Raw genomic sequence first — 144,179 nt, forward strand, 5'->3', positions numbered from 1 at the left:
GACCTCGTTAGGCCTTCTAATTCCTGAGTGAGTGAGTGAGTGAGTGACTCAATTATTTACAGACCGCCGCCATATAGCTGTAGTATTGCTGAGTGAGGCGTAAAACTAAACTCACTCACTCACTCACTCATGCCTTTTCATGCACGAGTTAGATTCTTCCCTGTGTTAACCACTCTTAGGACATGCACGAGAATACTTATCTTTATCAGCAAAAACAAAATTGACTGACTGAATGAGTTTAGTTTTACGCCGCTTTTAGCAATATTCCAGCAATATCACTGCGGGGGACACAAGAAATGGGCTTCACACACTGTACCTATGTGGGGAATCGAACCCGGGTCTTCGGCGTGCGAGCGAACGCTTTAACCACTAGGCTGCCCTACCGCCCCTATCAGCAAAAAAAGGGGAAAGTTTCAAAACTTACGCAGCCATATCTTTGAGATCCTTCTTCACCGTCACTAGCTGGGGTCGTTCCTTTGGGTTTTCAGCCCAGCACTGTGACATGAGTACTTTCATCGCATCCAGTGAAGATGGCGCATCAAAGTTTGGCCTCATCGGATCGTGACCGCCCTGCTTTATCTTGGATAGGACGACTGGAATATGAAATAAATCGTTAAATAAGATCACGTAGCGTCTCTCACTGGCAGTGGTTATGACTACATACGTTCATGTTCTAGGTTATAAATCCGTGAAGATCCGGGTGGGAAATGGTCTTCAGCGGCTCTTCCATGTCATAAGAGGCGACTAACGGGATCGGATAGTTAGGCTCCCTGACTTGGTTGACACGTGTCATCGTATCCGCAGATCGATGTTCATGCTGTTGATCACTGCATTGTCTGGTCCAGACTCGATTATTTACAAACCGCCTGTAATATCGCTGGAAAATTGCTGAATTCGGCATTAAACAACAAACCATCCAACCATTATAGGCTATAACGAGGTAAACAAATCACTTGACAAAAAATAGATTCAGGGCCTGTATACAGGGCACGTTTTATGAATAACAACTTCTTTTAATTCTTTATGCGACTTTTCAGAGCTAATTATTGCTTTTTTATCAGGTGAATGCTGTGTGATGAATAATGATGGAGCAAGAATTAGCTCTGAAACGTCGTATAAAAAATAAAAAGAAGTTGTCATCCATTATGTATTCTTGTTCGTAAAACTTGTAAATGCCTTTCAAGAACTTTAACCAATAAGCTGTATGCTATTGGAATAGTTTGTTGTGATCACGAACACATGACTGTAATTTATGTATACAATATGTACCATCGATGCCGAGCGTTTCAGTCTCGTTTCCAAAGGGTGAATCCCGCGAGAAAACTTCCTGTAGAATTATTCCAAAACTGTACACATCCCCTTCCCTACTTCCGCGAAGATCCCTGGCCCGTAGGAGTTCAGGTGCACGCCATAAGCATTCTGTAGAATGAATTCAATTCAGTCATAATTCCATAATTATTGAAAATATATTTATTAAAACAGAATTATTACACGGAAATGTGTAATATTGTTGACGTTTTAGTGTGCATGTATATCCGATGTAACTCGGAATACAATAATGGTGTACCTCTTTAAATAAAAGTCCAGAAATACAAAATCCACAGATACAGAATCTATAATGGAATACCATAACATAGAAATATATAATACCATCAACAACATGGTACGTTTTGTACCTGTTTTAAATTCTTGAGATTTGAAGTCCGGTTTTATTTGATTGAAAATCAGATGAGGTCCGTAATCAGCTATTTTGACTGAGAAGCAGTTGTCCACCAAACACACGCTGCTGGTAAGCCGGCCATGCTTCTTAAGGGGGCTCTCGTGTAGGAAACACATACCCTGATGTATAGAGAAAATTAATAGCAATAAATAATAACAGTGCATTACTACGGTGCTGTTTCCATACATAACCATGCTCAAAGCGCACAATCTGATTATTATTACCCGGGATAACCCAAGCTGCCTGTCAGGCGCTAGAAGGTTAATAGTCACATGACCTATCCCACCGGGTACCCATTTTCTGCTGGGTGAACAGAGGCAATTTTGAACAAACTCACTTGCCTAAGGTGAGACCATATGTGTCACATGTGCTTCTTTTGGGGGCAGGACTGAAGTCCTAGAAACTCTCAGGAGCCAAACTGTCACGGTCACCCATTCAAGGACTCTCCGTGCTCAAAGCTGCTTAACTTCAACTGATTTGTAACCTGAGGTTTGCGCACTTGACCACACACCTCCTCCCTATTAGGAAATAATAAATCATTTTTTGCATTCATTTAATCCAACGTCTTCAGATGTTAGTAAAATTACACTCACTCACTCACTCACTGTATAGGGTTTACCTTAAGGATGTCGATACAAATGGAGAACTTGAACTGTGCATCTAGATTTACATCGCTGTTTCCAATTATATCCTATAAGAAAAGATGGAAACATTTACTTATACAATAAACATAAATTCTCAAAGGAAACATATATCGTATCACGATTTCACACAAAGTAAGGGATCGCAAATTAGTTACTGTTTTTTTGACGGGTGGCACCTATTGGACACGACACTTGGTGGGCGGGGCACCTGGTGTCTTCCCTATTTAATAATGACTCTTATCGTGCTAATTTGCTCATGATATTGGTAAATTGTATTATCGACTCTGCTTTAAGCAGTGATTTCTTATGTATGTGTCGCTTTTACTTATAATTCGACTTTGTATCACATATGTCAAGGCGTATAAGAGAGCTGTTTTTCACGATTTACGAAAGTAGCATGTATACTTGCCATCAATGTAAAACAGAACAATTATCTATTACCGTATTTCCTCTAATAAGCGTCGGCTCTATAATAAACGCGGGGCCTTTAATAAGAGACGGGGGTAAAGCAGCGGTTTAAGAAATAAGCGTCGGGTACGGTTTTTTTAAACGTATTCTCCCTTGACCCCAAAATATATTGTTTAAGGAATGGCCCCTAACGTTGACGTAACGCTCACTTACAATTAATTACGGGATACCCAGTAAGCGCAATAAGCGCCGGGTCCCCAATAAGCGCCCGAGCGCTTATGAGAGGAAATACTGAAAAAAAGAGACGCTTTACCGTTAGGCTTCCTTTCTGACAGAACTCCGTCACCAGATACTTGTCCTCAGCTTCAAACACAGCTCCGTGAACCCGAGCCAGGTTCTCAAAGTTCAAGTCGCGGATCTGACAAATTTTACAAACTGATTAAAATGATTTTAATTATAAAATAATGGTACCACACCTGTCTTATCTACTGGTGCCACGATTTATCGATAGTGTCGATGTTTGCATCGTCAACTACGCGATACGAGTGCATCGATACAAAACACATGTAGGCAATATATACTCATGCCAACAATGGTTGTCACCCCTTCAATATTTTTTATTTGAGAGGTGGTGCGGGGTGGGGAGTGTGAGATGTGTGTGGGGTTGGGGTGGGGAGGGGCTGAAAACCATTATTGGCATGAGTATATCAGGATATTTATATCGCGAGGGTCCATGATACGTCGATGTATCGCCAAAAGAGACGATATGTCTTCAACCAGGTCAGCGTGCCTGACCACCCGATCCTGTTAGTCGCCTTTTACACCAAGCATGGGTTATTTAAGACTAATTCTAAGCCGGATCGTCAAGGGTGGTTGACCCTTGGGAGATTTATGCAATTCCAATGACACAATACTCTGTGTTACAACATACTTACATTCAGGAATTCTTCTATCAGGGTTTCGTCCACAATGATGGAGCGGAGATCAATTTTCTTCAATCGTACGGGGCACCCCTGAAACACATGTTTGAGCGAGTGAGTGAGTGAGTGAAATGAAACCCCCCCACAAACGTTATAATAAGATTGAAGGAACTATATAAATTCTCCAAATGTACGTGCTATAATATCCTTTGTCGACAGTTATCATATCTTGTTTTAAGTGTCGGGATGGGGATACAATTTGAGGTATATAAACTCTGTCAAAAAAGAAACGCAACCCCTGTCCTCAGATATGAAAAATTCGTTTGAATGAAGTTATTGCTTCCAAACTAAATGTTATTCGAATGTATTGAAATTATACACGTAATTAATGAAGATTACCATCCAAACAACTGCATTTGTACGCATAAGTGTATTTTATTGCTTATTCCGTCACAACGCATGAAATGACCCTCATGGTGACTTCGCACAAAAAAAACACATGCAAATCATGAAAATGGCAGTTAATGTAGGGGTGTATAAAAGCCCATGTGCTTTCGTATTATATTCATTCATTTGTCGCATGAAAAGCTGTGTGAAAAATGCCACGATTGAGTGCTGCCGACCGAAATATCGCCATTGGTCGTGTTCAAGCCGGAGAAAGTTTTGGAACTGTTGCACGGCACCTAAATGTTCACAAAACAACGATATCCCGACTTTGGAGCCGCTACAACAACTTCAATTTGACCAACGATCGCCCGAGAAGTGGAAGGCCAAGAATCACGACCCCCCCTTCAAGATCGGTACATCCGGGTCCATCACCTGCGTAATCGGCATGCCCTACCAACCGTGACTGCCACACAAATACCAGGTTTGAGGAGAGTGTCAGCTCAAACGATTAGGAACCGTCTGAAAGAAGCGGGTTTACGTGCCTGTAGAGCAGTTGTTGGACCTGTACTACGCCCCTACATCTCCGCCGACGACTCAGGTGGTGCAACAACGTAAGGATATGGACTTTACAAAACTGGAGGCGCATCTGGTTTTCTGATGAATCCCGTTTTCTTTTGCAACATCACGACGGAAGAAAACGTGTGTATAGGAGACGTCATGAACGTTTTGCGCCCATCTGCGTCCGACAGGGGACAGATTTGGCGGAGAAAGCGTTATGGTTTGGGGATCCATCTCATACAACCAGAAATCAGACTTGGTGATCGTTGAAGGGAACCTGACAGCCCAACGTTACATCAACCACGTATTACAGCCTCACCTTCTCCCGATTATTGACCAACAGACACAGATTTTTCAACCAGACAACGCCCGGCCTCATACCGCACGTGCAACAATGAACTTTCTGCAGAATTCCAACGTCAATGTCTTGCCATAGCCCTCTAAATCACCAGACCTCAACCCTATTGAACACCTGTGGGATACTCTGGGTCGACGCGTACGTCAACGTCAGCCCCGCCACAGACGCTGCAACAGCTCGGCGTTGCACTGCAGGAGGAGGCTACGCTCATTGAACCGAAAAGCGTCACGATTTTAGCCTTCCCGGTCATGAACCGCGGTAAGAGTGTTCGCTCGTTACGCTGAAGAATAGGGTTCAATTCCCCTCCAAAGATTGGAGCTGATATTTCTGTGGTTGCACGTTAACATGGTGACGTTTGTAATATGAAGAACTGAGCCAAACCACATATATATTTGTCCCAAATCTACCCACAATGATTCGTTCCATGCTCATAATGAGTTTTAAACTAGAAAGAAACGTAGCGTGTTTTAAACGTGGAATTATATGATTTCACAAATAATTCGTCGGCGGCATGTAAATAATCGAGTCTGGACCAGAACATCCAGTGACTGGCATCATGATCAGCTGGGATATGATGACATCAAGCCACATCGCCCGATCCCATTAGTCGCTTGTTTCTACGATCATGGGTTGACGAAACCCTCATTCGAACCTGCGATAGTCACTTGATAAAGCTTTCAGTTTCTCATGTGACTAGGCACACCTTGGTTGGCCCTTGGGCTGGTTGGTTCGTTAGTTGTTTAACGCCGCACTCAGCAATATTCCAGCTATATGGCGTAAAAAAATAATCGAGTCTGGACCAGACAATTCAGTGATCAACATCATGAAAATCGTTCTACGCAATTGGGATACAATGGCATGTGTCAACCAAGTCAGCGTGCCTGACCACCCGATCCCGTTAGTCGCCTTTTACACCAAGCGTGGGTTACTGAAGACTAATTCTAAGCCGGATCGTCAAGGGTGGTTGACCCTTGGGAGATATATGCAATTCCAATGACACAATACTCCGTGTCACAACATACTTACATGCAGAAATTCCTCTATCAGGGTTTCGTCCACAATGATGGAGCGGAGATCAATTTTCTTCAATCGCACGGGGCACCCCTGAAACACATGTTTGAGCAAGTGAGTGAGTGAAATGAACCCCTCCCCACCCCACCAAATAATATGCTATAATATCCTTTGTCGACAGTTATCATATCTTGTTGTAAGTGTCGGGATGGGGAGACATTCTGAGGTATACAATATGTATATTATGTTGTAATTCGAGAGAACAATTTTGTTGTTGTTTGTTTGTCGTTTAACGACGAGATTATCAATATTCCAGCTATATGGCTGCGGTTTGTAAATAATTGAGTCTGGACCAGACAATCCATGACCAACAGCATGAGCATCGATCTGCGCAATAGGGATACGATGACATGTGTCAACCATGTCAGCGAGCCTGACCACCCGGTCCCGTTAGTCGCCTCTTACGACAAGCAGGGGTTGCTCAAGATCAATTCTAACCCGGATCTTCACGGTTCAGAGCATAAATTAATTCTATATGTGACTATTAGTAAGCCAGTCGTGTAAACCCCTTAATCTCACCACACGTGCAGATCCAGGTTAGAATACAGATCGACGCCATATAGTCGGAATATCGTCGAGTGCGGCGGTAATCAACAAACCATCCAACTATCCTAATCTCACCCACAACATAGTGGTAGCGTTTCACCAGATGAGGATTTCGATATTCATTTATTGGCAGAACCAGTTACTTTAAATGTATTTTGATCTCCAGTCAAATAGGATAATACTAAGTAATATGTATGTTAACTCATTGCATCTAATAAAGGTTTTTCGTTCAATGTGTACATAAACATTTACCCTGAATAATCCAAATCCGCCACAATACGATGGTATTGAGTCACTTTTCGGGGTGAGGGAACTATATTTGGAGTTTAGACTTTCCTGTGAGCCGTTGGAAGTACCAACGTGGATGTCGGCAACGTCTATCCTCCACCACAGCTTGTCCACAACAGTTTTCTTCTTACGGTGCCTGGAACAGTTGATTGTAAGTTGCTTAGTCAGATAGGCAGACAGAAAATGATAGGGTTTGTGAACAAGATCGACTACAGCACGATTACACTACGCATATAATCTAATCTTTGGAGTGAGTGAGTGAGTATGGTTTTCGCCGCTTTTAGCAATATTCCAGCAATATCACGGCAGGGGACACCAGAAACGGGCTTCACACATTGTGCCCATGTGGGGAATCGAACCCGGGTCTTCGGTGTGGCGAGCGAACAATTTAACCATTAGGCTACCTCACCGCCCCTATTCTTTGGAAAGTAAGGGACAAGAGCTTGTAGATTTTTCAGCAAGGTATTGTATGTTTAAACTTTGTTCCTTTTTCAGCTTTTGAGTTATTAATTGTATTATTACTCATCAAGTTTCATATAACCGAGTTAATAACAGTCGTATGTGTTCTTTCACAAATGTCCCCTTACAGGCACCGTGGATTTTGTGTGTAATCTACATGGTGTCGTTGACGTTATTCGAGTGTTATTGTGACGTAAGGTTGGAATGACGTCACGCGTCGTAGCTGTAGACGTCATTCGACAGCTCGTGTAAGAATTCATGTATTACAAACGTTCTCCCTCGTGACGTTCACGATTTCTAACACTCATTTCATAAACTCGGAACGACATACACGATTCTGTCTAACCCCTGTGTGCCCTTCATAGATTAAGGGCTGTTCAATAAGCGTCTTCAGACATCTGAGATTCTGACGGATGACACGACTGATACAAGGGACAAGTCACTCTTATGAACCACCAGATGTACACAAAGAACACACTTTAAGTCCAGTAACAGGTTTAGGGATCGATCATTTCAGATGGCAGGACCCACTCTCTGGAATTAACTTCTACTGGAGTTAAGGACAGTTAACAGACTGGAGATTTTCAAATCTAAACTTTAAGAAAACATACAGTGTCTAACTTTCCATTCTCGAGTTGTTCGGAGAGCGCTACTGAACAGTATTTTTGGAGTGGAACTGGCGCTACATAAATCTTTTATGATGGTGATGATAACGACGATAATTCTTACGACATACCTGAACTGCACATGAAATTCAACGGGCAGGTCACTCGTATGATCTACAATATTTGCACATTGAAATACAACGGGCAGGTCACTCGTATCATCTACAATACTTACACATTGAAATACAACGGGCAGGTCACTCGATATTTGCACGTATCATCTACAATACTTGCACATTGAAATACAATGGGCAGGTATCTCGTATGACCTACAATATTTGCACATTGAATACAATGGGCAGGTATCTCGTATGACCATCAATATTTGCACATTGAATACAATGGGCAGGTATCTCGCATGACCTACAATATTTGCACATTGAATACAATGGACAGGTATCTCGTATGATTTACAATATTTGCACATTGAACACAATGGGCAGGTATCTCGTATGACCAAAAATATTTGCACACTGAATACAATGGGCAGGTATTTCGTATGATCTACAATATTTGCACATTGAATACAATGGACAGGTAACTCGTATGACCCACTTGAGTAGCCCGAAGAAAACATTGGGCAGGCAACTCTTAGGACCCAGGAACTGAACTAAGAATGCAATGAGCAGTTAACTCGCAAGACATACCTGAGTTGCACAAAGAAGGCACCGATACCGATGATCACCAGAAGAGAAATGGTTCCGACCAGTGCTCCAATCAGATTCACCTCCGACACTGAATCGATAACAACAAATAGTTATTCATCTCATTTCACCAACCGAACTCATACATTTATGGAATGTATATGAAACTCATCCGATGGATTGTACCAAAATAAACTCCCATCCTCTGGTTACGTAGAAACAACATACAACTCAAACTTGCATAACCGCAGAATTACCATGTTCAATAGTTTTACTGGTTTGGGTAAACTGTCGACAAATGCCTAGGAATTGCAAATCATGCACTTGGCTCCTACTCACATGTTAAATGCGACATGTCACCAAGAAATGTGCATCGCAGGCCCTTGAAACCGCATTCAGGGATGTCTGGTGGAGGACCTGAGTTGTGAGGCCAAATGATTGTCCTGCCCGGCGTGTATCTGAAGGTCTTAGATCTTCCCAGGAACGTGCCCACAGCCTGAATGACACACGGGTGGTCAATCAAACAAAATAGCCATTTGTTCCCCAGGCGTGGCGAATTGAAAGCTTTTCAATTTCACTCTTAGAAACTACATGAAAATGATCGTACATGAAATTGTCAACCAAGCTCAGGACGTCCCAGATCAACGACAAGAGAACAGGATAGATTGAGTCGAAACCTTTGTATATTCTGTCGTACACTCGTTGTTTAAAGGGGCGGTGGGGTAGCCTAGTGGTTAAAACGTTCACTCCTCACGTCAGAGACCCGGGTTCGATTCCCCACATTGGTACAATGCGTGAAGCCTATTTCTGGTGTCCCCCGCCGTGATATTGCTGGAATATTGCTAAGAGTGGCGTAAAACAAACTCTCTCACTCATTCGTTGTTTGAAATATCGATTTTATATAATAACTCATGAACTTTGTTTGACCCAAAACACCCTGCGGCATGTTGCACACCTGGGTAATCTTAGTAAGAATACATTGGCTTCTTGTAGACGTTAATTACTATTTTTATCTTGACTGGTTTTCATTTGGCTGTCCCAAACAACAAGCAATGTTAATGTTTTCATTAATGTCCCATGCGTGTAGTTGATATGTGTGATCACAAACGACTTTCAGATACTTAAGAAAATTCGAGAAAGATACCCAACGTATCTCTCGACATTGTTTGAGCCAGAATAATCATTCTTAAACCTTGGTTTTTGAATTTTTGAAACATTCTTGCTCCTTTCATATTTGGTCTAAATATTCTCAATATCAGCACATGAAGATCCTTATCTGTTGAGGCATCCCTGACGTTGTGTCCTTTTATGACATTGCTGTCGAGATGAATAACATTAATGTATATTTACCATATATACAGAAATCTAAGAAACAATTATTTACCGTAGTATTATGTGCCTCATCTTAGTGTTTTATGATTGTCTTCATTACTGCCATGGCAAAACCCAAATACAAAAGAAACCCTTTCCACATTCATAAGAAATCTCTGCTAAAAGCAGAGTCGATTGTACAATTGTGACTATATCATGAGCATATATTTGTTTCAGCAGTATAACAGCTGTATGGTGTTGCTTGTGAACAAATCGAGTCTGGACCAGACAATCCAGTGATTATCACCATAAGATGACAGAGCATGTGTTTAGGAATCACTATGAAATAGTCATGATACCAGGTGTTCGCGAAAAGGAGAGCATACCCTGCCCCGTCAGAAACATAGTGTAAAGTCTTGTCCACTGCTCACCCGAAATATTCGGAAACGTATGGTATAAGTCAAAATAGGGAATTACAATGGACATAATTTTTGTCACTGAAGCATCAAGTTTCGAAATGTCCTCAACATATCTACCATGAAACTTCTTGAAAGCTTTACAACTTCATCTAGCTTGGTACATGCACCATGCGTTTGTGTTACGAAATAAATTGATACATTAACTGTATCTTATAAGGTGTGGAGAGTAACTCCCTTGTTTATGAGCTTGTGGCCGTTATACAATCGAAAATAAAAATATAATGTCAACAACAAAGGTTGTCCTTTCTGTCAACAAGGTGTGCTTAGATTTAACCTGAATTAACAAGTGTTACTCAAGGACAATTTAAGGAGCTTCACGAAATATGCTGCACAAAAATGTATCGAAAATATATGCAACTGGTCCGCACGTAAGAGTAGAGACATATCCCCGATGAAGAAGGTTTATTCAGAAACTCACAATGACTCTCCCAGCTTTCGTCAAATCGAGGAGGAAGAGGTCCGCTTCCCGAACTCCGTTTGCATCCACTGTGATGTTCCTCTCTACGCCTAAACAATATATGAGATGATTAATGTGGTCTAAAGCAGGTATGGAATACGAGAAGGGACATTGTCGCTATGTCGCATTGTCGCCCTCTCAAAAACATGTAAAGTGAGGCAAAATAAACCAAAACGCGACACGCGACACGCGACGTCGCGACGTCGCGACAACGCGACATTTCGCCCATTTGTCGCATTGTCGCGTGTCGCGTTTTGAATATTTTTCTATTCCTTCAAAGGGCGACACGCGACATAGCGACAATTTTCAAGGTCAAAATATGTCGCGTTGTCGCGCGTCGCCCTATCTAAGATGTGTAAAAAGAAGCCTAAAAATTCACTGAAACGTGACACGCGACATCGCGACAATGCGACAAATGGGCGAAATGTCGCGTTGTCGCGTTTTGGTTAATTTTGCTTGTATTTGAGAGGGCGACAACGCGACAATGTCCCTTCCAGGATTCCACATTCAGGGCATCGTCACTTAACGCACAGCTGCATAACTTGTGGGACATATGAAAATACCATTAAGAAGGAAAACGATTTGCTCCCTCCCTCCCTCACTCACTCACTCACTCATACAATTGGCGGTTTTGTCTGTGAATAGGTGTAAATAGCTTCAAGCAAGTTTTATTTATTCACTTTACTTGGTTACAGTTCACTATGATACATGGGTAGAGTAAAATAGTACAAATTACATATGAAAAAACACACAGTATCATGTATATCGTATTGGGAATATAGATCTATATACAGGACAGCATCTGGAACACACCAATTTCTGTTAAAGAAGTTCACATCGTCGTTTTCTTTACCGATAAATTTCTCAATTTCATGAACGTCCTTTTATAATGTTTTGTGAATTGTGAAGCTAGGTTTTTGTCCTTTTTATATTCATTTAAAATGTGGCGCTTTGCCAAAAATATCACGTGGTTGAGTAAATGGTTACCACTGCAACAGAATAGAATATCATGGTTTGACACTGACGAGGAACAGTCCTCGGTTGTAGTGAGTGAGTGAGTATGGTTTTACGCCGCTTTTAGCAATATTCCAGCAATATCACGGCGGGGGACACCAGAAATGGGCTTCACACATTGTACCCATGTGGGGAATCGAACCCGGGTAATCGGCGTGACGAGCGAACGCTTTAACCACTAGGCTACCCCACCGCCCCTCCTCGGTTGTAGGTTGGGATGGACGAATATGTCTTTCCTTTTGTCGGTCGTGATTTGTGTAGTACATACCTGTAAACGTCCTATTCCACATTTTTCTTGTTAAGGCTGTTCCATTGTGCGGATCGCCCCCCTCCTTGAGTGTTTCGTACAACACTTGAGCATATATAGAGACAGCGTCGTGGTAGCCTACGATGAAGTCTCCAGGCTGTGGGAAGACATTGCACACACATAGCAAACACTCTTTCTTAATAATCCTGTTCAATTTACACATTCAATCTTACTGTTCTAAGAAAACTGTGATATTTCTATTCATAACTTTATATTGGTATGGCACTATTCATAAATGATTACATCGATGAACAGGTACAGATTATCATATTTGCATTCTACTCGAATACAAAAAATCCCCAATATGACAAAATGGTATCAGTTTAAAGTTATCACCTTTTCCTGAAGCATCGTATGTTATGTGATTGTTTGTTTCGCTTTCGCCGCACTCAGCAACATTCCAGCTATATGGCGGCGATCTGTAAATACTCGAGTCTGGACCAGACAATCAAGTGATCAACAAAACGTGCATCAATCTACGCAATTGGGATACGATGACATGTGTCAACCATGTCAGCGAGCCTGACCACCCGATCCCGTTAGTCGCCTCTTACGACAAGCATGGGTTGATGATGACCAATTCTAACCCGGATATTCACGGGTTTATCTTATGTGAACTCTCACTTTGTGAGAAAAACAGCGTCACTCCTCCATGCTATGACGTCACACGACATGATGACATGTTTCCGCCACAACAAACTCTTCAAACAAGCAGATTGTAAAGAAAACTAAATACAATTGGTAAATACTGATAAATCTTTATCTAATATCTAGTCAACGTGATATCCTTTTCGGCAAGACAAAGGGCATATTCTGCAAGGTTGAAAATGAAATAGAAACTGCAAAGCACTTTCCACATAGGCGGTTGTACAATTGTGACTATATCATTAGTATGTGTTCTTTTACGCCGCATTCAGCAGTATTACAGCTGCACGATGCGGTTTGCGAACAATGGACCAGACAATACAGTGATTGCCACTATGAGATAAAGAGGTACTTATAGAGAGAGGTACTCATGCACAATGAACATTCCAGGAGTCTTCCGGATTCGAATCATTTTAAACCAACTACATTGCATCACGCGTTACCATCAGTATAATAATTAAGAAATCGATAAATCTAACGGTTTGAACTCACATCATCCCCGCCGAAGTCGAGGTCCCAGTTTTCAAGGGCGTTGGCAACGACGTTATCTCTGAAACGTTCGTATTTCTGGGTTTTCGATTCTCTCAAGGCCAGGAAGAATACGCTTTGAAAAGCTTCCAGTGCCTCCTGCAGTGAAGAACAGCGGTTTTACGACAACATATTGATATTCAGAACATGCTGAACATTAGTGTAAGCGGCAAACGTGTTGACATCCATACAACGGCAAACAGCGGTATTAAGACATAATATATCAATATTCACACAACGGCAAACAGCGGTATTAAGATATAATATATCAATATTCACACACTGGCAAACAGCGGTATTAAGACATAATATATCAATATTCACACACTGGCAAACAGCGGTATTAAGACATAATATATCAATATTCACACAAAGGCAAACAGCGGTATTAAGACATGATATATCAATATTCACATAATGGCAAACAGCGGTATTAAGACATAATATATCAATATTCACACAAAGGCAAACAGCGGTATTAAGACATGATATATCAATATTCACATAATGGCAAACAGCGGTATTAAGACAAAATATACCGGTATTCACACAACGACAAACAGCAGTATAAAGTCAAAATATACCGGTATTCACAGAATGGCAAACATCGGCATTAAGACATATTATATGAATATTCACACAATAGCAAACGGCAGTATTCAGTCTAAATTTATCGATATTCACATAATTGCAAACGTCAGTATTTAGTCAAAACATAGCATATTGATATGTTGACACAATGGCAAACAGCGGTGTTAAGACAAAATATATGGATATTCACACGGCAAACAGGGTATTAAGACAACATATATCAATATTCACACAACGGCAAACAGCGGTATTAAGACAAAATATATGTATGTTCACAAAATGACTAGAGCGGTGTTAATACAAAATATACCGATATTCACACAACGGCAAACAGCTGCATTAAGTCAAAATATACCGTTACTCACACAACGGCAAACAGCAGTATTAAGTCAAAATATACCGACATTCACACAACGGTAAACAGGCGTAAAATTTTGAAACATTGTAAGTCAACCTTTGCCGTTACTCGCTAGCTTTCACGCCGTACAGTGTACCGACATATAGAGTCTCGAACTGTGTCTTTGACGTGACAAGCGAACGCTTTACAACCACCTACGTGGGAAACAATGGCACAGTAAAAGTGCATTGAATGCCAACATATGGCACAACCTTCAGAGAGAGGCATCGGGGAAGAGTTGGAAACATGAGTTAAACAATGCATGGGAACATTATTTAAGGACTGGTCATTGATAAGAGGGAATTGAGGGAGAGGAGGCGGTCATGGAAAAAGCGTATACTCAGCATGGCGCGGACTGGTCTTCCTTGGAGGGCGGTGGGTTAGTCTAGTGGGTAAAGCGTTCGCTCGTCACACTGAGGACCGGGTTCAATTCCCCTCATGGGTACACTGTGTGAAGTCCAGTTCTGGAGTCCCGTGATATTGCGGAATAATGCCTGAAGCGACGTTAAACCTCACTCGCTCCCTCCCTCCCTCACTCACTCACTCAGATAACGATACCACTCGTATCCCTAAATATGACTGCAACGTGGCTGTCTGGGGCGTCAACGTCTAATCCGCTACCAACCTCGTCGTTTTCGTCTCCTCTCTGCCACACATCAGGGGTGACTTTCTCCCGTAGGGCAACTGTGATGATGAAGACGTATTCGCCTCTGGTGAAGCCCATCTCATGGGCAATGAGCATGATGTCGCGGACAACTTCAACAGGCGCGTGGATGATGAAGACTGTTAAAAGTGACAAAGGTTAGTTTCGATCTTTGATGAGTTTTGCCACATAAAGCAAATGGAATAACATGATACAAAATTCCATATTTTCGACAGGAATTATGTTTCTGCATGAATGATGTAAAGGTTTATTCCCTTCATAAGTCACACGTATATTTATATAGAATGATGCATCTTATTACACCTATCAAAATGAGTGAGTATGGTATTTACGCTGCTTTTAGCAATATTCCAGCAATATTGCGGCAAGGGACACCAGAAAAGGGCTTCACACATTGTACCCATGTGGGAAATCGAACCCGGGTCTCTGGCGTGACGAGCCATAGCTTTAACCACAAGGCTACCCTACCGCCCCTATAACTATCCGAGTATAGTGGTTTGTAATATCATATAATTTATCCAGATTATAGACAGAGGGGGTAAAGGGTATGCTGTACATCATGATGACAGCAGTCATGCCATCAATACTAAGGTTCATAAAGATAATGGGGCGGTGGGGTAGCCTAGTGGTTAAAGCGTTCACTCGTCACGCCGAAGACCCGGGTTCGATTCACCCACATTGACACAATCTGTGAAGCCCATTTCTTCTGTCCCTCGCCGTGATATTGCTGGAATATTGTCTAAAATCGGCGTAAACCAAACTCACTCACTCACACACTCACCCCTTGCATTCTCGCTTCCCTGCTCCAGTATGAATCGGTATCCCGCGGTATTCAGGCGCTTCCTCCTTAAAGGTAGATGAGTAACGTCAAAGATGGAGGTTTTGAAGGTCTGGTGGAACAGCCTTCCCATTCGGCTTGACTGAGAATATCTGTCGCTGTTGTCATACATTAGGGCGATATGACTCCAGTGGTACAGCCCAAGGATGGTCTGAGTAAATTCCAAAAACAGCCCAAAGGGAGATAACTTGGTGACAGTGGGATATTGTTCAACATCGCCGAGATTTTCCGTACTTCCAGCTGGAGTTATGAGAGGGATGTTCCAATCTGCCACCATGAACCCGAGCATCTCAACAGCATCGCCACAAGCTGGGGAAATTACATGCATATATCCTTATTTTTTTTAAAACAAATGTAAAATAAATCTTACTTCAAATAGGAGACAATCGATCAGTTTTTGGCAGAAATGATTGGCTGGAAAAACATATGCCCATGTGATTGTTGCATGTCGAAGGATTTTTTACTTGTCTGTTCTTAATGTCAGCTTCCAATTGTGATTTATTAAGAAGCATATCTATGTACATATATAAAGCTATGCTGCTAGGAAAGTAGCTCTACTAAGTATTGATAGTTAGAGCAACTTAAACATAAATATATCAAATCATCTTTATACGTGTATGTGCCTTGCTAACACGTCTTGACAATTGACTAATGTATTGTAGTCATGGGCCGATGACCTACACTATTTCCGTATTAAAGGATTGATTGAATTGATTGATTTGTCTGTTATCGGGCGGGAAGTGTGTGTGCGTGTGTGTGTGTGTGTGTGTGTGTGTGTGTGTGTGTGTGTGTGTGTGTGTGTGTGTGCGCGTGCGTGCGCGTGCTTCTCAATGATTAAGTTAGCTTCCTGCAAAGATTTGTTCGCAAATACGATCTGTTTGTTGTTTAACGCTGAAACAAACCAATATTCTAGCTATATGGTGACGGGCTGTGATAATCAAAGTCTCGACTAAACAATCAAGTAATTGACATCATGAGCACCAGCCCACTGAACTAGGACGCAAATAAGAGCAACGGTTCATGTTGTTAACGTATAACACAAATAAATAGGAATACGTTGGTTGTCATGGATATAAAAGAACATTTGAGCATCAGCAGTAATCACATTATTGCAATACAGTCACAATAATACAGAAACGCATATTTCCTTCTCATCTTACTCCACACATATAATTATGTCGTTTTCTGACTGACTGAGCGCTCTTCTTTTAATTTAATGTGCCCAGCTTACAAGAGAGTGACATTTTATATGTTACCCATTTGGAATGCCGAACTGTGAGAATTCATTTGGTACTTCGTGTCAGTTATCTCTAATAATTGAGTCACGTATGATGTACGGAAATTACCGATCGCCTAACTCCGGTACTCATTATGATCCGATACCCGTGCTTCAAACAGTTAAAATGACCATGTTCAGTAAGATAAATACGTTCAGTGGTCCCTCGGAGCCCAAGGGTTGATGTATGTTACGTAATGTTACGAGGCTACGTTACATCAACCCATGTCCCCTTCGAGACCAGCGAACAACTTATCATGTCATACTGACTGAAAAAAAGAAGTAAATACAAGAAGCTCACCTGGTCCAATGAAAGCAGTGACTTCCTCGTTGTAGTAGACGTCTGCTGCGAGAGCGCCGATTCTGTAGCCATTGCAAGTGTTGTTACGAAAAGTAACCTGAAAGTCGATCAGATCTCCATACTTCTTTTTGGCCTTACCTAACGCTAGATTCACCGCGGGCCCTGAACGAGGAAGGGCGAACGAGTAACGGGTATCATTCACTTCGATTGTTGCTAGTTTAGCTCTAAATTTGGCAGCCAAGGTAAGGTTTACCAAACATACAAACGCACCTAGAGTACAAACCAAAGTCGTGGTGCACATGTTGCGTGCAATGCCGTTCCCGAAGTGGTCGCCAATCTGATGCAGCGTTTTGGTATACAGGGAGAATGGTCTGACTTCACAGTTTGACACAAATTAGCCCAACTGTTAAATGTGTCATCTCTTCTCCCGGAGTGGTCAGCCCACATAGCTAGATCACGTGTTCCCTGGTCAATACAATTGTTACACATTTGGATAATTGTCTTGATTACTCGAGTTATGTTAATAATATGTTCCATAGTTGATAGTTGTAGGAAAACGATGTAGAAATTCGAATATATAGCAAAACGGTGTATGTTATTTTCTTTTAATTGCGCAGCATACCAAGGGTGAAATTGTATTCCATTTGTATATAAATTCCTGTAGTATAAATGGTACGACGTTTCGGAGTATATTCTTATTCCATCGTCCTGTCTAATCATTGGGGGCGGTGGGGTAGCCTATTGGTTAAAGCGTTGGCTCGTCACGCCGAAGACCCGGGTTCGAATCCCCACATGGGTACAATGTGTGAAGCCCATTTCTGGTGTCCCCCGCCGTGATATTGCTGGAATATTGCTAAAAGCGGCGTAAAACCAAACTCAGTCAGCCAGTCAGTCATTATACAAAAGTTGACATCCTTAAATTTTCACCCTTCATGTGTATCACTTCTAAATGTCCTTACGTAGATCGATGCTCACGATGTTGATCACTGGATTGTCAAAAAGACGTGTTCATGATAGTCAACATATTTATAAAATTAATCAGTTCGATCGACATATGTTTTAATGAGGCTTTAACAATTTAGTCTCATTATGTAAGATCTAAGCCTCACACATACTTGTGCTCATATAATACATTGCTACTTCATAGCACTGTTGCTTTGATTATTGTACCTGTATACAGATAAAATAGTGAGTGAGTGAGTTTAGTTTTACGCCGATTTTAACAATATTTCAGCAATATTACGGCGGGGGACACCAGAAATGCGCTTCACACACTGTGCCTATGTGGGGAATCGAACCCAGGTCTTCGGCGTGACAAGCAAACGCCTTTGCCTCTAGACTATCCCACTGCCCGCAGATGATGTAAAGGCCGGTAATATGTATTTGGATGAAATTGTAGATACTGACAGATAAACATGTTGTCAATCTTACAAATATAGCAACATGATATAGTACAACCAGAAATTATTGAGAATTTAAAGATTGTAAATTGTTTATTCTTTTCACTCATTACTCATGTATTAAATGTGAATATTAGCAGAACATAACTCCAGATTCAAAGACAGGTGAACAGTTAGTATTTTGTCAAGTCACCATGGGCAGCAATGCAGGCTTCAATGCGGAGGGGCATACTACTGATCAAAGAAGTTAGAAAGTCGTGGTCCATGCTGTCCCAATGTCGGACCACCTCTTCTTTCATTTCAGCAATATTTGTCAGATTTTTCTTATTGACACTTTCCTTCATAAGTCCCCAAACATTTTCTATTGGATTTAAGTCAGGGCTATAGCTTGGCCAATCTAATAATATCATATTTTGGGTCCGAAACCAGGCCTGTGAATGCTTTGAACGATGTTTGGGTCGTTGTCTTGCTGGAAAATCCAAACATTTCCATAAAACACGTGAGCAGATGGAAGTAAATGTCCCTCGAGAATATCTGTGTACCGCTCACTGTTCATATTCCCTTCAAATACACAGAGGGGCGTTGCCCCTAACACAGATATGCCATCCCACACGTTAAATTTCGGACTGTACTTTGGGCGCTGATACAAAGGTTTTTCAGTTTGTTTGGTCCAGAATTTCAGTGTATTAGGAAACAGCCACACAGAACTTTCATCTGAGAAAATCACACTGTCCCAGTTAAAATTTCTATGCTGTAAGCACCAGTTCAACCTTCGCTCCTTTTGTTCAGGTTTCATGATCGGTGATGGAATTCCTCGACTTTTCTGCCATCCCATTGCATGCAGCTCAGTTCTAATTTTCTCCTTACAGACAGTGACAGTTCCTCTGTCAATCATATCCAGCCTTAAGTTTTCTAAACTCCTTCGTTTATTTTTAGAAACAAGAATACCAAGCCGCCTCCTGTCACCGACAGTCAATTTTCTGTGCCTACTTGCGCCTCCCTGGTGCTCAGTGCCATATCCATTTACAATATTTTTCAAAACACGATAAACAGTGGACAAGGGGATGCCTGTTCTACTTGAAACCACTCTAGCTGATCTGATGTCCTTGTTATAATACTCTAAAATCAACTTCCTCTTCTCTAAATCATCCATACTGAGGATCAAGGAAAATGTCGTCTGCTAGCAAGTAAACAAAGTGGGATAACTCTTCACAAACTAATGAAAAAGGATTCACGGAGTTGTCTCTCTTGAATGAAACCAAGTACTTGATAGCTGGTCAAGGTTGTTTATACTAGAAATCCGAATTAAACATATTCCTAAAATTCTCAATAATTTCTGGTCATACTATATCTATGTATTTCTGAAATAAATAGTCATTGTATTTTAAAGGCTGATTTTATCTTGCCTAAATAATGCCTTGAACTGCTCACCTATTTTGGTGAAGCATTTGACTACGGAAATGTGGCATTGTTTTCTACATCTAATTAAAGTTTTATTTTTTATTTTTTTTATTGAAAAAGTAGATTTGTATTTACCATACTGAAGCGGCAATAACTGGCGAGACAGTTTGTCAATAAATGAACTGCTTAATGCTCTATAAAGTTTTCTGCATCTGTAACAAAGTTGTTTTTCATGATGTTACAAACAAGCTCGTCTCTCTTACAAATACGATGTATATCTGCTGATATACGTTTGTCACGAATATAAACATACATTTTCACTCCCATGGTAATTCTGACATTTACCATATGGACTCCCGCTGTGGCGAAAATCTGACACGGGGAGATGACGAGTGTCGCAGCGTAATGAGAATCGTCTATAACTGTTAAGAAGTAATTGCATCCCTCCTCTTTAAACTGTTTGTACACAATTCGACAGTTGATTGTATTGTTATTATCAGTTTGGAAATGCACAAATTGGTACCCCCCAGAGATGCTGATCATCTGATGATGTGGTAGTTTCTGGCAGTGTGCCGGTGATTGTATGAAGATAATGAGCTGTAAATATAGTTGACAAGGTATGAAGTAATGACAACAATTTTCACATATGTCACTGCAAAACACCTGGGATCATTAACGAACACAGGCAGGCTTCCCGCAGATGAAACCCGTAAAGATCAGGGTTAGAATTGATCATCAGTAACTCATGCTTGTCGTAAGAGGCGACTAACGGGATCGGGTGGTCAGGCTTGGTTGACACATGTCATCGTATCCCAATTGCGTAGATCGATACTCATGCTGTTGATCACTGGATTGTGTGGACCAGGCTCGATTGTGGATCGCCGCCATATAGCTGGAATATTGCTGTTTGCGGTGTAAAACAACAACCAAATAAACCAACCACATTTGTTTTTATCTCGAAATTCATTAACAATGAACATACTGCTCCTTTCACACATCTCAGGCAATGCGTTTCTATGACTATTTGGACGTGTATTGTTTACTGTTTGCCTTAATAATGGCAAACCAAGAGCCTGTAAATTTGAAAACACATTTTTGTTCTTTACGTTTATTTAGCTACGTAATAGACAGGTTACAGACACCCTCAATTATCTTGGATATTGTCTCATTAACTGCTTTCTCAATTGCATCTTAATTTGTCTCTACTAAACACGATAAAGTATGCGATTTGATGATGTCGGAAAAATCAGGAGTGAGAAAAGTTACTTTTTACGTTTTATACATCATAAGGGAATCATTCGTCTGTGTCGACTGAATGATTCCTTTAACAGGCACAATATCACTTTCTAACTTACAACTTTCCAGGGTACAAAGAAATCTAGTTAACATATAAAATCGGACGTATTTTGAGATATTCATTAATGCTATTACTATGACTTTTATGATTGTTGAGATTGCAACAACCTTGATGATCTACATCAGGAACTGCTGGCAGTTATGCTGTATCTTTGTATGTGTTCGTATCCAATAAGTCATTCAGCTTGCAAAAATTGTCATTAATATTTTACTTCTAGTGCCTCGTTCATTGTAAACAGTGACTCAGCAATGTTATTGCAGAGTGAATAATCCTTTTTTGTAGTTGTATTTCTCTGCATGTCACTATTTCGATGAAAGTTGTTTTGAGTTTTACGAATGAAAGCGCCTGTGAGCAGCCTAGCTGGAACTCAACGCTATATAAATAGATTATACTACTAAAAAGTGTAATAAATTCCTTTTGGTTTTCATGGACGGGTCCTATCTATATTATGCATGGGATTGGCAGTATTTGACACGTGCTCCCTTATTCCTTTTCAAACCAATGGCGATTCATAGGCTCTTGTTTATTGATGAATGATGAATGAGTTTATTCCTTGTAATGGGGCACCGGCCCATTTTACATTTTCAAGTTTTACAAGTTGTACATGAACATGCGAGCGCCAGTATACAAATGATGAAGAATTGGACATATGGTCAATTCATTACCAAAATGTAAGGAAGTTATGTCTCTTCTTTGAAAATTTGGTAAGCTCTTTATAATTGATATATTAGTAGAAGAGAATAATTGGACACACTTTCTATTTGACGGGTAACTTAAAAAATATTTAGGTAAAATATGCTGCCGAAGCTCTTGTTGATTTGCATCAGTACCAAACCCTGTTGTATTGATTCCAGTTTCAGGGTAATAAACCCCTTGGCATTTACTGGCATGTTGTTAGTGAAGCCAGTATTATTTCTCTAAAATATTATTTCAATTTCCCAAACGTATATCTGTACTTATAAGCATCAGAATCTCTTTACTTTATACAGCAGTCGTAAATCCAAAATTCTCACTGGATCATCCGGTTTTTCAATCAATTGATTGTCTGGTTTATTTGGAGTAAGTGAGTGAGTTTTAAACCGCACTCAGCAATATTCCTGCTATTTGGGGGCAGTCTGTAAATAATCGGGTCTGGACTAGACAATCAAGGGATAAACAGCATGAACATCGATCTGCGCAATTGGGAAACGATGACATGTGTCAACCCAGTCAGCGAGCCTGACCTCCCGATCCCGTTAGTCGCCTGTTACGACAAGCAAGGGTAACTGAAGATCAATTCTAACCCGGATCTTCACGGGTCGGTTTATTTAGAGGCCACAACCGCATGGCAGGAATACTGCTTCGCAGCGTTAGGCACAACATGTTTAAATGGGGCGTGGTGGGCGAGCTGGCTAAGGCGCCAGGCTAGTGATCCAGCGAGTTTGAGGTGACGGGATCGAGCCCACCTGTGGCCGGGTGTAAAAACCTTGGAGTCAATTTTGCATGCAGACTCTCTCAGTGTTGTCACAACCCCTAGTGTACAGTACACAACCCTGTGCACTTAAAAGAACCCACGAATACGTTGGTATATGACCAGATGGTGGCCACCTGAATACGTGCAAACACCTAGTTGCGGGTACAGCAACGTGCAGTAAACTTGGACAAAATACTGTGACTACGTGTCCCAGTCTACCCAGCTGTGAATAGGTACCCCGTAAGGATGGGAAAGCCACATTAACTCAGTGCGCCTAGTGGCTGCAAGAGTTGTATGATCCTCAGGGAGTTGAGATTGATGATACAGTGTGCCGTTTGAGGCTGACGTCCAACGATCGAGGGAAAAACAAAGCGCCTTGGAGCAGGTGATCTGGATATTGGCGCTAAATAAATAAATAAATAAATAAATAAATAAATAAATAAATAAATAAATAAATAAATAAATAAATAAATAAATAAATAAATAAATAAATAAATAAATAAATAAATAAATAAATAAATAAATAAATGTTTAGGCAAATGTTGTGAATGTGCCTTTGACTTTTTTGCACTGTGTTCATGGCACTTTGACGTTTTTGCACTGTGTTCATGTCACTTTGACTTTTTTGCACTGTGTTCATGGCACTTTGACGTTTTTGCATTGTGTTCATGTCACTTTGACGTTTTTGCATTGTGTTCATGTCACATTGACTTTTTTGCACTGCGTTCATGTCACTTTGACGTTTTTGCACTGTGTTCATGTCACTCACTTTTGACTTTTCATGCACTGACTGTTCATGGTTCACTTTGACTTTTTGCATTGTGTTCATGTCACTTTGACGTTTTGCATTGTGTTCATGTCACTTTGACGTTTTGCATTGTGTTCATGTCACTTTTTGACTTTTTTTTTGCATTGTGTTGTGTTCATGTCACTTTGACTTTTTGCATTGTGTTCATGTCACTTTGACTTTTGTGCATTTTGCATTGTGTTCATGTCACTTTGACTTTTTGCATTGTGTTCATGTCACTTTGACGTTTTTGCATGTGTTCATGTTTGACTTTTTGACGTGTTCATTTTGCATTGTGTTCATGTCACTTTGACTTTTTGCATTGTGTTCATGGCACTTTGACTTTTTGCATTGTGTTCATGTCACTTTGACTTTTTTGCACTGTGTTCATGTCACTTTGACTTTTTGCATTGTGTTCATGTCACTTTGACTTTTTCGCACTGTGTTCATGTCACTTTGACGTTTTTGCATTGTGTTCATGGCACTTTGACTTTTTTGCATTTTTCATGCACTTTGACTTTTTTGCACTGCGTTCATGTCACTTTGACGTTTTTGCATTGTGTTCATGTCACTTTGACTTTTTCGCACTGTGTTCATGTCACTTTGACGTTTTTGCATTTTGTTCATGGCCCTTTGACCTTTTTGCATTGTGTTCATGTCACTTTGACTTTTTTGCACTGTGTTCATGTCACTTTGACATTTTTGCATTTTGTTCCTGGCCCTTTGACCTTTTTGCATTTTGTTCCTGGCCCTTTGACTTTTTTGCACTGTGTTCATGTCACTTTGACATTTTTGCATTTTATTCCTGGCCCTTTGACCTTTTTGCATTGTGTTCATGTCACTTTGACTTTTTGCAATTTGTTCATGGCCCTTTGACTTTTTTGCATTGTGTTCATGTCACTTTGACTTTTTTGCATTTTATTCATGGCCCTTTGACTTTTTTGCACTGTGTTCATGTCACTTTGACTTTTTTGCATTGTGTTCATGGCACTTTGATTTTTTGCATTTTGTTCATGGCCCTTTGACTTGTTTGCATTGTGTTCATGTCACTTTGATTTCTTTGCACTGTGTTCATGTCACTTCGACGTTTTATTAATTGTGTTCATGGCACTGTAACTTATGTTATTGCTCCATCTTATTTCTGTGACCTCCTCCAGCCCTACATTCCATCACGATCCCTCCGCTCAGAATCTCAACAGCTATTCATTGTGCCTAACGTCAAACTGTGCAGTTATGGACAACGGGCGTTTTCCCATTCAGCAGCTTATCAGTGGAACATTCTCCCTCAAGAACTACGAACTTCTCCAACCTATTCTTCTTTCCGGACATCTCTCAAGACTCATTTGTTCCTTCAAGCATTTGCCTGAACACTCCTTTTCCTTCTTAGCGCTTTGAGCAAGATATTCATCCTGGAATGGCGCTATATAAGTGGACAATTATTATTATTATTATGTTATTGTTGTTATTTGTGATGCTTCTATTTTTGGCCTGCAACTCTGGTGATAATGTGATGTCTGCAGGTGATCACTACTCTCTCTGGTGATCACTTTCCTGCGAGATGTCCATATGTGTATAATTAATAAAACAGCTTACAAGTCACAATGAAGGCTTATGGTCTTGTTCTCTTGGTCCCCTTCATATATGGAATGCTGACTTTTCTCTTTTTCCCCCTCATTACTTTTGCACATGACAGTATAATAGGTAGGGTACCTAAATTTTCAATTTGGATAGGAAGTATAAGCGTCAACAAACTTTTCAAAGACAGACATCTTAAAAACTCACTACCATTTCTCTTTACCCCTAAACGCAACGCATGCGATGCACGTGCACAACGCAGTAGCCCCATACACGTACATGGGGTGTCATTCTTGATTTTGACGGTTTTCAAGAAGGTCGATAAATCACTGTAGACCATTAATTTTGACAATCATCTTCGATCAAACAGTTTTCAGTGTTTGTTTCCAGCCGTTCTTTTTCGTTTTGAAAATGAAACTCGTACACATACACATTTTAATCTTTCAAGGGCGATTGCTGTACACACAACTATGGTCATATATAAGGAAGTGTAAGTGGTGATGCACTCTCAAAACATTCATCATTATCATATCACTGACTGACTGCCTGAGTTTAGTTTTACGCCGCTTTTAGCAATATTCCAGCAATATCACGGCGGGGGACACCAGAAATGGGCTTAACACATTGTGCCCATGTGGGGAATCGAACCCGGGTCTTCGGCGTGACGAGCCAACGCTTTAACCACTAGGCTACCCCACCGCCCCCATTATCATATCAACATTGATTGACTATGATATATCTAACATGTTTTTCAATCGTAAATTACAAATGCAGTTGTTTTAAGAGTATAGTTACTTTGTTTTTTAAATGTTTGAACGAACACACCAAGCTAATACAAACACATATATACACATGGAAGCTATGACTTTACTTCGAAATTGAGATTTCAACTTTGAAATGGGAAACTTTCCCTTTTTCTTGTGTAAGTGTGGTGTCTACATTTCAAAACGTTTGACATCAAATATACTCTTTCAGTGAAATCCACAAAGAACGTCATACGACTCTTGCTAAAAAAGGTGTCTGATCAGGAAAAGGCATTCAAGGTCTCATCAATATGACCTTCAAAAGTTGTTTAGTGTTTAATGAAAAGGCTCCTTTAGCCAACTAACATAGAAACGTTTCTAGAATAGCTAATACATGCGATAATTCGCTATGAGACATCCAGATCTGGAACTGATCCGGACAGTGGCTTTACGTAAAGAGAATATTGCATAAAGAGAAAATGTACTTTTTGAATGTGGAAGTTGAAGTCAAATTGCCTTTAATCGTAATACCATGCCTTCCACCACTCTCTCACTCATACCCATTCACTGACAGAAAGTTGTCAAAAACAAAACAGGCAATTGTTATATAGCAATAATATTTATTCATCAAAATACAATAACATATAAGCTACACAAACACACAATTAGCTACACAGAAAATTGAGGAGGACTTTCTCTAAAGGTTCCTCTTGTGCTGTGTTGTGCCAAGTTTCAAACGCACAACAATGTATAACATGTTTTACATTTGCGTACACACACAATTTCAGCTGCAGGAAATATCGAGAAGTAAAATTTACGATGAACTGGTTAACAACCTCCCTCGAAAATTAAAACCAAATATTCAATAATGTTTTTAACCCAAATGTCATATATGATGTTTTACCAAAGCTGGAATCATATCTAAGCTTTATAGGAATATATACTACCCATCAAAGGTTTAGACTCACTAGTGTAAATGTAGCCACTTACTTTAGTCAACTGCTCTAAACTAGATTTTGCAAAATATTCCTTAATGTTTAAAGGTACTGTCTAAACATGAACTGATGTATTGTAACACAAATTCGTTACGTCGAAAAGATTATTATCATGAGTTCAATAAATGATGAAACTCAATGAAATTGGCGAATTCTTAACAAAACACACAGCAGTTAACATGGTCGATATTTGCACATGCATTTCAGAAATTTGATGCATGATCCTCGTGCAGTTCATCTGCATAACGTTTGCAGTTGGTTCCCCCAAGTTACTGGAAAAATTCATCTTCGATGTAACCACATATATATATATATACATAACATATAGTGAGTGCTTTAAGTGAGTCTAAACTTTTGATGGGTAGTATATACAAAACGATAAAGATCATGGTTATGTTCTGACAACAATGACCATGCCATACAAAAAGGAGCCAAACTTTGTAAAGGAAAACAACATTTGTGATATAATATGTGAGACTAATTGTTGATGAACTAAGATTCGGTGTAATTTGAGACATTGTTATGCGATATTGTCAGGGCTAACGCTCAAAGACAATCTGCTATAATTCCATTTCTTTCCCCTATGTACCTCCGTTATCGGGTCGGTTAATATAGCTCCTCTTGTTTGTCCTCGCCAAGCAACCAGTACGTGTCCATCTTCCCCTTGCCCTGAAACGAACATTTCAAAGAGCGTCATGCGAGGCGTGCTGAAAAGATCTTTGCTCAGGAATACGGTAGGCCTGGTTCCAGGGATGCGTTCAAAAGGTTGTATGGTTGCCCTGACTGGGAAATATTTTTTGTATTCTACGCATCAACAATGAAAATGATGTCCAATGCATTTTCCTATTTTTTCTTGAACACTCCCTTCCTCTGTATGTGGTTGTAACAGATGGACTGAAAGGCTAAGATACCTCCTGTCATTGTCCGATTCACTTCATTCACAAAGTTTTCAAAAATGTACCTTACATTATGTTTTCACGACCTTTCGTAGGAGCCTACATATTTTGTAGCTTTTGTATATCTATACCATCAATATACAACTGGTATTGGCTGATATGTTACCGAGAACTGAACCGATTTGCTGTATTCCCTCAGCTGGCTACAGATTGTCTTAAAATAGAACACAGCCCCTTTTTGTTTTTATCGTTTGATTTGTTGTTTAAATCCACACTCTTCCCTTCCTTTCCTCCTTACCTTTATTAAATAAAACCGGCAAATCCCCTTTTTCATCCACAAATTTCTGCTAAAAGCAAAGTCTATTGTGTTTGTGTAACAGTATTGAATAGTAATTACACTTGGTATTCGGAAAAAGGTTATAAGTTTGACGCATAAAATCATATAAGACAATTTAATTAAATTAAGTCTTTCCAATAATACAAAGTTAATATTTACCGACACAATTACAATGTAAAACATTCGCAATGGAAAACTCCCCTTCCTTCCACCCATGTCAGTTAATGTTATCCAACCAAACTTGCTGAGCTTGACTTGGGGCTATTTGTCAAACTATTCCTTTTTAAGTTTCGATTTGTTAAATCTTGTGTGTTTCAATGTAAACAATTTGGACTCCAAGGCATGTTTTATACAAGTACTAACACACTGTAATTTGTTTCAGATTTTTGGGAGATGGACTCACCTTTATGTTAATGTTTCCACGCAATGTTACTTTGAACGATCCATGTTTGTCCAATATGAGCTTAGTTTCAGCACTGATGTGAATCTTACATTCTGAAACAGAAGGAACCAGGCACCATTACCGGATCCGTCATAAATACACGCAAAGGCACGTCAAGGCCATTGCAGCATATATAAATCTGCCGCTGATGTGTTCAATTAGGAATTATCATCCACACATATTTATTTATTGCGCCGGTTGGAGCGAACAGCAAGAAACACAAAACACACAGCAACACACACTTGTTTTAGTAATGAAAAAGTGAAGATGGTCTACCTTCCCCATGAGATTCCATCCGGGAGGCAGTATTTACTGTATCACCAAAGAGGCAGTACCGGGGCATCTTGATTCCCACTACACCGGCACAGACAGGACCTAGAAAAATGAGTGAAAAATAGTTTTGAGTCTAGTAAATAATCGAGTTTAGAGCAGACAATCCAGTGATCAACAAAGTTAGCGAGCCTGATCACTCAATCCCGTTAGTCGCCTGTTACGACAAGCATGGATAACTGAATATCAATTATAACCCATTTCTTGACCTAGAAAGAAAAAATATTCCTGTCAAGGATTAAAACGTTAGTACCGCAGGACTGTGTCTTTTAGCCCCTGGTCCTAGACGGAAAGTTTCCATGCTGGTTATGAAAAGAAACTCATCAATGAATCAATCAATACACTATAGAACGTGAATACCATTTGCAAACGTTGCTTTGCATCATAAAATGTTTCAACTGGGTCACATACATAGGCGGATCCAGGAATTTTCAACGGGGGAAGGGGGTGGGAGTGGTTCGGACCCTGAACCCCCAACCCCCAACCCCGGCTCCGCTAATGCCAAATATTAACTTCAAGGTGGCCTGTAGTCATTTTCAAAAAGGGGGGGTCAACTCCTGAAGCCCACCACCACCCACCACCCCGTGCATCCGCCAATGACATACATTCTGAAAATCGAATGATCTCTTTATTCGTCATAATTCAGCAATTTATGTATAAAGAAGAAATAGATCCCTCCTTCAACAAATCTCATAAACATTAAATATGAGTGCCAGGTTTCTGTTTATTAGTCAAGCGGCTAAACCATAGAAGTGTTTTTGTTTGTTTGTGGTTTAACGCCGCACCCTACAACACTCAAGCTATATGTCTGTGAATAACCCATACCACAGGCATGGGTTGCTGAAGACCAGGTGTAACCCGGATCTTCACTTCAAGTGTTAATGAACAGGTCATGAGTTATACACACCTGAATGCAATCCTATCCTGAGTTTGAGACTCTCGTCGGGGAGATGGTGGATTTTAACATTGTCAATTTCCTGGAGCAAGTTGAGCGACATCCGAGATATCTCTGCAGCGTGTCTGTTTTCACTCCTCACCGGAAGACCAGACACGACCATGTATGAATCTCCGATTGTCTCCACCTGTACACAGATAGTCAGTAAGACTTAGTCATAGCAATGCTGAAATCTGTTTTGTGTGAACACACGGATAACCGTTGCATGTTCAGAAAAAACATTGTTTTTAACACATACATGTTTCTCAATATGGCGGCTATTATGTATAAATCCGCGCACGTACGCACGCACAGTCTGACCACTGTTTTGTGTAAGATGGCGACTAATTACATTGATTCAGGCAGCGTACCTTGTAGACGTCGTAGTTTTCAATGATGTCGTCGAAGCAGGAGTATAAGTCGTTCAGGAGGTCGACCACCTGACAAAAAAGAATGTGCCGCGACATTAAGCAACATTGATATGCAGTTCAGTTCATAAGTCAAAAGATTTTGCGATCTGCTAAGATATTTGGTCTATTATCTAGGGTTGATTGATGGTTTGAACTCACCATATGACGCCTGGTTGTTCTCTGTGATCGTGAGTTGAGTCTGGTCTTACTTGTATGTTTAGCATGATATCAAATTAATATATATCTAAATGTACAGGCCTTTTAGTCTAATCACCCTTTGAAGAACCGGGTTCGAATTGAACTTCAGCAACTCATGCTTTTTGTAAGAGGCGACTAACGGAATCGGGTGGTCAGGCTCGCTGACTTGGTTGACACATGTCATCGTATGCCAATTGGGTAAATCGGTGTTGATCATGATGTTGATCACTGGATTATCTGGGCCAGACTCGATTATTTACGGAAAGCCGCCGTTTTGCTGGAATATTGCTGAGTGCGGCGTTAAACAACAAACAAGTCTAATCGTGGTTTAAAACTTTCGAGTGTACGTTTGATCCATACAGTTTGATCGTGGAATCAGTTTGATCGTGTATTGAGTCAGATTGTAATTCAGAATGATAATGTGTACTCTCATTAAATATTTTGTCTGATCGTGGCTTATTCAGTCTGATGTCATATTTACTCTGATCGTTATTGATAGTCTGTACAATTCTATCTCATCGTATAATTTCTCCAACAGATCCTGTTGTAAATAATGATTTTTTGTGCAGTGAAAGGTCAAATGAAGACTCAAGAGTCCAGTCTTTAAATACCTGCATCGGGGAGGACTTGGAGGACAGCACCGTGAAGCCGCAGATATCGGTGAAGCAGACAGTAACAGATTCAAACGCATCTGGTTTTACTCTTTGACCCAGTTTTAGCTGGTTGGCCACTGGTCTGAAAAACATCGACATGTAATCTGTAATTTGGGATGACTTCATATACCATTCTCATGTTTTAATGGACAAATGATGTGAAAGATTCTATAGGTACTTCTATACGGTCCTTACGTATTTCACGAATATAGTATGAAGTTTTCTTAAATGTTAATTCATAACATCCTCAAGTAGTTTTGACTACTAAAGCTAACCCTTTTGAGTGGCAGTTCGAAGTTGGTGTGATGAACAACGGGGAAAGTTCTATCGATATACAACTTATTTATTATAGTGTAAACGAGGTTTCGGTGTTGCTGTTAACGCCGTTATAAAGCAAGCGATGCCGAAACGGTGTTAGCAGCTACCCCGAAACGTCGCTTACATTATCGTAAAGAAGTTGCAATCCATAGAACTTTCCCCGTTGTATGCTAAATCTGATTGCATCGATTGGACTCAAATTACATAGAAACAGGTTCGACAAAATATATGTTAACACCATGTAAAATATTGCGGTTGAAAAAATGGGATGAATAATGCCACCTGCTTGAGAACAGAGCCAATCCCTGTTGGGTAATCAACCCACAGTTGAACCTGTTGTGTTTAAGTTTACAGCTCTCGGCTGGTTTTACCTGGGTAATATTTGATCCAGCAAATCCTCCGTCTTCTTCTTCTCTTCCTTTAACTCGACGGTCTTCTCATCCACCAGCTTCTCCAGGTTGTTGGCATACTGCTCCATCCGACGGAGGAGACTGTCCATCAGACTCTCGCTGGCGCCCACCTGACTGTAGAGCCATGTCAATAAATGCTTGTACAATTCACAATAACGAAACAAAATAATCAAAAGTTTAGAATTAAGAGAGAAATATCAGTTTTGATTGATTGATTGAGTTTAGTTCTACGCCGATTTTAGCAATATTCCAGCAATAGAAATAACATGAAATGGTCTTCACACATTGTACCCATGTGGGGAATCGAACCCAGGTCTTTGGCATGACGAGCGAACCCTTTAACAACTTGACTATTGAATCGCCGTCTATCGGTTTTGAAGGCGGAATATTGTTATTTCATAAAAAGGTTTTCAAGATCACTTTTCTGCCTAGCTTTGATCCCTGAGCAAAAGGTGAAGACAAAACAAACAACTGTCGTACGACTACGTTTTTTAGATCGTTTTGCACAATGGTACCCTGTATAGTTATGAATTCACAGAATTCAAACCAGGGTGTCTCTTGTCTGGAAGTGACAAACGATAATGGTCTGGCGAGTGAGTGAGTTTAGTTTTGCACCGGTTTTATCAATATTTCAACAATGGGCTTCACACATTGTACCCATGTACCCATCAACCCGGGTCCTCGACCGGACGAGCAAACGCTTTAACCAATAGGCTACCACACTAGCCCTAATTGTTCTAGAATTATGGATAATATCGTGTTTTACCTTTATCAGAAATATGTTACGCATGTAGTAAAGTAATATATACAACAGGTATATAGTTTATACATTGCCAACTCGTTGATGTCTCTCTTCACGTTGGCCATCAGAGGGCGGTGATGAGGCAACTCCGACCAGCATCGTACGGCCAGCTCCTTTATTGGCTTCATCCGCTCGGGGAGATTGAACTCGGGACGAAACGGCTCTCCGTCGGTATCCATGATATTCTCGATAACATCTGAAGAATAGGCACATTAAGGATGTTTTCTGTTTTCCAGGAATAAGTGAATGAGTATATGGGTTACTCCTTGGACATACGTTTCGTTTCATGGACGTGGAATCATATATATCTTAATATATCCTCTCAGGTGTGAAAGTTTGTGTGAAAGCTGCTCAATAAAGGAGAGGCATAGTCGGACAATTTCATACTACAAGAAAGAGTGTTAGTGAGACGTTACATGGTCACAATGATTGTGATCGTGAACAGGATTGGGTCTTGAAGGTCCCATTCAAACCAACACCCATATATTAGATTTTCTCAGGATTAGACTTCACATTCCCATGTATATAAGTTTAAAGACTATCTTCTATGACCCGTTAGGATCCGGGGTAGAATAGGTCTTCAGCAACCCATGTGCTTGCCATAAAAAGGCGACTATCTTGTCGTAAGAGGCGACTAACAGGATCGGGTGGTCAGGCTCGCTGGCTTGGTTGACACATGTCATCGGTTCCCAATTGCGCAGATCGATGCTCATGCTGTTGATCACTGGATTGTCTGGTTTAGACTCGATTATTTACAGACCGCCGCCATATAGCTGGAATATTGCTGAGTGCGGCGTAAAACTAAACTCACTCACTCACTCACTATCTTCTATTGTGTGTAAATTGTTGAAACAGTACCCATAGTTGTGACACAGGATATTTAGCATTGATTCACCGACTATATAGAACAAACTTAATGGATTACAACTTCTTTTATTCGCGAGTGCACTCACGAATAAAAGAAGTTGTTATCCATCAAGTTTGTTCTATATTGTACTTCCCAATTTCTAAAATGCCTCTCAAAGAACACAAAGTCCCATGACATATGCCGGTACTCACACTCCACGCCCATTGTGACAGTTTCAATCCCGAAAGGTGACTCGGTGGTGAACACCTCCTGTAGAATGATTCCAAAACTGTAGACGTCGCCCTCCTTGCTGCCGATGAGGTCGCCAGACCGAAGTAGTTCCGGGGCCCTCCACAGACATTCTGTGATGGTGATTGTTGCAATGTGAATACTGTTAATGTTTCTTGACATATATATATTTTTTCCTGAAATATGTTTATAATATGCCTGAATTTTCAGGTCATAGAATAATCAGTGAAATTCGTAAATGAATTGCTTGTGATCAGGTGACGCCACTACATCCGCACTTCACACTTTATACAGTTGACAACGAATATAATTGATTAATTCGTTTCTCATTCGAATACCTTATCAGCAGCCTTTTTGTTTAAGGAATTAACCAAACTGGTATAGAGTTTCCTTATAATTCTATATATCCGTGAGCATCCGGGTTAGAACTGATCTTCAGCAACCCATGCTTGTCGTAAGAGGCGACTAACGGGATCGGATACGGTGACCAGGCTCGTTGACTTGGTTGACACATGTCATCGTATCTCAGTTGCGAAGATCGATGCTTATGCTGTTGATCACTGGATTGTCTGGTCCAGACTCGATTCTTTACAGACCACCGTCATGTTGCTGGACTATTGCTGTGTACGGCGTTGAACAACAAACTACCAACCAAATTATAATTCTATACAGTTGAGCATCATCTGGTTTTTTATTGCACGTCCGTCAAATCTAGTCATGTCAGACAACTTCACAGAAACTGCACGGTGTATTTCAGTGAGCTACGAAACCTCTTGTCTCTATAGGGGCGGTGGGGTAGTCTAGTGGTTAAAGCGTTCGCTCGACATGCCGAAGACCCGCGTTCGATTCCCCACATAGGTAGAATGTGTGAAACCCACCGTGTCCCCCGCCGTGATATTGCTGGAATATTGCTAAAATCGGCGTAAAACCAAACTCACTCACTCACTCATGTCTCTTTACATTTAGTATTTGTTTGTTATCAAACATAAGGGGAAGAACCGTTACAATCCACACATATAGTCCAGTCAAGGCTCAACGATTCACGCACTCTCTTACAAAAAGAACAATAAGCAAGCAAGGAAAAACATAACAAATAAAATCAGGACAGAATTTAAGCTTGATGAAGAACGAATTTCAAAGATGAAGGTCAATATATTGGGTTTGTACATTATTTACAACATTGGATGTACGGTTTCAAGAAAAGAAAACAGTGACAAATGCAATATACATGGTCAGTGTTTCGTGAGTAAGTGAGTGAGTTTAGTTTTCCATTTGTCTTTCCATCACTTGTTGGTTAGTTGTTTTGTTGTTTAACACCACACTCAGCAATATTCCAGCCATATGGCGACGGTGTGTAACTAATCAAGTCCGGACCAGACAATCTAGTGATCAACAGTATGAGCATCGATCTACGCAATTGGGAACCGATGACATCTGTCAACCAAGGCAGCGAGGCTGATCACCGGATCCCGTTAGTCGCGTCTTTCGACAAGCATGGGTTACTGAAGACCAATTCTAACCCGGCTCTTCACGGGTCAGTGCTTGGTGATGAATAGTAAGTTCATGAGATGCGGAAGAGACTGGCATGCCTATATAATTCCCACCTTGCTTGAACTCCTGGGAGTCATCGCTGATCATGATTTTTGAGAAAACAGAAGTGGGACCAAAATCTGCCAGTTTGACCCTGAACCTGTTGTCCACCAGACAAACGCCACTGGTCAGCCTTCCGTGGTGATGCAGCAAACTATCGTGGATGAAACACAAGCCCTGAAACAGTACAGCGTCTAAATAAATTTTGTCTGGAATGTTATGATATGCGCTCTCTACATAGCCTTAAATGTTTCATAACAATAACATCAAAGATTTGAATGCTTATTTGTAACTTAGATAATACAGCCAAATACAATAAACAATATATATCATTATGATAATATTCTCATTAACGCTTATCAACTCTTAATATGCTTAATTCATTTTCATACATTAGGATCGGTTACTTTATCATACGAATATTTATCTTGCTTGTCGAAATGGGATCGGGTGGTCAGGCTTGCTGACTTCATTGTCACATGTCACCGTATCCCAATTGCGTAGATCGATGGTCATAATGTTGATCACTGGATTGTCTGGTCTAGACTCGATTATTTACAGACCGCGCCATATAGCTGGAATATTGCTGAGTGCGACGTTAAATAACAAACTAACAACCAAATGATTAACTCAAAGGTATCGATGCTAAGACCGTATGCGTATTACGTTTAACGCAAAAAAGTACAATACCTTCATAATATCAATGCATAGAGCGAATTTCAGTTCGTCGTCCATCTTGACTTCCGTGTTGCCAATCATGTCCTGCAGGTGGAAACATATCCATGTACAAGGTGTATTCTTTGGTTGTGGACTTAGTGAGGTTTTACACAGCGTTTTGCATTTTTCCAGTAATATCACTGCGGGGGATACCAGAAATTGGGTCCTTACATTGTGTGGAACTGAACCCGGGCCTATGGCGCGACGAACGAACGCTATAAAAGAATGACTCCCCCACCGCTCCTCAGTTGTGTAAATAGACGATGCATACAAATATCAACACAATAAACTCTTAAAGACAAAACAATTATGTTTTGCATGTTTTCTAGTTGTAACGAGATACTTGACGCCTGAACACGTCAGCAAGGACGTAGCCGTCATCAAGTACCAACCCGTGAAGATCCGGGTTAGAATTGATCTTCAGTTACCCATGGTAAGGGGCGACTAACGGGTGACTAATGGGATCGGGTAGTCCGACTCGCTGACTTGGTTGACAGATGTCATTGTATCCCAGTTGCGTAGATTCATGCTGATGCTGTTGATGACTAGATTGTCTGGTCCAGATTCGATTATTTACATACCACCGCCATATAGCTGGAATATAGCTGAGTGCGGCATAAAACTAAACTCACTCACTTAACAAATTCCTGTGCCCAGGATGCTATTAAACATGGCACATACAACTGGTAGATACAGATGTGTCCCTGTACAAAGTCACCACCACACTGACCCCCTTTTAGAAGTCTTGTTGTTAAAGTTAGCCTTCGATGAACTACCAATCAGCATACAAGGACAATTCTAGTAATACGTTGCAAAAACGTGTTGCGAGTCAATGTGTTCCTCCCAAAGGAGATATCTTAAGATATGTACTAGTATATTGGTCCTTATGTATAAGTTAGGAGCAATACCAACCTGCAAGGTGCCTTTGGAGCAGTAGTCTGTCAGGACATATTTCTCATCACCTTGGACACAAGCACCAATCACTCGCACCAAATTGGGGTGACTGAGATTCCGTATCTGAAGACATTAGACATGCCATTAATTTATGAAAAGTACGTACGATTTACTTTATTCAGTACTCATATAAATCTGTTCGATTATTCATGTAAACATCCATGAGGTCATTCAGAAGGATACTTATTTCTTAGATTATTTAAAACAAATAGAACTGACTCATACATTTTGATTGACAAATTTTGAAGATAAATGTGTTTTCTATAATTGGTTGTTTAGATTAGCACCTGAGATTGTTGGTGGCTGTACCTTCGAAGGTGGTTGAAGTATCGTAAAATAACTGTCCTCCTGAGAGGGTACGGAAGTTCGAAAACAATCGAAGTAAACTTCAATCTACCAGGTTTTTAATCGTAGGATACTAGTAATTTAAAGTGATGGCTAAATCTGAGCACAATCGCCAACATCTAAAGGGATGGTGTTAATCCAGCTATGGTCCATGCAGGTAGCTAAAGCACTGTAAGTTGCCGGCAAACTATGGCCAGTATTTATATTGTGTATTGTGTGTAGTGTTGGGAATTGGTTGAAATATCATAATTGATGATTGCTTCATTACCAACGAACAATCATCGATACAAATTGGTTAGCGTCATTTTTCAGATTTTCCTATCCAGGTTGTTATTGCAGATATGTATAACATGATGCACATTGCTAAGTGATGTTGATACATCATGAACATAAACCTTCTGGGGTCTTCAAGAAATATTCAGTGATGACTTTTCAGTTAGTGAAGTGAGTTTTCTAAGAATTAAAACTTAGCGTCATTGGTTAGTGTCATTTTTCAGATTTTCCTATCCAGGTTGTTATTCCAGATACGTATAACATGATGCAACCTGCTACTTTAAAGTGATGACTAATATATCATGAACATAAACGTCCTTGAGTCTTAGAGAAACAATCAGTCATGGCTTTTCAGTTAGTGAATTGAGTTTTCTAAGAATTAACAACTTCGAAGATATGTTCCATCGTCAAGTTTTTCAAAGACTAAAACAGCAGTTCCAAAATCGTTTGTGTTCGATTATGAGAAAATGTGATCGATTGCTTGGTCGTTTGGTCACTTCGACCAATCTTCGATCATTTCAATTAATCGGAACACCACTAATTGTGTGTATAGAGCTATTATTTTATCATTAAATGCTAGTTTCAAATCTAACTGTGATACTCTTGTTGTTTTACTGTCCATCGACGACAGGTTTAATTTTATGCATTTATTCTCTATCAATGTCAAATTAGTTCTCGTCACAACATGGCTGAAATATCGTCGATGTGACGTTAAATATCAACTCAATCACTCACTCAATCAGAAGGTAAACTTACGTGCTCAAACTCATCCAGCAGTTGTTTATCATAACTGATATTTTTCATTATCAGCATCTTCATGCGAACCGGCACACCCTGGAATTGAAGAGAAACATGTCATCAGTACAATGGCTTCCGGCTTTATCGTTGGAATATTGCTGAATGCGGCGTTAAGCAACAAACCGACAAAACTAAAAACCTTCCTGTGGTGTCTGCTATGTACACATTGGGAGCAATTTTTTCCTTCTTTGGAACTGACCAATCAGCCATATCGCTTTGATTTTAATTAGCACATGCCAGAAACCATATTTACACGTGTAATGTTCTAAGTTAGGATGAGAATGCCACAATAACTCGGTGCGCCTAGTGGCTGCAATAGTTGTATACTCCCCAGGGAGTTGAGATTGATAATGCGATGTGCCGTTGAGATTGACATCCAATGATCGAGGGAAAAAATACCAGCGCCTTGAGCATGCACTAGTGCGTGGATATGTGCGCTGTATAAACATCCTATAATAATAATAATAAAAAGTTAAACAATGTTCTAAATATAATACATCCCATTGCAGCTTTGGGACGTTATATTTCACCTTGTGTACATTTGTAATGTGCTAAGTTTAAACAATCATGTAAAAATGATACATGTACATATATTCTTAAAAAAAAGTAGGGGAACGATTGAAAAAATTGAGAGTCAATCAATGATATGATAATAATGAATGTTTTGAGAGTGCATCACCACTTGCACTTCCTTATGATCATAGTTGTTTGTACAGTCATCGCTCTTGAAAGATGATTGGTGTATAACGTAACATTTGCATGAGTACGATTTTCATTTTCGAACAAAAAAGACCGGCTAGAAACAAACACTAACAACTGTGTGATTCAAGATGATTGTCAAATTAATGGTCTTCAGTGATTTATCGGCCTTCTTGAAAACCGTCAAAATCAAGAATGACGCCCCGTGCAAGTACGGGGCTACTGTGTTGTGCACGAGAAATGGTGGTGCGTTCATAAGATGTCTGTCTTTGAAAAGTTTGTTAACGCTTACATGATCCAAATTGAAAGTTCAAGTTCCCTACTATTTTTAAGAGTATACTATAACAGCTGTGGGGGGTTCTGTTTTACCTTGTATATGGCCAGATTGGTTTTGTAGTCGGGCAGGACGTCGCTCTTGGGTGTAATGGAGCTGAACTTAGACGTGATGGACTGAGCTGACAGTCTGTCGTTTTTGGAGGCAGTAACTAACTCCTTGTGGTCGACCATCCACCACCACCTTTCTATGCCGCTAGCCCGCTTCCACATGCTATCAATGATGCAAAACGATCACACTGAGTGAGTTTAGTTTTACGCCGCTTTTAGCAATATTCTAGCAGCACCACGGCGGGGACACCAGAAATGGGCTTCACACATTGCACGCATGTGGGGACGCAGACCCGGGTCGTCGGCGTGACGAACGAACGCTTTAACCACTAGGCTACCTCGCCGCCCAAAATTTCGATTTCAGGATATGACACATTTGAAATAAAATATTTATATTTATTTAAATTTAAATAATTCAAATATGAACGTTCCTAACGCCAATTTGCCAGACATGCCTAACGAAAGATATAGCAATGGAGACATTCTTTTGGCGGAGTAACTTAGTGGTTGAGGCGTTTGTACGTCACTCCGAAGACAAGGGTTCGATTGCCCACATGGATACAAACCCCATTTCTGTTCCAACCGGGGGCGGTGGGGTAGCCTAGTGGTTAAAGCGTTGGCTCGTCACGCGGAAGATCCGGGTTCGAATCCCCACATGGGCACAATGTGTGAAGCCCATTTCTGGTGTACCCCGCCGTGATGTTGCTGGAATATTGCTAAAAGCGGCGTAAAACCAAACTCAGTCAGTCAGTCAGTCAGTCAGTCAGTCAGTCTATTCCAACCGTAATAGTGCTCGAACATTGCTAAAAACATTCTCACTCTGAAATAAAATATTGTTTAAAAGCACATGAGATTTGTCTACATATGTGAATGGATCACATATGAGATTGTCCACATATGTGAATAGAAATTAATGTTCGTATGATAAGGTGACCGATCCTAATGTATGAATGTGATTATTTGTTTGTTGTTTAATGCCACACTCAGCAATATTCCAGCTATATGGCTGGGGTCTGTTAATAATCGAGTCGGGACCAGGCAAACCAGTGATCAACATTATGAACATCGTTCTACGCAATGGGAATACGATGACATGTGACAAAAACCAATTGAGCCTGACCACCCGCTCCCATTAAGACAAGCAAGATAAATATTCGTATGGGAAGGTAACCGATCTTAACGCATGAAAATGAATTAAGCATGAACAAAGCTCTGATTACATTGAAGACGGGTAAATGAGAGTGATAAACAGTGTAAAGCATACATGCATGAAGCTAAAAGTCTCACCTGAAAAGGAGCACAAACAAGATGCAGCCTATCAAAATTAAAGAGACTACTCCGCCGGCCAGTCCACCGATCAATTTGAAGTCGGTTGCTGAAACAAGGAAATTCATCTTCAGCGGGTTCTTTCTCGACGACACCTGTTGCAGGTATAAGCTAGCACTTAGATGCGTCAGTCCCCAAGAACACCCATTGAAATATCATTGGGTGTTATACTTGGAACATATCACGTATCGTGAGTGAGTGAGTGAGTGACGTTTTACGCCACTTTTAGCAATATTCCAGCGACATAACGGCGGGGGACACCATAAATTGGCTTCACATATTGTAGCGGTGTTCCGATTAATTGAAATAATCGAATATTGGTCGCAGTGACCAAACGACCAAGCAATCGATCACATTTTCTCATAATCGAACATAAACGATTTTGGTACTACTGTTTTAGTCTTTGAAAAACTTGACAATGGAACATATCTTCGAAGTTGTCAGGGCCTGAAAACGTGTTTAATTCTTAGAAAACTCAATTCACTAACTGAAAAGCCATGACTGATTGTTTCTCTAAGACTCAAGGACGTTTATGTTCATGATATATTAGTCATCACTTTAAAGTAGCAAGTTGCATCATGTTATACGTATCTGGAATAACAACCTGGATAGGAAAATCTGAAAAATGACGCTAACCAATTTTTTTCGATGATTGTTCGTTGGTAATGAAGCAATCATCATTTGTGAGATTTCAACCAATTCCCAAAACTAACATATTGTACCCATGTGGGGAATCTAACCCGGGACTTCGGCGTGACGAACGAACGCTTTAACCACTAGGCTACCCCACCGTCCCTATCGCTCATACTTAACAAATAGAAGCATAACACTCTAAAGCTTGAATTTGTTTGTGCCTTGAATGAGGCCGCCCCGAACAGTATTCCACCTATGTGACGCCGGTCTGTACACGACAATCAAATGACTGACATCATATCATCAGTGATATCTACGCGATTGGGAAATGACATGCCTGGACAACGTCCAGCCCGACCACCTAATCCCGTTTCGGCATTTTACAAGCACGGGTTGCTGGAGAACAATGCACATTAGTTAACAGAGGTCAACTAATAAGAGTTCGAATCTGGTTAAAAGATTTATAATTGGGGATCGCTCATATGTTAAAAAGTGAGAATAAGTGGCGATGACACCTTTCTCAGACTGTTTAGCGTTTGATAGGCATTTAGATGTTGTCATGGATACATGGCACGTTTTATGGATAACAACTTCTTTTATATTTAGCCACGATGTTTCAGAGCTACTTCTTGCTGCTTTATCAGAGTGAGTGAGTGAATTTAGTTTTACGCCACTTATTAGGAACATCCCACATGGGAAATCGTGTCCAGCCTGGTCGCCTTTCGGCACATGTTGTTTTTCGGGAGTACGCTTACCAGACCTCATGGGATAACACCAAATTACCTAGTGTTTTCGTGTAGGGTTACTGTGAGGCTACCGTAGGCATAAGAACGTGTTTTCATCTCTGACGATGGCAATTCGAAATGACGTAAATATCACAATTGATGAAGAGTGAAAACACGATGGAGTCAATCATAAAGTGAGAAGAAAATCCGCCGGATTTAAGTCGGATGATACAATGTGATGTTAATCCGTTATAAAATGACGATTCTCTGAAGAATCTCTGAAGATGCTTACTGAGAATTCCACTTACTCTTGTATTCGCATCTGTATCCTTTAAAGCCGCACACTGGTACGTCCAGAGGAGGACTGCTGTTCTTGGGCCATATTATTTCCCGGTTCTCCAGCTGCTTGTAGATCCTTTCTTTACCCATGTACACTCCGACCACCTGTTGAAAGGTAATCAAAGTAAAGGTAGTGTGTGGGTTATGGGGCGGACCATGTCACTTATTTGACATCTTGTCCGATTGATGGTAAGTTGATTCAAATGTAGGCAGACCTTTTATTGTCATCTTTTATTTGAAACCAATTGTGTATAAGTAATGGAATCTTAATCAGGGCAAATCTGGAAACCAAACGCGTGATTACAGGTTTCTGGTACGCCAAAGGGAGGTAACTCTGCATTCGGAATTGTAATGTCCTAGTTGACTGCTTACGTGTGTGCGATGCCTTTTTATCACCCCACAATGAGGACACTAATATACCTGCGATTTAACATATTCGCTTTAAAAAGTAGGTTTTGTTTTTGTGTTAATATGACGTCCAAAAATCGGTCTACTTTTTCGACTTTCATAAAAAATTCAGCATTTGACGTTACAAGGTAATCTTGGCAGGAAGAAATAAGCTGCAGATGAATGTGATTAATTCTAGACCCTGACCCTGGCTTCACGCTGCTTTCAGAAATATTCCAGCAATATCGCGGGGCGAGACACCACAAATGGGCTTCACCTTATGTATGTGTGGAATCGGGCTCGGAGTTTTCACGTGACGAGCGAACGCATAAACCACTAGGCTATCCTACCGCCCCTGATCACAGAGAGGATAGCATCTCTGGCACGGAGTGTATAACTATTTCATTTGTATCCACCAAAAGTGATAGTCTGGTATAACCATAGAGGCTGCCAATAGATTTCAGTGACCTTGGACTAACGGGATCGGGTGGTCAGGCTCGCTGACACGTGTCAATCGGTTCCCAATTGCGTAGATCGATGCTCTTGATGTTGATCACTGGATTGTCTGGTCCAGATTCGATCATTTACAGACCGCCGCCATATAGCTGGAATATTGCTGAGTGCGGCGTAAAACTACACTCACTCATTCACTGATTCTTTGGATCACTTACCACAATCTCTCCTGTATTCGAGATGTCATGCAGTGCAAGATTAGAATCTCTACCGTTATTTTCATTCAGAGTGATGGGACCGGCGATTCCTGTTGATATCAAATGCACGTACATTGACACACTTGGAAAAATGAAACAAACTTAAATAAGGAGACAATTCCAAAGTCATCAATATCCCCTTCCATGGTAAACTACTCTTTATGAATATGTCAACTAGTTATAACTATGTCAAATGTTACATTGCTCTTCACATTTATTTAACGAAAACATACATATGTAAACTATTCATATACAAGCATGCTTGTATCAACAACAGACTTCTTGAGTGCTTCCATCGGTTGGTGTACCTCAGTAATGCTGATACAGAAGTAGAGTGTTACTATTGATTTGTGTTATTAGGTTCTTGAATACCCACAAAGTGGAATTAGAGTATTGAAAGCTCTGCTCTGGAAATTTCCGTCAAAGTAAAACTTGTTGCTATGGAAATGCAAAAATGATTTGATTCTGATATCCAAAAGTACCAAATGGCATCAGTTCACCACCAGACCTATCTACGTACCAAGTTTGGTGAAGAAACATTGAACGGTTGTAAAGTTCTACACGGGAAACGAGTACTACCACAAATTTTAGTCAAAATCAAACTTGTTGCCATGGAACTACCATACAAATTTTATTGAAAAAAGGAAATCAAAATCAAACTTTGTTGCCATGATGAAACGCAAAAGTTTCGTTTATGATACAGTAATCCCAAACTACCAAGTTATTCCAGAAAAAATAACAAAAGGAAATAGATAAATTCTACAAATGATCCAGAGTCAAAGTCACATTGTAAAAGGCAACCAGATTTTCTAGACAACCCGTTCTCTGTGTGTGCAAAGTTTCGTGAATGAAATATGATCCGAACAGAGTCAAAGTCACACTTGTTGCCATGGCAAAGGGAAAATAATTATTTTCTAGAAATCCCTAAATAGCAAAAGGCACAGCGTGCAACCTGTGTTTATTCGTTTTAGAGTAATAAGCCGGACAAGAAATCAGACGGACAAACCGACGGACAGACAGGATGATTACTATAAATGGCATGTGTAACATAAATGACGGGAAAGGTTGTTCATAATGTGTCGTATTCCATATCGTTCCATATCCACAATCTCAGCCACTTTCAATAATCTCGGTAAGCCTCAGCAATCTCAGACAATCTGAACAATCAAACTGAACAATCCTGGCCAATCTTAACACCTTCAGCCATTCTCCACAAATCTCTTCATATTCAGAAAATGTCTTCAGTCTCAAACAGATTCTCCCAATAGCTGGCAATTTCAACAAGTGCAGCCATTAACAAAATCTCAGTCAATCTCAACAATCTGAGCCAGGATAAACATTTAAAAAAAAAATTCCTCATTATTCTCACATAATCTCCACAATTCTAACCAGCTTCAATGATTTCAGACATTATCCATATTCTGAACAACTCAGCAATTCTCCACATTCTCGTCAATTTAGGCAATCTCCACAGTTGCTGCAATCTTCACAATCCTCATCCAATCTCAACAATCTCAATTTTCGACAATCTCAACCAACAAAATCAGCTAAAGAGAACATTTTCATCAAAATTTAACAATCACAGCCATGCTAATCTGATCTGTCAGGCAGCCTCAACAATCTAAGTCTCATCAAGTCTCGTGACATCATAACTATATCAGCCGTTCTCAGCACTCTAATCATTGGGGGCGGTGGGGTAGCCTAGTGGTTAAAGCGTTGGCTCGTCACGCGGAAGACCCGGGTTCGATTCCCCACATGGGCACAATGTGTGAAGCCCATTTCTGGTGTCCCCCGCCGTGATATTGCTGGAATATTGCTAAACGCGGCGTAAAACTAAACTCAGTCCGTCAGTCAGTCTCAGCACTCATCACAATTACCATGTGCTAAATGCGCATAATGTCGAAAAGCGCACGTTAAATCTCCAAATCATCATCATCCGTATGACAATTCAGCCAATCTGCACAATTGCAGCAACCCTCACCCAATATCGGACAACCCCATCAATCTGAGTCTGGTTTACGAATTACCTTTAAACGTCCTGTTCCTCATCCTTCTGGTCATCTGGCGTCCGTCGTAGGGGTCGTCGCCATCCGTCAGAGTCTCGTTGAGGACCACAGCGTAGATGCTGAAGGCGTTGTAGTACCCCGTTATGTCACTGATTTGCTTTAATGATACAGAGGAGAGGATTAAGGACTACACACGAGCACTCTGAATCATTCTAAAGTACGACCATGTTCTAAACGTACTGTTCCAAATAGAACCATGTTGCTGAAAATATAAGGAGTGACGTATTGACACAATACACTTCCAGACAAAAGAAAGTTTACACTCGTGTTTGACAGTGGCTAATAATGAGACAAATAGGGGTCGATGTATTTCATACGTGTAACGGCTGTCTGGTCCCTCGGATTGCACTGTTTACTGCGTAGTAAAGTTTTGATTAGGTCAGATCTAGTTTGCTAGGGTATACTTCATTTTGTCCGGCAGTGTGGGTCACTGGCGGATAGCAGTCACTGCAAGTCAGTGCTTCAGGTTCTACTACACGAAATAAAACCCAGTTGCTCCCTGAGCAAGTATCGTACGTAAACATCAGTTCTGTTGAAGGCATATGGCAGCTGTGATTGGATGATATTGGGTAAGGTATTTATGTTTTATTAAATGTACATCCATTCGGTAATTAAAACCGACCACAGGTTTAAATATTAAGTGATGCCTTTTTAACACGATGACTTATGCTGAATGTGTTCACATATATTTTCAAGTAGATGACATTTGGTGCGGAACTGTAGTTGGTGTCTTCAGCTTCCTGTACTCGGAATAGGAATTGGTTAACCTAGTCAGAATTCGTGCTTTTATTGCAGCTTCACTCCATACTGTGCATAGATGTACATATAATGGTTTTAAACGCCCTGGTTATTGTTTAAGAACATATAACTTTAATATGGAAGGGCGGTGGGGTAGCCTAGTGGTTAAAGCGTTGGCTCGTCACGCGGAAGACCCGGGTTCGATTCCCCACATGGGCACAATGTGTGAAGCCCATTTCTGGTGTCCCCCGCCGTGATATTGCTGGAATATTGCTAAACGCGGCGTAAAACTAAACTCAGTCCGTCAGTCAGTCTCAGCACTCATCACAATTACCATGTGCTAAATGCGCATAATGTCGAAAAGCGCACGTTAAATCTCCAAATCATCATCATCCGTATGACAATTCAGCCAATCTGCACAATTGCAGCAACCCTCACCCAATATCGGACAACCCCATCAATCTGAGTCTGGTTTACGAATTACCTTTAAACGTCCTGTTCCTCATCCTTCTGGTCATCTGGCGTCCGTCGTAGGGGTCGTCGCCATCCGTCAGAGTCTCGTTGAGGACCACAGCGTAGATGCTGAAGGCGTTGTAGTACCCCGTTATGTCACTGATTTGCTTTAATGATACAGAGGAGAGGATTAAGGACTACACACGAGCACTCTGAATCATTCTAAAGTACGACCATGTTCTAAACGTACTGTTCCAAATAGAACCATGTTGCTGAAAATATAAGGAGTGACGTATTGACACAATACACTTCCAGACAAAAGAAAGTTTACACTCGTGTTTGACAGTGGCTAATAATGAGACAAATAGGGGTCGATGTATTTCATACGTGTAACGGCTGTCTGGTCCATCGGATTGCATTGTTTACTGCGTAGTAAAGTTTTGATTAGGTCAGATCTAGTTTGCTAGGGTATACTTCATTTTGTCCGGCAGTGTGGGTCACTGGTGGATAGCTGTCACTGCCAGTCAGTGCTTCAGGTTCTACTACACGAAATAGCTCCCTGAGCAAGTATCGTACGTAAGGCATATGGCAGCTGTGATTGGATGATATTGAGTAAGGTATTTATGTTTTATTAAATGTACATCCATTCGGTAATTAAAACCGACCACAGGTTGAAATATTAAGTGTGCCTTTTTAACACGATGACTTATGCTGAATGTGTTCACATATATTTTCAAGTAGATGACATTTGGTGCGGAACTTTAGTTGGTGTCTACAGCTTCCTGTACTCGGAATAGGAATTGGTTAACCTAGTCAGAATTCGTGCTTTTATTGCAGCTTCACTCCATACTGTGCATAGATGTACAGGTAATGGTTTTAAACGCCCTGGTTATTGTTTAAGAACATATAACTTTAATATGGAATGTGTGAGGCCCATTTCTGGTGTCCCCCGCCGTCATATAGCTGGAATATTGCTAAAAGCGACGTAAAACCATACTCACTCACTCAGTCTACCTACCCATCAACACATTGCAATGTTAGGCCATATATAACAATATTATTTTTACTTATTACCGCCCGACCAAAAGATTGTTTTAATTTTTTAAACTGGAGAAAACTTTGACTCTTAAACTGTGCATGGATTTTTCACACTTTTAAGTTTTGAATTTCTATCGGAGAATAGGTGTAAATTTCCACAGAAATCAAGGACCTAAAGAAAGTGTAAAAAATAAATCCGCCCTCCCAACCCAAGTGAACAAAAATATTTTTATGTGGCCTTAATATGCTGGAACTCACTTCATCTTCGCGTATGTCAATACTGTGTCTGTTCATTGCCATCTTCCTCACTGCTTCCGTGAAAATCTGGAACTCGGATTTTTCGGAGTCCAACAAAGAAAGGAAGAAGGCGCTCTGAAATGCCTCCAGGGCCACCTGTAACATAAAGCCATGTCATCACACGTGCAGGTTGATCTTGGGGCACAAAAGGTATATGTTGTTATAAGAAATAGTGCTAGAAGTCACAAACATTGTGTCAGTGTTGCCAGCACATCAGGTCCTGACATCGTGAATAAGATCCGGGTTAGAATTGATCTTCAGTAATCCATGATTGTCGTAAGGTGCGACTAACGGGATCGGGTGGTTAGGCTCGCTGGCTTGGTTGACACATGTCATCGTATCCCAATGCCGTATGTCGATGCTTATGCTATTGAATCACTGGATTGTCCGATCCAGACCCGATTACTTACAGACCGCCGCCATATAGCTGGAATATTGCTGAGTGTGGCGTAAAACTAAACTCACTCACTCCCTCATGAATGCCATGCAAGACACAGTCAACTAATGTGGTATACCTGTTAAAGGCACACTCCAAAATACCAAGATTACCAGAGCAGGACGGAATAAAATGTCGCTGACTGGGGCTTCCAACAGCCATAGTGCCAGAACGGTCGGATGTATTTACGTGTTGTTGTTTTTTTTCTGTTTGTTAGTTTTATTTTAATATGACACCAAATGTTTTACTTGTTTTTGTACGTCAGCTTATGTCAAACACGTGGTCTGCATCTCCGTGCCGTATTCAAACAAATTCCACTATTGAACTAACTTTATGCATAACATCTTCTTATTTCGTGTACCGTTATCAAGCAGCGATGTCAAGAATCTGCATCGAAAGATGCTACTCAAAGAAATGGAACAAATGCCATTTCGCTTGTCAGTTTCACTGAACATATTACAGTTATCAAACGATGTTAAACATTTGTCATATTTGTGTACCTGGTCCTTGCCATCTCCCCTCTTCCACACCGCCTCAGTGATGGTTTTCCTGAGGGATATGGTGATGATGAAGGCGTACTCCCCGTCCGTATAGCCCAGCTGGTGCGCCACCAGCAACACGTCCCGCACATCCTCCAGGGTGGCATGGATGATGAATACTGAAACATTAGCTCTGAATCATATCCGTTGTTTGTCTGTTTGATAATTAACGCTTTAGTTAATAACATGAATGAGCATCACATACTGTATCCTTGCCTTGAATCGTACCCAGGAAGTGGATGTGAAGATCAGCCGATTTAACCACCCCTAATCCCAAACACCACCCTATATATTTACGGCTTACTTGCAAAGATAATGAACAAGATTGTCGCCATTCACCACGCATATTCACAAGACACAACGTAAGGTTCTGAGAGACGAACATTTGACCTTCATTATTCATCTATAACTTTGGTTATGTAACAGCAATAGATGTTCACCCAGCTGTTATCCTATACCTGTATACATGGAAATTTACCTTGATTTTCAACTTTAAAAGATAAGTTATTCATTCTTGTCTTGCTTTTGTGATTTATTTTTGGACAAACTTACTGTAACTTATCATCTTGTCGAAAGTAATGAAAGCATACTTCTCGCATTCTCGCCAGCCTCTTTGAGGACATTCTCGTATCCCTCGTTGTTCATCTCGCCAGCTGTCATCGGGAAGTGCGTCCACTCGTAGTCCGTATCCATGAAGAAATCGACATAAGTATCCCCCATCAGGCTTGACATTGCCGTAGGTTCACTGTCGTCGTAGATGATGGCGATGTGACTCCAGCCGTAGGAGTCAAGCAGCTGCACGGTGAATTCCGCAAACTGTTCTTGCCCAAAAGGAGATAGTCGGGTCAGGGTGGGGAAGAGGGTCTTGTTTTTCAGTGTCCCTTTGTAGCCAGCTGGTGTTATCACGGGGATGTTCCATTCCTTGGCCATATAGCTTAGAGTCTGTACTGACACCGGACATGCTGTAACAATTTCACACGGTGATCATCAGTACATATATATACACTTCCAAAACCGGCAATATTTTTGTTTGTTGTTTAACGCCACACTCAGCAATATTCCAGCTATATGGCTGTGGTTATTCAAGTCTGGAACAGACAAGCCATTGATCGACAATAAGTTGTCCATAACATTTACATTACAGTACTTTGGAGTGAGTGAGTAACTGATAACCTCGCAGCTATTAGTGAGTGAAAATGTGCGGTTTATTTATTACATTACTAAGGTAAACAAAACGATCCACTGCAATAAAACCTCGGTTGTTTTAAGCCACATTCAGTGATTTTGTTTGAGTGAGTGTGAATGAGTGAGTTTAGTTTTACGCCGCACTCAGCAATATGCATCCGCGGTCTGTTAATAATCGAGTCTGGACCAGACAATCCAGTCATCAACAGCATGAGCATCAGTATACGCAATTGGGAACCGATGACATGTGTCAACCTAGTCAGCGAGTCTGACCACCCGATCCCGTCAGTTGTCTCTTACGACAAGCATGGGTTGATGAAGATCAATTCTAACCTGGATCTGGATCTTTACGGGTCGGTTTTGCTTGAGCTTATATACACTAGACGCCAAAAGATACGTTACCCTCCTACCATTGTGAATTACTTAAAAGCTATCAAAGATATGGTAAAAGGTATTAGTTTACAAGAAAGCTTAACAACACAGCTTTATGCAAATCACGAAAATAAATTATCTAGTGCATTCATATTTAGGTGAAATGCATCTTTTTCAGAAGAATTAAATTGTCCTATTTTCGTCCATGCCGAAATAAACAAATAACAGTTATTTAGATGTCCAAAAGAAAGATTGAAATAAAATTCTGCTTTGGGACAAAGATAAACCATTTAAAATCACCTTTTTCAAGTATTAAAACAAGAAACAACTGTTGTAGAGTGTGTAAAACTGTAAAAAATCATTCCTATGATTTCAGTCTTATAAAACAATTTCTGCTGATTTGCATTAGTGAAAACAAGTAAAACGTGTCTTTGATATTGTGAAAAAATGTTTAGGAACTTCTACAATGATCTTTGTTAACATTGTTGCTTGAAATGTAACATTTTTCCATGTTCTGTTTACACATAGCAATATCGATCGCCAAAACGCAGCAGTGTTCAAGCAGTTTTTGCATCCATTTCACATATGGAAAGATTCTATAGGGTATGAAGAGAGTCTAGAAAAGATGATATGATACACAAGTAGGAGAAATATGTCACGATTAACAGCGGAAGAGAGAGAAAAAGAAATTGGGATGGTGCAGATGGGGTCGACATACAATGCTGTTGCCAACGCCCTCGGATGCCACCGTATCACTGTTATAAAACTTTTCAGGGCCTCAGACAAACTGGAGTCACCGTAGACAGACCATTAAATGGACGTCCACGCATCACAACGCCAGTTGAAGATAGGTACCCCGCCATTAAGGAAGGAGGGTAACGTTTCTTTTGGCATTTAGTGTATAATTGCATCTGGGCCATGTGAATGATATGAACATCTATCTGCGTCTCCACTTTACCATTAGAATTATAAAGCCTTGTCAACGGGCCGGACCACCTCATTTATAGATAACTAGTACGATACATGGATAGATAGATAACGATATAGATATACAAGTCCTCATGCAAATGTTTGGGTACAAATTTCAATTTGAAATGCCCCCTATGATCTCAAAATACTTGCAATTAAGTTGAATAGTAACATGCAAGAAATACCTTGCATTGACGACTACTCTATAAAAACACATGCAAACAAAAGAATTAAACAAATTAAAAATATAAAAATCTAACTACATATATATCTGGACGCCATGATAATATAACAAATACAGATATGTCAATGTAACTTTTATTTCCTTAATTGTTTGACGCTGCGCTCCAGCTATATGGCGGCGGTCTGTAAATAATCGAGACAAGACTGGGACAATCCAGTGGTTGACATCACGAGCCAATGAAACTATAAAATAAATGAAGGCTGTAGTTAACCTGGTCAAACAAAACCTTTGACTCAAAGATAATATAACAAACATAAATATATTAACATAACAAACAGTGTTAATGAACGCCGTAGCTCACCTGGTGCAATACAAACGCTGACCCCATGATAACATAACAAATATAAGTATATTACTTAACAAATCTGAATAAACGCCGTAGCTCACGTGCACCTGGTCCAATATAAACGGTGACCCATGGTAATATAGCAAATATAGTTATATTAACGTCACAAGAAGTCTGAAAGCACGCTGTAGCTCACCTGGCCCAATAAAAACGCTGACGCCACTTTTATGATAGACGTCCGCTGCGGTGGAACCTATCTTGGCAGCATTACACTCAATGCCTCTGTACTCAAACTCAAACTCGATGTGACCGGCGTACATTTCTCTGACGTTGTCAAGCGCAATGTTGATGGCTGGACGAAACCGACGGATGTCGTTCTTGTCGGCAGTGTTGTTTACTTCTATCGTTGCTACCTTCGCAACAAATACTGCATGGCTATAAAGGGAACACTGCCAAATGCAATAACCCACAGGTAGAGAAGCGAAAGTGTTGCCATGTTGAAGTGGACGCTGAAACTCGTCGACTGAGGAGCTGCTGATGGCGGTGACACAGAGATAATCGCGGCCTGTTTTGTAATTATCTAGTTCTGAACCACGCGTCATACACACAAGTGTATTAAACAGTTTGTCACAGATAATTCGAGCTGTTATGGTAATTTTCATCTTGCTGCAAAGTGAGGCTAATTAGATATGTTACATAATGTGGTTCATTGTGGAAATCGACTCACTGTCATAACTCTTCGTCATCTTAGATTCAGAGACAAACTTACAGAAACCGCGTTTGGTCTTCACATTTCACAATTTCTTTTACAAAAATTAGTTATTAGTCTTCTATGAAGACAAAAAAGACCATTCCTCAATATTGTTTGATCAGAGATACATCGTCTAAATTCATTTACAAATCTGATATAATTCTAGAAGGACATTGTCACCCTTGCAAGAACAAGCAATAAGTGTTTAAATTAATGCGACAATGCAGCAACGCGATATTTTGGCCGTTTTTTGGCATTGTTGCTTAGTCGCATTGTCCTGCTTTACAAAAATGTTTTTTATTTTACAAATGGGCGAAAATGTGCCAACGCGACGATGTCCCTTCTAGGATTCCATTCGAATCTGCGAGGAAACTGATTTTGGCTTATACTATTGGCGTGCTTGTCTTGTGCTGTTTCAGAGAAAGGCAACACAGAATCGATAGGGTATGCACACCTTTTGGCAAACATTTACAAGTGATTCATAATTATATACACTTGCTTTGTGTATAACCGGAATGGACCACTTAACTGGAGATTTCTTTTGACGATGGAAAGGGTTTGATGCTGTTACCACTGTTATTTATTGATATAACATTAACTGGTTTGGAATGAATGTTGAAAAACAGCTGAAGCCAATTATTTAGATATATATCATGCCCGTATTATGGTAAACACAATTCCATCAGAGTATGGGTTCGAATCACGGATGGGACTCGACCCCAAAAGTATTAGAATCTGTGCTTTACTGAGAAAGTGAATTCCCAAATTTAACATCTTTTACATTTGACCACTTTCTTAATGGTATTGTGTATTCATAGCTTTCGGCCGTGAGAGCCGAAATTAACACTTGTCGGGGGTTCACAAAGTACGTGATCTAGACTACCAGTTGTCAGACTTCTATTTTTATTTTAGCCGTGGTGGCTGAGCGGGTTAGATCGCTGACGTTCTGTGCTGGCGGTAAGGTGCCCGACTCTGACAGTGAGGGTTTAAATCATGGATGGGACTCACCCTTAACCCCACAGAATACTGTCTATTTGCATCATCGGTGTGCATTTGTCTTAAAGCGGAGATGGTAGTGGCATGTTAAGTTTCGTTTTTAGGAAATATTGAAAATATGTCATGCAGACAAATCACAGCTATAACAATAGTTTTGTGAAACAGTTTAAAAAATAGTTTATATAAATATAAAATTAGTTATGTCAGCATTTGAACAGAACACGGAACTGCCGCCTATCGACATCAGCTGAGTCGACTGAGACGAAGCAGCAGTAAAATATCGAAGCACATGGAAGGACAGATATCTCAACCCCTTGATGATCCATCTATCTTATTGTCACTGTTGAATTGAGTACGTTCAAGTGCTTTTTTTTCATTTGAAAAATATGGCAATAACTGAAATTTTGTTCAGTTTTAGTATCTTGATTGAGGATGTAAAAAGACTTGTTCATGCATAAAAATTGTATATTTTCCATTATATTAAAACTATTTCAAGGGTTATTTGTATCCGGCGTCCTGTTGTGCATGATGGCCGAGAATGGACATTGCTTTCTTGCCTTCATTTACGGCCGCGTGAAAGGGAGACGATGTTTGTATGTCTCTTTCTCATCATATACCCTGTCTGATATTTCTGCAATGCGAGGTGTATACTTGGGCAAGGATTTGGACTTTGTCCGCAATTTTTCTACATTCACAACGCAGTGAATGGGTACCCGGTGGGATGTGGTGGTAATATGACCTTTCACCATCTAGCATGCCTGACAGACAGCTTGTGTTGCAAACTCCAACGAGACTGTTTTTATAAAAAGGCTACTATCGTTTTGCTTTCCGATGGAGCAGCTGGCATCAACATCAGCATCAGCATCAGCATCAACATCAACATCAACATCAACATCAACATCAACATCAACATCAACATCAACATCAACATCAGCATCAAAACGTCATGGAAGGCTGGAGCACATATCGATATGATAATGTTTGTGAAGGAAAATAGAATACTATACAAGTCCACAAATTTGCAAAAGTGACACTTCAGGGTATGGCACGGACGACAATTCATTTGTTCACGCGATGTAACAAGGAGACGCGTGTCAAAGACATTTTACCTCCGCTTTGGATGGACAGACAGGGAGACTGTCGCATGGCGGCGCTGGGCTTTTCTATATATGAGAGAGACATGTTCTCATTGAGAAACGCAGCTTCCATAGATAAACCGTTTGTGATAACTGTACATTTTTTTATATTTGATTCAATCCGAGTAATATTTTTTAGGATTATTGCATTACTTGCTTAAGTAAAATGTTAATTTTGTAATCCATATCGCATATCACACTCAGGTATTTCTCGCCCTGTGTCAGCATACAGTATGACAGTCTTCACCACTACAAAGTGTTTTACTCGTCAACACAGTGGGCACACTAGACGTATTCTTCGCCCTGTTTTAGCATACAATATGACAATCTTCACCACTACAACGCCGCCATATAGCTGGAATATTGCTGAGTGTGGCGTAAAACTGAACTCACTCACTCACTCACTCACTCACACTACAAAGTGTTGTACTCGTCAACACAGTGGGTACATTAGACGTACTCCTCGCCCTGTTCCAGTATACAATATGACAATCTTCACCACTAAAAGGTGTTGTACTCGTCAACACAGTGGGTACACTAGACGTACTCCTCGCCCTGTTCCAGCATACAACATGACAATCTTCATCACTACAAAGTGTTGTACTCGTCAACACAGTGGGTACACTAGACGTACTCCTCGCCCTGTTCCAGTATACAATATGACAATCTTCACCACTACAAAGTGTTGTACTCGTCAACACAATGGGTACACTAGACGTACTCCTCGCCCTGTTCCAGGATACAATATGACAATCTTCACCACTACAAAGTGTTGTACTCGTCAACACAGTAGGGACAGTAGAAATAATTTAACACAAGATAATTTAGCCAAGACGTTTACCATTTTGTTACCATCAAATAGCCACTTCCCTTTCACTTGAACCACAAATAGACGCGCACAGTGAGTGAGTTTAGTTTTACGCCTCACTCAGCAATATTCCAGCTATATGGCGGCCGTCTGTAAATAATCGAGTCTGGACCAGACAATCCAGTGATCAACAAAAGTGTTACTAACTAATGAAAACAGTGGTACTGATGTGACTATATTTTGTTTTTTTAGAGTCAAGTGTAACCTTGAATCTTCTGGAAGATTTGGAGCGGCGTTGTAGGTTAACGGTTACAGCGTTCGCTATCGGTTCAAATAACCGGACTCATTCAACTGACTGACTCACTCACTCAGATCACTCACTCAGATCACTCACTCAGATCACTCAGTCACTCACTAGAACAGCCAAAGGCTAGTTAAAGGTATTTCAACTATAATACGTTGGCCAGGCCATGCCAGTTATATGAAGATCATTGCCTCCAGGTGAAGACTATTGTCACCGACGTTATAGCTGTTACAACTGCTATCATGTTTCATACGTAATAGTATATACAAATCAATTACCTGTTGGCATCGCAATTACTTAGTTTGCATTAACTTGTAATGCAAAGATAATTTTACAATAGACTTGTTCAATGTATATTAACATTTCTTTGTTGTTTGGGTTTTTGTCACATTGATTGCTTTTGGATATAGATTTCAGGGTTAATGCTTTGTTTTTATTAGTTCAACACGTAACATAAGATAGATAAAGGTTATGTGGACAAATTGTGTGCAGTTGCCTTGATTTGCGAGCAGCTTGCTTCTCTTGATGAACTAGCTTTTTGTCAGGGCCAGACTATATTTTAAGGTGAGATGAAGTGGGGTTTAACGTCTCAATTAAGCAACTATATCGCTCATATGACGACGTGCATGTGTGTGTGTATGTGTGCTTGTACTAGCCCTGGTTTTATAGTGCTAGCTCACTGAGATGCCATGCCGCAGTTAAGCATGAATACCCCACTCAGACACATTATACTGACTCCGAGCCGACCAGTCCTTGTCGTACCCAGTAATGCCGAGCGCCAGACAGGGACCAACAAGTACCATATTTCAACGTCTTTTGGTATGACGCGGCCGGGGATCAAACCCGCGACCTTCCGCTCTCCGGGCGGACGCTCTAACCACTGCAGCACGGAGGCGGGCCTGTATTTTAAGGGTCGCCGTTATATAGCTTTATTGTGCTGACTATGGCGAAGAAACAAACAAAATAGGGCTCAGTACTGATGATAATGACATGAACGGCAGCCTTTAATTATGTAACAGGAAGATTTATTCTAGATGACACTGCCATAACTTATAATGAGGTCGGGTTTCATGCACTGCAACACAATAATAAAACACTTCCTAATCTCCGGTGACAGATGTTTCAGAACGGTGTATATCACTCAGCTTCCATGTGCTGTCGACAAACGCATACATTTCTAACTTGCCATTTACCATTGTGGCAAAGGTCTGAGATCTGCATGAATTGGGGCTTTCTCAAACATCAAGCCAGCCCACTGTGATCCTGATGTAATTAACTTAAGTTTACATTTGGTATTTTTATCGACTTCATGAAACAAGTATATGCTCTCTATCGTTTGGACCGCCTCCGTGGTGCAGTGGTTAGAGCGTGCGCCCGGAGAGCGGAAGGTCGCGGGTTCGATCCCCGACCGCGTCATACCAAAAGACGTTAAAATATGGTACTTGTTGGGCCCTGCCTGGCGCTCGGCATTACTGGGTACAACAAGGACTGGTCGGCTCGGAGTCAGTATAATGTGTCTGAATGGGTATTCATGCTTCACTGCGGCATGGTATCTCAGTGGGCTAGCACTATAAAACCAGCTTAAGTCTGAGCTAGTACAAGCAGGCGCATACACACGCATGCACGTCGTCATATGAGCGAAATATTCTCAAGCACGACGTTAAACGGTGGGGCGGTGGAGCGGGGTAGGGAAGCCTGGTTGATAAAGCCTTCGCTCGTCACGACGAAGTCCCGGGTTCGATTCCCCACGAGGGCACAATTTGTGAAGCCCATTTCTGGCGTCCCCCTCTGTGATATTGCAGGAATGAAGTGGCGTGAAAAATCTCACTCACTCACACTATTCGCTGCTTTGTTTGTTAGTTCAACACCGCATTCAACATTTTACCAGCTATATGACGTCGTTCTGTAGATTATCGAGGCTTTACCAGACAGTCCAGTGATTCATATCATGAGCATTAATTTATTGGGATACGATGCCATTGTCAACAAAACCCGACCACCCGATCCCGTTAGTCGCCACTTACGACAAGCATGGGTTGCTGAACGCCAATTCTAACGGGATCGGGTGGTCAGGCTCGCTGACTTGGTTGACACATATCATCGTATCCCAATTGCGCAGATCGATGCTCATGCTGTTGATCACTGGATTGTCTGGTCCAGACTCGATTATTTACAGACCGCCGATGATAGCTGGACTATTGCTGAGTGCGGCGTAAAACTAAACTCACTCACTCAGTCACCGCATGCAGTTGCCGATACAGGAATTAATGTATTTGTGAGTTCAGCCAAGGCATTAACAGAAGGATTACCAGGCTGGCGATAACTTGGCAGACTTAAACAGGTCTAAAAACCTGGGCCCCGATTCATATACCGTTCGTAACCCAGCTACATTCGTAAACCATAACAGACGAGTTACTTTAGGCCGTAAGGGAAACAAATAAAAAAACACATGAAAGTTTAATGTTCCTTTATTCATTTTCCAGGTTTCTCTGCAAGATTTGCATTGAACACTGCGATCAAGTGGTGCTCCTTTATTTCTTCCCCTCATTATATCACTGCATATGCTCAGGCACATTAAGCATATTCCGTTTGACTTGATAAACTGTTCGAGTTTTAGAAAACATCAACCACCAGCCCCAGGCTTTAAGTCTTTATCGTACCAGAATCGAAATACCCGTCATATGTAACACGAAAATACATTTTTCTAGATGTCTTATTGATCCAAACAGACATATATTTTGAAATCATTCAGGAAGTTCATGAGTGAGTGCGTGCGTGCGTGCGTGCGTGCGTGTGTGTGTGTGTGTGTGTGCGTGTGTGTGTGTGTGTGTGTGTGTGTGTGTGTGTGTGTGCGTGTGTGTGCGTGTGTGTTGTCGCGGTTTATGGCTGCATTCAGCAATAATTCGGTAATTGAATCTGGACAATCCAGTGATTGCTATAGCGAGCAACAGTTTACCCGTCTAGATGGCAAGTCATCAACCAAATCTAACTAGCCGATCCACCTGACCGGAGACTGGATTCCAATGCTAAGTTTTAACTGTACAAACATCCACAACACAGGAGGCAAATGAACCGACGGTTGGCAGAGATCACGCAGCAACAGAAGGTCCACTCACCAAACACGCCCTAATGTCTCAATACCAGCATATTACGCTCCCTCACGTAAATCCATTGAGCATCTATATAAAACATTCCAAATGTGTTTTTGTCTAAAGTGTGCAATCCAGTATCTCCTTTTTAATCGGCCTAAATGTTGTTGGCAGATCGTTAATTCAGTTGCACACAAAAACCCGGAACCTATCGTTAAAGACAGTTGGATTTACAAATTAGATTTTAAATGTATTTGAACACCGTGCAACAAAGAAATACGACATCTAATCTCAGAGGTCTAAGAAAAGCACTCAAAGAAGGATCAAGATGGTATCAAAGACGGCGTCTTCCCTCTGTAGCCGCCTATCGCTAACCCACGCATTCCCTCCTCGCTCTGTTAATCGTCTGCTTCAAAATGCAATATTGGGTATTAATTTTTGACCTAAGAGCGATTTTCGATTTTCGAGGGATCAAGAGGCAAAGTGTCCAAACTCTCAGACTATCCTGGGACTTAATAGACGTTTCAAAAATCAATTGGACGGGCCCCACGATTGTCGCAATCGATTATGTGCAAATTTCGAGCTCGTTACCATCGTCACAGCTGCCGCTAATGGAGAGAAAATGCCCCTTTCTCCCCCCTCACCCGGGCCTTCTGTCATGGGGAAGGATTTAATAAAGCACCTGTCTATTAATTCGATCTTAATACCCCTGTCAATGGAGATCGCTCTACTCAATTAGCTTCTGTGCATACAGCAAAAATAAAGTGACGAAGATTTTCCAATAATCGGTATCTCCATTGTAGGGACAGTCTCAAAATCGCAAAATCAATTTGCGAAATATTGCAGCGTCTTACTTTTGATATGAATGTTCAAAAGGTCCTGCTGTCCTCACAATACTACCGTGCATTGAAACAGACCCGCGGTGTAATATGCCCAGACATATACAACAAAAAGTTATTAAATCGTAATGGATCAATATTTAACGGATGCGTCAGCACCTAACGAACGCTCCTTCTCTTACCAAAGTTGTTAATGTCTAAGAAAAAGGTTACTTCGGGTTTTCTTCCCACGACACGTCGTGATATAACTAGAATACTGTTCAAGATATATATTGATATATATGTGGTATATTTTCATCACGGTACAAATGTCGATCGACCACGTTCACGTTACACAGATGAACCAGATCAGCAACTTTAAGACTCAATAAGGAGAGTGAGTGAGTAAAGTTTTATGCCGCACTCAGCAATATTACAGCTATATGGCGGCGGTCTGTAAATAATCGAGTCTGGACCAGACAACCCAGTTATCAACAGCTTGAGTATCGATCTACGCAATTGGGACACAATGACATGTGTGAACCAAGTCACTGAGCCTGACCACCCGATCCCGTTAGTCTCCTATTACCCCAGTAAGGAAAGTTCCAGAAACAGTTTAAACTTGCAAATGAAACGATGTTTAAAAAAGCTTAAATGATATATACCGTTAAGGACGTTCAATCACATATCGCGATCTCTTTTTATACGTCCCCTGAATCGATACGGCCAAAGGACACCGATGTGGTAACATGTGCCTGTGTAAAGCAATTGCGCTATGAACGTCTAATATGGATCTTAATTACAGCATCAATTACAAACGGACAAAAAATATCTTCTTGCGTTGGCTGTACTTTTTCTTAAAAAAGGTACACTCTTCAGCTCAAAGAAGTAGTCCTTTCGACTATTTTCTGGATCGTCAAAGGAGACCATTTAGGTTTACCGTTACGTTTTACATGTTGGAGGTTTGCGTCATACGTTTATGCTATTCCAAGTGGTGCCCATCCATGGGAACCGTCCATGTGTACATCTCAATTGTCCGACACAAGTTTCATTCAAATAATGCTAAAGATGAATAATCTGATGAAAAATTAAATTACAAAACTATCATGCTTCAACACTGAGTTGTTGTGGGAAGAAAAAAAAAGATAATTAGATAATCATGTTATTATGCGTCACATGAAGCTGTTGATGGAAGAAACTAATGGGTATTAGATTATCAAGTTACCATGTTACCATGGTAACTAATAAATGTACCAATGTAACAATTAAAAACTTAGATTATCAAGCTATCCTGCGACAAATAATGCTATAGATGAAAGAATCTAAAGGATAGTGGCAATTTTTATGTAGATACATGTAGTGACACTAGATCTTGTGAGCCACTGCAACTAGAAGCGGCACTGTTTATCGCTGGATTGCCTGGCCCAGGCTCGAATATGTACAGACCGCCGCCATAAAGCTAGAATATGGCTGAGTGCGGCGTATAACAACCAACAACCATTCAAATAAGAAAAGCCAGTGGATCAAGAAGCATCATGGAATCTATCACATCTACTGGATCTAAAGCTGCAACTGATCCAGAACTATCACTGAATTACTTTCAGCAAAGATTTCCGTATTTATGGAAATGATTTGTCGTGCATTGGTTTTAAGGAGTCAACGAGTGCCGTTGCGCAAAGCGAGCTTTCGCTAAGGTGACCGTAACTACTATACGTTAACATAGACTAACGATAGAGTTAGCGCTTAGGTTGTGTGTGCAAAGGCTCTCTGGTTTATTCTACTATTACCAGTGTTTTTAAACCAATACAAATACGTACACATGCATGTGTGTAAATGTTGCCAGTGTTGATATTTGGGAATAAATATGGCTGGAATGCTGAGATGTTCAGGAAGTCGTAGCACCGTTGGAGACTTCGTTCCTGAGGAAAGATGAAGTTCATCAGAACTCTCTGCAACGATCCATGGAGGAGATAAACCTCATGTGATTAATTACGTCAATAAAAATACAACAGGGTCCCCCTCTTGACCTCAGGACGTATACTCTCCCAAAAAAGAAACGCATATCCGTCTTTGGCACCAACTCGAGGAAAGTCAGTTTGAGTGTCACATGGAGACGTGTGGTGGCGCTGAAGTCAATACCTCGTGTGACCACCGTGAGAATCCAGAACTGCACGGCATCGCCTCGGCATCGAACGAATAAGTCTCAGAATCTCGTGTTGCCCAATCGCAGCCCACTCTGCCTGTAGTGCCTGTGCGAGTTGCTGAAATGTCTGGGGCTGAGGGTTACGGCGTCGCACCCGTCTGTCAAGGGCATCCCACAGATGTTCGATCGGGTTTAAGTCTGGTGATCTTGAGGGCCAGGGGAGCACATTGATGTTGTGGTTCTGGAGGAAGTCTCTCTTGTGACGTGCTGTGTGGGGCCTGGCATTGTCCTGTTGAAACAACTCCCTCTGGCGATCAATGATTGGAAGGAGGTGTGGGCGTAGGATTTCGTCACAGTACCGTTGAGCTGTCAGGTTGCCCTGGATCATCACCAAATCACTTCTCCTACGGCAGGTGATCTCCCCCCACATCATAACACTTTCCCGGCCGAATCTGTCCACCTGGGCAACGCAAGCGTCGGCGAAACGTTCACGTCGACGTCTGTACACCCGCATTCTTCCATCGCGTCGTTCCAATAGAAATGGTGATTCATCACTGAACCAGATTCTACGCCAATTCGGTAGGTTCCAGGCCTGAACGTTGGTGCACCATTGAACTCGATGTCGACGATGTTGTTGTCGAAGCACAGGGCCAAAATAAGGTCTTCTGGCACGTAAACCATCCTCTCTCAACCTGTTCCTGACGGTCTGTGCAGAAAGCCTCCCCAATCCGGGTATTTGTCGAGCGGTACTGGTCGCCGTAGCTGTTCGATGACGCAGGTGATGTACCCGGATGTAGCGATCCTGCGCCGCAGTGGTCGCTCGAGGTCGCCTACTACGAGGGGCATCTGCTACCGCATTCTGCCGTCGATATCTCTCCCAGAGCCGTGAAATGGTGCTTTGGTGACCATTCATGCGTCGGGCAACTGCACGTTGAGACTGGCCAGCTTCAAGCAAACCAATGGCGATATGACGGTTGGCTTCACTTAGACGTGGCATTTTGCGTTCGTCAACAATATTCCAAATACAGTGAATAATCGACAGACAGCGATCAACCTTTTATACCCATCATTGAGACTATCTGATCCCCAACTTTCACGTGCATTGCATGTGAATTGTGTATTCTGTGACACTACACGCCGAAATTGAAAATCATGCTGTTAAATACGGGTATTTTACGGATGGTGCGTTTTGTTGTGATGTTTCAAAACGTAAACACCATAGGACTCATAAACAGAGCAAAACCTTTTGTAAAATGATTCACGTTTTAGTTTATTGCTACATGAAACTGCTATTTTCATGATGCGTTGTTTTGGGGAGAGTATATTATCTTACCTTCATGTAAATACTTCCCTTCCAGGAGGGTGACAACTGGAAAAAATATTACCCGCTGCCACGGTAACCGCCAAACTCTCCGCCGGGAAGCTGTATCGCAAACAACCGTATGACATCATAATATGACGCATGCAGTGCACGTATTTCGAAAAACGTTCGATTAGCTATTTTTGAGTTCACTATGTACACATTTATTTTACCGACTTTCACTGCTTTATTTGATCGATTTTACATATTGCGTCGTTTGCACTCTTAACTTAAAGATAATTAACCATTTTTATGGCAGTTTTTAAGCTTGTCAGAATATGATTTACTGATTTTAAAAATCCAGTCGAGAAGCAGACGCCATATCTTCAAAATAAAATAAAATGATATTTTGTACATTTATCCCTCGAGTAATACGTCTGATGTAAACCTTTTTGTAGCAGTGTTATCCCTCGCCTACCGGCTCGGGTAACACTGCTACAAAGAAGCGTACAGCAGACGTATTACCCTCGAGAGAAGCATACAACTTATATTTTCTATTTCTAAAACACGTTATACGTTATCTAGAAGTAATGCTGAATGATCGGGTCGTCAGCTTCACAAGGCTTATACTATCAGCCACTTCTTTGTTTTTCCCTAATTGATATTTTACAGACAATAGTCTTCAGTTAGAATATTTCTGAGAGTGCCAACGGTCTAGTTTAACCACACAGAGTCTCGTGTTCCTTTTATGCCTATAGGTTCAAGCTACAATGCATATTGGAATAATAGCTAATAAAAATAGATTTAATGTAGTTTGCGGTATTACATATAATTACGGAAACAGGATTGACTTCTACTTCCACGTGATCTTCAAGAAACTATTAGGTAGGTTTCCACAATCAAGTCAGGGGTGTTTACGTGAGAGAGATCAGGGAATGAAGGATGTCCCATGTGCATTTGTCGTGAATTTGCTGTGATAATTGTCATGATTACCACTTGACATCTTTCTTTGTCTCACCCCAGACCGATTAAAACAGCTAGTTATCCGACCTTTCGCAAGCGATTTCTCAACCTAATATATACACCCCCTCCTTTCTTCTGACCATGGTTGAGGCGGAATCTTCGCGAAGCCGGAAACAGACTCAATACATTGACGTTGGCAGTTCTTTGGTTAGCCATTACATCAATATGGCATTGACGTACGCAACAGTCAATTCCAGTTCTTTTCTCAGGACATCCCACAACCTCGTCTTGCATTTAATTGATGCCTTAATGTATCAATGTAGATAAGGACAGTTATATTCTAATTATGCATCTGTAGTGAAGTGTACATTTGGCTCCATGGTAAATACATGCATTGCAGTACAAGTGTGACAGTGACCTACATTTCTCGAAATTATAAGGTAAAACGAAACTATGGAGTTAAGTTATTAAGAACATGTTCCTTATGGAAGGTTTTATCGCATATTCTGAGATTATATAAACTCATATTCCATATTTTCTCAAAATGGACACTGAAATCAGACTTGTGTAGCGCATTTAGGTATAAGGTAATCAAAGAACTATGTCGTCTTGAGGGTTCGATTATGGATGTGGTTCCAGCACGGAAAGACAGATTTTCTCATTTCATAGTGTATCGGTATATGATGAATTATGTTATAAGGAGAGTGTTTCGACAACCGAACCGAACCGATGTATATTTAAATGAGGTCATACAAAATAAATACATGGTAGCTCCTCACAGCGATGCAATATCCGATCACTCCAAACACTGTTGACTAACATGCCCAATTGAGTTAAGACTGACTGACTGAGTATGGTTTTACGCCGCTTTTAGCAAATTCCAGCAACATCACGGCGGGGACTCAGAAACGGGCTTCATTGTACCCATGGATCTCTTCGCATGACGAGCCAACGCTTTAACCACTTACCCCACCGCCCCAATTGAGTTAAGATAGAGGTTACCGAAAATATCAATGTTAGGATCAGCATGCAGGTCATTTGGCGCTAGGATAAATTGGTCACGCACTGGGAACACAGTGTATTTAATTGCGGTGTGTGTCGAAAGTTTTTTCATGGCTTGAATTCATACAATTGTATTATATGTAAGACAAAGAGATTATCTTTCGTGTCATAAATACCATATATTCGGAATACAGTTCTTATTCCTAATGTATGGTATATCAATAATAATTTATTAAAATTTGTTCATATGTCATTAATACAATTTTCACTTAATTAATAGGAATAAGGCTGGTATGGCTATCATTTGACAATTGTGATATGGAAAGAGCAAATCTTAGACCTAACATGTGATTGTATAATACGGAAACACAACCACATAATTACCTCACGTTATACTCTTCTATAAAATAGTTCCAACTAATGTAGATCACCTCTGAACACCAGGTGTTTGCCAGAAGCACTGAATTACATATAATAACTTCCTCGAGAATATGGTTGCTGCAGGGTATTCCGGTGTCCAGTTCGATGTAATAGTTCTGAAATTAGGATACAGCACTATATCGTAAACACTGTAGTAGTCCCTAATAAAACTTTGACTCCAAATTGTAAAATCAAAGAGTTTTACCGAGATACTATAATTTCTTGAATTTAGGATACAGCGCTCTCTGATAAGCACTGCAATAGTCCCTGATTTTATTTTGACCCAAAATATAAAATCAACGAGTCTTACCGATATACTATAATTTCTTGCAGCCAGGAAGAAACACAAGATCAGCCTTTCAGTGGTCTCTGACGTTGACATTAACGATGACGTTGACGTTTATCTCTGTATGATCGATACTCAAATACATGTACATTGTTATCAGTATTCAGGTTTTTAAACACATTCCAGCTGATGATATTTTTGTATATGCCAGATATATCATTTCTGGTGGAAACACGATTTGTATGGTTGAACTGACACGTTTCAGTATTGTATAGCATCTAAACAATTTGAATGGCATATAAAACGCACCGAAGAGTGCGACTGTAATTACTGAGAGCGACAGAATTGACAGTTCACCAATCAATGAGTCAAGTTATTCCGCGTTCGTTTCTGCAAACACTCTTCAATGATGATCCCCGTTGCCAAGAGGTCAAGACGTGTTTTCTTCCATACTCCCCAGTTTTATTGGATAGAATCTTTTAGAACTTTCCTTGCACAGTCGGGAAGTTAAATTTACCAACGTTTTTACAATTTTTAATTCTCCTCCAGAGAATTCTTAGCCGTTTAATCAAAACTATCAAATCGTGACGAAGAGGACTTCAAGAATGCTTACTAGACATACTGCCATATAGGAAGTGTGCATATTCGACCAGAAAATGTGAACACTATTCCACAATTAATGACGTCGAAATAATAAGGTTTGAATAATGCAAGTATTTCCGATGAAGAATATATTTTCCGTTATTACAGGTTAATAATTAATGCCGTGAATATAGCATCATGATTAATTCATACCAGCACTAATTAACCATTCTCATTAAACATGCTGAAAATGACAGCGGTGCCAGAATGGATTCGTTGAATGCAACAACCAAAAATACACTAAATACAGTACAACCATAAGTGTCTATGGGACAGCAAATAAAACATAATACTGACCATTTTCATCATTTTAATACTAATCTACTTACTAAAAAGATCAATGTACGATTCCAACGCTGTCATGATCATGTGTCTGTGGATTTCTTTCAAAGAGATGATACCATTCGCTTACAAAGAAAGCAATCACATACCCACGGAAAAAAGACATAATTTCAGCATATTCCTTTGTCAGAGATATCTGAAGAATTTTGAAATATTTTTGTAGCTTTTATATTGATTTCCGATATGTTTCTCACTATCATGGCCATTAAAACAACAACCAAGGCCATTACATTTCATCAATCTTCATTTCAATATAATTGCATCACATCGGAGAGATTGCTACATATACTCCACAGCAGCCAGTGTCAACTACTTCACGTCCACCGCCGTCTTTGGATACGCAGTGATTGTCAGGGGTGATGGTCAGGGACCTGATCGGACAATTTATTCAATTAAAGCATCTTTCAGACACGTGAGTGACAGGCTGGAAATGGCACCTCGCCTAGCGTGTAATATATGTGTCGCTCCTCTGACAGGGTGTGATCAACACACTGTCACTGCACATCACAATCTGGGACTCTTGACAACCTGTGTACTGGAGAGTTTATATTTAGACTGTTTTTCCTTATCGTGGGCTTTACGTATAGACAGTACATGGTGGATGGTTGTGGACTTAGGTAACAACTTTAATAGGAGTATTTATCAATTTAACAAATAATCAGTGTATATTATGTGAATTGAGAGTGTTTATATGTTTATTCCATCTGGTAGGAATTGCTGATCTTTGGTTCGAGTCCCAGAATATGCTGTGCATTGACTACTGTTTTAAACAATTGATTTGCCTTTGCGTGTGTTTGTGACGATGACGAACACCTTGTATATGCGATATGATGGAGCATTTACTCATGCTTGTGATATAGTTGGGTTGAGCCAGTGAGTCCGAATAGTCTTATTATTGTGGAAATGTTTTTATGCTTTCTGTTGTGAACTCTTCACCTTGTTTCAAATACATGATATGACTACACTACTGTGAAAAGCATCGTTAAACCTACAGCACTCACTCACGTTACACGTGTACTTATAGACCAAAGTCCATAGATATATATGTTCTTCCGCCACAATTCCAATACAATTAATACAATAATTAGGTATAATACCTGTATTATGGCATAAATACCTGTATCGATATTCATTGATATTCATACTTCGACAATATATGGAGAACGTTGTATATACAACATGTTTAACATGAAGTGGAAATTGATGCTTATACTTTCGACAATGTATGGAGAACGTTGTATTTAAAAGGTGTAACATGACTGACTGACTGACTGAGTTTAGTTTAACGCCGCTTTTAGCAATAAAATATCACACATAGAAATGGGCTTAACACATTGTGCCCATGTCAACCCGGGTCTTCGGCGTGACGAGCAACGCTTTAACCACTAGGCTACCCACCGCCAAGGTGTAACATGAAGTGGAAATAAATAAATATACAATAAAAAATATGTCACTTGACATTATAAGCCAAAATCGTAATCATAATATACTCATGCCAATAATGGTTGTCACCCCCTTCAATTTTTTAAATTGGAGAGGGGGTGTGGGGTAGGAGTGGGAGGTGTGTGTGGTGTTGGGGTGGGGAGGGGGGTGACAACCATTATTGGCATGAGTATATAATAATTAACCATGCCAACATTTTCCCGGATTCTAATCTCACTCCGATAAAATGATTCAAAGGAATTCAATACATACTGTTTTTGTCCGAAATATTAAAGGATGAATTCAAACCATCTCTTGCACTCAAGACGTAAACACGGATGTATGTTTATCATGATCCCTCTGACGTTTACCTACACTTATAAGATATTTTGCAATTATTGATGTCGTTAAGCAATCATGATATTTGCAAACAATCTTCAGTGCCCGGAGACCATTAAATTTGTATATATGGTACCGAGATGTAAATTTCAGAATTGGCACCAGACCGCCACAACAAGTATTTGTCAAATATATGTGAACATTGGGAAAACTTCAACACCTTGGCATAAGAGTTTGACAGCTGAATTGGAATCCAGCCAGCATTTGAAGATTAGTTAATTGAATATTTCACAATCAAGCGAATAACTAGGGGCAAATTCCCACTTTGAGATCTATGCACTGAAATTAATTATCGAAGAAACTTACTTTCTGTGGGTTCTTGTATGCTTGGGGGACGAGGTCACAGTTGACTCAGATGAGCTTATCGATCTATAACTCTTGATGACTGGCGAGGACAACTAGCCTACGGAAGCCCGCAAGAGACACATTGAACCGTTGAAAACTATGGATAAGTGTGGCGATATCTACATCGGGCAAAATATGTCTGAAAGGTTATGAGTTCATTTATGCAAGTATATCGTTAAAGCAATGTCTTGACTGCGTGATTTTTTTACACATAGCAGTTCTACCTTTGGGACTTGATGTCCACGAGAGACCGTAGTATTATTTCCCTGTGCATTTGAGTGAGTGAGTGAGTTGGATTTTTCGCCCAATTTAGCAATGTTCCAGCAATATCACCGAAGGGGATACCTGAAATGGGCTTCACACATTGTGTCTAAGTGGGAATCGAACCCGGGACGCTCTGCATTTGAACATTTATGCTAATTTGTAGTACCAGAACTATTTCTTCCTTCCTTAATGAAATGAGCGCTAATGCATCTCTAATAAGGCAAGTGAGTTTAGTTTTACGCCGCAGTCAGCAATATTACAGCTATATGGCGGCGGTCTGTAAATAATCGAGTCTGGACCAGACAATCCAGTGATCAACAGCATGAGCATCGATCTACACAATTGATATACGATGACATGTCAGCTATGTCAGCAAGCAAGACCACCCGATCCCCTTTGTCGCCTTTTACGACAACCATGGGTTTCTGAAAATCAATTCTAACCTGGATATTCATGGGTCTCACTAATAAGGGTGAGTATGGTTGTACGCCGCTTTTAGTAATACTTGGAAACGTGAAGATCCGGGTTAGAAATGGTGTTCAGCTTGTAAGAGGCGACTAACACTTAGTCAGGCTCGCTCACTTAGTTGGTGCATGTCATCGTTTCTCAGATGCGTACATCGAAGCTTGTGATGTCAATCACTGGATTGTATATCAAGGACTTGATTATTTACAGACCACCCCATGTAGCTGGAATGTTGCCGAGTGCGGCGTTAACAACCGACAAAAGCAATACTCGACTGGCGACATCAGAAAAGGGCACCACTGAAGCGGGTCTTCCCATTTTCTCAACTCCTATTGTTTCGCGTTTCTTAACCAATCAGGCAGGATAATTCCCATGAGCAAAACATGTCTTCTCTATTTTCTTACCCATGGAAAAGTATGCCGCACAATATATATAATGAGTGCAAAATGAAAGTAAAACAGAGTTTAATATATTTTATAAATTAATTCATCAAGAAATGCAGGAAAACTATATAAATGATAATATATACATATATGAATGATAATGCACAATAAAAAAGTATATTTACCTCTATAAATAATATTAGTAAATATATAGAAATTCTCAAAACCCTTTGATATGTAATTACAGCGGTTATTAAGGTTAAAGTTTCGCTGCAATATCCTTGCTGTAATGGGGGAAAACAACCTTAAGGTTCTACTGTGTATCCTGCTGGTGGGACGAGGTCATTCTGGGTGTTGATCCTAGCTCAATGACCTTATTTTTGTATGTGTACCAGGCAGTGTGCGAAATAGTTTCCAAATTTTACTAGCCAGTCGGGCTAGCTATGCTTGAAAGTTACTAGCCCATAAAATAATTCACTGGCCCGAAATTTGAATGTAGAAACTAAGCAAAAGTTTACAAAAAGGTAAATTACTATAAAAACCAATGACCCCATGAAAATTCACAAGCCAGTCGGACCAGTGACTGTGGAGATTTACTGTCCCGACTGGAATTTTACTAGCCACGGGCCAGCGGGCCAGTGTTTCGCACACTGGTATCAGGGTAAAGCGACTAAACACGTTCCATAACCACGGGAAATCCCTGCTAAAAGCAGAGTCGAATGTATGTTTATTATAGTTGAAGAAACATAGAAGTAGCTGAGGTAGCGGTGGTAATAGTGGTGGTGTTTTTGGTAGTGATAATGGTGGTGTCAGTGGTAGTAGTGATGTTGTTGTTGTTGTTGTTGTTGTTGTTGTTGCTGGTAGTGGTAGTGGCCCGCCAGGCTCATTACCAGATCAGGGACCTTTGTACTTGTACACGCAGCCCAGTCAGTCGAGTGCACTTCTTACAAGAACAGCTGCCCAGTCGGAGTGAGTTTAGGTTTACGTCGCTTTTAGCAATATTCCATCAATATCACCGCGGGGGACACCAGAACTGGCGTCATGCACTGTATCCATGTGGTGAACCAAACCCGGGTCTGCGGCGTAACACAAGACCACAACGTTTGAACCACAAGGATTTTACCGTTTATGACAGTATAGACATGAGAAGCCAAAAGAAAAAATTACCTTATAACTTTTTTTCAATACATGACAGTTTAATCATCATCCCAGATGACAGCAGTATATCAATAGAAATAACCACAAAACGTCGAAGCTACTGATTAGAACCTTTACCAATATCCGATAATCCAATCCTGTAAATGATGAGCAAAATTCTTAAATATTTACAAATCGTTTAGGCCATAAACCATGCACGCCAAATATATCCATGATATTATATGCACCAGTAGTGTTTCTATATCATGCTTAAATGATATGCAGTCTGAATCAGTGTGGAGAAATGCAACACAACCACGAATGTGTAAAGGAGAAAGGATTATAACAAGTGTGTTATAAACTCATAGAAATATTGATACCACATTCTGTGTGTGGGTGTTTGGGCTGGTTGCTTCAGGTGTGGCGCCAGTGGACTTCCATACATGGACAAATCGTATGCTGGAAGGGCGGTGGATTCCACTTTATAGCGGGAACACAAGCACGATCGAGAAATCGGTTTGAGATTTCGACCCCGACTCCCTCTGGTGTCGCCGAGAGATTAGCGCAAACTTTAGCCACGGCACATTGACTGCTTGCGGGGGGAGAGGTAGGTCCGCTTCTCTGTTGTTTGTCGACGGTTGTTCATTGACATGTGTGTAATTGCTCATACCCTCATTAGTTATTCGTTAACGTTATGGTAACTCTTGGTAATATATTAAAGACATATTTCTCGGAAATTCAATATGTGACAAATATCACTAGGTAAAGTTACGTAAATACATTCTAAAAATAAACAGTATTTGGTAAAATTACAAAGTATACTCAAATTGTCATTTGGAAGTTTTCTTCATAAATTTACCTTCTAAATTTTCAAGCCTCTGCACTTAAAATCGCTTTTTGAAAATGGTAAAAAAGCAGCAAGAAATTAGACAATTCTTATGTGCCCCTAGACCAAATGTAAGTGTCTTTTTATCCGTGTACTGAAGAGCAATATTTATTTACCTTATGATGGGATGATAACTCAAAACGCACAAAACAAATTTAACTGGAAAGTTTGTCATCATTTCTTGTCCGGCATGGTTCTATATTACACTCGGTCTAAACATCAGCGTTGTTTATGTAAAGAAGGGAATATTACACTTAGATCTTTGTATAGCTGGCCTCTTGGATATATGTAGAATGCAATACAGTTACGGAAAGAGCTGTATACATTCATTAAAAAGATGATGGTAGACGACAATGTAGTTTCAGAAATGTCATTATATTTAGAAAATAAGAAAAAATCGTCAGTGCAACTAAATACCTAGTTTTTAACTAACTTCAGAAATTGATTCGTATCAACGTCGAAGGGTACTGCTGTAAAGTGTACTATTGATGGTATCATGGTATCTAAATGGTAATCACTGTGCCATTAATAAAGACAGTATCAATTTAACATACTGGGTACCATCACATATATGTCTGTACACGTGCTGTCTCTCGAAATACAGCATTCTCTGATATGATTGTTTCTGCTCTAAGGTACCATTTTATAACTGGAATGTACTCTGTTAGAATTTCATGTTGCTTTACACTTCAACGGGAAAGGTTTCATTGTCACAATGATGGTGATGTGGTCTGGTATATGGCTTCCAAACAAACCTGATTATTTCAGTGTGTCAAATAATCATTTAGTGCGTCCTCTTCATTCAACATGAAGATCCATTGGATTGTATGTGGTTTAAGAGATAATAGATTTGTTACACAAAGGCGCCAAAACTCTTTCCAAAGCCACAAGAATTATTGTCGAGTACAACTGAGATAAAGACTCCAAGATTCGCGAAAAAGTGAGCACATACTACCCTAATGGTGATACCAGTCAATAGCACTTGCAGAGGCGAGTCATTTGTTCACCTGAAACAAAACCCGAACAAAACAAGGAAACGTTTGTTCAAATCAAAATAAGGACATCCATTGGACATCCGTTTTGTCACTGTTCCGTCAAATTCAATGTCCTTCCATGTCTGCAATGAAAACTATGACAACTCTACTGATGCCTTGAATGTTGAAACCTCAATCAAACCCAGTTAGCTATATTCACATTCGTATCTGTCACCATCACGCCATCATAGTCCTTTAATACAACAAGGTATCACATCGCTGATTATGACTGTTCATGCTCAACAATTATAACTGTAGATAGTGTTTCTATTTCGAATGAGCGCGCAACATGCTGAACGAATTATTCAATAGTGGATAAATGTAGAAGACATCTGGTAACTCCGTGTATACCAGCTTTACCTGAAATGGCAACGGTGCTGTTTAGTTGTTGTCAGAGAATTGTGCCAACGCTTTCTATTTAAATAGCGACAAAATCCTCTCCACAATCTTAACCTTCGCTCAAAGCAGAGAGGTGTGGTGTGGTAGCCTAGTGGTTACCCACGATTACCCACATGGGTACAATGTGTGAAGCCGATTTCTGCTGTCCCGTGATATTGCTGGAATATTGTAAAAATCGGCGTAAAACCCAACTCACTCACTCAAAGCTCGTCATGATAAGCATGTGTTTATGAACCACTGTGAGCGAATTTTGCCCCGCCGATGGTACCCGTCACAAACATATGCAAAGTCTCCAGTTGAAGAAAACAAAACAAGAGGATATTAAGTCGAAGTCGAAGTAGGGAACTGCAACAGACACTCATCACACGAAGGAACAGTATTTCTAGAATTTGAGTAGGAAATATATGCGTCATCGGATGCCCATATGACCAACGTTTATAATGCACATATCATTTGGCCATCATGTCGCGAAATAAACGCTCATTTGGGAGACGCTCACCAACATGGCCATGGGGTTCAAATCTGGATTTTGAAAATAGTAATCTTATGACTGTACAGTTACATGGTGAGGTGAGGTGAGGTGAAATTGGGTTTAACGTCGTGCTTGAGAATATTGTGCTCATATGACGACGTGCATGCGTGTGTATGTGTATGTGCGGCTGCTTGTACTAGCCCAGACTGAAGCTTGTTTTATAGTGCTAGCCCACTGAGATACCATGCCGCAGTGAAGCATGAATACCCCACTCAGACACATTATACTGACTCCGAGTCGACCAGTCCTTGATGCACCCATTAATGCCAAGCGCCAGGCAGGGACCAACAAGTACCATATTTTAACGTCTTTTTGTATGACGCGGCCGGGGATCGAACCCGCGACCTTAAGCTCTCTACAGTTACATGGAACAAATATGACTCATATGAATATATTTCCATCAACATACATATAATCCAAGCCCCGACGTCATCCACCACTAGAATATTAAATTGTCAATTCCAAAGTAAAGTTAGGGTTCTCTGTTTAAACCTAAGGCGGACAAGCAGTGTTATTATTGTTGCCCTGCGTTGGAAGGCCATAAACACTCACAATCTGCTGGAACTGTTCAGGCAGCTACCAAGCATACAATTATGTTGCAAGTGCTCTTAAAGTGCTGATTATGTCCACGATGTACACATTTTAACCGTTAGTTCTCAAATGCACAGGAAGATTTTTCATTCGGTGATTTTTCTTGTTTTTTTAAACAGAATAACAGGTTTCTGACATTGACAAAGACACTCGTATGGTGAAATCCTGGGTGTGTGCATGTATTCTCTGTGTTAGTAAGCTACAGTTCTCCTTAAGAATATTGCAAGTGTTGTTTCAATCTATTCCTGTAGCTGGAACACATCTAGTGTCTTTTTCACGATTCACCTCAAACTCAGCTAGAATTTTCGATAAAGACATGCGAATTATTTGGTGCCGACTTTGGCACAAAATGTTTTCTTTTTATGGGTTTTTATATTTGTCATTTGTCGGTTAATGTATATAGATTGGCATTGCAGTTGATTCTTGCATCATTCATTATATAAAGTATCTTTTAGTCATCCTCAATTTCATGAATAGCCTATGTGAAACTGAAATGCTACTGAAGGCACTGGATTACTCAAACAGCATTTATTGAGTGCCCAAAGGAAACTACTACGTCATGTACTTCAGGAATGAATTTTCCGAAACTAAAAGTCAAAACATGACTGTATGACTTTAACAAAAATGAATGTTTGCTTACTGCAGTCATGGGTCTTAGGCATTGTGAGAATTGGTAGTTCATGATTAAGATTTCAAATTATTTCATGACCTGGGCTCTCTGAGCGCTAAGATAGTCGTAACTGTCATACATTAACATTAACTTACGACTATCTTAGCTCTAAGAGAGCTTCGAAATTCTAGGCCCCGAGCTTTATCCTTATCACAGCATAATCTGCCTTTAACATTATAGCCATGCATTTAATCTACCTGGAAGATGTCTACTTGAAAGTACGCGTTTAATTCATGTCCGATGAATTTGTCCGCCATTGTAATACTTCAGAATATTTCGCTCATATGACGACGTGCATGCGTGTGTATGTGTGGCTGCTTGTACTAGCCCAGGCTTAAACCGGTTTTATAGTCCTAGCTCACTGAGATACCATGCCTCAGTTAAGCATGAATACCCCACTCAGACACATTATACTGACTCCGCCGACCAGTCCTTGTTGTACCCAGCAATGCCGAGCACCAGGCAGGGAACAACAAGTACCATATTTTAACGTCTTTTGGTATGACGCAGCCGGGGATCAAACCCGCCACCTACCGCTCTCCGGGCGGACGCTCTTACACAGGGGTTCGAATCACTCAGATCGTGTCTCGAAACTACATAAATAACGTTTTCATTCACTAAAAAATCTACGGAAACAGTCGACGTTTACAAAAGAGTGGCCAGACGTTTGTTCAAAGCAGAAGGTAGTGCTAATGCGAGGGTCAGTGGTCAAACATGAAATGCAGTTAGACAAATTGAATACGATGAGCAGAAAGGTAAACGAATGATCTACAAGCTCAACACAAGTTTTGTGAAAAACACAGGTTTGATTAAAGCGCACGTTAAAATATTCGGGCTGTCCGGTTTTCGATCAGTTTTTTAGCATCGCGAGTGTCACCCCTCCAGGGGCGGATACAGCTTTTTGAGACGTTGCCATTTAAAAAATCTCAAATGTGACTGGTTGGGAGTTGGAGAGTAACGTAGCTGTCAGGATGTCCCATCCCAACCGTCAGTTTTGAGTGAGTGAGTTTAGTTTTACGCCGCTTCAAGCAATATTCCAGCAATATCAGCTGGGGACAGCAGAAATGGGCTTCACACATTGTATCCATGTGGGGAATCGAACCCGTGTCTTCGGCGTGACGAGCGAACGCTTTAACCACTAGGCTACCCCACCGCCCCTTCGTCAGTTTTGAAGATACTCGCGGTGGGCGAGCTTGCTAAGGCGCCAGGCTAGTGATCCAGATAGGTTGAGGTGCCGGGATCGAGCCCACCTGTGACCGGGTGTAACAACCTTGGAGTCAACTTTGTGTGCAGACTCTTTCCGTGTTGTCACAACCCCTAGTGTAAAGTACACAACCCTGTGCACTTAAAAGAACCCACGAATCCGTTAATATATGACCAGATGGTGGCCACATGAATACGTGCAAACACCTAGTTACGGGTACAGCAACGTGCAGTGAACTTGGACAAAGTACTGTGACTATGTGTCCCAGTCCACCCAGCTGTGAATGGGTACGTCGTTAGGATGAGAAAGCCACAATAACTCGGTGCGCCTAGTGGCATCAAGAGTTGTATACTTTCCCAGGGAGTTGAGATTGATAATACAATGTGCCGTTAAGATTGACATCCAATGATCGAGGGAAAATGCCAACGCCTTGAGCATGCACTAGTTACGTGGATATGTGCGCTATATAAATATCGTATAATAAAATAATAATAAATATATGCAACGGATTTGAAAGAAAACTCTCACAAATTATGAAAGTCAATGGAAATCTTTACTAGTTTTTAGTATTTATGACGTTACAATGGCAAACTATGGATGAGCTAACTGCAAGTCGGCTCGTCAGTTATGACTGTTTATGTTACTTTCTATAAATTCTAGATTTTAATGAATCTACTTTAAAATGAATAATAACTCTGCACTAAGGCAGAGCCAATAATTCTGCAATGTAATGCTTAAACACAAACTCTAATAAACGTCTGTGGAATCGCACAATTTCCTGAAATCTCTCTTGGCCAATTAACTACATTCAGTCTGTTATGTCTTCAACTGATTTGGAAGGAGATTTATGGTATAGGTGACGTAATTCTACTTCCGGAAATACGTACAACAGTAGACGATTTAGCGAGAAGAATGCGATTAAACACCAAATAAGACATGACATGAAATTACACGGATGTAGACAACCAAATACGATGTCCAGAAATATGCCTGCGTAAGTACTTTCAATTTTGAACATTCGTTTACATTTTAGTACATTTAACACATAAAACAATCTCGAAATCAAAAACAGATTTTCTGATGACGTAAGCGCTTGTAGATCGCGGGACAATTCGATCCGATCACTGGAGCGAACTATAATGGTTAATATGGTTATCCTCTATGAACAGGATCATTCACAATATGACACGATAAACTGGAGCAAAGCTCAAAATAGTTTATAAAGGAGGGTCGGTTAAAAAGTACTCGGCTTAACTATGTTTTCGATGTCCAATGTTTGAAAAGCTTTCATTTTATTTTGAAGGAATCACTGGCAAAGCCATATCCAAAGGTTCACGTATGTGGATAATGTGGTTAACGAGATAATAGTCATCACAACACATTGCAGTATAATATTTCTATACAAATTGTAGAAAATGTAAAACGATCTGTCATTTAATTGGCACCTCTTGGATAATGGTATGCCCTCAAATAATATCATATGAAATATGTTCAGTATAGTATTGTATGACTTCCGGTCATAATCGACAGTCAAAGATTTGGATTGCTTGATTTCTATTCAGACGGGGGCTGTATTTTAAGGACACCCCAATTTTAGTCTTTCAAAACATTGTGTCCAGATATTCAAGCTGGTACTGTTTACAATATATTGAGAGCTGACACTTTTGTGACCATTCACTATTTAGTTTGAACCCTTGGCATCATGCATCAGTAAGTGAAAACATTAGAATAAGTTATTTCCTTATGATTACGTCATCAGAAAGGAGGTGGGTAGTGTCTCCAAAACAAGCTCTTTCCGTAAACATGAAGGGTGAGTCACTTTAACAAGCGATTGTTGTTCAAATTGCTTTTCATGCACTTTGATATCTTAGCTTGATATTGCAGACTTCTGCCTATCCCAAACACAAAAATGTTTCTTGCATATTTTGTTTCCTGAAGTTTGTGAATCAGATGCAGATAATGGGGATCGTGAGGCTGGAACATAGCAAAACCAATATGCTTGAGGTTGACAGATAATATGTGGAAAAATAAAACATAAAAACATCTGCATTTGTATCACTATCTAGGTGAGGCGCTGAGTACTTTGTGACCGACCCTCATTATCTGAAGAATAATATGTTCAAATGATAGATTCTGTTCATGTGTGTACTTGTAGAGTCTAATAACAGATGCGGAACAGGGGACATGTATCTTTCCATCATATTATCAACTAAATAGTTACGCACTCTAGAAAGGGTAATATATATATTACGCATCTCCCTTCAGAACGAGGTAAACAAACTCTAAAACTATTCATAAGAGCACAATAACCCATTACTAAAAGTAATACCAAACCTGCCCGTGAACGTATTTACAATGACGAATCACCACATGCTTCACACGAAAAGACTGCTTGGAGATAGGTGCATGGTGATTCTCCGGTTGTCGCGATTGTATCTCAGTAGACATGCAATATGAAACCGGCATCAATCAGGACGAGTACACGCAGTCGGTGTGATTGCCCGTACAGGGACAATGACAGGTGTTTGTGAAAGTCGTTTTACTCCACTTAATCAATATGGCATACCTTTTGTTATATAGAAATATACACAATGAAGAAAGTATCGCATCAATACCTTAACACTAACCGTCTTAATTTAGCTGATTGTCGGGATACACTGACCCTCAAAGGTATAATTAAATGGCAAGTCTTATCGCAAAAGAATGAAAATTGCAATTTATTCAGAGGAGCAAACATGGCAAAATGATTCATTTTGAAATGGTCATTTTCAAGATTCTGACATACAATCCTGAAGAAATCAGATAGTAATCAATAATCGATCACAACGTCAATATCTGGTGTAACCTCCGTCAACTGCGTGCCAGATGTTGAATGTGAAGAATTGCGTTCCAGTTGTGATGCAGGCTGCTCCAGTGCGTCACGAATTTGTTCTGGGGCATGTCTCTGACGTATTCTGCGATCAATAATATCCAAAACATGATGTATGGGATTGAAATCTGGACTCCAGGCGGACCAAAGTAGAGTATCTACCGCCTTTTGACATAAGAAATCACGAACCACACCTGCACAATGTGGCCTGACATTGTAATGCTCATAAAGACTTGCCTTGTGTTCAGAAGATGGTCATCGAAATGTGGTACAACAACCCTGTCCTGGATGCCAGTGATGTACCATTGTCCATTCAGAATTTGTCTGATCTTCACCAGAGCAAGTTTACAGTATTGTGAGAGGCACACACCAATGAAAACCTGCCAAACGGTACTTGCTCCAAGATATACCGTTGTGCATTTGCAGTGTTTCTGCAGCGCCAAACACAAACTCGGCAATCATTCTTGAGCAAACAAAATCGACTTTCGTCCAACCAATGGACCTTTCCCAATAACGTATATTCTAGTGACGTCGATCTTGACCCAAAGCTAGTTGTGCTCTATTTAAGGTGATTCCGGGCCGTTCTGTTAGACAAATGACGATGTGGAAGATCCTTTGATTGTTTTCAAACGCTACTTGACATGAAGGGGTGAAGCCTTGTGATTCTGAATGGGCTGTATCTTCCATAGGAATTATCACTCGTCGTCTACCTGATCGTTGATGGTCCTTAACGTCATTAGATTGCTGATGTTTTCCGCCCAATCGGTTGATAGTCGATGGATGACAGCCAACATCTCTTGCAGTAGCCTTCATGACATGCCAGCATCCCGCATACCAATAACTTGCCATCTTTGAGCAGTTGTCAGTTGAGGAATCCACACAATGAAATCCATTGATTTTCCAAGTTATCGAGCTGTTACCAGCTTATTGAAACTTTGCTTAATGGCCGTAACACGAATTGCATGTGAAGCTTGCCTTTGATTATAACACGCGCATATCTGAATTCAATGTATGGTGCGTCCGAAAAATATCAATCATCACACAAACAAACATGATTATGACTTGAATACATTTGGCTTCATTGGGTTAAAATTCAAAGGTGTCGTACTTTTTCCATGTGTATATTGGGATTTACATCTTCCAAGTATTTCCTTAGTCGGGTTAACAGGTAGCCTTGGGTACGTTAAGGTCATTATTGTTAAATATATGAGTCTAGGTCAAAAGCCTCTCGGGACAAAAGCCCCTTGGTGCAAAAGCCCCTTGGTACAAAAGCCCCTTGGGACAAAAGCCCCTCGAAAAAATGACCAAAAGCCCCTCACTTTATGTATTGATGGGAAAATAAGATTAAAGACAAGGAATGATTAATGACATGAAACATTTGTATTGCTTCGTGATATAATGACCCTAAATAATATATAAATTAATATATAATTAGCAAATAATTTTAGTGAATAAGAAATACATTTCAGCAAACAAATGATAACAAATCAACACGAAATGATTAATGACATGAAGAAAATTTAAAAAATCAACAGAACCTAATGTTGTGGCCTAAGACGGAACGAAAATCCATTTTGTTGATGGCGTAATCCATTATCTGTGGCGAACAGAAATTATCACATTGTTTCCACTTCCTTTACATTGATACGATAAAATACTTAAAACACTTTCTGAAATGTATAAAAGCAATGGGGAAGTTTCATTATACTTTATCAAATATAAAATACGTTTTCCTACTTAAGATTCTGTATAAAATATATAAAAGCAGTGAGAAATGTTCATTCCTTTATGAATTTATGAAATACCTGAATCGAGGGTCTTTATACAGGGATGCTCAAATTAGCGAGGGGCTTTTGTCCTGATGGGCTTTTGGTCGTGGGGCTTTTGTACCAAGGGGCTTTTCTCCTGAGGAGCTTTGGGCCGGTACCTGAATTATATAGTAGGTAAACCTAAAGACAGGTTTCAGATGTTTTATATCAGGTATTGTTTTATGTCTACAAAAGTGGGACATGTGTTCCCACTATCGCGTGAAAAATCAAAAGACGTAACCGTCATTAAAATACAGAGAAACGTAAGCGCCAAAGACGTGGAACACCAGCATGACACGGGGTAGAAGGAAGAATCGTCGTTTATTCTTTTTGATTAAAAGAGTCAAATAGCGAAGTGTGAAATAGGTGTTACGATAGTGTTTATAGAATTATATAAGTTCATATATATTATCGCCACATCTTTTTTTCTGTATGTATAGTTTCCGTTTCTTTCTTGTACTCAGCCGAGCGTAACGTGGGTGTGAAATATTTGGCCCACATTAGTTAAAATGAAAACCTGGATGTGTGCACTCGTGCGTACATTAAGCAGTGGAATAAAACTGTGGCGTAAACAGGTTATTTTATCCTTTCTTAACTATATCAGTAATCCTAAATTACTAGGATGATTCAGAACAAGGAGGAGCAAAGTCACATACAAACTTCATACCCAAAGCAATCATTCAAATGGACGAATTATGTGTACATAAATATACGTTTTGGACAGCATGTAAACTACCGGGCAAAAGAAAGTTTCACTTCACTTGACCAAAAAATGGAAAGTTTAACAAAGACGTATGTGAGATTTATGATAATTATTTTACAAACAGAAATTATTTTCCAATAATTTGACTTGAAATTCATTGTAATGCTGGTCTTGCGTGTGTCGCAATTCACCGGGAAAGAGTAAAGGGTTCAAAATGATAAACTACACAAATCTGTCAATAATTGAGACAGGAGTCAGGGCATAGCGAGTGTGACCACCCTAGGTATAGATACAAGCCAACACTCGTCTCCTCATTGACGTTGTCAGTCGGCAGATGGCGTCAGCGGGAATCTTGTCCCATAAGTCCAAGAAAGTCAAAGAGAGAAAATGTCATGGAATGTAAAAATATCATGGAACAAAGGGCACTTCCCAAGGTCATGTCTGAAATCTGACTCGTAATATTGTTTATAAATGATAGCATTCATATGGCAAGTGTTATATATTTTTCAGTTTGAGATCTATTTCTTTAAGAACAAGTTATGGTACTGTGAGATTAGGGTTTTAAAATGTGCGTCCCTCCTTGTGCCAGCCATATTCGCTCTGCGCAGCTGGGCCCTTAGTCTCACAGTCCGTGAACCACATTATTTTCCAAACAACTTCTGCAATGCAAAAGCCCTCAATTGTGCAATTCTAGCGTTCATCAAAAGTCCAAGAGTGAGTGAGTGAGTTAAATTTTAAGTTACATCGGCAGTATTTCAGCCATATCGTGACTAAATCAAGTTATAAATATATTAACAATTTAAAGTAAATTATAGAATTCTGTCAACGAAGGAGAGTAAAACAACTAGATTATCACAGATATAAATTTAAAACTAGTAATTAAGTCTAAGATATATTAACTATACAATATAAAACCAGGCTATAGATAGCCAACAACTAAAGGTAGATCACCATACTAGGGACCATGGGGACTTACAGTACATTTGCTTCCCTGGACCCTAGCTGGATTTACACCATCCCTTCAGCCGTTTGCAATTTAGCAAATCTAGCCATATATTAAAAAGTCATGTATTCTACGATTAAAAAAGTGGAAAGTTTTAGTATATTTCGAATGTTTTGGGACTTACGTACCCTCTCAGGAGGACAATACTTTTACAGTACTTTAACCCCCTTTGAGGATAAAGTCACAAAAGTCCAAGAGAGAGAGAGAGAGAGCGTGTGTGTGTTTTAATCGATTATTTTGTGACTATGTGTACTCCATAAGTAACGAATGAGATCACCCTATTTTCACTTGTGCCATATTGTCTAGGTAGTTTTCCTGGCGACTACCCTTTGTGTGTGTTATCCACGCAGACAAACGATGGAACAGAATGTGCTCCCATTTTCGCAAAGCAGCCGTTACCATTTCTACTTGATAGAAATTCCTAATATGAAATCAGAATCGTACAATGGACAACAAAATTAGCTTGGATTACGTTTTATTACTGAAGAGATTTTATAGCTATGGTGGAAATCATATGTTGTAACACACTACAAAAATGTTTCTATCGTGTAAATGAACTGAAAGAGAGTAATAATACATTGCATATCTAACACAACAATTCCATACCCCAATGTGAATGGGCATAAAGAACCGACAACCTGTTGCAGGCAAATAATTAAGCTGGTAACCGAATGGACCGAATGGTTTTACTTACCCAAAAAATTATCTGAAGAAGCTTAATTATGTCATATGAGCCTTGATGGCAAAGGTCTCGGCATTTGTGTAAAAACAACAACAACTTGAACCCAGTATGTAAGATGTTGGACAAACCTGTATTCATCTAAAAACATGTACTTATACATACCTTTTATGTCTGTATGTTTGTACGGAATGATACATGTTTCTAAGGCATAGAAACATTTGAATATTTAATAATTCATAAACGTTTTCCCATCTAAGGAAATGTCCATATTTCCATCGCTAGAAACTTAGAAAAGATTCGGAAATTTCAGCTCTTATTACAATTAAAAGGAATGTATTGGGAACACTCCTTAATCCAGCATTTACTGGGGTATCAACAGTTGAATGGATGCTTGGAAGTCTCTACAAATCTGCTCATAGCATGTATAGCAAAGTGGTTGTGCATAGGTTATATACATACAATGAGAATATGTTTCAACGATATAGATTCATATGGAATAAATGCCAAAAGATAGAAATATTGACAAATATACGCAAATCCGTTCATGGCAGGTATTTTATACTGTTTTTTCGTTTGTCTCAATGATATAAATTCCGCGTTTGGTGCCGTGACGGATGCGTCAAAGTTTGACATATTTTCTTCAATTTAGAAGAAAGTTTGATAAAAGCTCTATTATCAAATATTGTTTTCTTCAATTTTGGCATCGGCTGAAGCTGCAGTGTCAAGATATTTCGTGGATTGTAAGCAAATGTGGAAATCACTCATAGTAGCAGGTTGTAAATATAATTGAGGCTATTACTATCATGCAACAGGTGGTATCTAAATGAGTTTCTTCTGACACTATATGATTTACTGTTAATACGTTGATTTAATATATAATCTGTAGTCACAGCTATTCTGACACCAAAAGAAATTTATTTTTAATTTTTAATTAAATATGTGTGACTTTAGCATAATGGACTTCCAGCTATTATCCCATTTTACCAACATGCTGCGGTAACGGGTTGTGGTGATGCAATGGTGAGTACATACACATAACTATGAAATGTAGATTATGATGTACCTTTAATGCGACTGCCCAACACCTTGTCAAACACAAACCTGGTATGATCGTGGCTCGTTCTTCTTTGCCAGGCTTGAGGTTGAGGTCCATCCGTTGTACGATTAGAATATGTAGAGGGAGAGAAGGAAAAGGGTAATGATATTTCTCGGGAATAGAGCCGTACATAGCATTAGACGCATCAAGGCTAATAAGCCTGATCTTGTAGTTTTTGATACATTCAATGATATAATTTATACCATTGAATGGCCTGTCCCGTTTGACACTAATGTGACTGACAAGATTCAGGAAATTCATGGCTGATATTTCGCTTATTCTGTGTCACACTTGCATCACAAGCACCAAGTTGTTGTTCTTAATGCCTGGGATTTCGTACCTCTTAATCTCTAGACTGATGTTGGGAGAGTACCTGGACTTGCCGTTAGGAACACAGTTATTCTGACCCTAATTCAAAAGGCTGCTGTGGTGGGGAGCCTATAATTCCTCGGGAAAGTTCCTGGTGGGTTCGACGTGGCAGTTCTTCCTGGGAGACGTCCCGAATTGTGATTCTCAAAGAGAATGTCAACATGGAAAATTGTGCTTAAACATCATTGGAATAGGCCATTACAGCCTAGGAAAACTTCTGATCTTGTCCTTTTTGATAAAGACAGTGTAACCAGTTTTGTTATTAAATTTTCTGTCCCTTTTGACAGCAATGTGATTGGCAATATTCAGGGAAACATAATAAACATGCTGACCTCGCCTTTTTAAATGGCTTGCTTGCATCAGGTTCACATTCGTCAGGGAGAGAGTACATTCCATATGGAGAAATCAAGTTTCAAAGTGGAACTGAAACCGCCAATCGCTGTAATACAGTCCTTGTTCTCTGATGTTTAAGCGTTGCATCACCTTTTGAGGGGCAGTGGGGTAGGCAAGTGATTAAAGCGTTCACTCGTCACGCCGAAGACCCAGGTTCGATTCCCCACATTTCCAGCTGGTGTCTCCAAACGCGATATTGCTGGAACTTTGCTAAAAGCGGTGTAAAACCAAACTCATCACCTTTTGATGTATGCACGCAACACACATGATGTGAGTTGGTATTGCGTGTCATCTTCAGGATACATACACCTTTCATTTTTTCGGGTTTCTAAGTATTTACCATGGGCTCCATGAACACCAGTTTATAAAAGACCTGAATGATGACTAATCTTCGGGATTGGAATATATTATTTGGAAAAATAGTAAATAGGTTATCCATCTTTAACTTCATTTTGTTTCCAGAAATATTCGCATTGCTCTTGGTTGAATAACCAAATTATCATCAACAATACACGTCAGTAATCCATGTGTATCAACGTACAGCAGAAATGTATTAGTTCATGCAAGCTGTGACAGCAATGGGAAACGGATTTTAATAGAAATCTTGTTACTATATTTTTTACCGTTTGATGTGAATGATTTAGTACTGCATGTGTGATTGTTTCATCAGATGGATATGAAGAAGCGAATTATGGTGAATATCAATGAATGTCGTATTCAAAAACAAATGTGGAAGTAAATTCATGTCCATATCGTCGTATGCGCCACAAGGTAAAATCGGTAATGTAGTAATAATTAAGCAATATATTGAGAACCATAATCAATGTATCGACCAACGAACATAACAGACGGGATGACATTTCTAAATTTGAAGTATCAGTGACTCAAAATTATGTCCGCTGCCATTCCCCATTAGGACTTGTACAACACGTTCTTGTGTTTTCAAGCGCCGCCATATAGCTGGAAAATTGCTGAGTGCGGCGTAAAACTAAACTCACTAACTCGTGTTTTTCAAGGAGAATAATTGACATGCCTTTGCAAGCATTTATGATTGATGTCATAGGTGGGGCACCTTTATCGACACTATTTGATAGTAATATTTTTTTATAAACACATTCTCATGATATAGTCGGAATTGTACAATAGACAAAGGTTTTAGCTTTTTTCCACAGTTTTTATGTGGAAAGGCTTTTGTCGCTTTGTTCACAACTACTCGTTGTCTTTGAATCTTGCAGGACTCAAGGATTCACAAGACCTATTGTGTTAAACTCTCCAATATGTCAGTGATGCTGTTAACTTCAAAGTTGACACAGCTTATTCCCTTTATGATGTTTTGAAAAGATTCCAAGATTGTATTTTTCAAGAAGCAAATGTCGTGACTACATGATCTTTTTCAGATATGGCATTTGATTGCGGGGTATTTCAAAAGTTAAAACGAGCAAGAAGCGTCCAAGAGCCTAAACATTTGGAAGGAAACACTATGACGACTGCCAACGATGACGTTACCAAATCAATGGCTTCAGAGCTAACCTTCAGACCACCAATGACGTCAGAAAACAGGGTTTCCAAGTTCTGCCGCAGCCCTGATTGGTCAGAATTTGAGGGCATGTTCGCAACTGGTAAATATAAAACATTGCACTATATCCCTGTGGAACTAATAAACATTAAAAACTTGCTCTTTGTACATGCAAAATCTTTATTTTATAAACCTTCCTCTTCTAACAAAATGTGTTTAATACACGCTCCTTAAATACCGAATTGTGGATCCCTGTATATATATTTCACACAACGTGATAGACAAAGTCTAAGAAACAACGATTAATTTAGAAGTAATGATCTGCGAGTTATGACATTGGTCAGTTCAAACTACAGGACATATTATTAACAACTGATGTCCAATGAGTCATTTGCACTCACCGGGTTTTGTACTAACTGCACATAAACCATTGCAGTGAACGAACTCAAAAACAAGGAATCAGTCTGATTTGGTTGATTGTATTATCGGAAAACTATTTAAATTACACACTAACCATACCGCGGACATATAGTTCTTTCAGCTGAAATTGTATCTTTGATTATTTTCCGTTTTACACTTTTATTACTTGAACACCATGATAGGAAGTGAAATAGGGCTAAAGACTTCGAACTTCAGAAAGGAAACGTTTTAACTTTGTGCACGTCCTGGATCAAAGATGATTATTTACCACTTTTGCAAATCACTTGTCAGCTTCTAAAGAACGTTAGATCTGATCAAAGATCTGTTCAAATAATAGAAACATTGGAAGCCAACCCATTGGCCATACCTCTACCTTTGTATTATAATGAATAAGAACTGAATGAAGTTATGTGCTTTCCATACAATTAAGTCATTAGGAACTTTCAAATGTGCAAATCAAGACTAAACATGCGAATTGTGTGAACAATATTTCTGTAGTTACTATATTACATTTGTGATGTTCATGGCGTTGATGTACAGTAGAACAACGGGTTAGAACTGGACTTCATCAACCCATGCTTGCTGTAAGAGGCGACTAACGGGTGGCCAGGGTGATGACTTGGTCCATGTTTGTTATCGTCTCGCAATTGCTAAGATCGATGCTCATGATGTCAATCCCAGGATTGTCTGGTCCAGACTCCATTTAGTTACCGACCGCTGTTATATGGCTTGAATATTGCTGATTGTGGCGTTAAACAACGATTTAAAAACATTTGTAATGGAACAGTGCATATACCTGACAACAGATTTCCTTAAGTCTGGCGGTTCGGAGAAGATGTGCCGCTTCCTCCACGAAATAGCTGACGTCCTGCAACAGTATCTGGTGAAACAAAAAGACAGAGGAGGAAAGGTCCTTGATTTCCACCATCCTCACCAACTCCGCGAGATGATGGCGCACTGTCTCGACATCCACGAGAGTCCACGAGATCTGGAGCAGATACTCAGCGACTGCAAAGAGACGCTAAAGTACTGTGTTAAATCAGGTGGGCAGGAAAGCATTATCTCGTCGTGAAGATAAAAACGAATTCAACACATTGCGTCTGATGAGACGCTTGAACCTGTTGTTGAACTCGTTTACCTCTCTTAATGACAGATATACGACCTTGACCGTACAAGCGACCTTGACCTTGACCTTGTATGTGGCGTTGACCTTAAGAGGTAAATATGAATGAATAATTTCGCTTAAAACAAATTGTTATGGACGTCATTCCACCAACTGCATAAAATACAAACCATTTTCTCCGATACCTCCCTGCCTGGCGATCTCACAAAACTTTCCCAGAACCTGCGTTAACAGCGAGCGAAACATGACCTGGCCCTGTAAACGAAGGATCTGGGAATCCTTGTTGCAATCAGATGTCATTTTTCTAAATCGATTCTGTTAACGTCCCTTTTGTTACCAGCTCGATTTGGAAAATGTCGATATGTACAAATTAAAGCCCAGACAGTGCACAAATAGACCTTCGGTGCACAGATGCCACGGCGGTCAGAAACTTCAGGATGTATAATATATCCACAACGGTATAATACCGCTGCACTATACTTTGCTTTTGGAACTTGTTCGTTCAATAAGGTGTTCTACATGAATGCTTTGTTTACGCGTAAAGAGAATTTACATGACGCTGATTAGATGACTTTAAAGTTGTCCTGACTTGACTCAGATTTTCAAACTCCGTGCCCTTACACCTTCAAGCAGAGAGTAGGGACTTTGATTTTTAAGCGGTTGTCATTCTGGAAGTATCAACATTCCGACAACAACACTACATCCAAAGACAAAGTAAAAATTGTAATATAATGTATATGAGGATTCTGTTCAGATAATACCTTCAGCTACAATTCTTCCAAAGAGAAGACTGGTTAAACCTCCACGTTCTCACTCAGTCACTTATCTCGTATAGTATTTCAAATTTGAACCTCTGTCAAATACCAGCAGAAGGGATTCGATTCTCCTATTCAAGGGATTTTCATTGCAATGTTTGATAATGCTTAATACTTAGTCTTACTTGTTGGTGATGGTACAATACACGCCCAGTGGAATCGGTTTCAGATATATCAAGAATATTTATTTGGCGAAGACGTTATAGTATAATTGCATAGCATTTCCTTCCCCATCAAAATCAGCACTAGATTTTATCTTCAGCATAAGAGGAAAATAGCGACCATTGGGATCGGGCGGTCAGGATCGGTTACACAGATGATGCATGCCATGGCAGCCCAAATGTGTAGATTGATGCTGATGATGTTAATCCCCTGATTGCCTGATCGACTGGATTGTGTACATTCATATAGCTGACATATTGCTGATTGCAGCGTTAAGCAACGAACAAACACATCATTCCGATCACATCATCGGTTGAGGCAATAAATGTTGATAATTCATCCAGGTTAACATCTGCAGAAGCTGACAGGCAACGAATGCTGAACTGAAATTATTTGAATATTATTCATCCTGTTCATCGCTGATATCGAAAGAATGTTGTGTTTTCTAATCGTCCAGCGTTGGCGTTTAAGACAGCAAGACAAAGATACCATGTTCAAGAAATCAATCCAGAGTGTCATTTTGCAGGTCATCCCAGATTTCTCAATCAGCTTGGAACCGGAGTGGATGTTATTGGCGTCGCCGGGGAGTGGCTTGCTGCAACAGCCAACAGTAACATGTAAGTATAACTAAGCCTGTCGCAGAACCGGGTCAGGAAATATTCCAAACGTTTCATGCGTGTTTTTCTACCTTGACGTGGCTTGTTAGTTAACGCCACACTCAGCAATATTCCAACGATATGGCGGCGGACTGTAAATAATCGAGTCTGGAACAGACAATCCAGTGATTAAGAGCACTGATTCGGACTAACATGGACTTTTGTTAGTAATATGAGGTTCCTGACTGGTTGATCGAGTTTCGATTATTTACTGTCCGTTGTAATATAGCTGTAACATTGCTTAGTGCGGGGTGAAATAAATGACCTTTTGACATCATTTTCTTTCTTTTGGAACTAAAATGGGGAAACATGTAGAACTTGTTTGCTACCAATGTTTCAAGTCAAACAAATTTTATAATTAACGTATATAATTCGGCAGCTTTTTTGGTAATAGAATGCACGAGAAAGAATTATAAAAAGAATGAATATTGTCTTCTAGGTTTACGTATGAAGTTGCTCCTGTGTTTACGCTTATGGAAGAAATAATACTGCAGCGAATGCGCAGCCTTGTTGGATGGGAAGAAGGTGACGGAATATTTGCTCCCGGTGAGTGGTGGTCATATCTTGTCATCCAACATAAGATACGTTTCCAAATTTTGATCATTTTCAGCTAAAGTATAGGCACAATGATATTGAAAAATTGAATTAATTTTCTATTTCAAATATTTGCCAGTGTTATGCCACCAATTTAGGATGAGTCAAAAGTGAGCAATTGATATCTTGCATCGAAATGTGCATAGCTTTATGACATTCACGGTCTCGTCCTTCCCTGTCATATCCTTTTCTTTCTATACTTCCCATCAAAAGTTTAGACTCTTTTAAAACACTCACTATATGTTATGTATATATATATACGGTTACATCGAATATAGATTTCTCCACTAACTTAGTGGAACCATCTGCAAACCTTATGCAGATAAATTGCACGAGGATCATGCATCAAATTGCTGAAAAGCATGTGCAAATGTCGTGCATGCGAACAGCTGCGTTTTAGTGTAAGGTGTTGTTAAGAATTCGTCAATATTCACTGATTTTTATCATTTATTGCACTCATGAGAATAATCTTTTCGACTTACGAATATGTTTTACAATACATCAGTTCATGTGTAAACAGTACCTTTAAACAGTATGGCATGTTTTGCAAAATCTAGTTCAGAACAGTTGCCTGAAGTAAGTGGCTACATTTACACTAGTGAGTCTAAAGTTTTGATGGGAAGTATATTGAGGCTCTAAATGGAATTATTGTAAGTATGTAATTATATGAAGATAACCAAATAAATAACTGTAACTCTACAGTTGTCGCTGACTATCGATAATGGCTGTTTACCTTCACTGTTAATATAGCACAATACATCCAACCACTATTGTCTTCAGAATACAGTAGCATGCATATATTCCGTTAGGTGGCGCTGTTTCCAACTTTTATGGGGTTTTGATGGCGCGGCACCGCACATATCCGGACGTGAAGAAAGACGGGATGGTTGGCATCACACAACCGGTGTTGTTTGTGTCTGAACAGGTGACTTTCAGCTGAAAATTGTGGATTGTATGTTATTGAATTATTGTTTCCTGTCCGTGGTGAGGAGGAATATATGATGTAATGGTTGTGTATTAGAGTATTTGTTTATTTGCAAGGGGTACATGTAGGCCATTGGCCCATGGTACATAGAACACCTGTCCACAGAGTTTAAGTATTTAGTTGCACATATTATAGTCGGTGCAACACGTTTCATATTTTTGACATAAGTATATATACATCATTGCTGTGTCAGACGCATCGCAATACGCGTGACCATGACCTGATTTCTCAAGTTTTTACTCAAATTTCAGTTTGACAATATGAAACAGCTGATTTTCTATAAAACAAAACAAAACAAACTTGAGTAACCTATCTACTATACCTAAATTGTCTACTATGTTTGAATTAAATATCGATTTCAGTTTATTCCGGGAAATACATTTTCCCGTGTTTTCTCAAAATTGAGTGAAAACGTTAACTTAAGTCAAAACTCAGACTTAAGTTTGTTTCGATAAACCGTGGCCAAATCTTAGCAAACCTTTATAACAACGACTTACTGACAAAGCTCAAGGTGCTTATTAATGGTTAATATACACCAAGTGACTATACTGATCAGGGGCGGATCCAAAGGGAGAGTTCGGGTGTGCACATATGTTAACATAGTACATGTACAGTCACATTGTAATCTTCATATATACATAATATGTTTAGATTATCTATAATAATTTACGTGTCGCTTTACCTGATACGGAGCGTGGGTTTCTTACGACTCAAAAGTTGTTTCATCGTGGGTTTCAATATATTTTAGCCCTGAGTAAAGCTTTCATATATCTGTGAGACACGTAGGGGTATTTCCAAAGTTGATGCTCAGTGATACTAGATAATGCCTTATACTGAATTATATCATACCTTCATGCGGGTATGTTCTATGTTTTTCTTCAATAACGGACTTGCTTTTGCGTGTGTTTCTGTTGTTATTGTAGGGTCATTGCGCTAATGACAGGGTCCAAGTCTTTATTTCGTATGAAGGCCTCCGGCCCTTATACAAAGATACAAATAATTATTACAATGATGAATATAGCATTGGTGCATTGTAAACACGTGTACTATAGCCTAAGGGACATGGTGAAATACAAATACATTATCCATTGACCAGCCGCTGTCATAGCTCAAAGCTCACACATAAATATTTACAAAGATTTATTTAGGGATTCAGTTGATGTAGAAGATAACAAGTGATGAAATTTATCGATATACGGATTGCCTTTGTACATTTGTGGTAAATAACATTTTCCTAGATTATCATAACATTCACATATAAGAATAACATGAAATTCTTCTTCTATTCCTTTATTAGTACATATGGGACAAATACGTTGATTAAAATCAACTCAAAACCACCGTCCCTCATTAACCTTTATTTTTAGAATTCCCGCTCTGTCTTAGAGTTAGAGCAGAATCTAACTTCCCCTGAAAATGCGGTGGAGAATGCCATTTCTCGATTTGTTATTGGTGTTTTGGGAGAGATTTTAACGTCAATGTTGGTACCAAGGTGTTTTGTAAGAAAACTTCTAAGATTAAAGGTTCTTATTGCCTGTTTCAGATTGCATAGACGATCTTGCTTTGAGTGGAAATATACAAAAAATGAGTTGATTCGAAGTTCTATTCTTCGTTTCAGAGCCATTATTCTCTGAGGAGAGCAGCTGGACTTCTGGGAATTGGTACCAACAATGTGATATCAGTTAAATGTGACCAAAGGTATGTTCAAGCATTCGGAGCATACACATACTTCATACAGTCGAGCACCGATGTCTCGATATTCATGGGACCAAGAAAAAATATCGAGTTATCCGAACTTGGAGACATCCGACCAGGCCATGTCATCACATATTACTATGAAAGAAAACAAAACGCTTCTCAATATGTTTTGATTCGAAACTGTTTAGTCGTAACAGTGAGTACTTCCTAATTAAGTCCTTCTTAATTATTCCTAATTAAATAAGTGACACCTTCAACTCAATTAGCCCTAATTAGTTTACTCTACCGCATCCCTTGGATTCATACCGCACCGTGTGTTACCGTGTGGAAGCAACCTCAGATCAGAGGGATACTTGTCCATGAAAGGTGGGTGAATATCGAGTTTCTTTGCAAATATCGAGTTAAAAGGGTAATTTTGCTTGTTGGGATCATGAAATTATATCGAGATATCCGAAATATCGTGACATCCGTATCGAGTTAAAAGAGCTTGAATAATTAGAAATAAAGCTACTCTGTTTTCAGTTTTGCGGTCCTTTATCGTTGATTTAAGACCGCTAAATTAAACATTTAGCGGTCTTAAATCAAAGAGAAAGGACCGCAACATTGAAAACAGAGTAGCTTTATCTTCATTCTAGCACGACTGATAAGCGTTTTAAAACCGAACTGTTTGGCGCGCAAGAACACAAGGCGTGAAGGGGCCTTTTTCCTGGCAATCGCATGGAATCGTCCCGTTGAGGGACAGGTTGTTTAATGAACAAAATAAGACATTTTCAACAACATAAATGCTTTATTTCAGGAACCATTATGCTTGTATTTGTAACAAGTAGCATACATAAATAATAAAAATACAGTTTATACTGTGAGCAAGTACAATTATTTGATTTTTCTCAAGCGAATTATTGATCTCCCCTACTGTATGACAATCGACTCGCCCCAATTCAACTCGCTACGTTTAGTCGCCGCTAGTCTGTCTCACAGTCCCTGAACCACATTAATTTCCCTACTGCCAAGCCCTCTCTGCAGTGCTAAAGCCTTAAATAAAGCAAGTCTAGATTTCCTCAGGTTCTGAATCTCTGGTCTCCCTAGGGCTCCTTTTCAATATAAATGGGCTTGTTTGTTACTATCAAAATTATATATATTCAGAGACTAAGCCTTAGTCTAAGTCGCCGCTAACTTTATTCACGGAAATAATTGTTGATAACCACCCTACTATTCCCAATTTGGTAAAAACCTGACATGCCACGTTTTATGTGGGATACATGGACAGTGGAAGTGGAAGGACGCGGCATTACGGCCGGGACGGAAGCGGTCAGGTTAGGACGTATGGGCCGACGTGTGTTGTCGACGTCAACACACGTAGATCTGGACCCGGTTTGAATATACTGCCGCATTTGAGCTGCTGACGGATTTTCCAGCTTCGTAGTTTCTTCACTGGGATTAGGGTCAAGAAACTCTTCTTCAAACCATTCGCTTTTTACTTCAAAAACACCAAAGATGCTGCCGAGATAGAACATTGCCGATGTCGGACATGTTTGTTTACAAACAATAGGGTCTACGAGTTCGTTGTATTCATACGCGGTGAATCGGTCACTTTAATTAGCGGTCTTAAGCTGCCATTTAAGTACGGTTTTGATGAGCTCTCAGCCAATCAGAATCGAGTAACACACAATGTCGTGCTAGAATGATAAATTATGAAGGATTTTGCCGGGGCCGAGATGTTATATCGAGACAACCGAGATATCGAGTTACCAAAGTTCGACACAACGGTGCTCGACTGTATTATCTGCAATATATGTGGTCGTTTCGATTGACCATATTGGTATTCCAGGGGAAAGAAGTCCCCGGTGCCCGTAGGTGTTCTGAGAGCCGACCCTGCTGATCCAGCCAGAGCTGGCTGGTTGCCATCGTGCTTCTACGCTCATGCTTCCAGGTTACGCAAGACCAAATATATTCCGATAGACTTCTATAGTAACGTTATATTTTTTTAAATCAACCAGGCTGTCAACAGCCATTCCATGTACACATGGGTACACTCTGGCCTTTAAACTACAATAAAAAACACAAATTCCCGCCAACTTATCCTGCCAATATTCCGAGCACAGGAGGCTGAGCACATCAACATTCCGCATAAAATGCCACTTCCTTAACAATATCTGTATACAAATAAGCATATAAAGTCATGGCGATACAGCACTAAATACTTAAAATTGTGGTCAGTTTTTATTACTGGATGAATGTGCATTTAAGAAACATAAAAATCTTACACTATTTCATCCAATCACAGCTTTCACATGTCTCTATCTCTTCAGATGTTTACATACGCTTCTAGCTCAGGAAGCATTTAATTCTGATTTAGTGTAGTTGAACTTCTACTCTCGTACGTACTCACTACTCCATTGTCTTTACCAGCTATGCTATGCTATGCTATGCTATGCTATGCTATGCTATGCTATGCTATGCTATGCTATGCTATGCTATGCTATGCTATGCTATGCTATGGGATTTCTGGATATTTCGACATGATGGCTGAACTGAAGTGAACTATATTTCAACTCAGGCCACAGACAGCGGCATATGAGGTTACATATGTGTTACAATTAAATATATCCATATAGATATTTACAATATATGTGCAGTCGAGTATTTCATATATACAGATACACAGACATATACATATATATGCAAATAGATTGGATAAAGATACAGGTGAATATATAATTGACACTGTAATTATTTTGATACTGTAATTGCGATTTATTTTGATTTATGGTTAAATGCTCATTGTACACAAATGTGATTCATTCATTTTTTCAGCAGCTGGATCAAACAAATGACACATCACACACTTCTTTCGCTACTTAGGAGATAAACGTGACGCCGTCGGTTCCAAATGAATTCCCGTGCTTCAAATACACAATAACACCCGGAAATTGGCCAACACATGATCTTTATCGACATTGTAAACACAAAAGTAAACCAAAAGGTCCACACACGTTTTTGTGTCTGCACTCATTGACATCGAGTACGGGCACAGCAGCGAAATGTCATCAGCCGGCCGTTTCGGCTCTCTCGCATGGTAGCATCTGGAACTGCTCATTTGTGACGTCATTTGGACTTTACGTCACAATATGATTTTAATGACGTCATCACAGCTGACGACGTAACAATACAATGAAGAGAGCGATATTTGTATGTGTTAATATGCAACGCATTTCCGGGAATCGAATACCATTTGATCACCTTTTTCAACCAATCAGATTAAAGAACACAGTGACTTTTGGTTTACAATTGTTCTTATATGACGGTGACATAGACAATTAATTATTACTTTGTGACGATTTATAAACGTCGTTTTGCACTGTCTGTATTGGATTTCAATATTTTCACAGGGGTAAGATGATCATTGAAGACCTGGAAAAGAAGATCAACTTGGCCAAACAGGATGGCAAGAGACCTATGCTTGTCAACGCAACTTGTGGGACAACTGTGTTTGGAGCTTATGACCCGGTGGAAGCAATTGCGGACATTTGTGAAAAATATGAAATGTGGTTGCACATCGATGTGAGGACCTTTGGGATTATATTGAAAACACAAGACACCTGTCTAAATATTACAACACAGTTGTATATTTTATTTGATACGAAACGAAAACAAATGAAATGTGCTTCTCGCTTTAGTGTTAAATCGTTGTCATTTCTAAAAAGAACTGACAGAACGGAATAGACCTTTGCAATGCCTAAAGTGTTTTCATCACCCTTTGTCTGCCCTAATTATTTGAAATACAACGCCTTGTATACAAAGTCATTTAAAGAAATGTACTCGCTGATATTGTTTTAAAAATTAGTTGGAAGATATGTTCTGTTTCTGTCATGATATTATTTGAAGATTTATGTATAATGGAAATTAGCTGACGATCTCGATAGGAAAGTAAACATTTCTCAAAATATTCATGTTATGAAGCGTGGTTGAAAGGTTCTGAGCCAAACCAAATTGGAGTTGATGAAGTCTGCCCTTAACTGTGTTTCATCAAACTCCGTTCCGCCCTACACATCTTCAAGGCGTCCTCAAGGGTATAAAAAGTCGTCAACAACAGAAATGGCGTCATCACCAACGAATCACACTCGCTCAGTTACTTTCCGCTGTGTCGCTTTACATGCAGTTGCCGAGCAGAACAGATTAGCAATGCCACAATATTGACCATTAATTGTCTGGTCATTCAGCAGGCAGTCGAACGGCAGGATTTCATTGAAATTCCAGAAATCTGAAACTACCAGTTCATGGAACAGACTTTGCTATCTTCTGCTGAGAAGTTCGATGTTTCAACTGTTTTGAGAGTTGCTAGACTGTGTCAGACAGTGGCTGGCTGATAAGACGCTTCTGTACAGTAATACGTAACATGATGCATCTGGAGAGTTTCTGATCATGAATCCGCAGAAACCTTCTTCATGAATGCTTCTGTTTTCAAAATGTGCTCCCTCACGATGCCGAATGTATTGGCTGATCCAAAGTCATATCACTTGTAACAACACATTCCTTTGTGAGGGCAGGTGACTATTCTTCTGGTCTCTCTCTTCCCCTTCCGAACCCCTGCCATCTTCTAAAGAGTGGCAAAGGGAGGAACCGGATCCCCTATAGTTGGCACAATGTCCGCGTGGATGACTATTGGAGGTCTTCCTTTCAACTGGAGATATCTGATAACATAACAAATAGCCCATCCTATTGCCAATATTTTCATCAACAGAGAATACCGAGTTGCTTTGATACCGCAAGGGGTTCAAATGCAGCCTGTAAACATGGCGAGTATTGGACTTGTAGATTAAAACTGCTGTGGGTGTACTGGTATTAATTAGGCTCAGAACTTTTCAGCTAACAACTTCATAATTCTTGAAAATATGGGTCGGTAGATTCCTCTACCCTTCAACAAGACATTGCATCGGGAAGATTGTGGCTGCTGCGTGGCTACCATATTGCAAATGAAAACCTAAGGGAGAATGTCCTTTGGGTTTACTGTTGATCTTTTGCACCAGGCCTCATCAGGCGTAATAGGCTGTAGTAAAGTCTATCCTGTTCTGATTACAAACATCATACAATCACTACTTTTTGCTTGGATCCTCCTTTTTCAGGCAGCATGGGGAGGATCGGCTTTGCTTTCTCGCAAACACAGACATCTTCTACAGGGCGCACACAGGTAGGACATTAATCTCCCCTATGATGTAGAGGACGACAGTAGCATCCAACTTTTCGGTTTTATTTGTAAGAGATACATTTTAGTACCTTTTTGTCTTTGGTAAGTACCCTCGGTCTGGCACTATACACACAGTCTAACACTCTTTTCATAAATGCATGACACTTTTTATGGACAACAGCTTCTTCCTATTCTTTATCAGAGCTAATTCTTTCTCCTGAAACATTGACATTACATGTAACAGGTCAGTAAATATGAAAGACGATCATATATCGATATACATCGTTGTCGAAATGACACCGCCGCCTCTGACGTAGAAATCACAGCTGTTCTCGATGTGTTCCAGATCAATAGGTGTCTATGATGTCGTCTTTAACATCCTTCATGTCTATTACTAATGTGAACAGTAGTTTCGTGTCCTTCAGGAACTCGCCATTGATTCAAAACATCTCTAAGGTCAAATATTGCGTGCTTTACATCAACGGTTGTTTCAAGGCTGCTGCCACTCATTTTTAAAGCATATTCTTCTGGGCACAAATCTGGAAAACCACTATTGCTTACAAATCACCATCGAAAGCTGTTTTCGATTCCAATCTTAAATCTGAGCAAAACGCAAATTGTAGGAACAAATTTAAAATTAAGAGTCACTGTTTACAACACTTTAGCTATAGGAAGTGGACAGAAACAGTAACCGACTAAATTGAGAAGCTAATACTTTCATCTCACTTTTATATTGGATGTTGCCTTTCAGAGACAGGTCCATTTCTGGACAATATGTTTGCAAGATTACGTCGGGACTATTTCCAATTATCGGCATCCTTTTCCCCAATAATCAGGACATGTGTAGAACTTGTGGACGTTCATGTTTAGTTTAGAGATAGCAGGTTCACTTTAACAGATATGATCTGCACTAACAAACGACGTTGACAGAACCGGTTTGATCTAAATGGAAGCTTCTCTATACACAGGTTCAGATTGCTAGGAAGCAACATGATATTAATTCACTTGACATTTTAGGAAAGAGCATGTTTACAATTTTGAGCGGTGGACTAAATTGTATAATGATTGATACATGTTTAGGATAAGCTGAAACTGAAAGAGTACGTTTGATAAAAAGCAAAGCAAAGCTCAGAATCCAGGCATTAAATGTTCCTTCAGAACACATTAGCAGCATTATCATTACTGGAGGAAAGTCGCTCGACAATAATGGATATTACACAATAGCTCCGCACGTTATAAAACCGTGCATATAAAACTACTAGAATTATTTTGGACTCATATATCACAATTTTATGTGAATCCATTGCAATAACTCCATACAATGAACTGTATAGCAATTAGCCCCTTCATAACTATAGTTAGAATCACAGCTCGTTATTATGACTCCACGGGTCCATATTTGCTTCTCATGCAATCAGCTCTCTATCTGGCAACAGATTAAATCGTGATCGATACGGGTGTAATCGATACCCTCTCCAGAGCGGAATATGCCTCCGATCCTTTCCCTAACCTCTTTCACGACGAGGGGGGCCGTGTTTGGACTTCTCTGCCGCACAATCACTTGTGTGGACTTAAACAATTGAAAAACGGTGACACAGGAGATTTCCCCGATAGAAAAGTAATGATCCCCCGCTCCTGAGAAAATTATGCAGTACTTTATCATCCGGGAGACAGGTGGTTGTGGAATCTGTGAAGAAAATTGAATAATACAGCCTGAGATCGAATCAGCTGTCGAAGGGGAATGGCTGAATTAACCTTATATCAATGGTGGCTTTTTACCCTTCACCTACGTCAGTGACTACATTTTTGGCGTTAAAAACATGGAAATAATAGATGGGAAAGCTTCCGTCGAATCGATTCCCAACTTCCTGCTTTTTCAGTCTGTGATTTACCAAACACCGCGCTTATTTTATTGATTGACGTATGACATGGTGAAAAATATTCAATTTCAACAGACACAAAATTTATATATATACTACAGTGTATATGGAATGTAATATTACAGTACACCCACGCGTCTATTGCTGGGTCGAAGACATACTCGTCGGTGAACATGTTTTAAGGCTATTTTGTAGTTGATCACACGACATGTGCAACGCTAGCAGCGGGTGTCATTGTGACACCGGTTTTTATCATTTCCATTTTGTTTATTTCATTTTATTTAAAAAATGTTTTGTATGTTATCGGACTATTTAGCGTGTGTACAGTGTATTCAGGTAGTGTTTCAACCAGGATCCATAATGGGCAAGGCAAAGAAGTTTAAAAAGGGCACCCCCAACCTTAAAATGGCATGCAATGACAGATTTCCAAGTATTAAGACTCAAAGAGCATAGCTATTTCACTTAACTTCAACATGAAATAGAAACTAAAAGAAATCAATTCTTGTGTTAAAAAGATAATAATAACAGGGCAGGGCGCCAAATAACAGGGGCAGGTCGATGTGCTTGCCTAAAATACCTTGGGTAAACACTATCAGTCATGGAATTTAAGTGTGACTTTGTGTAACACAAATTACTATGTTGACGTTGCTTTGTCTGTTGCAGAGCTGACTCATTGACATGGAATCCACACAAGATGATGGGTGTACCCCTCCAATGCTCAGCCATTCTCACGAAGCACAAGGTACCATATATAAAATCATATACGCATACTCCCATTGACGAATAACATAGTAACCCTCATATATTGATTGATAACAGCATGTAACATATACACATTGACTAGACGCCCATATACTCATTAGATCCACACAATGCAACTCATACAGTCATTTCCTAGACACTATCAAATACCCGTACAATCACTAGCTAGGAAGGACGGTGGGGTAGCCTTGTGGTTAAAGCGTTCCCTCGTCAGGCCGAAGACCCGGGTTCAATTCCCCACATGGGTACATACTCATACTCTTATTGACTGTACACAGTGTAACACTCACACGCTCATTGACTGTACACAATATAACATTCATACTCTCATTGACTGTACACAATATAACATTCATACTCTCATTGACTGTACACAATATAACATTCATACTCTCATTGACTGTACAAAATATAACATTCATACTCTCATTGACTGTACACAATATAACATTCATACTCTCATTGACTGTACACAAATATAACATTCATACTCTCATTGACTGTACACAATATAATATTAATATTCACATTGACTGTACACAATATAACATTCATAGCATTATTGACTGTACACAATATAACCCATGTTCTCATTGACTGTACAAAATATAACATTCATACTCTCATTCACTGTACACAATATAACATTCATACTCTCATTGACTGTACAAAATATAACATTCATACTCTCATTGACTGTACACAATATAACATGTTCTCATTGACTGTACACAATATAACATTAATACCCTCATTGACTGTAAAAAATATAACATTTATACTCTCATTGACTGTACACAATATAACATTCATACTCTCATTGACTGTACACAATATAACATTCATACTCTCATTCACTGTACACAATGTAACATTCATAATCTCATTGACTGTACAAAATATAACATTTAAACTCTCATTGCCTGTACACAGTGTAACTTATATACTCCCATTGACTGTACACAATATAACATCCATCCTCTCATTTACTGTACACAATATAACATTCATACTCTCATTGACTGTACACAATATAACATTCATACTCTCATTGACTTTACACAATATAACATTCATACTCATATCATTGACTGTATTCATTCATGTTCTCATTGACTGTACACAATATAACATTCATACTCTCATTGACTGTACACAATATAACATTCATACTCTCATTGACTGTACACAATATAACAACATCTACCTGGTTAACTGTTCTTCATTGACTGTACACAATATAACATTCATACTTCTCATTGACTGTACACAATATAACATTCATACTTCTCATTGACTGTACACAATATAACATTCATACTCTCATTGACTGTACACAATATAACTCACTCACTACTCTCATTGACTGTACACAATATAACATTCATACTCTCATTGACTGTACACAATATAACATTCATACTCTCATTGACTGTACACAATATAACATTCATGTTCTCATTGACTGTACACAATATAACATTCATACTCTCATTGACTGTACACAATGTAACATTCATACTCTCATTGACTGTACACAATGTAACATTCATACTCTCATTGACTGTACACAATGTAACATTCATACTCTCATTGACTGTACACAATATAACATTCATACTCTCATTGACTGTACACAATATAACATTCATACTCTCATTGACTGTACACAATATAACATTCATACTCATACTGTACTCATTGACTGTACACAATATAACATTCATACTCTCATTGACTGTACACAATATAACATTCATACTCTGTACACAATGTAACATTCATAACTGTACACAATGTAACATTCATACTCTCATTGACTGTACACAATATAACATTCATACTCTCATTGACTGTACACAATGTAACTTTGATACTCTCATTGACTGTACACAATATAACATTCATACTCTCATTGACTGTACACAATATAACATTCATACTCTCATTGACTGTACACAATATAACATTCATACTCTCATTGACTGTACACAATATAACATTCATACTCTCATTGACTGTACACAATATAACATTCATGTTCTCATTGACTGTACACAATATAACATTCATACTCTCATTGACTGTACACAATATAACATTCATACATTGATACTTCATACTGTCATTGACTGTACACAATATAACATTCATACTCTCATTGACTGTACAAGCCCATTTCTCTCATTGACTGTACACAATATAACGTTGATACCCTGACTGTAATTGACTGTACACAATATAACATTCATACTCTAATTGACTGTACACAATATAACATTCATACCCTAATTGACTGTACACAATGTAACATTCATACTCTCATTGACTGTACACAATGTAACATTCATACCCTCATTGACTGTACACAATATAACATTCATACCCTAATTGACTGTACACAATGTAACATTCATACTCTCATTGACTGTACACAATGTAACATTCATACTCTCATTGACTGTACACAATGTAACATTCATACTCTCATTGACTGTACACAATATAACATTCATACTCTCATTGACTGTACACAATATAACATTCATACTCTCATTGACTGTACACAATGTAACATTCATACTCTCATTGACTGTACACAATGTAACACTCATACTCTCATTGACTGTACACAATGTAACTCTCATACTCCCATTGATATAACATTTATAATTGATAACATTCATTGTATTCATACTCTCATTGACTGTACACAATGTAACTGTTGATACTTCCCATTGACTGTACACAATGTAACATTTATACTCCCATTGACTGTACACAATGTAACATTCATACTCTCATTGACTGTACACAACATTCATAACTGTACACAATATAACATTCATACTCTCTCATTGACTGTACACAATATAACATTCATACTCTCATTGACTGTACACAATGTAACATTCATACTCTCATTGACTGTACACAATGTAACATTCATACTCTCATTGACTGTACACAATGTAACATTTGATACTCTCATTGACTGTACACAATGTAACATTCATACTCTCATTGACTGTACACAATATAACATTCATAATTCTCATTGACTGTACACAATATAACATTCATACTCTCATTGACTGTACACAATGTAACATTCTATACTCTCATTGACTGTACACAATGTAACATTCATACTTCTCATTGACTGTACACAATGTAATATTGATACACTCATTGTCTGTACACAATGTAACTTTGATACTCTCATTGACTGTACACAATATAACATTCATACTCTCATTGACTGTACACAATGTAACTTTGATACTCTCATTGACTGTACACAATATAACATTCATACTCTCATTGACTGTACACAATGTAACTTTGATACTCTCATTGACTGTACACAATGTAACATTCATACTCTCATTGACTGTACACAATATAACTATCATACCCTCATTGACTGTACACAATATTCATAACATTGACTACACAATGTACTCCCATTGACTGTACACAATGTAACATTCATACTCTCATTGACTGTACACAATATAACATTCATACTCTCATTGACTGTACACAATATAACATTCATACTCTCATTGACTGTACACAATATAACATTCATACTCTCATTGACTATACACAATATAACATTCATACTCTCTTCACAATGTACACAATGTAACATTGACTCGTCACAATGTAACTTCATACTCTCATTGACTGTACACAATATAACATTCATACTCTCCTTCTCTAGACACAATATAACATTCATACTCTCATTGACTGTGGAGAATGTAGCCCTCATACTCTCATTGACTGTACACAATGTAGCCCTCATACTCCCACTGACTTGACACAATGTAACACATATACTCTCATTGACTGTACACAATGTAGCCCTCATACTCCCATTGACTCGACACAATCTAACACTCATACTGTCATTGACTCGACACAATGTAGCCCTCATACTCCCATTGACTAGACACAATGTAGCCTCATACTCCTATTGACTATACACAATCTCACATTCATACTGTCATTGACTCGACACAATGTAGCCCTCATACTCCCATTGACTAGACACAATTCATACTCCCATTGACTCGACACAATGTAGCCCTCATACTCCCATTGACTATACACAATCTCACATTCATACTGTCATGACTGACTCACATACTCCCATTAGACTCATACTCCCATTGACTATACACAATGTAGCCCTCATACTCCCATTGACTTGACACAATGTAGCCCTCATACTCCCATTGACTATACACAATCTCACATTCATACTCCCATTGACTCGACACAATGTAGCCCTCATACTCCCATTGACTCGACACAATGTAGCCCTCATACTCCCCATTGACATTGACTATACACACAATGTAAGCCCTCTCCTACTCACATTAACTCATTGACTGTGACACAATGTAGCCCTCATACTCCCATTGACTCGACACAATGTAGCCCTCATACTCCCATTGACTAGACACAATGTAGCCCCTCATACTCCCATTGACTCGACACAATTGACTCATACTGTCATTGACTCGACATGTAGCCCTCATACTCCCATTGACTCGACACAATGTAGCCCTCCTATTGACTATACTCACATTCATACTGTCATTGACTCGACACAATGTAGCCCTCATATACACAATTCCATTCATTTGACTATTCACAATCTTGACTCGATTTATACTGTCATTAACTCGGCACAATGTAGCTTCATACTGTCATTGACTCGACACAATGTAGCCTCATACTCCTATTGACTAGACACAATCTCACATTCATATACACTCACATTGATACTCACATTGACTCGACACAATGTAGCCTCATACTCCCATTGACTATTCACAATCTTGCATTTATACTGTCATTGACTGGACACAATGAAGCCCTCATACTCCCATTGACTAGACACATTCTCACATTCATACTCACATTGACACGACACAATGTAGCCTCATAATCACATTGACTAGACACAATCTAACACTCATACTCTCATTGACTCGATACAATGAAGCCCTCATACTCCCATTGACTAGACACAAGGTATATGATCTTATCAATACAACCTAGAATAAGAAGCAAATAACGTTATGGACAATATTTGATAAACTGAAAGACTTCTCTCCATGATCGTTGAATCTGTAATTTTATATAACAGGATCATGCCATCTTACTGTGACTTGCAGGGTCTTCTTCTCGCTGCCAACCAATCCAATGCGGCGTACCTGTTTCAAAAGGACAAGCTGTATGATGTGAGCTACGACACTGGTGACAAGACTGTTCAGTGTGGCCGACACAACGACATCTTCAAACTTTGGCTCATGTGGAGATCCAAGGTACGCTGGTGTCCTGGAATGAGGGGAATAGATCATATCGGAATAATAATCAATTTATTATGCTATCAATAAAGTAAATCTCTCATATCTTTGCTGACAATGATGTGACACTGCCTCTCACTAGATTGATTGCAACGTATCCTGGTTAAATTTCATTTGTCCAAGCTCAAGTCAAGATCGCCGAAGCTGCTATATCATTGCTTGTAGAACCCTCCTGATGTTTGTTGAAGATAATTGGCATGGCATTTTTGTGTGTTCCAAAACAATTTCTGCTGACTTTTTATAATCTAATCGCCGTATTGATGACACACTACATGTTTGGAAGTGCCTGGTCGACCCTTAAAGAAGGAACTATTGACATATTTGACGAATATGTGCATCTTGATGGAAGGGATTTCTTCCTGAACAGGTCGAGCAGTTGGTTCAGGAAGTAAAATCGTCATATAGAGTGAATTAGATAACAAATGCGTATTTTAACATTGGTTGTAACATAATTGTCCCGTTAGAACACTCTTCACTCTTCAGCCGGCAATGCATTTTTATCGAACCACGAATGTATGTGGGTGTCTTCGTGAAGACCCCGTGATGCCAGTGGTGTCACGTTCGTTATTGCATTGATTACCGTGTTGACTTCTATCAGCATTTCACAGCAGTAGACAAGGTGATGTGAAGGCACTGGTAGTGTCGTCACCATTACGTCTACAGTCAAAAACCGTTGTATGGAGGATGAGTCGACTTACTTATCCGATATTCGATACAACCGAAAGTGAACTTGGTTAACATCTCCGTCCGGAATGAAGAATAAAAAAACACAACGAGCGAAAAGAGAAAATTATATTCATGTCCCAAATTACATATTTTATTGATAATTATTGCCAAACGTGATATATTAGTGAACTGAAGCAGCTTGCATACACAATGCATTATTAACGGTGTTAAACATGCACGCAATGAAACAAAACAGCTCACATGTTACACTTCCGCATCATGAGTTCACATAAAACGTAACGTGAAAAAAAGGAAACTTGAATGTCATGTGATTCAATAATGTCCAATTTTGTTCAGTTCAATGCTTTCGACATAAAGCTTTGTGAGGGCGGATTGGTAATTGTTTCTATACTAATGTCCAAAAGAAAGTTTACAACGTTTTCAAAATAACCTTGAAGAATAACCAAGACAACCCATATCAAAATGATTATTTATTTCGCAAGAACAATCATTTTACTACAACTTAGTAAAAGCATAGTGAATTTCGTCAAAATGAAATGTAACAAATGAGAAGGATTATAAAGCAAAGTCACATGGGGTAAAAAAATTATTAGTAGCTCGTGTCCAGGTAGAGTCACAATTGGATCTTTATCACGACACTAAGGTTTCTTCAATGGCAAGTGACGAACATAATTCAAAGACTTTGGGGATTCAACTTCTTTATTTGTTAAACACGACGTTTCGCTGTTAATTCTTCCCGTGAAGAAAGAATAAGAATTTATTCCGAAACGTCGTGTCAAGAAGGAGTAAAAATTAACTCCAAAAGGTCGAGTTTAACAAAATTAATAAAGAAGCTGATATCCAAAACATCTTTGACTCTTTCTAAGATGTCCAATCAAGGGAAATGCAGGAAACATCTGAATTTCAGTCAACGTCTTTGTACTGTTTATGATGATATTATGTTCTGATGATATTATATTGTTGATGATGTCTTCAGCAGTTATGGTTTTAAATATTTCACAGGGTGATGAAGGGTTTGAGGATCAAATGGATCGTAACTTTGAGCTAGCAAAGTAAGTACAACAATTTTACTTTTTTTTTAGTAAACTGACTACCTGTATGACGATAGTTTTCTGCCTCAGTTGACTCAATATTTGTAGACAAAAGATCTGTGTTAGAACTGATCTTCAGTAACCCATGCTTGTCGTAAGAGGCGACTAACGGGATCGGCTGGTCAGGCTCGCTGACTTGGCTAACACATGTCATGTATCCCAGTTGCGTAGAACGATGCTCATGATGTTGATCTCAGGATTGTCTGGTCCAGACTCGAATATTTACAGTGCCATATAGCTGGAAAATTGCTGCAACTAAACTCACTCACTAACTCCATAACTTCATGTGATGTCACTTCAGGAAATTTACTTCCATGTCAGGCCTCGATAAATATCATTAGAGTGAGTGAATTCTGCGCGCCTTTTGGCAATATTCCAGCTATATCGTAGCGGATACACCAGATAATATACAGTGGAGTGGCCAGATCATATGGTAAATTCTACTTCCTGGTTCGAGCCCGTGCTATGAGGTAACTCATATGTTCCGTTTTCCTGATCGCCCATAGAGTTAGTGAGTTTAGTTTTACGCCGCTTTTAGCATATTGCAGTCATATCACGGCGGGGGACACCAGAAATTTGCTTCACACATTGCTTCCCACCGCCCCGATTGCACATAGAACTACTGTGCACACGTGCAACAAACACCAGAGAGTGACCCCTACCCACTCTGGGTTATGATATCAATCACTTGCATGTGTGATCGATGCACGATTCTGTACATGGCTATAAGGTACACACATGTACACATTATATCTTGGGCGTTGGGGTAGCCTAGTGGTTAAAGCGTTGCTCGTCACGCCGAAAACCCGGGTTCGATTGTTCACGTGAGCACAATGTGTGAAACCCCATTTCTGCGGTCCCCTGCCGAGATATTGCTTAAATATTGTTAAAAGCGGCGTAAAACTAAAACTCACTCACCCACTCACACATTTTATCTATACATGTATATTTTGTGACGGTTCATACACAATATCGCCAACAACACAACTGTTAGTTTGTGTATTTTGGTTTTATTGCTACTGGTTGCCATATGCTATGACAATGGAATATCTCTTTTTCGAAACAATTTCTGTGTCGTTTCTACAAAATTTCCGTGTCGTTATTTTATGTCATGATTCGTTTTAATTATTGAAAGTCAACAGGGGTATTCATTATACTCATATATTGTTTGACGACTTGTTTAGTCAAGATGTACGCAATGTTTCTAATGGGCTGACCTTTTATTTCAAATAACAGATATCTTCTTGGGAAAGTGAAAGACAGGGAAGGCTTCCACCTTATCCTTGACGAGGTAAACATCGTTTAAATTTAGAACAAATAATATATAATGTGATCATATTTTGTAAATTGTTAGCGTCATTAAGTTTCATCGACATATTTTACATTTTACAAATTAATAAATATATATGTAGCGATCGATAGATATTATATCTATATCCTAGTGCGGAGGCATGTGTCAAGAAGGGCCCCCAAGACTATAGTCTCAATTGTTTGTCTCAATGTACGACCCTGATGATTGTGATCGGGAAGTGGTTCTGTAACTTAATATGAATACATGTTCATACACATAAATATGAATTGTATTCCCTTCCAGATTGAAGGACCTAATGTGTGTTTCTGGTATATCCCACAAAAATGGCGATCCTTAAAACGAGAGGAAATACCTGATGAGGATCTCCATAAGGTAACATGTTCCTTTCACGTTTGAAAACTGATTGGCATTTGTACCATTATATTACTAACAGTATTCCGTTTGCTGTATCTATCTTTAGAGCTTCAAGGCATTTTTCAGAATGACCTCTTCTTTGAAAACATCTATGTAACTTGTGGGGTTAAGACATTTAGACAGGAAGTAGACATCGCATGGACACTAAGAGTTCCACTTGTAGATTTGTTTCTTTATTAACTGGAACTGCTGCTCGGATTGGCAAAATAAAATAAATAAAAAGTGATTGGTAAATAATCGAGTCTGGACCAGACAATCTAGTGATCAACAGCATGAACATTGATTTACGCAACTGGGATACGATGACATGTGTCCATAGTATTATTATTTCCCTGTGCATTTGAGTGAGTGAGTGAGTTGGATTTTACGCCAATTTAGCAATGATCCAGCAATATCACCGAAGGGGATATCTGAAATGGGCTTCACACATTGTGTCCAAGTGGGAATCGAACCCGAGGTGCTCTGCATTTGAACATTTATGCTAATTTGTAGAATTTCTTCCTTCCTTAATGAAATGAGCGCTAATGCATATCTAATAGGGCGAGTGAGTTTAGTTTTACGCCGCAGTCAGCAATATTACAGCTATATGGCGGCGGTCTGTAAATAATCGTGCCTGAACCAGACAATCCAGTGATCGGCTGCATGAGCATCGATCTACACAATTGGTATACGATGACATGTGTCAACCAAGTAAGCGAGCCTGGCCACCCGATCCCGTTAGTTGATGACCAATTCTAACCCGGATCTTCACGCGTAGTGGTTACACATGTAGATGACATTTTTCAAATTTGATATCCAATGTAGTTCCCTATTATAGATGTGTACATTGTAGCCTATATATTTATAGTATAAAAAATACTGAGTCTGCTATTACGCTCACCATTTTGCGAACAGCTGGTCCTGGTGTCATCCCTCTTGATAGTGGTTCATACATATACTATAATACAGTATCCTGGTATAGTCCGAATCGTAAATCGACTTAGAGTTAGGGCTGGCTATCCATATAGACAATTGAGATCAATAATCATTGGCTAAATATGTATCGATTATCGATAAATATCGGAGACCTAACTTTGAGAAAAAATGCCTTAAAGAAATTAACATATTTCAAATCACTGGTGAATGTTATGTTGTTGCATGGATTATTAACAAAACATAATTTAGAAGCAGGTCGTGAATTAGACTAAGGCTTAGTCTCTGAATATATATAATTTTGATAGTAACAAACAAGCCCATTTATATTGAAAAGGAGCCCTAGGGAGACCAGAGATTCAAATCTAGACTTGCTTTATTTAGGGCTTCAGCACTGAAGGGAGGGCTTGGCAGTAGGGAAAATAATGTGGTTCAGGGACTGTGAGACAGACTAGTCGTGAATAAATGGATAAAGTCCTAAATTTGTATATTGTGTGTGAAAATAATAAAAAATAATTCTATCACAAAATGTAATATGCGATATTATAGATAACACAATGTTCATATTGATAATCATTAATCATTTTTCCTATCGACGATATTTCGGATTATTTTAGCCAGCCCTACTTACACTTAGAAAGTGAAAGTGTAATCCCAAATATAACATATGTTACATTTGACCACTTTCTAAATGGCATTGTGTTATCAGCCCTACTTAGCGTTTTATTTTTTTATTGTAAATATTAATACGATATCACCGCACATGTGCTAGACTTATTGCCACTTGATAACATAATGGCGTCGTCACGGTGCAAAGCAGTGTAGGCGCTGGTGTTCTTGGCGGTGGGGTAGCCTAGTGGTTAAAGCGTTTGCTCGTCACGCCGAAGACCCGGGTTCGATTCCCCACATGGGTACAATGTGAGAAGCCCTGTGTTCCCCACTGTGATATTGTTGGGACATTGCTAAAAGCGGCGTAAAACCATACTCACTCACTCGTTATAGTGACAAGTTCTCACACAAATGCTGTACCATTTTTTTGCCCTATCATACACAACAACTACGAGTAGTATGAAATGTACACGTTCTGTTGATAGTTATTAAACACCTCTTCCTCCTTCCAGGTTGCACCAGCCATAAAAGCACGGATGATGGAATCCGGAACAGTGATGGTCCAATATCAACCGTTAAACACGATGCCAAACTTCTTCCGGGTCGCCATTTCCAACATGGCCGTTAGCACACGTGACCTGGACTTCTTGCTGGATGAGATCGAATGTCTCGGGCGAGATCTAAATCTGTGATCTTCTTCCTGCACCAGGAGAGAAATTCAAGTGAATGCTCACACATGAGCAGGGACTGGGAACCATATCCACTGATGGCGTTGATTTACTACAGTTTCCAGATGACCCGTTCTGTGTGATACTTGTGAACGCGATGCCACATTCGAGGTCTAGGGAAGGATGTTAGTGAGCGTAATTAAACCTGATTGCGTTGAAAAGCATTCTCTAACTTGATGTGATCCTATAGACTTTGCATCGGTAGCAGTTGGAGAAGAGATAGTAAATGATTATGTGTAATTAGAGCATGTAAGTGCCATTAGAACCATCTCCCATTGGCATTAACAACTTAGGCACAATCGTCATGGCACAAGTACACGTTGCTATAGACGACTAGTGGTCAGCTGTTTGAGACTTGTAGTTGGACGTTTTGATGCTGTGGTAATTGTATGGTCTTGCTCACTAGAAGACGTGGTTGACTTGGTAATTTATATTTTGAGCTTGCTCTTATCAAGACATGCAGTTAAGCGCATGAACATTGCAAGTAGATTCATTATCACAGAACCGTATTATTTGAAATCGAGTTAAGTTCAAAAGGCATCCACCATCATTCTGGATTATCATTTCTACATTATTCACGATTTCCCAGGAAAACGATACGAGAGTTACTAGGACCCCATACATTGGCATATATACACGCTGAGAGAGATTTATGTACTTGTGACGTCATGACATAACTGGAATGATGTTCAAAGAGGCGTTAAAACTAACTCACTAACTCAACTTATGTATGTATATCATCACGTTACACAACTGCACAACTGAATCAAACATTTGCCTTCGGGAAACAGGGTCAAGCCGGCATGAAACTGGTCACCGAACTGATTAAAAAAGTTGTGTCTTATGTTTATTTCTATTGATTTTATATACTTCCCTATACAGGTCACCTTGATGTGCTAAGTGTTTTATTAGCCATTTGTTTTTATGTTACCATGTCTTCTGTGCGTAAAAGATAAACACCAATATCAACCTTGATTGATTCATCAATTATGCACTTCTCGGAATTCCCATTTTGTTACAATGTCAGTAGATTCCCGTTGAGAATTTATCGCCAATTATTCAGCTTATTTTCTTATTTCAGTACTTGCGTGCCATGTCGTTCATAGTTTTGTCAAGGTTAAATAACATCAGCTCCCAGATAACACTTCATTGTTGATAACACTTGCTTAGATGATGATCGATGTTATCTGAAATTATCATAATGTATGTGAATGTACAGTGTAGTTGTGGATAGGGTATATAACAGGGTAGGGGTGGGTTGGAGGTTGGGGTTTGGGAGTTGGGGTTGAGGTGGGGGTGGAGTAGCATGCCGGTATGAGTCTCTCAGTGATCGTAGACGGTCAGTTCGCTCTACCTGAACTGCATATCTGAGTCATGTCGATATAGGTTCGAATCGCTTGACCTGTGAAGATCCGGGTTAGAATTGATCTTTTGTAACCCAAGCTTGTTGTAAGAGGCGACTAACGGGATCGGATGATCAGGCTCGCTGATTTAGTTGACACATGTCATCGTATCCCAATTGCGTAAATCGATGCTCATGCTGTCGATCACTGGATTGTCTGGTCCAGACTCGTGTATTTACCGACCGCCGCCATATAGCTGGAATATTGCTGAGTGCGGTGCCAAACTAAACTCACTCGCTCACTCGAATCTCTTGTCAATATCCTTGGCTTCTCATCGCCATTCACAAGTATCACTTGAAGACGCCATAAAACCCATTCTCTCACAGAAACACTTATATGTACCATTATGTACAAGAATGAGTAATGTAATCTTGTTGTATTTATAACAACGTGATAATATAGAGAATAGGCACATCTGGCTATATCAGGCGTCAGTATTGATGTTGTTATGTACATACGTTGTTGTTTCCAGCGATCATTGTGATATAGAATCTGTGATTCCATGACGTTACCCGCAGCAGTCAATGATAACATACAATATGTGTAGTGTTTTTTCATAAATTACATGACTTTTTTGTCTGTTTTTGTTGTGAAACATGTGACGTACTTCATATCATATCACTGCATTAAGTGGAATATCAATTGTTTTGAAAGAATATATATCACCTTCCAAAAATTAAAAAAAAAATTGTTTTTGCTACTTGTCCATCAAAATCGACAATGGTCTTAGTTCAAGACGGCAATAATATAGACATATATATGTTACAGGGAATATGTATAATCAGGGAATGTGCATAATCCCTGAAAATTTCAGGTAATATGTGTAATGTCTGATTCACTCAGGGAATGTACATAATACCTAAAATTTTCAGGAAATATACGTATTCCCTGGTTTTAGGAGAGGTTTTTTAAACATATTTCCTGAAACTGTTTGAAAGATTAGATGCTTTTGTTTTTGATTTTGTGTGTGACACCTTTGACGTAAAATATAACTTTTTGCTTGTTAAGATAAAACAACTTCATGATTGTAGTAACAACATCTCGGATGAAGTAGCGCAAGACGTGTAGACTTCCATGCATGCATATAGAAACTTGTCAAGTACTAACAAGCGTCTTCTTAGATTGATTGGTCGTGACGAAAGGTCAAGACGGAATCGTGGAAATATTAACTTTTCGGGTCGGTTCCAGTTAGTTTTCACTCGATCCATACGGTCATTGACGTTAGTCTGAAGAAACATTTTTCAGCGTTAACGTTGCATGTACACTTTGAGAATAAATGTATATTTTGGAAAATAGATATTTGTGCAAAAATATTCTGATCTGTTTAGAAAGATTTTAACAAACTGATTGCTTTTAGAATGAATAAATATTATATTTAGCTAGAGTTACAAGATTGTTTGGGTTTTATTGAATCTCAAGGGAATACATCTGTTTGTTTGTTTGTTTGTTTGTTGTTTAACGCCGCCCTCAGCAATATTCCAGCTATATGACGGCGGTCTGTAAATAATCGAATCTGGACCAGACAATCTAGGGATCACCTTCATGAGCATCGATCTACGAAAACATGTGTCAACCAAGTCAGCGAGCCTGACCACTCGATCGCCTCTTACTACAACCTTGGGTACGCGAGGTATACATTCACCAAGTGACCATAAGTATTCCCTGAAAAGTGCACACTGTTCACGGAGATTGGTAAGACATCATAACCCCACCATAAAAGCAAGCTTAGCAGGCTAGGTGCCTGACTCTGAGGGTGTGGGTTGGAAACCCGGCATCCCAACAAAGTACTAGAACCTGTAATTTAATGAGAAAGTGTCATCCCACATATAACATGTGCTACATTTGACCACTTTCTGGGACTGTGTATTCATAAACTTATCATCCTTCAAATCTTCATGTTCTGTGAAATTACCGGTTATAATGTGTTCCCAATTTGTTATATCATACAATCATTGCTAGAAACTAATATCACGTGCATTTGTCAACTTTCGAGTTACTTCCGGGTACCCCCTATTTTTTCTTTTGTGTATAAACATGCTGTGACACAAATTCGTCAGTATGTTTTGACATACTTAATATATGCGTGTGTGTGCATAAGTGCGTGCGTGTGCGGCCCAAAATACACATACATAAATTGATGGGTAATTAGAGCACATATAATGTATTTCATTTAGATTTGTGTTTCCTGTCAACAAAGTATAAAAATAGACATACATCCTTGATGATATTAACATTTTTATTCTGTAATATAGATATAAAATTAATAATTGATGGACATTTACTAAAATATTTTGATATGTACTTATATCTGATATGAGAATATGCACCACAGATATAAAACACATGCCATTCATCTTCAACAACGAAGATACCAACAGGCAATGCCTTTTATTATATACAACATTAATGTATCTACCAGTTTCAACTGCTAGTTTAAATTTACAACACCGAAATCGGGCATATATAATTTTTAAATGTGTGTGTGTATTACTCAAACCAATCACTCAAAGTATCATTTGGTGTCCAAGTCATGCAAACAAAATTTTACTAACACTCAAAAGTGATATATGCTTACATGCGTGTGCGTGTGCGTGTGCGTGTGCGTGTGTGTATTACTCAACATCAATCACCCAAAGTAATATTTCGTGTCCAAGTCTGACAAACAATACCAACGCTCAAAAATATTCTGTAATGCTGGAGTGAATGAGTGAGTTTAGTTTTACGCCGTACTCGGCAATATTCCAGCTATATGGCGACGGCCTGTACATAATCGAATCTGGACCAGACAATCCAGTGATCGACATTATGAGCTTCGAAATGTGCAATTTGGATACGCCGACATGTGTCAACCAAGTCAGCGAGCCTGAACACCCGATCCCGTTAGTCGCTTCTTACGACAAGCATGGGTTACTGAAGATCAATTCTAACCCTGATCTTCACGGGGCCTGTAATGCCGGAGGCTGGGATTGCATCAGATACAAACATGTTACAAGACTAATACAGCCCCACCAGTGTATAGATGATTTAGCAGAGCAAACCAAAGCTGGTCATGTAAATGTAGTACTGCCTACTTGAAACCGACAATTAGGCTGTTAGATTTACAGTCACGTGACTAAAGACGAGATTACACTGTTTTAGTCAGATCAAGAGACAATCATGACTGACATGAGGACATGTTTTGCAGTCTGCAGTCTTCTGCACTTAATGAGTAAGTAATCTATTGTTCAATTTTATCTTTTGTTCACATTTTATAAAGAAAGAGAAATATTTGATTGTGTAGGAAATATTTGATAATTTATGGTCTACTTACTTCAAGAATTGAGCGATGACATGGGCATACCAGTGCCGTCACTGAACACACCATTTCTAAGGGATTCTTAAACGCATGCTCAATATGAATTCGGATTCGTACATTGGGCTCTGCTCTTAGCAGTGTAGGGGCGGTGGGATAGCCTTGTGGTTAAATTACTTCGTTTTCCAAAAACCCGGGTTCGATTCGTAACATGGGTACAATGTGTGAATCCAGTTTCTGGTGTCCCTCGTCGTGATATTGCTGGGATATTGCTAGAAACGGCGATAAACGAAACTCACTCACTCTAGATGTGTCTCTTGTGTTCATATGGTTTTGCCGTTTTTCGGAGACCCGTGAAGATCCGCATTAGCTTTGATCTACAGCAACCCATGCTTGTCGTAAGAGGCGACTAACGGGATCGGGTGGTCAGGTTTGCTGACTTGGTTGGCACATGTTATTGTATCCTAATTGGGTAGATCGATGCTCATGCTGTTGGTCACTGAATTGTCTTGTTCAGTGAGTGAGCGTGTTTAGTTTTACGCAGCAATATTCCAACTATATGGCGGCGGTCTGTAAATAATCGAGTCTGGACCAGACAATCCAGTGATCAACAGCAAGAGCATCGATTTGCGCAATTGGGAACCGATGACATGGGTCAAGTCTGGTTCAGACTCGAATATTTACAGACCTCCTCCATATAGCTGGACTATTGCTGAGTGTGGCGTTAAACAAACAAACAAACAAACAAACCGTTTTTCAGAAACATGTGTATTATGTTTTCAGGTGTTGATGGGTTTCCTATTTACGGTGAACTGAATGTGAATGAGTCTGATACCAAGAAGACATGGGAAGAAGCGAAGGCCGAATGCATGAATAATGGACTTCGCCTTACAAATTACCTGACGGTGGACAGCTTACAAAATATTAAATCCCCAGACCGGAATTACTGGATTGGGGGAAAAGAAAACGGAGATGGTAAGAAGCCTTGTTTCACTAAGTAGACCTTGATCAGTTCTCACGAATTTAGTGAATGAGTGAGTGGGTGAGTGTGGGGTACGCCGCTTTTAGCAATATTCCAGCAACATCACCAGAAATGGGTTTCACGCATTGTGGTGAATCGAACCCGAATCTTCGGCGTGACCACTAGGGTACCCAACCGCCCCTCTCACGCCTTAAGTTTAGAGTGGATGCATTTTGTTTGTTTGTTGCTGACTGCGGACTAAGCGGTATTACAGCTTTATAACCAGACATTTAAGTGACCGACGTCGTGAGCATCAATTTACGCGACTGGGATGTGATTGCATGCACGTACCAAGTCAGTTACCTGCCCAAAGCAGATAATTCATGTCCATTTGTTGACATTTCATGATGCAACAGGTGCAATCCAGCCTGCAAACGATTTGCAATCATCTGGTCAGTAACTTCAGTTCCAGGAATCGGCGATTGCCTAGCTGTTCGATCTCCTAAAACCTTGACCTTCATATACTTGTATTTTGGACCGACAAGTAGAGTGCATTAAAGAATATGTAGAGTGCATAAAAGAATATGTAGTGGTTCATTAAAGAATAAGTAGAGTGCATAAAAGAATATGTAGAGTCATAAAAGAATATGTAGAGTGCATAAAAGAGTAGAGTGCATTAAAGAATAAGCAGAGTGCATAAACGAATATGTAGAGTGAATAAAGGAATATGTAGAGTGCATAAAAGAATACGTAGAGTGCATTAAATAATAAGTAGAGTGCATAAAGAATAAGCAGAGTGCATTAAATAATATGTGGAGTGCATAAAGAATAAGTAGAGTGCACGTGCATTAAAGATTAAGGAGAGTGAATAAACAATAAGTAGAGTGCATAAAAGAATAAGTAGAGCGCATAAAAGAATAAGTAGAGTGCATAAAAGAATATGTAGAGTGCATAAAAGAATATGTAGAGTGCATTAAAGAATAAGTAGAGTGCATAAAGAATACGTAGAGTGCATTAAAGAATAAGTAGAGTGCATAAAGAATAAATAGAGTGCATAAAGAATACGTAGAGTGCATTAAAGAATAAGTAGAGTGCATAAAGAATAAATAAAGTGCATAAAAGAATATGTAGAGTGCATAAAAGAGTTACAGATAGTTTGGGTTCAATTACAATCTTCAAGTCACCATGATATACTGGTGACATATAGTTTGGGTTCAATTACAATCTTCATGTCATAATGACAAACTAGTTACAGATAGTTTGGGTTCAATTACAATCTTCAAGTCACCATGATATACTGGTGGCAGATAGTTTGAGTTCCAATTTCATTCTTCAAGTTATCATGATATACTGGTGACAGATAGTTTGGGTTCAATTATACTTCTCAGGTCAGCAGATAGTTTGGGTTCAATTACAATCTTTAAGTCATCATTATAGACTGCCGACAGATAGTTTGGGTTCCAATTGCAATCTTCAAGTCATCATTATGTACTGGTGACAGATAGTTTGGGCTCAATTGCAATCTTCAAGTCATCATCATAAACTGGTGACAGATAGTTTGGGCTCAATTGCAATCTTCAAGTCATCATTATGTACTGGTGACAGATAGTTTGGGTTCCAATTACAATCTTCATGTCATAATGACAAACTATTTACAGATAGTTTAGGTTCCAATTACAATCTTCAAGTCATCATGATAGACTGGTGACATATAGTTTGGGTTCCAATTGCAATCTTCAAGGCATCATTATGTACTGGTGACATATAGTTTGGGTTCCAATTGCAATCTTCAAGTCATCATTATGTACTGGTGACATATAGTTTGGGTTCTAATTGCAATCTTCAAGGCATCATTATGTACTGGTGACTGATAGTTTGGGTTCCAATTGCAATCTTCAAGGCATCATTATGTAATGGTGACATATAGTTTGGGTTCCAATTGCAATCTTCAAGGCATCATTATGTACTGGTGACATATAGTTTGGGTTCTAATTTCATTCTTCAAGGCATCATTATGTACTGGTGACAGATAGTTTGGGTTCCAATTGCAATCTTCAAGGCATCATTATGTACTGGTGACATATAGTTTGGGTTACAATTGCAATCTTCAAGGCATCATTATGTACTGGTGACATATAGTTTGGGTTCCAATTGCAATCTTCAAGTCATCATTATGTACTGGTGACATATAGTTTGGGTTACAATTGCAATCTTCAAGGCATCATTATGTACTGGTGACATATAGTTTGGGTTCCAATTGCAATCTTCAAGTCATCATTATAGACTGGTGAATGATAGTTTGTGTTCCAATTGCAATCTTCAAGTCATCATTATAGACTGATGACTGATAGTTTGGGTTCCAATTGCAATCTTCAAGTCATCAATATAGACTGGTGACTGATAGTTTTGATTCCAATTACAATCTTCAAGTCATCATCATAAACTGGTGACATTTAGTTTGGGCTCAGTTGCAATCTTCAAGTCATAATGATTAATGGTGACCGATAGTTTTGGGTTCAATTACAATCTTCAAGTCATTATGACGTACTCGTGACATAGTTGGGTTCAATTACAATCTTCAAGTCATCACGATATACTGGAGACAGATAGTTTGGGTTCAATTACAATCTTCAAGTCACCATGATAGACTGGTTACATATAGTTTTGGTTCCAATTACAATCTTCAAGTCATCATGATATACTGCTGACAGATAGTTTGGGTTAAATTACAATCTTCAAGGCATAATGATATACTGGTGACAGATAGTTTTGGGTTCAATTACAATCTTCAAGTCATTATGACGTACTCGTGACATAGTTGGGTTCAATTACAATCTTCAAGTCATAATGACAAACTATTTACAGATAGTTTAGGTTCCAATTACAATCTTCAAGTCATCACGATATACTGGTGACAGATAGTTTGGGTTCCAATTACAATCTTCAAGTCATCATGATATATTGCTGACAAATAGTTTGGGTTCAGTTACAATCTTCAAGTCATAATGACAAACTAGTATCGGCAAGGACAGATATATCCATCTGGAAATAAGAAGTATCGTTATAGTATGTGTGGGGAGACACATGGTGTAGAAAGTATTGGTAACTTATTGTAGTTGATATTTGCATAAATATGGTTGTATAAATACTTAATTGTGTTGAGGCTGAAGCTGTGCACCTCAAAGAAGTGGTATATGAGTTGAAGGGGGGTAAATATTGCTTGAAACTCACGTAAATCACTCAGCCCTTCCGTTTATGAGGATTGTATGAATGCAAGGTTTGTTTTTTATTCATCGGTGCTTGCATTTGTGAACATTTACAGCAGGATCACTTATATTTGATTTCATTGGAGGACTGAAGTCTTAATACTGAATCAAATATTGAATTATGAAACTTGATACACACAACTATATTTCAGAATGCCCTATGCTGAACTGGTCTACCAAAATCCCAAAAACTGATCCATGCGACAAAGAACATTATTTTCTTTGCAGTCGTAAGTCGATTTTTGTTTCAATATCTTTTTGCTTTAACACAATAAATCCAAGCACGTAAGAAGTGGATTTGCAAGTATTCAGTCTTTGACAATGTATCTGTCACAATTCACATCTATGTTTGAATATACCTTTGCGGCAACGTCTTATATGTCATTTCACTAACTGGCATTCTCCTTTTTCAGCACAAGAGATAGCCAATATGAATCATGTCATAATGATCGCGGTCGGAGCTTTCACCATCATCAACATGATTTTGGTCACTATCTGCGTTCTGAGGAGGTACACGTTTGTATTTAGCATTTCTATTCACCATAGAATTGCTTGTATGGATTAAAGCTATCAGAGCAAAATATGACCACCATTTATTGTTCCACTCCTGTACATTGTTTCCAATACATGTTTTTACCCATGGTCATAGTAGGTTTCCCTGTAGCAGACAAATGCCAATTTGCCAGTAATCTAATCGGACAGGATAAGTGAGTGAGTCAGTAAGGACTTACGCCGCTTTTAGCAATATTACTGCAATATCACGGCGGGGGACACCAAGAATCGACCCATGTTGGGAATCGAACCCGGGCCATCGGCTTGGCGGGCGAAAACTAAGCTTCCCAACCGACCCCTGACCGGAGAACGGGGGATCTGGTAAGTCACCTAGATGAAATCACTCTAGAGTGATATTTAAATGAATCCTTAAGTGAATATTCAATTCTTCCACAGCGGATGGTTAGGCTCTGTGAGCTGATTAGATGTCATCGCGATTCGACTTCAGGGACCGTTGCTGGTGATTCCAGTCATTAGTTTGTCCTGAAGAGACTGTTTTTTTCAACTGGTTTCAAATGGCTGTCACATTAAGATAAACGGCGTTGAATAGTAGTCTATCTATCCTGTAGCCGGAGGATATTAATATTACCCACCATCCCTCCCTTACAATGGAGACGACAAGACCACTGCGAGAGAAATTGTCTGCAGTTGCATAAACTCATTTTTGATTTATGTATGGTTATGTCTGCGTGCGGAACTACCATGGTCCTTCATCCGGGTTAGAAGTGGTCTTCAACCAACCATGATTGTCGTAAGAGGCGACTAAAGGCATCGGGTCAGCGTAGATCGATGCTGATGCTGTCGTTCACTAGATTGGTCCAGATTTTTACAGACCGCCGTCAAATAGCTGCAATATAGCTGAGTGCGGCGTTGTACAACAAACCTACCAACGAACCATGATCCTTCGTTTCGTCTTTCGCTGAAAAAGCATTTGCACTCATACCCGTTAATCTTAACAAAAACACAGATTAAGAAATCAATGCACTTTGTACCGGATCTAATGTATACGACGCCTTTTCCGTCTCAGGTTATGCAAAAGGCAGGCTCGTCTACCAAAGGAGGAGAAACCCAAGGCTACATCAAAGAAAGATAAAAAGGAACGAAAGAAGAAGGACAAGCGGCAAAAGAAAGATGCAAAGGTATCAGAAGACATCAAACAAGAAACTCCCGCTGCTGGTGATGCAGAAGCCCCTAAACAGGCTGGTGACGTTGCACAAACAGTACAAACCACGGCAGTAGTGGAAGTTGGGGCGGCTGGAACTGCAGATGTTGACACTACATCGACCACTCCTGCTGCTGCAGCATCTACGACTGCGGAGACTGAAGCAGGCAAAGAAGAGAAGTTACCTGACCCACCAGAGTTTATTCTGAATGACACGACCTCTACTGCAACTACAACCGTTGCAACTGACTCAACGGCAGTATCTGTTGCTGTAGTAACGTCTACTGCTACCGCTGTCGTTACAGCCACTGGAACTGGAGTTGCTGACACCGGCATTGTGTCAACCAGCATCACGACCACGGAAACAATCGTAGACGCTGCAAAAGAAGCTGACAAGAAGGACATGAGCTGTCAGGAAGCGGGTAAGGACGACCCTGGGAAAGTTGTCACCACCAGCGGAGATAAACCATCTCTGATGGCTGAAATGGAGGCCATGCTACTGGCACAAAGCACCGAGAACAAGCAAGGGGAAGCTACTCCAGTCGAACCACCACTTCCTCCTCCGCCCGAGGAACTTATCAAGTCAGACACCACAACGGAGACTTGAATCAAGAGTATCATTACTTTATTTACTCACAACTTCTTTGTTCTCATATGTGTTTCGATTTGCCATTTGCACTGTCGCCTAGTTCTGTGACGAAGAAAGTATCAAGCTCATATCTGGGGGAGCTTATTTGTGTGAACTTATGGGTTAGGGACCCACTTACGTTGTCCCAAAGGGAATATTAAGTTGCTTCTCGAACTTAAGAAAGCCAATTGTAATACGTTCCTCATTTCAGTTGATGTTGATTCAAAATGTTTAATGTATCCTTAGTTCTGACCTTTATATTCGTGTATTGTTTTGCGATGTTACCTTTCATTCTTATGATGTTGTTTTGCTTCTTATAATCCCGAGTTCCTTTTCCATGCATGCTCCAATATAAACAGCGTATGCTAAATTTCATGAAACTATATATTCTAATTGATGACCGAATGTTTAATAAAATAAGCACATTAATAATTTCAGCTTGTTCTTTGTGATATATGGATCTGAATGCAGGAGTGAGTTAGTGACTTTGCGAGATATGAGTATTAATGCTTCACATTTACGATCTTCAAGTCGTCACGCAGCATCTTCTAGTATCACCCCTAGCAAATCATCACCAGCGACATATATAAAAGAATCCCTTCGCTCCCGCATGTAGGGGGCGGTGAGGTAGCCTAATGGTTAAAGGGTTCGCTCGTCAAGCTGAAGACCTGGGTTCGATTACCCACATGGGTACAATGTGTGAAGCCCATTTCTTGTGTCCCCCGCCTTGGTATTGCTGGAATATTGCTGAAAGCGGCGTAAAAACTCATTCACTATCTACAGCCAAATCAACCAGCAAATTGACGCCAGGAAGACAAGGGAGGAAACTTGTATTGCTTTATCGAATTGTAAGTGGTTGAAGCGTTTGTAAAATCTGTGTCTAACATACGCATTGACAAGTTAATGACCGTTCTTCCCCTTGTGATCTCCTACACATTTGGTGTTCAGATGCATGTCGTTTCACTTAAATCAAGAAATGTTTACCATATATCTTTTTCTCAGAAGGAAGCTATGAGTATGCTTTTATGCCGCTTTTTGACATTATTCTAATAATATCACATCGGGGAACACCAAAAATGGGCTTCACACTTTGTTCTCAAATGAGGAAACGTACCCGAGCGAATGCTTTAACCATTTTACTACCCCACAGACCCACAAAAGTAAGGAGGGCGGAAGGACCAATTTCTTGGAAAGAAAAGTAATTAAGGAGGAAAACTTCTAAACAAGAGTTTTTGTTTTTGTTGGTTGTTTACCGCCGCACATTTATATGGCAGCGGTCTGTAAATAATCGAGTCTGGACCAGACAATTCAGTGATCAACAGCATAAGCATCGATCTACGCAACTGGGATACGATGACATGTGTCAACCAGGTCAGCGAGCCTGACCACCCGATCCCGTTAGTCGCCTCTTACGACAAGCATAGATTGCTGAAGACCACTTTTAACCCGAGTCACGGGTATCACAAGAGCTACGGGGCTGTATCTGTAACATACACGACGTCGACATGGTCGATACAACATTCACAAAACTACGGTCCTAACGAACTTAAAGGGACCACTGTAATATTATTTCGTTCTACGCATTGGTAAGAAAATTGAGTGACAGGATTTTCAGCCACATGCCGATGCGGGAGAAACATTCTTTAACAGCCTCAGGTGAATAAAAATGCGAGTATCGGCGCAGTGAGACGATCGTTCTTTAGTTGGAGCTCCTGGATGCATGAAGTATACGCATTTATTACCCACGTGGTCAACGTATGGGTAGTTGCATACTAATCTCGTACGTCACACGTGTGTCGTATTGCGTTGACCTGTGTCGTAACCGACTTGACCTGAGATTCTAACGATTTGATTGGATAACCGATGACCTCTCAATTAGGTCACATTCTGACGTAACTATTTTTCATTCATAACAAACACGTGAATTCATTCATTCTACAACTTAAATGCATTGTGGGAATGTAAACATCGAGAACGTTGCCGTGTCGCTGTTTAATTGTGAGTCAAACTGAGACATTATATCCGTCGAAAAACATAAACGCAATGTTTCCACCAGTGATGTTAGCCGAATGAAGCAACTGCAAACCAAGAAACGGGGTGCTACGGAGTAGTTTACTGTAGGAGGCTGTTCGAGGCGATGACAACTGACATGCATCGTGACGTCGGTTACCAAGGCAGTGACGTCATGTTGGTGTGACGTCATGCAAATATTGTACTACAGTACAAAACTCTTCCGCAACCCCTTTATGAAACCGGTTTCGGTTTGAAACCAAAATATTAACAAAAATACGCTATTTTGTCAATTTAATGCATGTAAGACGTGGGTAATAAATAAAATACCACACTCGGTCTCATTACATACGAATTATACGAAACTCGTGGCCTTCCTATGTTATCTGACCTCGCTTTCGCTCGGTCAGATACCATAGGAAGGACACTCGTTTCGTATAATTCGTATGTAATGAGACCTCGTGTAGTATTCTCTATGAGTCATATACTGTTAAACGCTTTTATAGGGAACACGCTCTTCTTTAAAGCAGCAGAATCTCTACTATTATGCACAACAGACGAATTACAGTAACATCAGATTTAATGGTTTAACACAATGTTTAAGTCACTCGTTGTTTGTCTGTGTACATGACACAAGCAGTTGGGTAGCCCAGTGGTTATAGCGTCACCACGAAGACCCAGGTTCGATTCCAAACATGGGTGCAGTGTGTAAAGCCCATTTCTGGTCTCTCCGCCCTTTAACACTCTCCCACTCCCACATCCCTCTGGACCCGCCTATGACAGTCGTTCGATGAGACATACCTATTCCGAAAACTGTGTGTAGTGAGTGAGTATGGTTTTACGTCTCTTTTTGCAATATTCAAGCAATATCACGGCGGGGAACACCAGAAATGGGCTTCACACAATTGTGCCCATGTGGGGAATCGAACCCGGTTCTTCGGAGTAACGAGCGAAGGCTTTAACCACTCGACTACCCTACTGTCCCCAATTCAAATCAAGTTACAATTGATTGATACTAAGTCTTACTCACAGTTAGATGATATATGATATGACATTCCATCTCGTAAGTTTAATACATGAAGACATTTTAATGTATTTTAATTTTAATGTGACTCCACAGTCACTGGCCCGACTGGCTAGTGATTTTTCATGGGGTCATTTTTAAATATTCCACTCTTTCCGGCTTGTTAAGGTTATCATACACTTTTAAATCATTCAAGATTATGGCCTGACATATGATGGTATTTTACCTTTTTCAAATCATTTGCTTTATTTCTACATTCACAATTTGGGCAAGTGCATTATTTTGTGGGCTGGTAACTTTCAGGCATATCCAGCCCGACTGGCAAGCAAAATTTGGAAACTTTGTCCCCTACAGTGTTATAAACACAAGAGTCAACAACAGCAAATGTACATCTACATCATTTTTACGACAAAACGGGGGCGGTGGATCTCATGGTTAAAGCGGTCGGTTGTCGATCCGGGTTCGATTCCTTACATGGGTTCAATGTGTGAATTCCAGTTCTGGTGTTCCAAGAACCGTGATAATATTGAAATATTTTAAAAGCGGCGTAAACTTTACTCACCAACTTACCCCATGTTAACAAAACCAACCAGATATAATGGTCGTAAGGATGGGAAAACCATATTAATTTGATGCGCCTAGTGGCTGCACAAGGTATATGATCCCCAGGAAGTTGAGATTTTGAAATACGATGTACCGTTGAGATTGACATCCAGTGCTCGAGGGAAAAAACAAAGCGCTTTGGGCATGCTTGTAGATGGGATGGACTATAGCGCTATATAAATACCCATATATATATAATTCAAGAATATATAATGTCAATATACAAGAAATTCTAGATTATGTCCATTTTGTGTTATACCTGTAATTGAGACAGAATATCACATGTGTTTGGAATGTCCTTTTTACTATAATCTCAGACATACAATTTTGCCTGAGTTCTATTGTACTCATCCTTCTTATGATACACTGGTATTACTTTGCACATCACACGATCCAGGTATTTTAAATCGTTTAGCGAAGTTTTTGTTCCTTGCATTCAAACAACGTAACAATTACCTTAACAAAACTTGTACAGCCCATTAAGTGTATGTTTATTGACCTTGTACAGTATTATGGCGCTCCAGATTTCCACTTTCATGATATGACTCATGTAACTGTAAAATGGGCCTGTGCCCCCTTTATTGAATAAACCAATTACAATATAGTAATAATATAATAGCTACGCCAAGAGCGCACTGAGAGTGAGCTTGGTGTTATGCTTAACTCGAACGCAATGACAACTATTACAATACTGACTGAGTAACCATTGCTTAAAACTGCATGGAATCATCACGCTGACCAAGATATGGATCAAGCTTACTTGTAACAATTCAATTATTTAAAACGACTTCATTAATATATCAAAACACGTATATGAAATAGATTACTCTAAAAATTACATTCCTTATTTAACGCAGGCTGTGACAACCTCAAACAGATCAACAGCATCAGTCCGTCATTACTGATATCTGAAATTTGATTAGACCGAGAAACCTCTCATGAGTATACCGCTTCCCAGACTTTGGCTCAAATTGACAAGTCTTCCCCGTATTAACGCTAACCTGATCAATGAGTTTCGCCTTCATTTCCGTATCGTACAAAGAGATTCCCAACAGATATTAAGGTTTTAGTGATACAAATCTCTTAGTAATAACGTGTGCTCACTGTCTATCACATGACCCCTCCGTTAGCAAGATGCGCATGCGTGGGATTGACCTTGTTTTATGTAATGGGAGAGTTGACACGAAAAGGTTCTTGTCCACAGTGAACCGCTGAGTTCATGTTCTGTGTTACACATCGTTTGGAAACTATTGGACGATAATGATATTACTTAAAATAGAGCCAGACGTTGTTCCAATTGTGGAGTACACATAGAAAGTTGTCTGTGAGGTGCATTAAGAAAATTAGTTGCATTCATATCGCCATATGTTACTGGTAAACATGTCGGAGAGCAAGGTCAAGGTCACTTTTTCAGACAAATTTTGCCACGCGCTTGTTCTATTTTCTTGTGAATGTTTATTGCACCACATACAAATAATATTCAGGGGGCGGCACAGATGTCCCAGGATCCGCAATTCACAATGCCGAGATGCCCCTAGCAACCGTGCCAGGATTCGGTTATCTCCACTGATTTTGAACCGGACACCGGACACGTACCAAAGCCCATCGCTCTGAGCTTAAAGGCACTGTGTCACACATTTTTTGACAATATGTTTGCCTATATTTTATACATTCGGGGAATATACACTCACTTTAGCTTCCTACTGATGCAATAAAAGAGGTTCCGTATTATCCCTCACGACTTGCCTGAAATCGATAATAAACTTCGAGGCGAACAGCTTCCAAACAGATAACACTTGCCATATATGGAATGTAAATTATTGCTCCGTACATCGGAAACTGTCGTACGAGGTGTTGTCGCTTTTTTTCCGAACTGGCCTCAATCACATGTTGCTATGTGCTTCGCTTGAAATAATGTTCGGCCGGTAGAGGTCGCGAGAGTCGATTTAATGCAACGTTGCATTAATTCTTCGAACTTTTAAAATTCAATATTGTAATTTAAATACGTAATTTTTTGTTGGAATAAATTATATGGTAGCTTCCCTGAGGACTGATAGTTAGTATTATTGAGAGAAATACATAATATATTTTTAGAGAAATGTGGTGTGACATTGTGCCTTTAATCATGCAGCAAAAATACACTGTACTGTTAAGAGCGGAGTTTAACACAACTCACCAATAAAAGGCAAAATGGAATCCCCAATTCAAGGCTCCTTGCAAAATCACTCCCACATATAATCCCAAGAAGGAACTACATTTTACCTGAACCAAATCATATCGAAACACATGATCATTAAGTTACTGCAACTGGAGTAATAACAAAACAAGTTTTGATGGATTGAAATAACTCGTGCTGATAAAACACCATTCGAATGTATGTTAATAAACGAGTTTAATTTAAAGACAGCAACTGTTTTTTAAAACCTATCAAACGAATAAAAAGTTCTTATTAGAGTAATATATTTATTACTCGCGTAAACGTGACAATTAGTTCAGCAAAAGATGTTTTTTGTGTAAGAGTGGCATGGTGATTTTTTAAGTTGATGGCACACAATAAAGTGCACAGTTTCTCTTGAGACGAACCCAGGTTAGATTTGGTCTTCAGCAACCCATTTGTGGTAAGAGACGACTAACGGGATCGGGTAGTGAGGCTCGCTGACTTGGTTGACACATGGCATCGTAGCCCATTTGAGTAGATCGAAGCTCATGCTGTTGATCACTGGATTATCTAACTTGAGGTACAAACTTGATTTGAAGACCATCATGTCGAGTCATGCCCATGCAACTTTGTTAAATTACCTTGACGTTTTCACCATGAAACTCTTCATCTGCACATATGCCCATCGGCATGTTCCATTCCGTCAAACTTCAAAACTTCCGTACAGGTTCAAGTACTTTTGTCAGGTTGAGTCTCATCCGGGATTCGAACCCACACTCTAAGAGTCAGACACACTCTAATCGCCAGAACACAAAGTCAGCCGCCTAACCGACTTGTGGAAGCCGCGGTGGCCGAGTGAGTTAGGCGGCTGACTTTGTGTGCTGGCGATTAGAGTGTGTCTGACTCTGAGAGTGTGGGTTCGAATCCCGGATGGTACCCAACCCAACAAAAGTACTAGAATCTGTAGTTTACTGAGAAAGTGTAATCCCAAATATAACATTTGTTACAGTAACTCAGTATATGAAGCCTTTATTGCGACACGAATCCTTTTTTTTTAACACGTCTGAATGATATTTTGTCTGATTACAGATCTGAATGTCTGATTTGATTACTGTTATCCCAGCGTTCTTGTCAAGGAGATGTTTGTAGGATGCCAGGGCTGTGAGAAGAATTGATTCCTGTTTGGTTCAACTCTATTTCCGCAATTTGTACCTTTAAAAAGTTAGCTTAATTTCTTGTACAACAAAATGTGAAGTGACAATATCGCAATTAAACTTCTAGCCATGACAGACTCAAGCCCTCCTGCCATCTTCGTCTATATAATCCCGTGTTTACATGTGTGTATGACAAAGAAATGCATACTTAAATACCTTCATTGTGCTTTCCATTCCTTTGACTAGAAAATGTCAGAAGCCTTTTTCGAAAAGTTTACAAAATATAGTTCTAAAATGTATTTACGAGAACAAAACGCTTAAAGTTCAAAGTTTCACAAAATAAACATCAGAAGTCTAAATAAAAGACAAAATTCGACATGCCGATAATGAAAGGAAACGTATGATCAAAAAGGTATTGTGAAGTTCTGAAGTTTTCAGCATCAATAGGGGTTGGTGAGTGAGTGAGTATTGTTTTACGCTGCTGTTAATAATATTGCCGCAACCTCAGGACGGTGGAGAACTATATGATTACAGAAATCCTGTTACAACCTATCCTTTTGAAGCAATGTACATTTACTAATACCGAAAGCCCCCTCGATGCTTGTAAGCCCACAAGGGCTCTCTGCCACCAGGAAAGCGAAACTAGGACTTCCGTCATGTTCGCGGAACAACGATCACTAATGTAGCTGTAATAGGAAGCTCTGCTGTTGAACAGTAAGTACACAGGGAATTAGCCTCGATGGCCCTGTGACGGTATTGGATGGGATTTCTATGTATTCAATTTCACCCTGTATTGAGAGTCATCACACGTTATCATCTTGAATCTGTAACGAAACGCATTTTCTAGAATTATATGGCTCTTTTATAGAATGAAATGTGCCGACTTCAATTTAATGCAAGGTTTAAATTGTAGCGTTTAATGAAATAATAATTTTAATTTTTAGGCTTATGAGTGTCACGGCATCAGAAAAAAAATCAAGGGTTGATATTCAACTTTGCCAGTATTCGTCCAAGGCTCTCATTTGTTCGCATGGCCAAATACATGAGGTTTATAGTTACTGATCACTACATCACTGGACATCTCCGACATGGATGTCAATGTGTTTTATAACATATCCTTCAACTACAGGGTTTGGGGCCGCCTGAGAAGATCCGGGTCAGATTTGGTCTTCAGCAACCAATGCTTGTCGTACGAAGCGACTAACGAGATCGGGGTGGTCAGGCTCGCTGACTTGGTTAACACATGTCATCGGTTCCCAGTTGCGTAGGCGGATGCTCATGCTGTTGATGACTGGATTGTCTGGTACAAACTCGATTATTTACAGATCGCCTCCACCTAGCTGGAATATTGCTGAGCCAGGCGTAAAACTACAGTGACTCGCTCCCTCACTCAAATAAATTCAATGTATCACATATGTCAACGTTCCTCGTGATATTTTGACTGCATGACGATCTCCTGCAACTGAAAAGAGCAAGTGTCCGTAAACACCGAAATACAGTCCTAACAAACTACACATGAAAGTGATGTTTAATGCCGCGTCAGCACAATTTAATGCTATTTCACGGCGATACACAAGACAGATTGCTGAGATCATGTTCAGAGTGAGTTTAGGTGAGTTGAAAGATGCATTTAACAGAATATCAGATTCTCCGACAGCCTGTCGATATGAAAGTCCTAAGCGATGTGAGTGAGTGACTATGGTTTTACGCCGCTTTTTAGCAATATTCCAGCAATATCACGGCGGGGGACACCAGAAATGGGCTTCCCACATTGTACCCATGTGGGGAATCGAACCCGGGTCTTCGGCGTGACGAGCGAACGCTTTAACCACTAGGCTACCCAGCTGCCTCCTGAACGATGGAGGTCATAGACATTCAGCACTGGGATTCTTTAAACCAAATCACTCTCGAGGGGATCGGGGATTTGAACTTATCACCCCAGGATCCCAGTATGTTTAAAAGACAGGGTTAACCAGTTGAAAACTTATAATAATTACGTAAATTTACTTTTTCATTATATATTCGAATTCTATTAAAACATATTACAGAAAATCGGATCCGTCAATTTTGTAAGATGTAAAATATGTACATTCATAATGCGCTAAAAGCTATATCTTTTTGATAAACACTTACAAATTGAGGACATCAAGTCTTGAAGTTTTAAAAACAATATACTGCACTATTGAAAATTATCTTCTCCCCATGGGTTAGGAAACACTGCTATCGATGTAAAGGTTCACACTAGAAGGTTGAATGTCTCATCCGTATCTGAACATGGTGAAAAATGACATGTAAACGAGGATGTACGTATCCGGGCCGGCTGGCTTATTTCAGCTGCAAAGAAATTCACACATTTACGCTTCAGGTCTTTGAATGGCATTTAGAAGTGATATACATAATGAAGAGAGTATTTATGGATGTCAACTTCCTTATCATGAGGAACACAACGCTTCGGAGTACATGTATATCCTTACTCCTTCATCAGGTGAATAATGAAGGAGTAAGGATATACTCCGAAACGCTGTGTTCCTCATAATAAAGAAGCTGATATCCATAAATACTCTCTTCCTTACATTTGCGTTATTCAAAACTACAGTTGACTCTTTTTCTCATCTGATGTGTAATGTCATTAACGAGGTCTATTAATGTTAAAAAGAAAGACCCAATTAATTGTGGTAACACGTGTTACATGCACCAGAAAATATAAGTTGTTTGACAGGGAAGCTAAAGCATCAAGAAAACACATTTGAGTCTGCTCAATTAAGATAAACGAGGACAGTCCATTCTGAACAGAACATTTAGATTTTTGACAAAAGAAATAAAGGCTCAGGAAGAATATTATGGAACTATTACTGTAATAAAAACAATAGATATGACACATCACTAGAGGTTCGGAACCATGCGATATTTTTCATAACATCTTTACAGCATAAACGTTCAAGGACAATATCTCCATCACTAGATGAAAACAAAAATATATTGGTGCAAATGTTACTTGAATGTGCAGATTCTCTTTAAACTGTCAATGCAAGTTTGAAAGCCGGAAAACTCGGAAGAAAGGAAAGGTATTTAAAGCAAATAATTGTAAAGTTAAAATTAAATACGAAACCAAGGAGAAAATATATAGTTGAAATGTTTGCTTTTTATACGTACTTGTGCCCTCAGCAAGAACCCACTTGAGACTGGTATCTATGGTGTTTGAGATACTTGCAGACACAATTTGTTTCCCTGAAAGGTTACATCTCTTGGGAAACGGTAAACTTTACATTGTGACATAGACTGCATGAACATAATGAAACTGCCAGTCACATGTGTATACGGGGTGCCAAATTGGAAAGAAATATGGAACCATAATATAATAAGCCCTTTCAGCAAGATTATCACGCTTATCTTTTTAATGGCAGAACATTACACTTTTTAAAGGTGCATTCGGAAAAGGGTTGCCTAAAACAATATTACACTTTCAAAATATATTATATATGGTATAACCCATCGATACAGAAATTATATACTGTATATGGAGAGTGAAATGTTTATGATGAATATTTATATTATTGTTACAAATAACTACGTGGTCAGTACTGTAGAATTTTCCACCATAAAGCATATCATGTATTTTTCATTTATGGAATCTTTTGACGTAACTATTCTACAGCTTGCTATGCTTGTTTATCGTATTGAGAAAATTTTCCTTATATTTTGCTAAGGACTACCACCATTTAAAACAATAGAGTACAATATTTGTTCTGTCCTGACCAAAACACTCTGCTTACATGTGGTATTGCTTAATCGTGTTTCTCTGATCTCTCTTGTTTTGAGGTTGCAAATGGGTTTATGCTGATTGTGAACTGCTCACCATTTAAACAATAGCTGCTATTTTCTATTTTAACAATACACTGCAAATGATTCTGTAGTTGGCTAAACGTTTACCTTTCCACATACCAATTAAAATGAGACCCGGTTTACACACTATTTTAAGCTGAAGTCTTCACAGAACGTCTTTAATCTGGGATAATCATTAGTCAATGCATGGCTTTTGAACTACTCAACTACTTCTTTGTTTAGTTATCATTGCAAAGCCCTAACCAAACCAATGAGGAGTAAAAGTGCCCTGAATTTCCTATTTGCGTGTCAAGAATAAATTTGCATTGACACTCGAGACATATTTGTCCCTTGAGTCAGACAAATCATTTGCCCTTATTTTGAATCAATGTTCAAGATGCACCTGTTCCATTAATGAAAGAATAAGTGCCAGCAGAGAGTCATGGAGGAGTAACCGTAAATCCGTGTTGTTTATTGTTCATTGAAGGTGAGATTCAGCAGTACATGCTCGTCTAATTGCAGTGAAATTGAAGGTGAGATTCAGTGGTACATGCACGTCTAATTACAGTGAAATGCCAAGTTGGATCTTAATTAAGAAACATGGTAATTCTCTCTAAGGTAGGTTGGAGTAATGTGGGCTTATATATGCAGGGATCAGCAGTTAGGGGAATGCTGGGGTTAGTAGGTAATGAAAGTGATGGAGTGGTGGGTTTTAGAAGAGGTGTCTTGATAGGGATTGGTATTGTTGGTCTGATAGGGATAGGTAGACGAGGTGGTGGACTTTGGAAGAGGTGCCCTGGTGGGAATTGGTATTGCTGGTATGATCGGGGTGGGTAGACGTGGGTGATTGAGTGTGGAAGAGGTGGGTGGTTGGGATTGGTATTGATGGTATGTTCCGGATGGGTAGACGTGGTAGGTGGGGATCGGAAGAGGTGACCTGATGGGGATTGGTACTACTGGTATGACAGAGATGGATAGACGTGGGTGGTGGTGATTGTAAAAGGCAGGTGGTGGGAATTAGTGGTGCTTAAGGTGATTGTACATATTGAGGTGGATCGTTCTCATCTCCCACATGCTGATGCTTCTAGTACCCCTGTCACCCCCATCTTCTTATGCATCTTGTGCTCTTGTTCTTCTTGTCAATTCCCACCAGATGCATCTTTAAAGTCATCAATGCATAACATGCATATGTGCTTCACTCCATAGGGCGTATGGCAGCTGAAATAGTTTTAATAGCTCTATAAAACTTATACCTACATATCATCGGGAATTCAATATTACAAGTTGCAAGAACGCAAACCGCCATGATAACAACTTGAAGGTTATTTTACGAGTGGTCAGAAGTAGCCCAGATATCTAGCGAGACGTCATGTTGTGTTTTCTATTAATGATCAGAGATCAGTGAAGCAGTGACACAGCCTGAAGGATTGTGCGAATATTTGATGATTAAGGTATTATTTTATCAAAATATCACAGTTGGCGTCTTCATTTCGAGCCGATTACTCATTGGGCGATTTTATAAAGAGAATTTCCCCTTACCGTATTTATTAGTTAATGCAGGGGTTCAGTTTTACAACTGATGATGAGAAATAATCTTTATACAACCACGAACAAAATATGAAGGGTACTAATGGTTGTGCCTTTACGATGTATTACGACAAGACTAGAGGCAATGTCAGAGACCGCAGATGGATGCAAGTTGGCATCGCAAGTTTTGAAACTCCAAAAGTCGAGAATGCGTGAAATTCTTTGGTAATCATTCAGAGAAAATCGATAATAGGGCTTTCTTTATTAAGACGAGTTCAGTTCATGCTGTGTGTTATCTTTCTATTTAAATTGTCGTTTCTTTAAGCATTGTGTGTTTTCGGAGTTATAAATAGGAACATCTGGTGATCCATTTGCATGATAACATCTGGAAAGAGCACATGTTGAAGACGTTTGCTCTGGTACTTGAACATGGACTTTGTACCGAATATAGACAAGGGTCATGAATTCATTCTGTGTTGAAACAGAATTGAATTATGTAGTTCTATTTTATGCAAATATCGGGAATTCTTGTTTTATGAACTGATAAAATGTGTGCTATCCTGTTAAATAGTGTTATTGTTTTCTTTGTTACTCTCTCTGTTAAAGTGAAAGGAAACATCTGAATGATTATGATTCTGTATTCACTTTGAGTTTTACATTATAGGCTATTTAGGATGTAGATATGTCAAGATCACAAGTAGGACAATGTATGTTTGACATCAAAACTCCCCAAATGAAAGATTATATACTCTCTATAATGCAATCGATACTGGAGATGAATTTCACTTTTTTGTTTATTTGCCCTATATTGACCAAAGAAAGGAAAAAAAATATATCAACAATTATTTCTGTAGAAAACCGAATATGTACAAAATGAACCAGCTGTTTCACTCTACCAAACTAGGAACAATTAGGAAATTAGCAATATTTTGCAAATTAATAATGTCTGATTTTAAGCAACGCCCCAACAAAAGATAACCAATAATGCATGAGTGTAACACTATTCATTCAACTGGTTAAATGTATGTACAGACAATTTATTCTTGCGACCAAGCGATACGTATATATGACCACTTTTTGTTTCATAATTGTATTTAAGTTGTACATTATGATGTAAACTTGTACCTCTAATGCCGCAGAACGCGGTCAGAGTGTAAAGGTCAGTTCATTCAGACAGGTAATAGGTTTGAAGTGAGGGTATGCAAGCTAGGGCAGTTATGTAAGTAGTGAGCGACTGTCTGTGTTGAAGGTGTGTGAGATGAGAGACCAATGTATCTATCTAGGAAGTAAGCTAGGGGTCAAATCAAGTCGAGTTATATAGCTTGGGGGTATATAAGAACTGATTTGAAAGTTGAGTTTACAACTAGTTGGAAATTATACGTGTGTGTCAGGTTAGCTGTTCCTCGTGTATCTCCGACTGGTGTGAGTATTATAATTTCATAATAGTTATGTTATAGTCACTGAAATGTCCATATATATAATTTTATAATACAATGCGTGCGTGCGTGCGTGCGTGCGTGCGTGCGTGCGTGCGTGTGTATATAGATTTAACGATATTTACACTTTTACGTTTGTAATGATTGTGTAAAGTTGTGTAACAAGGGTCATGAATACACAAATCTAGATGCAGGTGTAGCAGGGCGTGGAGTAATCCCACAGATAACATCCTTACCTTGTCAGATTGCTGACGGGGTTAACCTGTTCGGTCATGTGGACAAGGCGTCCGACTTCGGATCAGAAGGTCCGTGGTTCGAATTCAAGCACAGGATTCGGAACTTTTATGGCCGCTACATTGGCCCCCAACGCGGGACTGAGCACGTTCATATTAAATTTGAGCAAAATATGCGGCTCGGGACGTGCCTTCTGTTGACGGGGGAGTATGTAGCAGGGTGTGGAGTCATACCACAGATGACATCCTTACCTTGTCAGCTTGCTGACGGAGTTAACCTCTTCGGTCATGTGGACAAGGCGTCGGATCAGAAGGTCCCTGGTTCGAATCTCAGCACAGGACTCGGACATTTTACGGCCGCTACACAGGACAGGGACTCCTAGTCTGCCACCAGAACTACACGAGTAACTGATACTAATGCATTTGGTACTAAGTAACTAATGTGTTTGTATTGAATTTTGAATAGTCCCTATGTTGTATTATATAATTATATGAACTCTTTTTGTGTCTTTCATTTCATAGCGATTCATAAACTTACATATTAATAAAACAATCTTCAAAGATACGGTCACCTGTCAACAAAGACAGTAAAATAACCAGAATCACAGCTTTAGATTTAAAACTAGCAAGTAACCTCTAAATGATGTTTTCTTAACGACACAATATAAAAATGGACTTAAGATCGCGAACAACTGAAGGTGGATCACGAATACGAGAGATTACTGTGGGCTCCCTTGAAACAATTTCTGTCTCGTAGTGTACTCGGCAATTCAGCACGTAAAGTCCTGTCCATCATCCTCATCATCCTCACCATCAGCAGCAGCAGCAGCAGCAGCAGCAGCAGCAGCAGCAGCAGCAGCAGCAGCGGCATCAGCATCAGCAACGTCATCAGCATCATAAGCGCCAGTTCCAGTCCAAAAGTATTGCTCAGTAGCACTCTCCGAACAACTCGAAAATGAAAAGTTAGACACTGTATGTTTTCTTCAGTTTAGATTTGAAAATCTTCAGGATGTTAATTGTCCTTAAAGAAGAACACTAACGAAAACAAAACCTTCATAGATGCAAAGGCATTCTAAAAGTCACCTTCCGTGATTAAAATTGAACAAAAAGTTTGTAAAATCGCAAGAAACACACACAAAACATTACGGAAACACCCGACAGTTAATGAGCAGAGGGGGTATCACGTGACATGATGTCATATGTGCCTGTTGCTGATGGCTTTGATTTTACCTCACAACTTAACAGTGTCCATGGATTCTGAATAAAAGATACTAGTAATCCTGATGTCATTTCTGAAATTAATGTTAGACCGTATCAATACGATCCGATTTTGCATCTTGCAAGACAGATGAAGAAGAAGAATCAAGCGAGGCACCTCTTGATATCAAAATAATTTTAAGGATCGATTGACCATATAATTTATCAGGAATATTATTCGTCAGCAAAACGCAATCCAGTCCAACAAGCACACCCACCCCTGTAAATATATGAACAGTCCCTAAGAAAATATGTTTTTGAAATGTGATTGCAGTTCCTTTTGTGTCAAATGTGTGACTGCAGGGTGTCTGGGATTTTAAAGCAATGATGGCGCTTCAGATAGCGACTCTGATGCCGACGTGAGTAATTGGACAAAATAGAAAACAATGAACGAACGTTATATTGTGAAACATTTTCAAGCTTTTGCGAAATCTCTTACTGATTTAGATAATATATATCTCATCGGTACCCATCGAACTGCCCCAGGTACAAAATGCCCCAGAACATTTGGTCATTCATCCTAATTCAGTCAAAAGTATTTAAAATGATTAAATATATGCCATAAATGCATAGTTTTGTCATCTTTGATAGTATGTTCTTCATAGGTTATTTGGAAGTAAAATGTCTGATAAATGTTCCATTAGGATGCTCATAACTATACATGTATAACTTTTATATGAAGAACATGATATCAGAGTTGACAAAAACTATGCATTTATGGCATATATTTAATCATTTGCAATAAATGGAGGCATTTTGACTACTCGCCTGGGGCAATTTGACCAGAAATCCGGGGCAATTTGACAAAATTTGATGGGGCATTTAGTAGCTGGGGCAATACGACTGGTACCCTATTTTATCACAATCGGATTTGATTTAATCTATGTTAAAAAGTACCACTAACAGTACTGGGTAAGTTGTAACATGGAATGATGTAATATAAATGAATCTCGTGGGTACTGCTTCCTTCTTTAGCTTAGCTTTGGGATTTTCATACCCCATGTCTGCATGTCTCTTTCATATGCGCAATGAACTCGAAATGATGGGAACATTTCTCCTGCCTAAATCTGTCTTTCACTTGGAAAAACGGAAGAAATGGTGGCTCTTTCCATTGTTCGATGATACCGTGAATCCCCAGGCAACGCAATACACTATCGTACCATTTACAAAAACGACAGAAACAACACGATTTGTATTACTGTAGCGCTTGGTCTTTGGCAATATCGCGGACTCTAGTCCCATATGACGTCACGAGCGGAAAGGTCACGTGAGTTCCAGCGGAATATGCATATTGGCCGAAGCTAAGATAACAGAAACTTTTTTCGCGATTAAAACATAAATAACCATATTTTAATAATAAATATTTGGGTACATGTTTCTGATGACTTTATCTTTCACTCAGCAAATTATTGACATTGTCTAGTAATCTCCTTTAACTCCAGTGGAAGTTGATTGCAGAGAGTGGGTCCTGCCACCTGAGATGATCTATCCCAAAACCTGTTCACTATAATCAACATAGAGGTTTACTTTATTTTGCTTCTCCGTTAATATCACGAACTGTCACGAAAACCTTGAAAATCCGAAAAAGTTATTTCCAGTAATAAAATCGTGCTCAAATGCTAATGCAATTATCTTTCTTGAACATCAATATTTAATAGTTTGTAAAACAAACTGTCAGAGCTTAACACAGGTGCAGCTGATTGAAGTTGACCGTAGCTCGATTATTTGTTCCTCCAATGCAAGTTATTTGATGTACAGTTTTCATTCAATGCTAAATTGCTTTCACCATTCCCGGAAACAACTGGCTAAGTCGTTCTTGTTTGTTATTTTTCTATAATACCGCATAGCATTAACTGAATAAGTCTGCCTGATTACTTCTGGAAATGTGATTTTATTATTATCGAAACAGCAACACGTCAAAATATCTTTCAGAAAATGGTTTAGACAAGGTTAGTGTGACATTCAGTCTAACGTTATGCTCAGTGTGTTTTAGCAATTTTCCTTTGGAGGTAGCATAGTGGTTAAAGCGTTCACTCATCACGCCGATGACCCGGGTTCGATTCCCCACATGTATACAATATGTGAAGCCACTTCTGGTGTCCCCCACCGTGATATTGCTGGAATATTGCTAAAAGCGGCGTAAAACCAAACTCACTCTTCTTCGGATCAACTGTTGCCCAGCTTGTAATATAGCGTAATACATTCTACATTGTGCTGAAAGTCTCTCCTAAAAACACGTTATCCGGTTTAAGAGTCTTCTTATGTACCTTTATAAAGTCATTTTGATCCTTCATTGACCTTCTTCAAAAGAGAAGTGACTGAAAAGCCTTCTGTTTCACTTTTCAGGCCAGCCTCGTCTAGTCAAAAAGCATCCTATATCCAGCTGGGACGATTCGGGACAAAGCATGAAGGTACCATTTGCCAAGGTCTTTAGCAGCCATGTTTAACGTGTAATGTGTTCGATTTTTGCCAGTATGTAAGAACGCTAAGTGCCTCTCATCAGTTTTCATGTAGTTGAAAGGAAATATATTGGACCGAATAACGTTGAGGCGAAGCTCACCAGCACTTCTAATGTGAAAGTAGACCATTAGCCCACACACTGCAGTCAACACATATAACATTGTCACTTTCTTTCTTTTTGTACTGAATAAATATTTGCACTGTCACTTTAATCATAATTAACTTATCAACATAAGTGTATTATATTTCAATGAAATGTGATGTACATTTTTAAGAAGATAGATTTGACTCAGATACCTCAAAAACAAGGTGAGGTGAGGTGAAATTGGGTTTAACGTCGTGCTTTAGAATAGTTCGCTAATCTGACGACGTGCATGCGTGTGTATGTGTATGTGCGGCTGCTTGTACTAGCCCAGACTGAAGCTGGTTTTATAGTGCTAGCTCACTGAGATACCATGCCGCAGTGAAACATGAATATCCCACTCAGACACATTATACTGACTCCGAGCCGACCAGTCCTTGATGTACCCATTAATGCCGAGCGCCAGGCAGGGACCAACAAGTACCATATTTTAACGTCTTTTGGTATGACGCGGTCTACTTGGTTAAGATAAAAGATACAGTTCAAAGAACTCTATAAGATTTCAATATTGATGTTACGGAATTGTCAATGACACACTTTTGTATAGGAATGGCTTCAAAATACCGTAACAAGTCGCTTGCACAGAACGGGTGGTGGGAACTACTGACGGTGGGAAACATTGCTAACGAAAGATAGAAAGTAACTTCAAGTAGAGACTTGAACATCTTACAACCACCCGTTAATGAGGCATTTCATTCTTGATCCTATACATGCATACATTTTCTTCCGTAACGTAAACTGTCAATATGCACAATTTTCTGGGTTCTCAACTTCACCCAAAAACCTACATCGTACAGCAGTTGTGAATCCCCAGCAATATTACCATGCAACATGTCCAACAGTATACAGACCTCCGGTGGCGCTGCTACACCACATGGTCAGCTAAATTCCTCTCCCACCCAAACCATCAAATTACCACCAAAAATGACCTCCACACCAATGTCTTCGATGAGTAAAGGGACTGCGCCTAGCAAGACAACTCACGAAACAGAGACTGGCGACGTAATCTCAAGACAAAGCAAGCTGGCGACCAAGGCATTCGACCTTAGAAAGAAGCATAACTTCTACACCCGTATATAGGAGAGAGGTGCAGAAATTACGCTCCAGTACAGAAAGAATGCGACATCGCCCTGGACAAGCATCGGCCTTGAGGAAAACATTCTCTAACATTTACCAGTGCGCCTGTGTATTGACAACGACTTCCCAGTGTAATGTCAAGTGTCAGCTGCTCTCAAAGCTTGGGTCTGGTGCGTGTTTTTACTTAATTCTACCGATCACAGTACTTCGAATCGGATTAGATAAGGATTTCTTTCACGGTGGGTTTCTGTAATCGTTTTATTGGTGTAGACTTTCTTTTCATGGACGCCAAGAAGAAACAATATGTAACTGTTTACAATCTGACTTCAATATCACTTGACTCATCACATGACTCTCACTTGACATACCACTTCCTGTGTTTATCCCGGAAGTGTTTTGGTTTGTTTACATAACTAGCGGCACGAGGTATCTGAGAAATTTAAATGTGTAAGTATGATGACATGTTGACTTATCACTACCAAGCAATCTTGTATTCAGCTTTTTGTTCTCATAAGCATTCCATTGTGTGATTAGTGCCACAATGACGTTTTTCAAATGTATCAGGTGCACCTTATTTAGACCTGTCTCACTTTTGTATCTGGCTTGTGTATGTATGTTTATGTACAGGCTATAGCCTTTTTTATCACATTGGTCTGCGTCTCATCCCATTACCAGACATAGATGCTGTGTGGTGTCGATCGTACAACGAGGTCAGTTGTGTAGGTCATATTTTGAATCAGGTTTTTTGCTAGCGTACGAATAATGCCACATGTATATACTTTACCAATGTATGTAAATTAGGCCACCTTGTGGGTGCTCGTGATAAGACTGGTCACATTCTGTTTTCGGATTGTGTACGCTTGATTATGTACGGGCCATGCTGACTATATGCCTTTTTCAATTACA

At 39.6% G+C, this 144,179-nt stretch overlaps 5 protein-coding genes across 5 annotated transcripts in view; 2 read left to right on the forward strand and 3 right to left on the reverse strand.

The window, feature by feature from the left end:
• LOC124288521 (atrial natriuretic peptide receptor 2-like) overlaps positions 1-519 on the reverse strand; it is a 7,211-nt gene extending 6,692 nt beyond the window's left edge. The window contains exon 1 of the mRNA XM_046725043.1: positions 435-519. Within this exon, the coding sequence (XP_046580999.1) occupies positions 435-516 (82 nt within the window). The 5' untranslated portion in view covers positions 517-519. The remainder of the gene's footprint in view (positions 1-434) is intronic.
• An 816-nt stretch (positions 520-1,335) lies between these two features.
• On the reverse strand, positions 1,336-18,610 carry LOC124288522 (atrial natriuretic peptide receptor 2-like). The gene is made up of 13 exons (XM_046725044.1): positions 18,592-18,610; positions 17,477-17,638; positions 15,843-16,208; positions 15,023-15,180; positions 13,374-13,508; positions 12,198-12,333; positions 8,672-8,759; positions 6,865-7,036; positions 6,022-6,099; positions 3,708-3,785; positions 3,086-3,190; positions 2,340-2,411; positions 1,336-1,419 (listed from the first exon to the last, which is right to left on the reverse strand). The coding sequence occupies exons 1-13, from the start codon at positions 18,608-18,610 to the stop codon at positions 1,336-1,338; spliced, it is 1,653 nt and encodes a 550-aa protein (XP_046581000.1).
• Positions 18,611-27,793: 9,183 nt separating this feature from the next.
• On the reverse strand, positions 27,794-52,836 carry LOC124288523 (atrial natriuretic peptide receptor 1-like). The gene is made up of 24 exons (XM_046725045.1): positions 52,713-52,836; positions 50,051-50,422; positions 49,422-49,579; positions 48,447-48,581; positions 47,182-47,317; positions 46,364-46,458; positions 45,921-46,056; positions 43,855-43,943; positions 42,766-42,901; positions 41,061-41,148; positions 39,759-39,936; positions 38,649-38,726; positions 37,233-37,337; positions 36,294-36,365; positions 35,618-35,780; positions 33,977-34,126; positions 32,945-33,113; positions 32,077-32,229; positions 31,346-31,469; positions 30,498-30,566; positions 30,100-30,274; positions 29,139-29,237; positions 28,824-28,915; positions 27,794-27,856 (listed from the first exon to the last, which is right to left on the reverse strand). The coding sequence occupies exons 1-24, from the start codon at positions 52,834-52,836 to the stop codon at positions 27,794-27,796; spliced, it is 3,159 nt and encodes a 1,052-aa protein (XP_046581001.1).
• A 19,576-nt stretch (positions 52,837-72,412) lies between these two features.
• Positions 72,413-114,346, forward strand: LOC124288569 (glutamate decarboxylase 1-like). Its single transcript, XM_046725121.1, has 15 exons — positions 72,413-72,538; positions 87,568-87,789; positions 88,913-89,149; positions 90,733-90,823; positions 91,302-91,408; positions 92,266-92,381; positions 94,060-94,139; positions 97,529-97,700; positions 99,263-99,327; positions 101,868-101,946; positions 107,162-107,311; positions 109,043-109,092; positions 110,368-110,422; positions 110,726-110,815; positions 112,891-114,346. The coding sequence occupies exons 2-15, from the start codon at positions 87,570-87,572 to the stop codon at positions 113,068-113,070; spliced, it is 1,692 nt and encodes a 563-aa protein (XP_046581077.1). The 5' UTR covers positions 72,413-72,538; positions 87,568-87,569; the 3' UTR covers positions 113,071-114,346.
• Positions 114,347-117,587: 3,241 nt separating this feature from the next.
• On the forward strand, positions 117,588-124,804 carry LOC124288550. Its single transcript, XM_046725101.1, has 5 exons — positions 117,588-117,717; positions 118,585-118,776; positions 122,181-122,258; positions 122,442-122,538; positions 123,608-124,804. The coding sequence occupies exons 1-5, from the start codon at positions 117,666-117,668 to the stop codon at positions 124,347-124,349; spliced, it is 1,161 nt and encodes a 386-aa protein (XP_046581057.1). The 5' UTR covers positions 117,588-117,665; the 3' UTR covers positions 124,350-124,804.
• Positions 124,805-144,179: the final 19,375 nt, after the last annotated feature.

The sequence above is a fragment of the Haliotis rubra genome, unplaced genomic scaffold (genome assembly GCF_003918875.1).
Source record: "Haliotis rubra isolate DU_JTF1 unplaced genomic scaffold, ASM391887v1 Scf42, whole genome shotgun sequence".
Classification (NCBI taxonomy): Eukaryota; Metazoa; Mollusca; class Gastropoda; order Lepetellida; family Haliotidae; genus Haliotis; species Haliotis rubra.

Bases quoted from the DNA above. Each gene is read 5' to 3' on its own strand.
- LOC124288550 (XM_046725101.1), top strand. From the start codon at position 117,666: ATGACTGACATGAGGACATGTTTTGCAGTCTGCAGTCTTCTGCACTTA. The intron at 117,718-118,584 runs GTAAGTAATCTA...TTATGTTTTCAG, and splicing joins CAGTCTTCTGCACTTAATGA to GTGTTGATGGGTTTCCTATT. The intron at 122,259-122,441 runs GTAAGTCGATTT...CTCCTTTTTCAG, and splicing joins ACATTATTTTCTTTGCAGTC to CACAAGAGATAGCCAATATG.
- LOC124288522 (XM_046725044.1), bottom strand. The intron at 15,181-15,842 runs GTGAGTGTGTGA...CACTTTTAACAG, and splicing joins GGGAAGCGAGAATGCAAGGG to TCTTCATCATCCACGCGCCT. The intron at 3,786-6,021 runs GTAAGTATGTTG...CATGTGTTTCAG, and splicing joins TGATAGAGGAATTTCTGCAT to GGGTGCCCCGTACGATTGAA.
- LOC124288569 (XM_046725121.1), top strand. From the start codon at position 87,570: ATGGCATTTGATTGCGGGGTATTTCAAAAGTTAAAACGAGCAAGAAGC. The intron at 92,382-94,059 runs GTGACTTTCAGC...TCTTCGTTTCAG, and splicing joins TGTTGTTTGTGTCTGAACAG to AGCCATTATTCTCTGAGGAG. The intron at 101,947-107,161 runs GTACCATATATA...TGTGACTTGCAG, and splicing joins CCATTCTCACGAAGCACAAG to GGTCTTCTTCTCGCTGCCAA.
- LOC124288523 (XM_046725045.1), bottom strand. From the start codon at position 52,836: ATGTACGCCGGTCACATCGAGTTTGAGTTTGAGTACAGAGGCATTGAG. The intron at 50,423-52,712 runs GTGAGCTACAGC...AAATTGTTACAG, and splicing joins CAGCGTTTTTATTGGGCCAG to CATGTCCGGTGTCAGTACAG. The intron at 29,238-30,099 runs GTGTGTATAACT...TCATTTTTCTAG, and splicing joins CAGGATAGGATTGCATTCAG to GTCCTGTCTGTGCCGGTGTA.